The sequence below is a fragment of the Myripristis murdjan genome, chromosome 14 (genome assembly GCF_902150065.1).
Source record: "Myripristis murdjan chromosome 14, fMyrMur1.1, whole genome shotgun sequence".
NCBI lineage: Eukaryota > Metazoa > Chordata > Actinopteri > Holocentriformes > Holocentridae > Myripristis > Myripristis murdjan.
Window position 1 is genome coordinate 35,686,994 of NC_043993.1, and position 140,838 is coordinate 35,827,831.

General features: G+C 41.7%; 7 protein-coding genes, 2 long non-coding RNA genes and 1 other non-coding gene across 15 annotated transcripts; 8 read left to right on the forward strand and 2 right to left on the reverse strand.

Annotated features, from left to right (window-relative positions):
* The first annotated feature begins 6,639 nt into the window (after window positions 1-6,639).
* On the forward strand, window positions 6,640-20,537 carry LOC115371504 (zinc-binding protein A33-like). Its single transcript, XM_030068919.1, has 2 exons — window positions 6,640-8,139; window positions 20,509-20,537. Exon 1 carries the CDS (start codon window positions 6,700-6,702, stop codon window positions 8,110-8,112), a length of 1,413 nt encoding a protein of 470 aa, XP_029924779.1. The 5' UTR covers window positions 6,640-6,699; the 3' UTR covers window positions 8,113-8,139; window positions 20,509-20,537.
* On the forward strand, window positions 18,969-20,540 carry LOC115371503 (nuclear factor 7, brain-like). The gene has a single exon (XM_030068918.1). The coding sequence runs from the start codon at window positions 19,095-19,097 to the stop codon at window positions 20,505-20,507; it is 1,413 nt and encodes a 470-aa protein (XP_029924778.1). The 5' UTR covers window positions 18,969-19,094; the 3' UTR covers window positions 20,508-20,540.
* Window positions 20,541-22,035: 1,495 nt separating this feature from the next.
* Window positions 22,036-22,107, forward strand: trnaq-cug (transfer RNA glutamine (anticodon CUG)). Its single transcript has one exon. It is a non-coding gene; the product is annotated as a tRNA-Gln (tRNA).
* Window positions 22,108-22,428: 321 nt separating this feature from the next.
* On the forward strand, window positions 22,429-30,925 carry psmg1 (proteasome (prosome, macropain) assembly chaperone 1). The gene is made up of 7 exons (XM_030068009.1): window positions 22,429-22,631; window positions 24,042-24,148; window positions 24,627-24,772; window positions 25,929-25,991; window positions 27,070-27,286; window positions 29,259-29,389; window positions 30,735-30,925. Exons 1-7 carry the CDS (start codon window positions 22,510-22,512, stop codon window positions 30,810-30,812), a joined length of 864 nt encoding a protein of 287 aa, XP_029923869.1. The 5' UTR covers window positions 22,429-22,509; the 3' UTR covers window positions 30,813-30,925.
* An 896-nt stretch (window positions 30,926-31,821) lies between these two features.
* LOC115370931 (uncharacterized) lies at window positions 31,822-35,268 on the reverse strand. 3 transcript variants are annotated; one of them, XR_003929313.1, is made up of 4 exons: window positions 35,154-35,268; window positions 33,531-33,679; window positions 33,172-33,280; window positions 31,822-33,080 (listed from the first exon to the last, which is right to left on the reverse strand). It is a non-coding gene; the product is annotated as an uncharacterized LOC115370931 (long non-coding RNA). The 3 variants fall into 3 exon arrangements; XR_003929312.1 differs by having other exon boundaries at window positions 33,531-33,682; window positions 35,154-35,261; XR_003929311.1 differs by lacking the exon at window positions 35,154-35,268 and having other exon boundaries at window positions 33,531-34,263.
* Window positions 35,269-39,999: 4,731 nt separating this feature from the next.
* On the reverse strand, window positions 40,000-47,808 carry LOC115370925 (uncharacterized). 2 transcript variants are annotated; one of them, XR_003929310.1, is made up of 4 exons: window positions 47,724-47,808; window positions 45,242-45,363; window positions 42,319-42,414; window positions 40,000-42,230 (listed from the first exon to the last, which is right to left on the reverse strand). It is a non-coding gene; the product is annotated as an uncharacterized LOC115370925 (long non-coding RNA). The 2 variants fall into 2 exon arrangements; XR_003929309.1 differs by having other exon boundaries at window positions 42,319-42,423.
* A 1,478-nt stretch (window positions 47,809-49,286) lies between these two features.
* ccdc15 (coiled-coil domain containing 15) lies at window positions 49,287-59,167 on the forward strand. The gene is made up of 10 exons (XM_030068020.1): window positions 49,287-50,022; window positions 52,471-52,623; window positions 53,447-53,629; window positions 54,726-54,842; window positions 54,956-55,138; window positions 56,297-56,407; window positions 56,488-56,591; window positions 57,178-57,372; window positions 58,048-58,196; window positions 58,301-59,167. The coding sequence occupies exons 1-10, from the start codon at window positions 49,831-49,833 to the stop codon at window positions 58,348-58,350; spliced, it is 1,437 nt and encodes a 478-aa protein (XP_029923880.1). The 5' UTR covers window positions 49,287-49,830; the 3' UTR covers window positions 58,351-59,167.
* A 2,067-nt stretch (window positions 59,168-61,234) lies between these two features.
* On the forward strand, window positions 61,235-80,246 carry slc37a2 (solute carrier family 37 member 2). Its single transcript, XM_030069655.1, has 18 exons — window positions 61,235-61,804; window positions 64,759-64,840; window positions 65,839-65,929; window positions 66,610-66,688; window positions 66,771-66,906; window positions 68,387-68,463; window positions 70,223-70,389; window positions 72,366-72,403; window positions 73,105-73,260; window positions 74,064-74,154; window positions 74,620-74,682; window positions 75,314-75,399; window positions 76,321-76,369; window positions 76,744-76,817; window positions 77,169-77,247; window positions 78,978-79,075; window positions 79,713-79,777; window positions 79,977-80,246. Exons 1-18 carry the CDS (start codon window positions 61,746-61,748, stop codon window positions 79,990-79,992), a joined length of 1,506 nt encoding a protein of 501 aa, XP_029925515.1. The 5' UTR covers window positions 61,235-61,745; the 3' UTR covers window positions 79,993-80,246.
* Window positions 80,247-88,565: 8,319 nt separating this feature from the next.
* Window positions 88,566-102,490, forward strand: pou2f3 (POU class 2 homeobox 3). Of its 3 annotated transcripts, none has more exons than XM_030068615.1 (13): window positions 88,566-88,642; window positions 89,054-89,110; window positions 92,338-92,372; window positions 94,193-94,294; window positions 95,366-95,471; window positions 96,502-96,590; window positions 97,389-97,565; window positions 98,365-98,506; window positions 98,732-98,865; window positions 99,503-99,667; window positions 100,210-100,252; window positions 100,908-101,022; window positions 102,416-102,490. In XM_030068615.1, exons 2-13 carry the CDS (start codon window positions 89,062-89,064, stop codon window positions 102,456-102,458), a joined length of 1,200 nt encoding a protein of 399 aa, XP_029924475.1. In that variant the 5' UTR covers window positions 88,566-88,642; window positions 89,054-89,061; the 3' UTR covers window positions 102,459-102,490. The 3 variants fall into 3 exon arrangements, with proteins under 3 accessions (XP_029924475.1, XP_029924477.1, XP_029924476.1); XM_030068617.1 differs by having other exon boundaries at window positions 92,344-92,372; XM_030068616.1 differs by lacking the exon at window positions 88,566-88,642 and having other exon boundaries at window positions 88,997-89,110.
* An 8,945-nt stretch (window positions 102,491-111,435) lies between these two features.
* dyrk1aa (dual-specificity tyrosine-(Y)-phosphorylation regulated kinase 1A, a) lies at window positions 111,436-128,623 on the forward strand (the record flags this gene model as incomplete). Its single annotated transcript, XM_030068137.1, has 10 exons — window positions 111,436-111,456; window positions 117,877-117,996; window positions 119,048-119,236; window positions 120,761-120,908; window positions 123,100-123,386; window positions 124,145-124,291; window positions 125,290-125,430; window positions 125,521-125,824; window positions 126,584-126,690; window positions 128,027-128,623. Coding segments are annotated over 10 exons (2,061 nt in total), but the record flags the coding sequence as incomplete, so codon positions are not given.
* Between the last annotated feature and the right edge of the window lie 12,215 nt (window positions 128,624-140,838).

The window sequence follows — 140,838 nt, forward strand, 5'->3', positions numbered from 1 at the left end:
AATACCGACAAATCCAATACATTCTTCATGATTACTCTGAGGTATACAGAGAAAGTACACAAATACTATAAACGTACCAAGCACTGCACAACACTGATGCTAAGACTGAAAATATTTATTTCTTACCATACACTCAGTTATAGTAACATGTCAATCAACAAGGAAAACCAGAACAAAATGGTAGTTTTCTTCTCTGCAGACAAATAAGACGCTGAGGGAAACTGGACTGAGAGTTCAGCCAAATCTCAGCAGAAACACAGCAGACAGTCATTCTTCTTCTTTATTCAGGTGCTATCACTTCTTCAGGTCCCTCTCTACCTCTTCCTCTACCTCCTGCTTCTCCTCTTTGAGCTCCTCCTCTCATTCTCACTCTTCTTCTAACTCCTTCCATTTATTTAAAGACAGGTGAACTCACCTGCTGGCTTTTATACCTACCTGAGTGCTGTGTTTTCAGTTTAGCACATGTGTGTTTCCACAGCAGGTGGATGTGCTTATCCAGTTTGTTCATTAGTGAGCTCACTGGCAAGCCAGGGCTTTGTAATGACAAGGAAACAGCCTCACAATCCTTATCTATGTCCAAGGTGTGAAAATGCGTGTAGAGTTTTGCAAATCACTGTGTGTACTGTTTTGTAAAAAGTGTGAAGTTGAGCCTGTGCTTATTGTTGTGCAACTGTGGACAGGTGTTTTGCTTCTTGTGTGTAAAGATTTGTTACAGTTTTTCTCGATTGCTAAGACACATTTCTCAAAAGTTGCTCTCCTTTTCTCTAAACTGTGAACACAAAACCCAATTTTCAAGCTACATTCACAAAACCTCTTCTTGCAAAACCAAACTTTCACCTAAAAACAGTTCAATCTGTGCTCAAAACTGAACTATGTTGTCAAAATTAAAAACACTACTGAGCAGTCACTAAACACTACATAGAAAAATAGAAAACACAATGCTCAGGACATGAAGCTGTAGAAATAAATGTTTAGTGTTCACTGTAGGCTAAATGCATGTTGCAAAACAAAAAACCTGTGCATTTAGCACTTGTACATCAACCCAGTCTCCATGGGGAAATGTCACCCTTTTACGTTTCTGCAAACTAGGGAAACGATATCATATCAACGTTTCCAAGCTCAAATTTGTTACATATCAACATTCAATTGTTATAGTGGCCCCTGCGCCCGGGTCACGTGACTTCCAAGTTTCTGACTGCAAAAGGAAGCAAGATGGCGGACATTTCGTTCTCAGTGGAAAATGTAATATTTTAAGGTAGTTTCTGTATTTAAATGTGTTTTGATGACATTTCTAGCAAGAAATATGCACTTTGTTTTCATAATCTGTGTTCAGTGAATGTATACCTTCTCTAGTTTGTTAGTAATCACGATCATTTCGCCCGGACTTGCCAGCAAAACGTTGGAATCCAACATTGTTGACATCCGTATAGTGCCAAAGCAGCCTAGAAAATGCAATATTTTGAGGTCGTTTCTATATTTAAATGTGTTTTGATAATATTTCCAGCGAAAAATATGCACTTCTTGCATAATGTGGGTTCAGTGAATGTATACTGTCTTTAATTTGTTAGTTATCACGAAGATTTCGCCCGGTCTCGCCAGCAAATGTTGGAATCCAACATTGTTGACATCCGTTGCCATGGTGCCATGGTATGACACAAATAGCTTACTGTCCCATAAAAGCCCTTTATTTTCTTGCTTTCCAAGCCGTTTTTATTCCAAAGACAACATATGTTGACGTTTATATTATAAATCTGATTACTTTTAATTTGGATATCTTGCAAACTTGAAGCATTAATATAACTGTCCGTGGAACCCCCCAACGCGAATAGGCTACTTGATAAAATATCCGAAATAAATCAACATTGTTTGAATGTTTTTTTTTTTCCCTCCCAAACAAAACCAACTAAAGGCAGGGTAATTAATGTTTCGGCTGCGGGAAATGGTTAATATATTTGTTTCAATATTCATTTTTACGACCATTTAAAACCCGGAAGTAGGCTAAACCAAGCCTGCCCGCCTCCCCCAGCCAAGAAGCTTAGCCTATACTAAAAAAAAAAAAAAAAAATCCGAAATTTACCAACAGCTTAACTTTTTCTTAACATTGGTCATCTAGATGGAGTGTAATTAGCAGTTTGGCTGCAGTAAATATTTTATTATATTCCACCCCCCAGCTCTCGTTTGCACTTGTTTACAGCTTATAAAGTTGGTTTCCTGTGCGGGTGGCTGTGATGAGGTAGATCACTGTTTAGACTGTTGCACACTCTTTGCTTAATGTTGTACACTTGACGTTGTTTAAGCCCTCGATTTTATTAATTCTATGTAAAGTCTCATTTACACAAACCCGGGTGAAGATTGATCGTCTAAACAGCCTACTTCAGTAATTTATTAGTTTCTAGATAAATTATTTTAGCCGACCGTCACCTCAGAAGCCAGCGCATTCGTTGCCATGACGACGCTGGCAGCTGCCATATTACGTCACTCCGGCTAACCTGACACGACACATTTGACAGCGACACAGCCGTAGCCGACAGCCCACAAGACACAGAGCTCATTGATTTCAACGAGGCGCCTTTACTTGACACCATTCATATTAAGGTATTGTTACAGTTATTGGCAGTTATCCATATTGCACGCCCAAAGGATAACGCAGGCAAACTTGTAGCCTCCAAAGTTCCAATCACTCTCTTATTCAACTTACCAGTCAAAACAGCGCCTCCCCGAGTGCCGCCGAGGTAATTACTCTTCAGGTGTGCGAGAACTTCAGTGTACTTTGTTGTAACAATTAAATGTGCTTTTTTAATAAACTGAGTGGAATGAAAACCAAGAATGTTGTGTCATGCTTTTAACCTCATGTCTCAGCTGTCTCTTGAATTCTGATCTTATTTTCCTGTAGAGGAACTACATGTAAATAGACTGAAATGCAGCTATGGTGTGTATTGGCTGTTTCTGTTGACTTCAGTGATCCAGGAATAGAGAACCAAATTAATAGATCTGCCATTCATGAAGCAGGCTGTTCTCATTCAACGTTCATACAAATTCCTACGAAAAATATTGCACTATAATTCGTATATTTCCCACGTAATTATGAACCAGAAAGTTGTGATCACGTGACCTATGCGCTGCAGGCTGGTCTTACTGTGAAAACAAAATAAATGGCGGACATTCCTTTTATTCTCAGTGGAAAATGCAATATTTTAAGAGAGCTTATGCATTCAAATGCGTTTTGATAACATTTCTAGAGGGAAATGTGCATTTTATTTCCAAAATCTTCGTTCAGTTAATGCATATGATGTTTACTTTGTTAGTTATTACGAAGATTCTTTCAGGTTTCTATCGTTGCTATGGCTGTTGCTATGGACGCTGCTACCACTGTCGCTCATGTAGCTTCCGCTCGGAAGTATTGTCCTCACTGTCACCATGGAAATCTGGGGAGGGAGGCGTGGGGTTAACCTGCTCTCACAGAAATCCGTGAAATGAGCATGACCTCCTAATAACGCATTGCGTGCTCCTCGCATGTAACCTGTTTTAATCATAGGTTTCTATGGTTTTAATTCCGTGTGATCACCACACAAACGGTGTTCACTGGAAGTCGGCGAGAAGTGACGTCACGCTGTGGGTGGTGGTTCATAGATCCCGGAAGTGCAAATTTAATCGATATTCCGGAAAAAGGTCTGATTATTAGCCATAACGTTGTAACCATCCAAGGCAGACTTACCACGAGCTATGAGGATGTGTAACGATGGCATGTGCTTCAGCCGAGTCCACAAGTCCCGTATAATATCAACTTTATTTTAAGAAAACACGTTTTATTTGCGATGTCATATCACGAAGCACTATCAGCACTACAATACCCATAATCCTAGTGTTTATCAGCGACATGTCTGATTTGACTTTCATCAATAAAGTCAATAAGTCAATAAAGTGTAATAAAGTGCATGAAAGTTGATAATATGCTGATATGTTACGCCATTGAACACAACCCTTTCAGTCAGCGAAAGAGAGCGGGTGGAAAAACCGAGGAAACACGTCAAAATAGCACTAAAGATTTATATATATTTTTTTATTTTTCATAACACATCTTTATTCATGATATAAACATGGGCTACATGTTAAGGTTATAGTTTTGGTGTTGAAAAACTACCGTATGCATGTTTTTTAAACCTAATTTCACAACTTATACCCTAACCCGGAAGAGGGGTACCAGAACTACAATTCGTGCAGAGTTGCAACACACAGAGCTGTCCTGCGCCATAGATTTTGTAGTTCTAATATGTTATGTCTATTATGTGATGTTGTGATCACTAATTTTTCAATCTTCATTATAGTTTTTGGGCGTGGGAAGAACGCCTGTTTGGTCAGATTTTTTATTTTTTTCTTAAGATAGTGAAATCATGTTTTTTCCATGTTTTGACACTAGTCAGTGGCGCCCCCTATTGGTTTGCCATCGGGCATGGTAGTAGAGGTCAAGAGCTTTCCAAAAATGTTGATCCCATGTCTCTACCATTTTTTGTTGCTGCACTGTAAGCCTTTAAAAGTGTCTCAGGTGGCCATATTAAGTTAATGGGAAAATATGAAATATGAAACACTGAGTATTTTAAGGGGAAAATAAGCTTTGAAATGGTCCAAATTGAAAAGTATGACTGTGTTTAAGACTAACATCAATATTATAAATAAATTTGGCCATTAAATACCCCCTTAAAGAAGTTTGACTGATTTTATCAAGCTTGGCCCTAAAAGAGGTCTGCAGATGTACACCTGAGACAGCCATTGGCTTGGAGCACGATGAAAATCAAACTTTGTCACAGAACAACAATGAAGACATCGTTTGAAAGGTCTTGACCTATGGAGTAACATATCTCAGTGTGAGACCAGTGGGCACTTCCTGCTCCCCACGAGTGCCCTTTGAACCTTGCACCTGAGACACTTTTAAAGGCTTACAGTGCAGCAACAAAAAATGGTAGAGACACGGGCAAGTTTGTAGCAAGTTTGGTGTCAATAGGTTGCTTTCACATGACGTCACATTGCTGCATCGTGAGAGCGCGAAATTCAGATGGAGGGCAGGAACTGAAGTAGCTTTATTACTGAGGATCTGCTGTCTGAAAAAATGCCCATGTTTTGTGTAGTTTACGGCTGCTCCAAACGTTCTAACCGAGAAAAGGAAAAGGGGTTTTATAGAGTGCCAAAGACTGTCATTCACAAAGGTGAAAAATGTAAAAAGCTCACAGAACAACGCCGTAAAAAGTGGATTTTAAATCTACGTCTGCGGTCGGGAGGAGCACAGTCTGCTAATGCCCGTGTCTGCAGCGACCACTTCATCAGAGGTATGTTAGCTAGCTAACTTGGTTTTTGTGGCTGTGTTTATATGGCACTATGTTGTCGTTAAATGCTCATTTACTTAGTAATGATTATTAAGTTACCGGTAGTCTAATATGGACTTCATTGGGTCTTTTTGGCTGCCCTAGCGCTTTGGGTGATGTTGAGTCGGTAGACTGGGCTCGGACGGTCAACCTCGGTTACCAAAAAACTAAAACGACTGTCAGGCTAACGTCGTCATTAAGATGTGTTGCATGTTTGTTGACATTATAGCCGCTACTGCTAGCTGCTAGCATCTTAACACATAAAACAATATAAGAACAAACACTCACCCTGGTGAAGACCAAACGATAATCATCGTGGAGCCGTTTGGTACCGAGGTTGTGGACCCACCCGCAGACAAAAAAGTTATATGCCTCCAGACTTTTATAGGCTTTCATCTGCTGTCTGGTGTAGTGTGATGTCTGAAGGACCAGATAGTTTGTGATATCAACAGCCTTGATTGTCGGCAAATCTTTAAGTTCTGTAAGTTCTGTAATTGTTAATTAATAGATTTTATCTTTGTCTTGAAACTGGATCTAAATCTGTAGAATACAGACTCTCTGCAACGGTTTCCTCCATAGATGTTCTCTCCATTTTTACTTCCTGCCCTCCATCTGAATCGCGCCGCCTTCGTGCGTCATCATAACCACGTGACTGAAACCCAGCTATTGAGCAAAAATTGTGGGAGGAGATAGGTTTTATAAGTTTTACAGTTTTTGAAAAAAACAGAGTGATGGACTTCATAATTTGCATAGGTTTGAGGGCACAAAAGTTTCTTCAGTATTGGGGCTACAGTTTGATGAAAGTTGTGAAGTTGTAGCACATATGGTTGATATGTTATGAATTTTCAAAGTTTTGAACTTTAGAGGCTTGCTATAGCGCCACCATCAGGACTATTGACTTGAGTTTGCAGCTGAGGTAATCTGGCATGGGACTGGACCTTTGTGCAAAGTCTGGTGATTTTTCACCCATGGGAAGTATGATTTCCTCGGAAGAAGAAAGAAAGAAAGAAGAAGAAGAACACGTAGGAGTACAATAGTGTCCTGGCAGCATAGGCTGCCAGGACCCTAAAAATATGAATTAAAAAAAGAAAGAAAAGAAACAGCTCCATCTTCTGGTAAAAAAAAAATTAAATGCAACATTTTCCTACCACAAATGATTAACCTGTGACAGAGGTGAGTGACATTGAAAGTAGATTTTGATGTTGTTGAACAGAGCGGAGACGCCATTACAGGGTGTGAAATCTTTACTGAAAAACTCTTTTGGGAGATTATATTCAGAAAGTTGGAGTGGAGGTGATTTGGTGAGTCTTGCTGTTGAAAGATAATTTGGATACCAAAGCAAATGGCTGAGAAAACTGCTCTTCTTGAAAGTTACTTGAACTGCCATGTGTGTGCAGAGACTTTCAGAGATCCTGTGTCTCTGGGCTGCCACCACAGCTTCTGTTCCAGCTGCCTGAAACAATTCTGGGAACAAACCAAAAACAAAAACTGTCCCATTTGTAAAAGAAAAGCTTCAAAGGAAAATATACAGGTCAACTTTGCTCTGAAGGAACTGGCTGACTCCTTTGCTGGGAGACAGAAAGCTGCATCATCTGAGACAGAAAAAGAAGAGGAGGAAGTGGAGGTGGTGTGTAGAGAACATAAAGAAGAACCTAAATGGTTCTGTAAGAACGAACAGAGAGCTGTGTGTGCTGTCTGTGAGTTTCCTCACCACCACGGTCACAAGGTGGTTCCTGTAGAAGAAGCAGTCAGTGAGCTGAAGAAGCAGCTGAAATGTGACTTGAAGTCTCTACGGGACAAGAAGAAAAATTATAAAGATGCTGAGAAAACATACAAAGACGTGGTTGAACACAGCAAAAAGCAGCTGGTGGCCACAGAGAGGCAGATCAGAGCAGAGTTCAACAAGCTGCACCAGTTCCTGAAAGAGGAAGAGGAGGCCAGACTGGCAGCTCTGAGGGAGGAAGAGGAGCAGAGGAGGAAGACTGTCACCAGAGAGATGAAGATGATTGAGGAGAAGATCTCCTCTCTGTCAGACAGCATCTGTGCTGTGGAAAAAGACCTGCAGAAAGCCAATGTGCCGTTCCTCAGCAGCGCTAAAAGCAGTCAGAGCAGCGCCAGAGCCCAGTGCTCCCAGCCGGATCCACAACTGGTCTCAGGAGCGCTGATAGATGTGGCCAAACACCTGGGCAACCTGTCCTTCAGAGTCTGGGAGAAGATGAAGGACAAGGTCAAGTTCAGTCCCGTCATCCTGGACCCAAACACTGCGAGTCCCTGGCTCTCTCTGTCTGATGACCTGACCAGTGTGCGACGTGGAGACACAGTGCAGAAACTCCCTGACAACCCAGAGAGAAACACTTACCATCCCACTGTCCTGGGCTCTGAGGGCTTCAGCTCAGGGAAACACAGCTGGGAGGTGGAGGTGGGAGACCATCCAGGCTGGACTGTGGGTTTGGCTAAAGAGTCAGTGGACAGGAAGGGGAAGTTAACTGCCTCACCAAAACATGGAATCTGGTGTCTCTGGCACGGCGATGGAAAATACACTAATGTGCTTGGTCAGACCGTCACAGTGAAGAAGAGCCTCCAGAGGATCAGAGTCCAGCTGGACTTTGACAGGGGGAAGGTTTCCTTCTACAACTCTGAGGACAAAACTCCCATCTTCACTTACAGAGACACTTTCACTGAGAAACTCTACCCATTATTCTCTGTTGGAGACGCTGCTGATGCACAGACCAAAGATATCAAAGTCCTGCACTGAGGTGTGTGTGTGTGTGTGTGTGTGTGTGTGAGAGAGAAAAGGGATATGAGGCTAAAATATGAACACACACACACACACACACACACACACACACACACACACACACACACACAAAGAATATTGTGATCACAGATTTGGAAAAATCTCTCTGACTTTTAAATCATCCAAGTGTGACAAAAAAACAAAAAAAAAAGGATCACAGTATGAAGACGTTTAAAAAAAAAAATCTGTGTTTTTAAACTTTAAACTTGATGTAAATATTTCATGTAATTCAAAAACATTTTTGTTAAAAATAAATCAAAAGAGCAACAGTCTTTTTATAACGTTTGTATAAACGGTACCTGCATGCTGTAATAATGACACTGAACATGAAACAGAGGAAAAACATGTAAAATGTAAAAAAAAAAAAAAAATGTTAGGATGATATCTAGCAAAACTGGAGGAGGGTCTCCCTCTGGTCTGTGTGTGTGTGAGTGTGTGTGTGTGTGTGTGTGTGTGTGTGTGTGTGCATAAATTAATCAGTTGATATATTTTCATCATGAGAGAGATTCATGACAGCAAGGAACACAATTTTTTTTTGCAGAGATCTTGTTTTTGCACAAGTGATCATCTAAATAATTATGGACATAATATTGTGGACATAAACAAACAAACAAACAAACAAACAAACCCATTTTATTCAGGGGGATTTATTTTGTTCTATAAATGTGATTTTCATTTTTTGTGATGTTAGAAAAAATATTTGAAAATGCAATGTCGCAGTATCCTGGTCAATGTTTTGATGCATATTGATTTTATATTTTAAATCATTCTCTTTTGATTCAGTTTCAATAATCAGACTCAATGAGGTTCAATGATCGAGATAAATGGTTAATTTGTCATAAATTTGTCAGTTTTCATTAAATGTTCTCCTTGTATTGTATGTATATTGCCTTTTTATTTCAAGTATAAAAAAAAGTTTTAATATTAATTTTTAAAGTGACATTTCACAGCATCACCCTGCAGAACGGACAGAGCCTGACACCTAGTGGCATCTTTTGGTTACTGCAACAGAATTTGAAACAAGAACAAACCAGGAAGACGCGTTCACCTTTTTTCTCTGCAAAGTGCAAAACTTAAAAAAAAAAAAAAAAAGATTATGAGAGAACACAGAGCTTCATCCCAGTTTACCTCACCAACAACACACAGACTGACCTGAATGACCACTAAATCCACAATTTTCAGGGTTTAAAGTTTTTCTCAGTTGCTAAAACACTAAAGTCCATTCTCTGAACCAAATTCTCAGTGGCCTAAACTCATTTTTCCGATCAAACACTCTTTGGGCCAAACCTTAAACGCTGTTCAGGTACTTGGACACAATTTGCAAAACTCATCCTCAACCTCATAAGGTTTCTGCTAAACCTTAAACACATTCTCATTCACTAAACACATTTCACACTGGCATACACTCGTGTTGCAAAACTGTACACACTGACAGCTAAATGTGAACACAACTCCAACACAGCCGTGACCTTTTACACACAACAACTCAAAACTGAACACACACGTTTCTAATGATGTGATCAGACCAGTTGGGCAAGATAAAGAGGCCAAGAAAGACCAGGAACTATCATCACTGATGAAATTTGGGCAACTATTGTTCACCATGTCCTTGTTCATGGGATGACAATGAGGGAAGCAGGACAAAGAGTCCAACCCAGTTTGAGTAAATATTGCCTGTGACATGGATGAAGTCCTCTGGCCGGACCCCCAACAAAGACATGATGTTGGAGAATGAATCTCAGTGACTTTGATTGTGCAGTGATGTGCTTTTCATTTAGTTTTAGTTTTTGTTGTGAAAGTGCTGAATGTAGTCTTGATATTGCTTTGACTACAATATTATTTTGCTAAATGCATTTACAATAAACATTTTCTGCTAACTACATGCCCTGGATGCTGTGTCCTAAATTATTTGATGTAGTGTCTGACGAATGCTCTGTGGTGACTTTATTTTTACCTGCTGTGTTTATGACCTGAACACAGTGTTTGGTTTTGAACACAGGAGAACTGGTTTTGAGGTGATAGTTTGATTTGGATGGAAAAGTCTGGGGTTTTGTGAATGTAGTTTGAGGTTTTGGATTTGTGTTTAAGGTTTTGAGAAAATGGGTGGAGGTTTCAAGAAATGTGTTTTAGCAATTGGGAAAAACTGTAAACCATGATTATAAATTGTTTACTCCTATATTGGCCAGAAGAATAGAGGAAGTCCTCCCGGAAACAATTAATGTGGACCAGACAGGGTTCATCAAGCAGAGGCAAATGCAAGACAATATCAGGAGGTCCTCGCAGGTTATGAGTCACATAGTAAATAAAAAAAATAGAAGCGGTGCTACTGGCGTTGGATGCCGAAAAAGCATTTGATGTGGTCCGTTGGACATTCTTATATAAGGTAATGCAGAGATTTGGCTTCCATGAGACCCTCATTAAAACAAAACAAACTTTGTACGATGAACCAACAGCGAGAATCAAAATAAATGGAGGACTCTCGCGTCCCTTTGTGGTGCAACGGGGTTGCAGACAGGGTTGTAGTGTGAGTCCCCTTCTTTTTGCAATTTTTATAGAGCCACTGAGTCAATGGATTAGACAGAAGAGGGAAATATAAAGGGAATAGACATGGCTGGAGGAGTACAAAAGATAGCGTTATTTGCTGACGATGTGTTGATGTATGTAAGCCGACCAACTCATACCATTCCAGTGTTGATGAATACTTTAGAGGAATATGGCAAATTTTCAGGATATAAAATAAACATCCATAAAACCTAGACCCTTATCTTTAACTATGTCCGAGATAGGTCATTTAAGAAGAAATATTGCATTAACTCAGACATTGAGACAATATAATATTTGGGAGTTATCCTGCCTAGGGATTTAAATAGATTATCAGCTTTTAATTACGACCCGCTGATTCTAAAAATACGGAGACTTGGAGAGATGGAACCTTCTGCCCTTTCTGAGTATGGGTTCACAAGTTGAATCAGTAAAGATGAATGTATTGCCGAGGCTGCTATACTTGTTCCAGACCCTACCAGTAACAATAATAGATCAACATTTTGCATAGTGGGACAAATTTATATCAAGATATATTTGGCAGGGGAAAAAACCTAGAACTATGTATAAGACTTTGCAGTTAACTAAGGAAAAGGGAGGATTGGCTCTACCAAATTTAAAGGACTATTATAAAGCAACACAAATTAGGCCACAGGTCTGCTTATGTAACCCATCATATAACGCTAGATGGAAAGAGATGGAGAGAGATATGGCAGTGAAGGTGCCTATACAGGCTATCGTGGGGGAAAGGGGATTGACTAAGCATCTGATGGAAACGGAAGACCAGTGGATACAGTTGGCTTTAAAAATATGGCCCGAGGTAATTACCGGTAAATTAAATCAAATGAACTGAAAGAAATTGGAAAAGTGTTAAGAAGGTGCACGTTTGATACGGATTTGGCCCCAAATACGATGGATAGAAGATTTAGGGTCTGGAACAAGGGGGGACTAACAGCCTACTGTACATTCATCAACACAAGGGTGATAAAGAGTTTTCAAGAGATGAAGGACAAACATGGTTTAATCAATCAAGATCTTCATAGATACTTACAAGTGCGCCATCAAATTGAACAAATCATTACAAAGGACAATGTAGATAGGATCAAACCTGGGGTATTGAAAGTGTTTATCAATGCATAGAATTCAGATCCAGGCTACAAGATTATTTCCAGACTATATATTGGTTTACAGGAATTAAAAGAACACAACACATTATATATTAAAGAGAGATGTTATGTCAGAGGAGGAGTGGAAGGGAATGTACAAACAGCAATGGGGAACTACATGTTCCTCAGTTTGGAGAGAGTTTGGTTGGAAAAACTTAACAAGGTTTTTCATCTCTCCAGCCCAGAAAAAACATCTCATGGTAGGGATGGGTTGTTGGAGACAATAGCAAATCAGCATCATATTGTCACGATCCGGCTCATAGATCATGACAAACAAGAGGAGAGTCGCGGAACTATAATATTCAAACGAATAATTTATTTACAAAATATACAACTAAGGATAAACATAATAAAATGAGGTGTGTAAAGTAGGAAGATCAGTGTGTCTGCGGATGAATGCATGTGTGTGTATGTGTGTGGGTGTGTATGTATGTAAACGCAAAACAAAAGGCCGTAGCCAAACCAAACAAAAAGAACCCAGGACCCAGGCAGGACGGTCTGGTCAGCAGGAGAGGAGGGAGAGGGAATGGTTTAAGACTGCGGCTTTTATGGGGTTGTAAGGGAGACTGGCCAGGTGCTCCCGATCACATATGATGCAATCCCCGCCCACCTGATTACCTGCAAGAAGAGACGAACAAGACAACACAAGGGGAAACAAGGCAGGCCCTACAGGCAGGCGGCCGTCACACCCCCCTCCATAAGAACGGGGTCCACCCCAGGTCACAAAATGCTAACATTCAAAACTATAATATATTAATGATTTTTTTTTTTTTTTTAAATATACTTACTTATCAAACATAATCTGTGACATCTTAACCATGTTAAAGGTCCTAGTTACACTTCAGTGATATCACATGGCACACTCTTACCAAAATGATTTAATGCTTTGTTCACCTCAAGACAGGCTACTCCTCACCACGCCCTCCCCTCAGCAACCTGGTACCAAGGAAGCAAATTAAGAGGAAAGAACATGGATCAGAAAACATAACTCCCAAAATATCACTGGTAAGGGGCACGCGACAGCGCATCGGCCACTACGTTATCAGTGCCCTTGATGTGCCGTATGTCAAGCCAATATGACTGTAACAGTAAGGACCAGCGGATCAGTCTCTGGTTGGGACACTGCAGAGAATTCAAGAACGTCAAAGGATTGTTGTCGGTGTAAACCACCACAGGCACAACACCAGAACCCACATACACATCAAAATGTTTCAAAGCCCACACTAAGGCTAAAGCTTCTTTTTCAATGGTTGAATAACTGAGTTGATAAGGGTTGAACTTCTTAAAGAAGCTCACAGGTTTGTCAACCCCAAAATCATCATTTTGCAGGAGAACAGCTCCAGCTCCCACGTGACTGGCATCCACCTGCAGTGAAAAAGAGCGGTCAAATCGAGGAGCAGACAGAACAGGAGCATCACACAGCATCATTTTCACTCTTTCAAAAGCTCTTTGACATACAGGAGACCAATCAAAAATAACTTTTGCCCGCAGCAAATCTGTAAGAGGCGCCACAACCTCGGAAAAATTTCTGCAGAAACTCCGGTAATATCCCACTAACCCGAGGAACCGCATCAGCTCTTTTCTCTCTCTTCTTTAGTGGTTGGCACAGGAAAACGTGCAACCGCCCGGACTTTCTCTTCAACAGGACGCACCGTACCCTGCCCCACCACCCGACCTAGGTATGTCACTGTCGCCCTAGCGAACTCACACTTCGCAAGGTTGATGGTGAGACGCGCCTCCGCCAAGCGACCAAACAGTGATCGGATGCGTTCAAGATGTTCAGACCAAGTGTCAGAGAATACAACCACATCATCCAAATAAACAGTGCACCCATCCAAATTTTGCAAGACAGTTGTCATCAGTCTTTGAAACGTTGCTGGGGCGTTCCGCAACCCAAAAGGCATTACGTTATAGGAGAACAAACCGTTAGGTGTTATAAATGATGCGATCTCTTGGGCACGTTTAGATAGAGGGACCTGCCAGTAACCCTTTAGTAGGTCAAACTTACTTACATACTTGGCATGGCCCACCTGATCGACACAGTCCTCCATCCGGTGAAGGGGAAACGAGTCAGGCTTAGTGACAGCATTCACCTTGCGAAAATCAGTACAAAATCGGGGTGTCATGTCAGATTTTGGGACCAAAAGGCACGGAGAGGCCCAACTGGACGAGGAAGGCTCAGCAATACCATGATCTAACATGTACTGTATTTCAGCATCAAGGTATTTGCGTTTTTCAGGGTTAACGCGATAAAACCGCTGTCTAACTGGCTGAGCATCACCGACATCAATATCATGTTCCATTAAATGGGTCTGAGTTGGCGTGTCGCCGAATAAACAGGAATAAGTACTGATCAGCTCGGACAACTCTGACTGTTCAGACTCAGACAAGTGAGGGAACAAAGCCTTCAAATTGCGCAAGGACTCGGAGTTTTTCAAGCGCCCCTGCAACACACTAGGATCTAAACATGGCAACCCATCCTCCACCTCAGCTGCCACAAACTGAGGGGCATGGACAGCTGACACACGACCCGCAGAGCAAACTGGACTCACCCCACCTGAAAGAGACTGAGCATCACATTGTTCAGAGACATCACGGCCATAATAAGGCTTCAACAGGTTCACATGACATAACTGAGTTTTCCTCCTGCGCTCAGGAGTGCCAATGATGTAGTTTAACTCAGACACCTTTTTTAACACCTCATATGGACCAGCAAATTTAGCCTGGAAGGGCGAAGTAATGATGGGCAACAGGGCTAGCACCCGATCTCCCACACAAAACACTCTGCGCTCAGCATGCCGGTCAAAAACACTCTTCATCTTTTCCTGCGAAGATGATAATTTCTGCCTTGCCAACTCACCAGCTGCATACAGCCTGTACCGAAAGCCATTGAGGTAGTCGATCAGATTTTTAGGAACCTCATTTTCCTGCCACTGATCACGCAACAAAGTCAACGGGCTGCACACAGTGTGGCCAAACACCAGGTCATTTGGACTGAAGCCGGTACTCTCCTGCGTAACCTGCCTAGCAGCCAGTAACAACCAGGGTAAGCCCTCCTCCCAGTCTCTCTGCATCTCAGTGCAGTAAGCACGCAACAGGGACTTTAACGTCTGGTGGAACCTTTCCAAAGCGCCCTGGCTCTGCGCGTGATATGCAGATGCTTTGTTGTGCTTCACATGCAACTGTTTTAATACCTGGGCAAACATGTGAGAGGTAAAATTGGCCCCCTGGTCAGTCTGGATGACTTTTGGAATCCCAAAAATCGAAATGAACTGACTGAGTGCACGCACAACAGATCTCGTCGTTATTGTGCGTAACAGGTAGGCAGCAGGATACCGCGTGGCTTGGCACATCACTGTCAACAGATAGACGGCACCGGACTTAGATGGAGGCAACGGGCCCACACAGTCTACAATAAGATGCTCAAAAGGGTGACCAACAGCTGGAATGGGGAACAATTCAGCAGGCTTTATGCTCTGATTAGGCTTTCCTGTGAGCTGACAGGTATGACAAGTTTTTACGTATGAAGCAACATCTCTCTTTAACCGTGGCCAAAAGAAATGCCGCAGGACCCGGTCGTATGTTTTCCGGACCCCCCAGTGACCCGCACTGTCATGGGCCAACTTCAGCACCGACTCCCTGAACTTAACTGGCACCACAACTTGGAAAACTGGGTCACTCACAAAACTGTCACCATGCGGAACCCACTTTCGCACAAGCACCTTGTCCTGTATAAGGTAACCTCGAGAGCTGTTTTTCATCTCGGCCACCGGAAGAACGTGTGCAAACAAATTTGACAGCGAGGGATCAGCATGCTGTTCCGCAACCAGTTCCTCACGTGTAACTGAAAAGGGCAAATCAGACAGCGAAAATAAACACTGGTCCATTTTAAAATTGTCAGAAGTAAGGCGACCACCATCATGCGCCATAGCACGGGTTACCGCACAAGCAGTGAAAACCTCAGGAAAAGTCAGTGCAACTTCATCTGGCTGTTTTCTGACAAGCGGAACAGAGGAGACAACTGGAGGTGGTGGCGGACCATCAGCCCAAACTCGGCCCCCAGCTGCGCCATTTCCCAGGATGAATGTAATGCCACCAATCGGCAATGCGGGACGCACACCCACAGCCACCGGACCCTGAACAATATCAGAATACAACATGACATTATGGAGTGGAACCTGCAAGACTTTCATCCCCACACCCAAGACAGGAATAGAGGACCCCGTGTTACTCTGCTCTGAAAAAGGCAACACAGAAGCATGGATGAAGGAGTCAAAAGCAGCCGTGTCCCGGAGAATTTTCACTGGCACCTTTTCATCACTTCCGACAAAAGGCACAAAGCCGTCAGACACAAAAGGTAAGAAAGGTTCAAGCACATCAGGCACAACATCCTCAGTAGGACCAACCACAGCCACGCTCGGCACTGATACCGCTAAACAAGCGCCTTTAGCCTGCGCAGCCAGCTGTTTAGCCTTAACTTTTAATGCGTAACAGTCAACTTTCCAATGACCCTTTTTGTGGCAATAATTGCAAACTTTATCTGCACTTCTCATGCCATATTTTCCCTCAGATTTCACTTGAGGTGCAGGGTACATGTTGTCACACACAGTCTCAGTGAAAGCGTTTCGAGCGCGCGTCTCCAAAACGCCTGTGCGTCAAAACATAATCATCTGCCAGAGCAGCCACTTCCATGGCAGTTTTTACCTTTTGTTCAGCAATATGTGTAGCAATCCTCTCTGGCACAGTATTTTTAAACTGTTCTAATACTATCAAGTCACACAAGTCATGAAAGTTGTTAACATTCAATGATGTACACCAGCACGTAAAATGAGAAGTCAAATCTCGAGCAAACTCTAAATGTGTCTGCTTCTCTGCTTTCCGCCACGTACGAAAACGCAGTCGGTATGCCTCAGGGATAAGCTCATATGCTTTCAAAACAGCTGATTTCACGACCTCATAGTCTTGACTATCATTAAATGACAGTGCTGAATAGGCCTCTTGCGCTCTGCCAGTTAACGCACATTGTAACATCAGCGTGCGCGCAGACTCAGGCCACTCTCTTGCCTCAGCCACACGCTCAAACAGACAGAAAAAAGTTTCAGGATCTCGCTCATTAAATTTTGGCAGTAAACGTAAATTGCCCAACACATCAAACCTATCCCCTTGCTCAGGCGAACAAGAAGAGCTTTCCAGCACAGCCGAGCTGTCTGTGCCCAGCCGCCCGCTTCTTACCAGATCTAGACGATATTGTTGCAGCTTGAGCTTTTCCTGCTCTGTCTGCAACCGCAATTTTTCAATCAACAACTGCTTATCAATTTCAGCTTTCTTAATCATCTCATCATGCTTGAGCTGTAACATCAGCAATTCCTTTTGCTGCTCAAATGTTAGATTGACATTTGCGGATGAAACCACTGCAGCTGTACCAGTCTCATCACTCGCACAGGCAGTCTGCTCAACACCAGCTTTCAACACACCAGTATCAGTCAAATTTGCTTTCAAAACATTTTTTATCGTGTCCTTTAACCGTTTATCAGAGACAACTATCTCGTAATGATCCGCTATGTTTAACAGCTGATCTTTTGTACATTTCGCCAATAACTCCTCCGACGGAGCCTTCACAAAATCAGCTACCTCTGCCATGGCATAAGTCACACACTACTCCTGAACCAGAACAAAGTCAGTGACAACAGATGAACACTAAGGCCAACTAGCCCACAGACCGAAAACAAAATCCCCTCTAACTTACCTGCCTAACCCAACCTGACTACACTTACTCACCCCTAGTCTTCATGAAGTTACTGGGGGCGGGTATTCACAAACTTACATGCACGGTTCGCATTGGACGAGCCCCCATTTTGTCACGATCCGGCTCATAGATCATGACAAACAAGAGGAGAGTCGCGGAACTATAATATTCAAACGAATAATTTATTTACAAAATATACAACTAAGGATAAACATAATAAAATGAGGTGTGTAAAGTAGGAAGATCAGTGTGTCTGCGGATGAATGCATGTGTGTGTATGTGTGTGGGTGTGTATGTATGTAAACGCAAAACAAAAGGCCGTAGCCAAACCAAACAAAAAGAACCCAGGACCCAGGCAGGACGGTCTGGTCAGCAGGAGAGGAGGGAGAGGGAATGGTTTAAGACTGCGGCTTTTATGGGGTTGTAAGGGAGACTGGCCAGGTGCTCCCGATCACCTATGATGCAATCCCCGCCCACCTGATTACCTGCAAGAAGAGACGAACAAGACAACACAAGGGGAAACAAGGCAGGCCCTACAGGCAGGCAGCCGTCACAATATATTTTGGGGGTGTCCTATCATCTCCTCTTTCTGGGGTGAGGTTCATAAATGTATGGAGGAGATTTTACATGCACAATTACCACTCACATTTGAGACATTATACCTAGGTAAATTAATTGGAAATTTGAGGAACATTAAGATAAGTATTTATTCAAAATAATGATGGTGGCTAGTAAGAAAAGTATCACAAGAAAATGGCTGACACTAGAGAGACCAACAGTTGATGAATGGATGGAAATAATATATGAAATTTTGGTGATGGAGAGGTTGACATTCTCTCGGAGGTTACAGAAAGACAAATCTGGCAAATATTGGGAAAAGTGGTTCGAGTATGTGAACCCAATGAAACCATATTTGATCTGAAAAATAAACGGATCAGAAGAGTTGAATGATTAGGGCACAGCTGTTTTTTTTCCTTTTGGAATGCTGCTGTAATTTTGTTATGGTTTTTGTTTGGTGCGTTTTATTTTTATCTTTATCTCTGTTAGGTTAGAATTGTGAGTTTGAAGAAAAAAAGTAAGAAAAGGAGGGGAAAAAGAGGTTGTTTAACATTGTATGTGCGGGTTCGGCTATGGAATAAGGACATTGATAAAAGGACATTGAAACTTGGAACACAAGAAGGAACCGAAATGTAAAATGTTTTTGTACTGCAAATTCCTGAATAAAAATATGAATTTAAAAAAAAAAAAAGAAAAAGAAACAGCACCATCTTCTGGTAAAAAAATTAAATGCAACATTTTCCTACCAGGAATGACAGAGGTGAGTGAAATTGAAAGTAGATTTTGATGTTGTTGGACAGAGCGGAGACGCCATTACAGGGTGTGAAATCTTTACTGAAAAACTCTTTTGGAGGATTATATTCAGAAAGTTGCAGTGGAGGTGATTTGGTGAGTCTTGTTACTGAAAGATCATTTGGATACCAAAGCAAATGGCTGAGAAAACTGCTCTTTTTGAAAGTTACTTGAACTGCCATGTGTGTGCAGAGACTTTCAGAGATCCTGTGTCTCTGGGCTGCCACCACAGCTTCTGTTCCAGCTGCCTGAAACAATTCTGGGAACAAACCAAAAACAAAAACTGTCCCATTTGTAAAAGAAAATCTTCAAAGGAAAATATAAATGTGAACTTTGCTCTGAAGGAACTGGCTGACTCCTTTGCTGGGAGTCAGAAAGCTGCATCATCTGAGAGAGAAAAAGGAGAGGAGGAAGTGGAGGTGGTGTGTAGTGAACATGACGAAGAGCCAAAATGGTTCTGTAAGAAGAGGCAGAAATTTGTGTGTCCCACCTGTGAGTTACTTCAGCACCACGGTCACAAGGTGGTTCCTGTAGAAGAAGCAGTCAGTGAGCTGAAGGAGCAGCTGAAATCTGACTTGAAGTCTCTACAGGACAAGAAGAAAAAGTATGAAGATGCTGAGAAAACATACAAAGACGTGGTTGAACACAGCAAGAAGCAGCTGGTGGCCACAGAGAGGCAGATCAGAGCAGAGTTCAACAAGCTGCACCAGTTCCTGAAAGAGGAAGAGGAGGCCAGACTGGCAGCTCTGAGGGAGGAAGAGGAGCAGAGGAGGAAGACTGTCACCAGAGAGATGAAGATGATTGAGGAGAAGATCTCCTCTCTGTCAGACAGCATCTGTGCTGTTGAAAAAGACCTGCAGAAACACAATGTGCCGTTCCTCAGCAGCGCTAAAAGCAGTCAGAGCAGCGCCAGAGCCCAGTGCTCCCAGCCGGATCCACAACTGGTCTCAGGAGCGCTGATAGATGTGGCCAAACACCTGGGCAACCTGTCCTTCAGAGTCTGGGAGAAGATGAAGGACAAGGTCAAGTTCAGTCCCGTCATCCTGGACCCAAACAATGCGAGTCCCTGGCTCTCTCTGTCTGATGACCTGACCAGTGTGAGACGTGGAGACACAGTGCAGAAACTCCCTGACAACCCAGAGAGAAACACTAACTATCCCACTGTCCTGGGCTCTGAGGGCTTCAGCTCAGGGACACACAGCTGGAAGGTGGAGGTGGGAGACCATCCAGGCTGGTCTGTGGGTTTGGCTAAAGAGTCAGTGGACAGGAAGGGGAAGCGATTTGTCTCACCAAAATATGGAATCTGGTGTCTCTGGCACGGCGATGGAAAATACATTAATGGGCTTGGTCAGACCGTCACAGTGAAGAAGAGCCTCCAGAGGATCAGAGTCCAGCTGGACTTTGACAGGGGGAAGGTTTCCTTCTACAACTCTGAGGACAAAACTCTCATCTACACTCACAGAGACACTTTCACTGAGAAACTCTACCCATTTTTCAATGTTGGAAAGGCTGCTGATGGAAAGACCAAAGATATCAAAGTCCTGCACTGAGGTGTGTGTGTGTGTGTGTGTGTGTGTGTGTGTGTGTGTGTGTGTGTGTGTGTGTGTGAGAGAGACAAGGGATATGAGGCTAAAATATGAACACACACACACACACACACACACACACACACAAAGAAAATTGTGATCACAGATTTGGAAAAATCTCTTTGACTTTTAAATCATCCAAGTGTGACAAAAAATAAAAAAGGATCACAGTATAAAGACTTTTTTTTTTTTTTAAATCTGTATTTGTAAACTTTACACTTGACGTAAATATTTTATGTAATTTTAAAAAAGCAGAATTGTTTTCCTTCTCTGTCTCAAACGTTCACTCAGAATTAAGAAAAAAAAAGAACACACTGCAGTCCAACATGATGAACAGATATGAGCCTGCAGCTGTTATAGATCAGTGAGTACAGCCAGAATTGAAATCAACAAAGTTCTCACTTCCAGTTGACGAGCAGGAAATGATGGGAGTGAATATAGAAAAGTCAGCAGTTTGTTTTGAATCAACTTGATTGGTAAAATTTGTTAGGATGATGTCTTGCAAAACGGGAGGAGAGTTTCCCTCTGGTCTCTGTGAGGTGTGTGTGTGTGTGTGTGTATTATATGTATATTGCCTTTTTATTTCAAGTATAAAAAAAGTTTTCATATGAATTTTTTAAGTGACATTTCACAGCGTCACCCTGCAGAACGGACAGAGCCTGACACCTCGTGGCAGCTTTTGGTTACTGCAACAGAATTTGAAACGAGAACAAGCCAGGAAGACGCGTTCACCTTTTTTCTCTGCAAAGTGCAAAAGTTAAAAAAAAAAAAAGATCATGAAAGAACACTGAGCTTCATCCCAGTTTACCTCACCAACAACACACAGACTGACCTGAATGACCTCTAAATCCACAATTTTCAGAGTTTACAGTTCTCAGGCACCGTGTCTAATCTCAGGCATTGAGCTGTCTAGGATTTGAAACATACTCAGTTGAACACAATGGACACTTTTCCCCCTGGACAACTTTCCAGGCTCAGAGGTTTGAAAGCAGTGAACCAGAGAAGCTGGGCCTGTTCAGACAGGAGCAGCAGGTTTACAGGCCACAGGCCACAGGCAGTGTTTACTGCACTGAACTGGTGCATCCTGGGAAATCCAACAGAGTGTGCTGATCTGGGTTCCAGTCTCAGGAAGGGGAAGCGATGTGCCTCACCAAAATGTGGAATCTGGTGTTTAGAGCATCACAGAGGAAAATACACTAATGGGCTTGGTGAGACCGTCACAGTGAAGACGACACACACACACACACACACACACACACACACACACATATGCATATATATATATATATATATATATATATATATATATATATATATATATATATATATATATATATATATATATAGGGTTTTTAAAGTGTGCTGAATAAATAAACTTAATTTGAAATGATGATATAGACTTTTGATTTTGTTGTGATGTTTCAGTAGACAGAGCAGTGTGTGCGTGTGTGTGTTTCTGTGTGTGTGTCTGTGTTTTTGAGCGTGTGTGTGTGGTTCCATGGTGTAATGGTTAGCACTCTGGACTCTGAATCCAGCGATCCGAGTTCAAATCTCGGTGGAACCTGATTTTAACAAGTGTTTGTGTGTGTGTGTGTTAGGTTTGAGTCTGTGCGGTCCACAGCACACACACAGCAAAAAGGAAATACTCTTTTATTTTCTGTACAAGAAGGAAGACTAACCCTGCGTTCCAATACCCATACTACCATACTATTTAGTAGGGAAAAAAAGAATTAGTATGTCCCAATACATACTAAACTACATACTTTTTAAGGGCAGCTGCAGTACATACTAAAAGTAAAAAGTATAAGTATGCGATTTGGAACGCAGGGTAAGTGAAGATTAAAGATTGGCTTTACTTTGAAAAGAACATAGCGGAAGTCCTGTTGGGCGTCACCGACCAGGAAGTGTGTGTCCGCCGGGCTGACGCACATGACGCAGCGACACTCCGGAGCAAACAGCGGCGAACATGGCGACGTTCTTCGGGGAAGTGGTGTCTGTTTACTCCCGGGCCGTGGAGGAGGACGACGAGGAGGAGCTGGAGGAGCCCGAGGAGGACGAGGAGATCCGCCGCGAGCTGGAGGAGCGCAGGTGAGGCCAGTGTGTGTGTGTGTGTGTGTGTGTGTGTCACAGCTTTAATCTCTCACATGCTCTCCGTCAAATCTGTACTTTGTCATTTTACTGCCGTCAAACTTTTATTTTCACTGTTTTCGGGCTGTTTTCAGTTTCAGGTCGGAGCACATCGCGCGCGCGCGCGTGTGTGTGTGCGTGTGCAGCTAGAAACATAGGATGCTGGGTCATATTCATCCTCACTGACTCTCTCTCTCTCTCTCTCTCTCTCTCTCTCTCTCTCTCTCTCTCTCTCTCTCTCTCTCTCTCACACACACACACACACACACGCATGCACGTGCACGCACAGGCTGCAGTGTGGGTGAGTGAAAGAGACAAGAAACATTAATGTATAATATTTTCTAGCAGTTTTAGGAAGAATCCTCCAGCAGCTTCAGAGGAAGTTTTAAAAAAAATCTGACTTCATAAAAAAAAAAAAAAAATATATATATATATATATATATATAAATATATATATATATTTATATATATATATAAATATATATATATATTTATATATATATATAAATATATATATATATATATATATATATATATATATATATATATATATATATTTATATATATATATATAAATATATATATACATATATATAATATGTTGAGACATTACATGAGCTTACTGAACCGATGCCACGGTGAACGCACGCTGTAATCAGAGCTAAAGACTTTTTACTCGCTGGGTGTAACAATAACTGTCTCATAAGGTTATTTGGTTATTATACTGGTTGGTTATATTATAAGGTTATTTTCATAAGGTTATTTGCTCCACACAGGAGACAGACAGACAGGTTTATCCTTATTGCAAGGAGACAGGCACTTTACCTCCCACCTGTCTGGAGGACACCTTTCCACTTGTTGTTCTGACACTGCAGAATGAGACATGGAGCTCAGGGTCACTCAGGGGTTTGGTGCTGTTGGTGTTGGGGCTTGCTGTGTGTATCTGTGAGCTGAAATAAAATAAATAAAATAAAAATCAAATCAAATCAAATGAAACCGCAGGCTTGGAGTCTGACATGTGGCTTATTATATCAAACAAGACTTTACTGTACAGAGTGGGGATGGTAAGTGAGTTCTGAGAGCTAGGGGGGATTAATATCATCATTAATATCCCTTTAATCACTGTGCTTTTTTGAATGAAACCGGTGCCTGTTAGGGTTAAAATGTTTTGGGTGCAGAAGGTCACAGGAAAGTGTTTAGGGCTCGGTGAAGTCAAAGCAGCTTGTCGTGTGTTTGGATAAAAGGCCCAGTTTGAAGTCGATCAAATATACGGCTGCAGAGATAATGGAGCTGCAGACGCACACACACACATTTACAGTTTGATGTTCTTCTGTCGGGACAAGCGTAACGTTCCCCGTCTGCTCTCCTCAGGGAGGTTCGTCTGCAGTGGAGCGCTGACGTCGGCGAGATGCTGAGCTCCGGAGCCGCTCGGCTTCCCTGCTCACACCTGATCCTGGCTGTGGGCAGCAACGCCGCCAGTGAGTCGCTCTCAACCGCTGAAAACGTGGGAAGTCCGCAGAAGAACATGGCTGTGGTTAACTATTACTGCAGCATATTATCATTTTCTGCAAATACAGGGTGACCCAAAAAAACGGGAACTTTTTAACAATCCAATAAAACCCAAGAGTGATGGAAGAAAAATATTTTATTCATAGTAATTGAAACCTGAAAACATGCCATTTAAGAAACAATGATGGAATTTTCATTTTTTAAAAATTGTGCTGCCACTTGCTCATGTCTGCCAATACGCACTTCAAAAATTCCCGTTTTTTTTTTTTTGGGTCACCCTGTATTTAGTACACAACATTCATTTGTTCATGCAGAGTCTTTATCTGTTCATTAAAATCTCTCCCAAAGATCATGCATTTTCAAAATAGAGAAGTGTCATGTGCTGCTGCATGAGGTTGTGTGTGTGTGTGTGTTGCAGATGAAGTCTGACAGGTTGCCTCTTTGCAGGGTTTTTGTCTGTGTTTGTTCTCCACTCTGCAAACTGGGACTCCGTGGGACACGCGGCGTTCTGGAACGAGATGACGCAGACCGCGAGCGGGCAGGCCGGCCCCGAGGCGGGCTGTGTTTTCTACAGGAACAAGGACAGCCCCTCCGTGAGTGACCCGCCGAGCAAAACGCTCCGAAAAATCATATACAGACTTTTATTTATTTTTTATTTTTTAATTGTCATCATTTTATTCAAAAATCTTTTTTTCTGAAATCTCCTGAATTCGATGTTTTGTGTGCATGAATTGCACGTTAATCAAAATTGTCACTTTAATAATCAGAATTACCTGTGCATGCTGTTACTGTTGCCCTGTGCGTCATGGGAAGCTCATCTCAAACTTTTTTTATGTCTTTTTTAATCAAATAGACGTCAAAACAGTTAGATACAAAAATCAACATTAACCCTGTGAATCCTAACAGGAGCACAGTAACTGAGCCCGACCCAAACCCGGCAGGCGCTCTTTTTTTTTTGTGTTCAAACCCGAGCTGAGCCCCAGACTGTGCTTGTCCTCCATCGCCAGCTTACATTGAGCAGCTGAAACAGACAGCAGGTCCATCGTTTTCCATTAAAACAACACCAACATGACCAAACCCAAACAGAATTTCTAAATTTTGGTTCAGCTGCAGCCCAACCCGACGGGTCCCAGCAGGCTCGGCTCGGGTTTCCACGCTCTGATCTGTGTTTCTGTCCACAACGAGGGCACATGGGGGCTCAGTATGCAGAAAATACTGCATATGGCTGCAAAAAAAAAAAAAAAAAACCTGCAGTATTCAGTGATACTGAATATCAGCCCGAGCAAAATGTTTATGCACACATGATGACAAAAAAAGATTAAAACTGCACTTGGCGAGATTCATAATGTAAATAAAACATGAATTGGTGCTGCAGCAGAAGAATCCCATCTCCACTAAGTGAGATCCCTCAGATTACAGTCCCTGCAGGGAAGTGACAGATTAGCATGGTGTTGCCAAACTGTTGTGACTCAGTATTGCTTCATTTGAATATTATTTCATTTGAATGAGTTTGCTGCTGATTTTGCATGAAAAGAAGTTTTTGAATTGTGTTTGAGATGTTTTAAATTGACATCATATAGAAAAGTTCCATTATAACGGCCAAATATCACGAGCTGTCAGATCCACTGGCGGGACAGTCCTGTGTGAGGTTCGCTCCTGGGACTGTACCGTCCTGATTTCTGTCTGAAACACAAATATCTTTTATGCAAAATAAAATAAAATAAAAATGTTCCTGCGTTCTTTTTGAAGGTGTTGATATGCCAGATGACGAGCTACATTGCAGAGGACCAGCTTTTCCAGTGGACAGAAAAGGTAAGTTTAATATAACTCCTTCTTTTGAGCAGTAATCACACGAGAGGGGAGGCTGTCACAGACGCTGAGTGTGACACACTTTTTTCCCTCAAAAACAAACAAACAAAAAAGTTGCTAGCTGTGGTAGGTTGGCTGAATTAAAAAAAAAGAAGAAAAAAAAACAATAAAAATGAAAATCAGTTGATGTCACTGGCTTTTTGCTGAAAAGTTGAAGTTGGTTAGAAGAAAAAAGAAAAAAGATCCACAAGCTGTGATTCCACCGTTCATGCCATCAAAGACTGTTGCAAGTAGAAAGCTGCGACTGCTTCGTTAAAAATATCCAGCAGGTTTGGTGACGTTTGGACAAACTGATGTTGATTTATGGCCAAATCTGCACCACACACATGCATATATTTGTAACCGGTGGCGCCCCCTGCTGAGCGATTTCAACTAGTTCTACACGCGTGGTTCAACACTTTTGATTTGTGTTATGCCACAACACTTTTTTGCTTTTGCAGTGGAACGGTCAGGGTATGTTTGAGGTATTTATGTGGACATATCCTGTGGCTTTGGTAAAGATTTAAAATAATAATAATGATAATAATAATAATGATAATAATAATAATAATAATAAATGCCAAATAGTACAGTGTGAGCGTTTTATTTGCCTGTAAAATATAAATCACCTTCATGAGTGATTTCTACTTTCATGTCAGCTGGAAAAAAACTGTTTCAGATATTAACATGCAATATGGTTTGGCCTTCTGGTGGTGCTAGAGGAAAGGTCATAGGTCATAGAACAGTTATCAAAGCTGTGGCTTATTCAGAAAAATAGCCAAGGAAATGACCTTTGACCTCTTGTAGTGCCTGTGCCCAGGCCTTTGGTCCAGTAGAAAAGGCTCTCTCAGATAACGTCTGTCTCAGCTCGACTGGCTGAGGCTGGATGGAGGCCTGGAAGGGTCACTTCTGCCTGAGTGCCTGTTGCTCTCCGGTGCTGCTGCACTAAAAGCAGCTGGTGGTGCTTTTTGCCTTTTTGTGTGAAAACAAATTTACCTGCAGGACAATAAAGCCTGTCTCTCTGTGTGTCTGTCTCCTGCAGGTGTTTGGCTGTCTCCAGCAGAGGGCGCTGAACGTGACGGTGCTGTGCGACAGCCCGGTGGCAGAGTACAAGTCGCCGGACTACGTGAGCAGCAGCTCGGTGCCCTTCCTGCGCTCGCTGCAGACCTCGGCCTGCAGCGGGACGGGCCCCCGCAGCGGGACGGCCCCCTGCCCCCCCCTGGAGCAGCCCAACATCGTCACTGGACTTCCAGCTGCAGGTAGAGCGCGCCCTCTCAGCTGGGACTCAAACTATTATCATATTTCAGAGTGGGATCAGTTTAACATTGACACTCAGTCATACATGATAAATATTCTGTTTATGAGACACGCTGGTGTGTGGCTGGGATATTTTTGGAAATAACGAGCAATAATAAACCTTTTTGCTTTTTCTTTTCTTTTTTCCCTCGGACACCAAGAAAAGAAATTGTGCTTCTTGATTTTCAGATGTTGGGCCAGTTAAACATTATATCACGATTCTGTGACTTATGGCAGTATCTTACCATGGTGTTTCCTCAGATCAGGCCTGCTATCTCACAGTGTAGTTTGGTGCTGACGGTAACCAAGGCTACCCACCCAGGCTGCTCATAGATAGATAGATAGATAGATAGATACTTTATTCATCCCGCAGGAAATTCGGTGTTCAGGTCATCCTCACCACCACTCTGATTTAGCTGATTTAGCCACGACAATAGAGGCTTTTGAATAACTCTCTCTCTTCCTCACTCTTACATTTTGCCACATTTTTCTAAACAAAAATCCTCTCAGTTCCTCCTCTAGCAGGACGGTGCACAGCAAATTTAGAAGATTTTGTATAAATGGCATTCAGGTTATTGCGTTCAGTGCCAGAATTTGTGGCAGCAGTCGGGGCAAAACCACAGCACCAACCCCGACACCGTCGGTTTTCAGCCGACCTGACGGAGACCCACGCTGTAGGCTGCTGTCCATGTCCGCCGACAATATTTACACCGATTAAAGCATTGTAAGCTTCTTTATGTATGTACTTAATGTCAAATACCTGTCACCACCAGAGGAGAAGACAAATTATGGACATTTTAGAATCGCTAGATTTCAGCTTGAAGCTATTAGTCCAGTATTTTTAGGCCAAAATTGGGGTCAACCTAGGACAAATTGCAAGAGAAGCAAACTCAACTGATTTTGTATCCTCAGTTTGTCCTGAGTGAGGGAAAAAAGTCCCAAGGAATCCCATTGGTGGAAAGTTTTGAAAATCACCTCTATATGACCATATAATACCAAAAAACTGTTTTTAACACACAGGGGAATGGGGTTCAAAATTTTATTTTCAGATATCACTATAAAAATTCACAAGTTGATTACACACACAAAGACAAGAAAAAAAATTAATTACAAGTTCTTAGAATTATTCTGTTTACGCATGCATATCACACATTATCTGATTTGATATAAGGAATAAATGCCAGAAGAGACATTTAAACAGTGAATTAAAAAGTTAATATATAGTAACCTTGAATTAAAAGGTTACTATATATATAGTAACCTTTTAATTCACTGTTTAAATGTCTCTTCTGGCATTTATTCCTTATATTCCTTATTAGCGCATATCCAATCAGATAATGTGTGATATGCATGTGTAAACAGAATAATTCAAATAACTTGTAATTGACTTTTTTTCTTGTCTTTGTGTGTGTAATCAACTTGTGAATTTTTATAGTGATATCTGACAGTAAAATTTTGATCCCTTTCCCCTGTGTGTTAAAAACAGTGTTTTTTGGTATTATATGGTCATATAGAGGTGATTTTCAAAACTTTCCACCAATGTGATTTCTTGGGACTTTTTTTCCCTCACTCAGGACAAACTGAGGATACAAAATCAGTTGAGTTTGCTTCTCTTGCAATTTGTCCTAGGTTTTTTCATAAAATGACTGGACTATATGGGACTAATTTACCAAAGCTGAACAGGTGAGGATTCCTTATCGTTTGGATTGTGATGTAGCGATAAACCTTCATTCAGTCTGTTCTCCAAACCATCACTGAGGGGAAAAACCATAATTACCATCCAGAGAATTAGATGCTGTCAGGATAATTCAGCTGTGAGTTATTTTTCTCTCAGGACCGACAGGAGACGCCTGACTGACAGACCTGAGCTGCTTTGCTCGTCCTCTGGCTGTTGGAAAATAATTTTGCCTAATTTTTATTTTTTTGTCACATCAGTGCTCAGCTACTGCCAGGTCCACCACATTCCTGCCATCGCCTACCAGTGTTACAGTGATGTCATCAGCCCCGACTCCATCACCATGGAAACCTACAAACCTGTGCTGACCAGACTTGGCAAAGTTATACAGGTGAGCTTCGTTTTTTTTAAAAGGGTTTTTACTGCCAGACGTTTAATTAGTGATGCTAAAGACAGATGACCTGCTCCTCCTGGAGGCCGGTTGGACAGGTGATATTTTCTGTTTCTGTGCACACGCCACACATGTCTGATTGTTGGGATGGAAACAATAATGCATGTGCAGTGTAATATGAACCAGGAGAGTCCAGAAGAGGGGCACAGGCCCAGGTGGCCTTTGGTTTTTGGCAGCAGACGCTCACATCCCACACCTGAATGTCGAGCTCTTTTTAAACAAACCACCAGAGTGCAGAAACAGAACAGAAGTGCTCAAGAGTTTGTAAAAGGCGGGGTTCATTCACCCAGGACAAAATGATCAGCAATTTAAAGAAAATACTGGAATACAGTTGTCCCTCGCTATAACGCGGTTCACCTTTCGCGACCTCACAGTTTCGCGGATTTTTTTTTGTGCAATTTTGCATGCTTTTTTTTTTTTTTTACAGAGCGTTGTGTTCTGCGTCCTGATTGGCTAAGGGACTGTAGACCATTGTCAATCAATTTCCTCCGTGCCGTGTCTCCTGTACAGTACAGAATGCGTTCAGCTTGTCAAATTAACCCTAACCCTAAACAAGAGAGAAAAGTGAGAAAATGTCAATGCCTGTCTGAGAAAAGTGTATAAAGTGTGTAGTGAGGGGTTTTACAGCCTTAAAACATCTAGAATAATTGTAAAAAAATAAAACTGACTACTTTGCGGATTTCGCCTATTGCGGGTTATTTTTAGAACGTAACTCCCGCGATAAACGAGGGACCGCTGTATTTCAAAAACATTTGAGCAATAGAACAGAGTGAGAAACATGGGCCCTCTCTGGCCCCCGTGCCCAGCACCACTCAGGGGTCTTTTCTAGTCTCCAGGTGGCTCAGGTGTCATTTCCCCCCTCCAGCGCCCCCTTGTGGAAGCAGCAAAGTGTCTTGTGTCCCTCTGAGCTCCAGGGGCGTGTTGCTCCTAAAATGAGCAGCTCTGAGGTCAGTGCTGCAGGTTTCTCTGCTGTCTGAAGCTCATTATCAGGACAGTCACGGTGGCGTCCATAGGGGGCGCCACCCCGCAGACGTGGGCTGGGACACAAACCAAACACACCTGCAGACCAGGAGCTCAGCTCGTCCAATCAGAGCCCAGCGTGTCATCGCTGCCTCGCTCCCTTTTACTCAACCTAACGGTGAAATCTCACTCGTAGCTCCTGAAAGTTTGAGATCCTGTGATGTTGTTGGATTAAAAAACAAACACCTGACACATGGTGTACCTTTGAATCCATAATCAGCAGCGTCTGTCATCTTCTTAATCTCTTTCTTTGCTCTTCTCTCAGCTGGAGCCGCTTCCAAACGCAGACGTCCTTCGCAAGTTTGTCACAGCCGCTGACTGCCGGAGTAATCTCTACATCTGAATGAGGCCAGGCTTGGGGTTGCACTATGTAGTTTTATTTTTTCTGTCACAAGACGGTTTCAGTTTTGTATTGAATAGTATAATTAAATATTAATAAAAAAACATTTGCCAATACTTGAGCTTTTTGATTTCTTTTGAAGAGGAAAAGAGAATGCACGTCTCCCAGCTCCACACACAGCAGCACTTCCTGTGTTTTTTCTCTATCTGTGTAACAGATGCTACATTGCGCCACCTGTTGGCCTGGGATAGGAGTAGCTTTCAGAGCACAACAGTTTCACAGTGTAATTTGACGAATGTGATGTTGTCCTCAGCTGAGGATGTGATACCCAGCAGCAGCAGCAGCAGAGGCAAAGTGAAGCCATGTGGTTCTGTGCTGCTGCTGCAAAAAAAGGAACTTTTTCTGAGTTTCCCAAAGTGGCAGTGATTTAAAATCAGATTGAGCTTCACTGTGGCTTTTTCAATCTAGTTTTCATATTAGCTTGTAGCATAAAAGACATACAAGGACACAAAGACCTACACACAGTTATAGTTAAAGGTGTATTGTTTTATTAAGATTAACAGCTACAAGCATTTAATCACACTATATACAATTCACACATAAAATATAAACTGAGGCAACAATTTCTAGCACAATGTACAGCTAAAAATATAAAGAAATACAAAAATAAAATATAAGAAAATATAAGGACAAGGACAATATTGACATGTGGTGCATGGTACAGTTGTGTGGATAGTATATTGTAAAATATTGTAAAAAAAAATATATATTAATATTGTAAAATGACACGTCGGTCCAAACAGTTTTCAGTAGCAGCTGTCCAACGTGACATTCAGCTCAGTTTCCAGCATCAACAAAAGACAAGTTACAAAATACATATTATATATTTCTGACATTGCCCTGAATCCTTCAGTCTCTCCTGTGTAAAAAGTAATATTTTAATATTTAAATTTAGACAAAGACTTCAATCAATGCAATCAATATCAAGATATGCATAAGGGTCATTTTTTAAATCAACACAGTGATGATATACAAATACACTGAATATGATGTCAAATGTTCAAATAATATTCCCTGCAATGTCCACTCATTAGTTCCCTTTTTTTTTCCTGACAGAATATCAGTGCATCATCATTAGAGGGAAAGAAAAAACAAAAATCTTACATAGAGGTGCCCTGCATGCTCCCAAAATATTTACACATAATGCCACTTCACATGCATTTATCAAGCACATACTTCAGAATATTAGAGGAAAAAACAATCAAAAACACACAGTGCAGAAATACATGCCAAACAAATACAAAACCAAAATGAAAATTCAACCAAAATTCCCCAGCCTGCACATTTCACAGGTCAGTCAGTCAGTCAGTCAGTCAGGTAGGGGTATATAGTGTTACCGGCTGTTCCGCTCAGGTGATCCAACAAAAAGTGATGTCTTGTTTACTGTTTTTTCGTCTTTGTTCCCAGTTTTTGACCCTGTTTTTTGGGGGGTTTTTTTGTGTTTGTTTTGTTTTGCAAACTGGATTTCTTAAAAAGTTAGGAATGGATCGGGACAGAGCTGATTAACTTTTCATGCTGATTGGTCGACAGGGGGCTGTGGCTTCCGGCATCACCAATCACAAAGAGCTTATACCTTCCAAGTGGATTCACATAATACGGCAAAAATCTGAGGTTTGAAAAGTTTTGAAAGTTTTGCTCACGGGGCAAAACAGAGCTCATTTACAGCGACTGGTAAAAAATGGGGACTGGCCTTCCATAACAAGGTGCATAACTTCCTAAATATGCATAAACTGATTCTCATAACGCTGCAAGATTTTGTGGGACTAGGGTGTGGCAGTGGGCAAGAACGAGCTGAGGAACCTTTTACACCACGTCAAAAACGGATGGTGGTGGTGGAAATCAACCAACCACACACACACACACACACACACACACACACACACACACAAGTGTTAAATGTTAACATTCATTAGTCAAAACTGACAAAAGTTTCATTTGGTCTGCTATTCGACATGGACGTCTGATCTCCATCTTTGCAGATTCAAATTAAACTTTGACGTGATGGTGCCTGAGTGTGTCGTCATGCTTTGTCGTTAACGGTACAATGTGCACAGCTCAAATCAAAGGCGTGACAACCTGATTGTGTTGACACTGCAGAAACGTGCACTGTGGCTGTGTGTCCTCCTCACGGTAACACAGCTGGAACAGAGCTGATCGGGCTTTGAACCCGGAGGGCGCTGCTCCAGGCCGCCGTGTGGCTCCGCTCGCGCCCTGCAGAGGAGAAACTCAAGCATTCAGTCGTACCTGAAGAACATCATTACTATTCCATGTAATGAAAATGGACATAGAAATGTAATCTTACTGTAAGTCTGAGGGATCTGGTTCCGGTCTAGAGATCTGCACGGGTTTCCATACTCTCTGTAAACCAGGCCTGACCTCTGTTTGCTTCAGGCTCTGGTCTCTGGATCTGCCTGTAATGTGCGGAACACAGTTCAACCAGTACGATCAGTCAAATAAACATTATAACTGTAGGTCAATATGTGCACTGCCTCTGATGACTGCCCTCTGGTGGTCAACAACATCATATCATCATCACCTGCTGAGGCAAGGTGCATCCTATGTAAAAGGTAACGCTGTGTGGAGAACAGACAAAATTATTGTGTACAATAATAATAATAATAATAATACTGAGTGAAGTTTAAATGAAAAAGCTGAGCTCACTGTGGGTCTGGGGGTTTGGGCTCAGAGCTGCACCGTGCAGAGTCCGTCCTGCTCTCTGGACGCTGCTGTGTGTCCTGCTGCAGTTTCCCTGTTCGAGCACCCATCTCTCTCTCTCTCTCTCTCTCTCTCTCTCTCTCTCTCTCTCTCCCCTGCTGGGACAAAATATGAGACTGAGATGCAGTGAGAGCGCCTCCTTTAGGCAAATAGGCAAGAAATCGGTAAACAGTTACAAGAAAATGACCAAAATTAAAATAAATACAAATATATTAGTTAGAATGAAAAATAAACAAAAAGTTAAAAGATAACAAGGAAATGTTAATTATCAAGATATAATGTATTCAGTAAAAATGTATTCAGAAGGTCAGATCAGTGATGCTAGATCAGATTTATTGGGTGTCTGCAGCTCTGCAGCGGGGTTGTCATTACAAACGTGACCTTTGTGCAAACACACAGAACTTTATTTAGATCTATATTTTATTTTTTATTTATTTAACCTTTATTTATCCAGGCAAACCATTAAGAATAAGTTCTTATTTACAGTGATGGCCTGTCATATCCTGCTGAATTCCAGGGCAATGTAACTCACATAAAATGAAGCACAGGACATGTAGATATTTTCTATTTGATGTGATGCTGCAGCCATAAAACTATGGCATCCTGGCTTTGATATGTGATACATGCATTGTCATAAAAAAAAAGATTTTTATAACTTTGAAGCTATATTCAAGACCTTTATTTGTCCCCAGGGGCAATTGATTCAGCTGCAGTAGCAGTAAAAACAGCACAACAACAACAACCACCACAATGACAACAACAGAGTGAAACACACAAGGCAGACAGTTACATAAAATCAGTAGTAAATAAGTAAATAAATTATTATTATTATTATTATTATTATTATTATTATTATTATTTAAAAAGTGCATGACAGACAAGACGCCACTGCTGCGTGCGCATGCGCCCCTCAAGGGGGTAAAAGTAAATAGTAAATTTAAGAGGAAAAGGGAGCTCAAGGGGGTTTTCACTGCACATTATTTACTGTTCACTGTATGTACAATTAGCCCACTTTTGGCCTCTAAACAAATCCCCCAAACAACAAACCGATTAAAACATTATTTGCCTACATGTCTGGCACACATGTTCACTGTCTACGATGTGCTGCTTTATTTTGAAAACCAAAAACGGCCACAATCTTTTTCTTATTTCTTGTTTTAATAGTCTTTTATTACTGAGCATAAAATACACAATACCTAAAGCGTTATCGACATAGTACCTAATTCCCCTCCCGCCACACACACACACACACACACACACACAAGCCGCGTATCACATGAAAACAAAAACAAAGAATCATAACGCAGATATACACATACCTGTACACCCATGCACCTGCATTTACCAACTTAGAAGAAAAAGGTATGAGTGGTAAACTAACCACATAAGTAATAAAAGTTCGATACAACGAAACAGTACAAAACTTGTGACCAGTCACATGCCTCTAGTTGGGAGGCGGCCAAGACAGAGTGAAAACACATTTATTATTTTACATTATACATCCATCATAAGATATCTAGCTGTGTACTCATAAAGTCTAAAATATTCCCACTGGGAAAATGTCGTTACCTTATTCCCTTTTGCCTTAAAACGAACTGATCCGAAAGTGACGCCAGCTTCAAACACGTCTCCGTTTGTCCTGGATCCCAAACACAGATCAGAGAAAGCTCGATACGTCATCGCGCTGTTGTAGCACGCTGAGCATGTTTTTTCCCCCCTTGTAATGGTTATGGTGGGAAAAAAAAATCCTGTATGATTTAAGACCGAAATAAACTTATTCATTCATTTCAGTGTAGTTCTTGACCAAAAGGATCATTGTTAACCAGAAATGTCCAATCATTTTTTTCAGAACCTTTCATTTCAAGTGAGAGTTATAATAAATGGCTTTAAACCATTTTAAATAGAGGTCATTGCTAGAGAGTGAGGATTCAGTATTTTGGGTATCAATTTCTTCTTAAACAAATATTAAAACAAATATCTCACAAAGGAGAGAGGATAAAATTCAATAAAATAATTAATATAATTTTTCAAAAACAGTAAAAAAATGGAATAGGAAATATTTTAATAATTAATACTGAAGCTGATGGTGCCTTTTTAGGCTACACTGTTCTGATTGGATATCGGTTTCTTGGTCAGAGATCTGTATCCAATCAGAAAAAGTACCCCAAAAATACACTTTATCAGCTTCAATTAAAAGCCATCTCCAATTCAATGTTTTACAATTTTTTTGTAATTATACAGTACAGGCCAAAAGTTTGGACACACCTCCTCATTCAATGCGTTTTCTTTATTTTCATGACTATTTACATTGTAGATTCTCACTGAAGGCATCAAAACTATGAATGAACACATGTGGAGTTATGTACTTAACAAAAAAGGTGAAATAACTGAAAATATGTTTTATATTCTAGTTTCTTCAAAATAGCCACCCTTTGCTCTGATTACTGCTTTGCACACTCTTGGCATTCTCCAGGCATGTGGAATCCATCCCTTCACCTTTTCTGCGTCTCACAAAGACACAGCGGTTGGAGCCAAAGATCTCAAATTTGGACTCATCAGACCAAAGCACAGATTTCCACTGGTCTAATGTCCATTCCTTGTGTTTCTTGGCCCAAACAAATCTCTTCTGATTGGGAAGTTGTGCAAGTAACAACCACAATCCTGTAACTAGCCTATACACCTGCAGGTTATGGAGTCAGGAATCTACCCCCATTAGCCGAGCTTCGCCCGAGGCACACCGATCAAATGGGCATGGCGTATCTGTGTATTCAGATCTGTGGTTCCAAAGAGCATTCTCATGTGCGGACGTGTCTCTGGGTGTGGCCCCGGATTCATGTTACAATAAAAACACAGGTGCAGTTTGCTTTCACTTCAGCCAGACCTTCAGCTCAGTTGCAGCAGCATAAGAAACCAGTATGTACAGTTTATATCTCGTTCTGCACGGTGAAGAGGTCAGGATGTCTCTGACAGAAGACATGAACACAGTGCAGTGAGTCCAGGACAGAAGTAGTTAGAGATCAGTGGGAGAAATATTAATATTGTCCATATTATGTGTTTTTAAATACACTTTTATAAATACACCTTTTTCTTCAAAATGTTTTTCCTGACATGTCAAACATTTATTCTTTAAATTAAAGATATATTTTTGTAATATCAGTAGCTGTTCTAGGTTTTACTTTGGCATTAGGATTTTACACCTGGTATTAAAATGGATCAGGTATCCACATTGCATCTAGATAAAATGGATTACATTTACACCAGTTACGCATGTCTCCAGTGTCTGACTGTGATCCAGTCACACCATGACCTACTGCACATGTCACATCGGGGGGTTTAGGGACAGTCATGGTTAACATGGGTCACAAAATTGCCAGGTGCCACCTTCAAGCCAGCATGAATGTTGTCACAAAATTACAACCACCACTACCATTGATACATTTTAACCTGTTGGTGGCACGGGAGAAAAGGCCATGTTGTCACAAAAAATGGAGAGTGTTGTCATCTACCCAGCACGAACATTGTCATCAAATACCAACTAACAACCAACTAACAACTAATACCTCAAACAGATTTGAGGTATTAGTGTGCAACATTAACAATTTGACCTGTTGGTGGCACTAGGGTGAATCCAGGATACAACACTGATGATGTGTCCAAGTTAGAGCATCAGAAGATGTGTTACAAACTGAAACGCTCTGGTACAACCAGTGACATCCAGGAAAAGACTGGATGACAACAGTGAACAGGGCTGTGACATCTGGAGAGACAGTGGACGGCCAGAGAGACGGCAACCGGGTTGGGGAGGGTTGGCAACCCAAAACACATCTTCAAAAAAGGAAGAACCCAAAAATAAGCTGCAGAAACCGCAATGGAAGAATACCCTTAGGGGTGCCCGAGAAGGGGGGAGGATGAGCACCCCAACCGGATGGACCTAAGGTTAACGACTCAGGACAACGGACAAACAACATCAAGAGTACTGTGCATCTGCAGCAAGGCCTGTACGAACTCCAGGGGCTTGAAAATACACCAGCCCAGGATGAGATGCTTGACAGCGGGAGTGACGACACAGCGCAAAGAAGTAACTTCTGGTGAGACACAGGCGGATCCAGACCCGGAGGCAACCCGGGTAGACCGGATTTTGGAAGGGACTGCCAAGGGGGACATTGACTGCCGGCTGAAAACTATGTCTACCATCATAGTTAACATCGCAGCTGACCGATTTGGGACACAGGACAACAAGCCCACACCATCAGCCTATGCTCCAAACCACCGAGCAAGGAAAATCCAGCTTCTCAGGGAAGAACTCAAATCCCTCAAGAGGCAGTTTAAGAAGGCTGGAGAAGTTGAGAAGGATGGCCTTAAAGATCTTTGGGCAATCCTTAGGAGGCAGCTCCAGCTCCAAGCATCTCCTCGATCAGAAGAAGACCGGCCGCCTGACCTGCTCCAGAGGCATCATCAACAACCACCTCAAATGCACCTACAGTGACAGCAGGAGAGACCACCCACTGGGTCCATGTAAGATCCTGATAACACCATCAGAGCCGTTATGATGGTGAGCAGGGTGAGATCAAGCTCAGTGCCAGGACCCAGCAGAGTGCCCTATAAGGTCTATAAGAGCTGCCTGAAACTACTCCACCTGCTTTGGAAGGCCCTGAAGGTGATTTGGAGGAGAGGGATACTCATACCAAAGTTAACAATAATTTGACCTTTTGGTGGCACTAGAGGGAAGGTTATAGGTTCACCGAAATGGGCTGCTTTCATTCTCTAGGCATGAATGTTGCAACCAAAATTTGTAGTGATGCAAATAAATTTGGAAATTAACCCTCTGGTCCCAAAAAAAACGCCTTGTAACCCACACCAGCATTGTGGTTGAATCACTCCAGATCACTGTTTGTAAAAGTGGAAGTGTTAACTCTTCTTTGATCAATGATGCCAACTGAGTATGAGAGAGGGCAACACAAAGTTCAAGACACAGCACTGAAAATTGTTTCTTTGACGCAAACCACAATCGACCCATAATGAATGACATGGAGACTTGACTGAGATAATTGGTGGAGAGAGGATAAGCAACAGAACCATGAACTCTGAGGAATCACAAAACATGTGGAGCTCCTTGATGATGGTCAAAGTATCAAGACAGGTTGGAAGAAGTGTCAATCTCAGGTAGGTGTCATAGCTCACTTTTCCAGGTGAGTTAGGTGATTAGCCTTCTTGGATGGGAGCATCCCAGCCTTTCTCCATTCACCAGTGGTCTTGTACAATCACCTTACCCCTGCTGAGAAAGGGGAACAGATAGCCCAGTGGATCATACTGACCGGCCAGTGTTTCATTGATCAGCTGCATTGTGAGGACAGGAGTTTCGGGTGCAGACTAATTTATTATGGTATCCTTGTACATCAGTGTCAAAGTTCTACCATAATCCTGTTGTGGGCTCTTCTGGATCAGTGGGAGTTTGAGACAACCGTAATTCAGCAGATTCTAATCTGGATGCAGGTGGAAACTGTTCGATCACTGCAGGGAAGTTACTTGCCCATTGACAAATCTCAGTTCCCCAAGTTGAAAGGAAAGATCTCAGGTCTTCCACCAGGGTATGGCCTTGATCTACTCTGGGCACACTGTGCAAACAAATGTCCATATTGCAAGACTGTCCAATGCAGTCGTGGATTTCTGAAACTCGATGGCTTCTGACATGACATTGCAAGGTATAGACTGCACAGCAAGGACTGCAAATGGCAGAACCTGCCAGTAATGTACTGATGGTTCTTCATCTTCCTTCATGTCTCTCCAGATGAACCTGAATGCTGGTTTGTCAGCAGGTAAGAGATACACCTGGTGGAACATTGGTTTTATGTCTCCAGTAACTACTACCTGTTGTTGCCTTAACACCGAGCAGGGACAGCCCAGGAGTGGATCCAGGTGAGAGGTGATCATTAAAGGCTTGGTGTTGGTATGAGCAGTTCAATACAAGCTGATGTTTACCCGTGTGCTGATGAACATTATGATGGGGAGAAACCAAGATTCAGAAGTGGGATGTTCAGAGCCTGGGTCCAATTTGGTAACAGAGCCAGCTTCAGCTGGCTTGTGAATCTCCTCATTATGGACCTCAGATGGCTCATGGACAAGTGGCATTGGTAACACCTAGGATATTTTGTAGGATATTTTGTATATTTTAGGTTTCACTTTTTAGTTTCACTGTTCAGATGGTGTTATTATGAATCCCATCAGTGTTCTGGGCAAGATACACCCATGCACCATCCAAGATGCAGATCATTACTAGGTGTAAGCGGGGTGTTTGATACTCTAGGTAAGTCTGAAACATTTGCACTTGAGAAGCTGATATTGTTGTTAGTGAATCTTCAGTGCATTTCTCTGCATAGTTAAACACATTCTCCCACATACAGACAAGGTGCCAGTATTTAGAAGTACAAAAACTTTATTTGTTTAAAGTGTTGTACAAAAGGATTTGACATAAACTCTTAAACACACATACACCTGTAGAGATGTATACTGTGTAACTGAAGGACTCCCACTGTGAAGTGCAGTAAGTAGTGGTTTTTACCACTGGTCAGCTGCCATATTGGTACACCCAAACACTGGTGGACTGGGAAAACAATCCACAGGTGACAATAAAATGAGGAGAAACTTAATATTCAAAAAAATGATATGGCATCATTGGATGTATGGTTTTATTCACTACTACTAACTTCTGTCCATATGGCTAATGATACAAGCTGAAAGAGAACAATTTATTATGTGGGTCTGTATAATGACTGGAATGACAACTGTCACTTGTGTGTTAATAGTAAAGGTAATCGAAAAATCAAACATTTATTTTTTATTTGCTTAAGTAATGTTCATAGCTCTGTGATGGACCGGCGACTGGTCCAGGTGTTTCCCCTGCCTCCCACCCAATGAGTGCTGGGATAGGCTCCAGCACCCCCCATGACTATTATGGATAAGAGGTTTGGAAAATGCATCAATGAATGAATTAATGAACATTCATAGCTAATATATTGTACTAGTAATGGGAAATCATTTAAAGGTGAAACCTTCACTTGAGGTTAACAGAGACAGTTGTAATGACTACAGTGGCTATAAACTATCACAGAGTTGGGTGTACCAATATGGTGTCGAAATAGCTCCACTTCTTACTACAATGCAGTTTTCATTTCACTGTAAAACCCAGAGGTTTCCTCAGTGTTCAGCTGAAGTGAAAATGAGAAATCAAAATCTTTCATTTTCACTTCAGCACTTGGTGCTTACATTTTCAGCACTGTACATTTTTGTACTTTGAGCAGTTGGTGCTTACATTTTCAGCACTCTGTAAACTTGCAATTTGAGCACGGTGCTCGTTCGTGCTCTGTGCTTACATTTTCAGCACTCTGTACATTGTTGTACTTAGAGCACTTTCCATTTCACTGTAAAACACTAAGGTTTCATCAATGTTCAGCTGAGGTGAAAATGAGAAATCAAAATCTTTCATTTTCACCTCAGCACTTGGTGCTTACTTTTTCAGCACTGTACATTTTTGTATTTGAACACTTGGTGCTTACATTTTCAGCACTGTACATTTTTGTATTTGAACACTTGGTGCTTACATTTTCAGCACTGTACATTTTTGTATTTGAGCACTTGGTGCTTACATTTTCAGCACTGTACATTTTTGTATTTGAACACTTGGTGCTTACATTTTCAGCATTGTACATTTTTGTATTTGAGCACTTGGTGCTTACATTTTCAGCACTGTACATTTTTGTATTTGAACACTTGGTGCTTACATTTTCAGCACTGTACATTTTTACATTTTGAGCACGGTGCTCGTTTGTGCTCTGTGCTTACATTTTCAGCACTGTACATTTTTACATTTTGAGCACGGTGCTCGTTCGTGCTCTGTGCTTACATTTTCAGCACTCTGTACATTTTTACATTTTAAGCACGGTGCTCGTTCGTGCTCTGTGCTTACATTTTCAGCACTCTGTACATTTTTACATTTTGAGCACGGTGCTCGTTCGTGCTCTGTGCTTACATTTTCAGCACTCTGTACATTTTTACATTTTAAGCACGGTGCTCGTTCGTGCTCTGTGCTTACATTTTCAGCACTCTGTACATTTTTACATTTTGAGCACAGTGCTCGTTCGTGCTCTGTGCTTACATTTTCAGCACTCTGTACATTTTTACATTTTAAGCACGGTGCTCGTTCGTGCTCTGTGCTTACATTTTCAGCACTCTGTACATTGTTGTACTTGGAGCACTTTTCATTTCACTGTAAAACCCTGAGGTTTCATCAGTGTTCAGCTGAAGTGAAAATGAGAAATCAAAATCTTTCATTTTCACCTCAGCACTTGGTGCTTACATTTTCAGCACTGTACATTTTTGTACTTTGAGCAGTTAGTGCTTACATTTTCAGCACTCTGTACATTTTTACATTTTGAGCACGGTGCTCGTTCCTGCTCTGTGCTTACATTTTCAACACTCTGTACATTTTTAGTGTTCTGTGCATTCAGAGCTTAGCTATGTTTGCTGAATGGTACTGTTGACCTCCAGGTTGTAAAAGGGATTTCTCATGTTGGTGCTATAATAATGATCCAGCTTGCTTTCATCAAGATGTTGTTGTAGTTGTCTGTGTGGGTCTGGTCTGGTCATGGTCTGTGGAAGATATTTTCAGCATTTAGTTAGAACTTGAAGAACATTATTAGTCTATGCAATATAAACAGATAGTGAAATGCAATCTTACTGTAAGCTGGGAGGTTTTGCTCCAGTCTAGAAGTCTAAACCCTCCTCCTTACTGTGGTAGTGAAGGATATTGTTTGCTGGACGCTTCAGTCTCTCCCTGTAATGTCTGGAAAACATTTGAACTTGTATGAGAAAATCAATTAAAATTAAAACTGCAAGTTCACCTCTGATCAATTAACACCATATAATCTGCTGAACAGTGTATTGCACACCAGGGTGTGCAATTTCTAATTCTGATCATTTATCATAATTTAATCTTTTTTTTTTTTTTTTTTTAAGCCAAGAAAACAGAGTTAATATCTGTGTCATCATCAACTAGAATACTTATAGATAGATATATAGATTTACTTTATTGATCCCAAACTGGGAAATTTTTAAATTCTTATTTCCTGCAGGGTTGTGTTTGTCACCTATCTTATGTAGACTGTACAAAAAATAATTCCTGTACTTTATTGAAACTCTGCAACAACCACATTTTCGATGAGCTTCAGAGCATCCTCAGTGACAGCTCACAGGAGTGCTGCTGCTGTGATTGTAAACTCAGATCAAACTGGTTTAAATGGTCCTGTGTACATGCAGCTATCACTATTTTCAACCGTGAGCCGGGCTGTGCCTCTTGGCTTTTTTTGTTTGTTTGTGCAATACTTATATTTTACTTTTATGATTTCTGTTGTTGTGGGTGAATTTTGACCAATTTAATTTGCTACTATGGATAAAAGAGTTAAACTTGACATGATGAGCTTTAATTTCAACAAGTCCTCCAGTCCTTACAACCACAAAGGTTTGTTCCTACCCTCTAATACGACCCGCTGGATTATGGGTCTGTGATTGTTGTCTGAACTCTGCACAATGTGTGTTTTTATAATGTATGCATACATTCACTATATGGACAAAAGTACTGGGCTCAGCTGGGCACACCTCTTAATCAATTCAGGTGTTTGACTCAGTCCCATTGCCACAGGTGTATAAAATCCAGCAGCTAGCCATGCAGTCTGTAAGCGGGATTATTGCAAAGTGGAAGCGTTTAGGAACCGCAGCGACTTGGCCACCAGGGGGCGGCACCACGTAAAGTTACAGAGCGGGGTCGCCGAGCGCCGAGGATCATAGTGCGTAAAAGAGTCCGACGCTCTGCCTCCTCAGTACCTGCAGAGCTCCAAACCTCCTCTGGCATCAACATCAGCACAGAAACTGAGCGCCGGGAGCTTCATGGCCGAGCGGCCGCACGCCAGCCTCACATCACCGAGCACGACGCCGAGCGGCCTCACATCACTGAACATGACGCCGAGCGGCAGAAGAAGCGGCGTAAAGCACGCTGCCGCCAGACTCTGGAGCGGCAGAAATGTGTTCTGTGGAGCGACCAATCAGGCTCCTCTATGAGCACGTTTACATGCACACCTTATTCCTGTATTAACCGGAATATTTGCAATATTCCGGTTGCGCACGTGTCATGTAAACACGCACTGAGCCAGATTAAGGTCATATTCCAGTTGGAGAGAATTCCGAATAAGCCCCCTGGAATATTCCTGTTCCAACCGGAATATTGGGGCATGTAACCACCTTAGTCGGAAAACTCCCCGAACCGGAATATTCAGTCACGACTGCGCATGCTCGACTCACAAGGAATTTGGCGTCTTTGTTGCTATGGTTACCTGTAAGCGGGGAAAACGGCATGGCAAACAGCAGCAAGAGCCAGGAGACTGCAGTCCACCTTCAGCTAATAAAAGACTTAAATATCACGGAGGATATCGATGGGAGAAAACATAGAAATAGCGACAGAAGAAGAAGAAAAAGAAGACGACGATGAGGAAGAAGACTTCTTCGTCTGTATTTCCGGCAGACCAAACGCCTATACGTGTGCTGCTGCCCCCCGCGGCTGAGTGTCGCATTACGTCAGAGAGTGGAATACGCCGAAACACGGGGGCATGCTAAGTAACATGTAAACGGAATATTCCAGTTGCCACGGCGCAGTTACCTTAGGAATATTGAGCCGAACCGGAATATGGTGTGCATGTAAACGTACTCTATGTGGCGGTCTGATGGAGGAGTCTGGGTTTGGGGAACGCCAGGAGAACGTTCCCTGCCTGACCACATTGTGCCGACTGTAAAATGTTAATCAGTCAGATGTAGAGTTCTCATATTCTGCCCGAACCCGACCCGACGGGTCGGGCCTAAAATTTACGTGAATTGGGCGGGTCGGGTCGGGCTTCGGGTTCTGTGGGGGATTTTTTTTTTTTTAAATAAAAAAATAGAATTATGTGTTGTGTTATTGATTATGACATTTCATTTTTATGTGACTGGTGGAGAGAGTGAGAGACTGGATTGGATTTGGAGGCTAAACTTTCAGTGACAGACAGACAACCAGCTGTGCGAGCGCAGCGCAAACAAGTGAGAGAGTTGCAGCAGTATCCCGCTGTGCTGGCAGACTCGGCAGCAGGGACGGTTTTTGCTATGGGCAGTGCAACTGCCCAGGGCGCAATCTACTTGGGGGCGCACGAGAAAAAAAAAAAAATCTCTAGTTTTCTAGACTACCGTATTGACCCGCACATGCCGCGGCACCATCAGTCGGCATAAGGCGGGCCAGCCGCGGCACATCAGTCGGCATCAGGCTGGCCGGCCGCCACACTGTCCGGTACCGCGCCCACCCGTCAGGTCTGCCGGATCTGACAGGTGAGCTGCCTGATGCTGGCCAGTGCCGCGGCCGGCCCGCCTGATACCGACTGATGGTGCCCCGGTGCCGCGGCCGACCGGCTCTGCTAAATAATGGCAAATTTGGCGATTTTTTTTTTTTTTCGGGCTTTATCGGGCTGTCGGGCCTAAAGTTTGGCTAATTAGTCGGGTCGGGTCGGGCCTCGGGCTGGCCCAGTCGGGGTCGGGTCGGGTCTTAATTTTCAGGCCCGATGAGAAGTCTAGTCAGATGATCTCACCGCCAGTCTGCAGGTTTTGGGTCGGTCAGGGACTCCAGAGAGCTGGTCCTGGTCATGGGATGCTCGAAACTATTGCCTGCGCCCGGCTGCAGGTTCCCCGTGTTCGCAGCCATCACTGACGCCTGTTAGAACAAAACATCTTGATGAGAAACAGCAGACTTTAGAAACACACACAAGCAACAGAAACCTCCCCGACACAGAAACATGATGCCCGTGTCAGTGTGTGACTGTCAGATTATTTGCTTTTTTTCTAATCCCATTTGAATTTCTTGTTTTTTTTTTTTTAAGGTCTTTGAAAGGTCTAGAGGGTCTGTAAGTCTTTGGAGAGGGCGGGGCAGTCTGTTGGAATTTCTGAAATGGAATTTCTATGTGTGTGTGTGTGTGTGTGTGTGTGAGCTTAAGGTGGAATAAAATAAAGAAACATTTTTTGGGGGGGTGGTTTCTCCTTGGACTTTCCTGAACTCACACAGTGCTGTGGATTCTGGTTGTGCCCAGATCACAGAAACACCAAATTAGAGTTTGATTAATCAGCACCAACAGGACATTTTCCAAACTCTGAGTAATGGAGGAACTCGGCCACAATGGTGACCGAAGCAGGTAGGAACTAAAAGGACCAGAACCAGAACCCCACACAAACATGACTTCAGGCAAAGGGGACATGAATAAGTCACTTGTTCACATACGAACAAACATATGAGTAACATAAAAATAAAATAGGTTAAGTGCTGTAAATGATCATGAAATAATTGTGTATAGACATAATAATTCATTTAATTCTGCAAAAGTCCAAAACAAGACTACTTTATTGTAAATGCAAAATTCATAAAAATGGAAATTTGTCTTTGGCTCTGGCATGAAGACAGCAAGACAACATATAAGACAGGACATTTTAAAACATCACAATAATAAAATTAATAGGACAGAGAATAAAAGAGTGAAGCAACACATCCCACTGAAGTCCAATTGTGTTCTAAAATAGAAAATAAATTATAGCTGCTGTGCAGCAATGGTCGAGGCCCGGCAATTTTAGGCAATTCTGAGCAACAAGTAGAGAATAGGAAGATGAAAAGAAAGGAGGCATTTTAATGTGCATTTTGCATCAGTTGAGACTCACAATTTCTGGCATGAAGGACAATGCTTTATCTCACTGAGCTAATTGGCAAGTGTCAATTCATGTGAGGCTTCACAAATTGACTAAGCCAGTCACATGACAGCAGCCGCCTATGCATGGAAAGGCAGATTTCAAACCACTGTAAAAAAAAAAAATAAATAAATAATAATAATAATAATAATCACGCATGCATCTAGACAGCATGGAGATGTTGGTAATTAGTTTTTAACAATGATTGATTTGCTCCATAAGTGAAAAACTGATGTTTAAGTGTTAAGTGTACAAAGGTTTCATTGGTATTGGGGCTACATTTTGATGAAAGTTGCAAAGTTGTAGCATGCATGGTTGATTTATTATACATTTTCAAAGTTTTGAAATTTACAGTCTTGCTGTAGTGCCACCATCAGGACTATTGGCTTGTGTTTGCAGCTGAGGAAATCTGGCATGGGACTGGACCTTTGTGCAAAGTTTGGTGGGTTTTGGCACATGGGAATGTTGTACAAGCTGAGGCTTGAACTCACAATCTTTGACACCGAGGCCTGGCCTCTATCTCACTGAGCTAAAACTTCACATGCAGCTTCACAAACTGACTGAGCCAATCACTGACCTGCAGGACAGCAGCCAGCCATGCATGGAAAGGCAAATTTTAAACAGCTGTCAAAAATTCAGTTATAAAGACAAAAATCTGAAAATGCACATATTGCATCTAGACAGCATGGAGATGATTTATTTATTTTATTTTATTTTTTATTTTTGACTTTATTTGATCAGGGACAGTACACATTAATTAACAACTGCAACAGCTGTAAATGTGTCAGTGTTAGCCAAAGCTAATTTTCAATGATCATTTGTTTTTAACATTGACAATGGTTTTCTCTCTATCTCTGCTGAAATCGCTCAGAAAAACAAGAGCAATGGGAGCTGCCTCATCTTTTGCCACATTATCTGACACAGACAGCAGGTTTTCAGGATTATAAAGGTAAGACCGCATTTAATTTGTTGTTCTATTAGCTTACCCAGCTGGGGTGGCACAGCCTGTGTTTATGGTGGCAGCTGCAAACCCCTGGCACCCTGCTGGATCCGCCCCTGAGATATTTTAACTGCGTCATTTCTGCTGCACACTGAAGTACTTCTGTCTTTCCCTGCCAAATCCACCTTTAATATAAACAACTGCTGTCATCAGTTTGTATTTGTTCTGTTTGATTAGTTTTAGTTGTAATGCATGTATAAAAGCGATTCAGTTCTGTCATTAAAACATGATTTGAGTTCAGGATCTGTGATTTATGCTGAAGGAGGGCAGCTTCAAACCTAAACCTAAAACTGAGCATTTAGCTCGATATCAGACATGATGAAGAAGAAAAATCTCCTCACCTGATTCTGTTTTCTGACAAATAACTTCATCCAAAGTGTCAAGTAAATTTTCCACTCCGTCTAACTTTCGATTCCTGGTTGGGTACAGTCGGGTACAGCGGTGTGTGTGGGTGTGGGTGGGGGGTTGGGCTCCCTGTTTGCGATCTGATTGGCCGCCTTGTGTGCCCCCCTAATTTCCATTGGCTCTTACGGTTGTCAATCATTGTGTGACTCCAAAGCCAGAAAACAGGGAAGCGAGCAGAACAAAGCAGGAATGAACAGGCCCCACTTGGATTTTTCCATTAAAAAACAAAACAAAAAACTATCGCTTAAGAACAGAGGAGGGCGTGCGCCTCCTTCTTGCCAAATGAAATTTCACAAAACTGTAATTCTTGTGGCCATGAAGGTGGTCATATTGGTTTTTAGGTTATTTTTTATCTATCTACCATTCACTGGTCTTGGGAGACACTTTTCGTTCTTCCATGTTTTTTTCTAACATGTTTGAATGACATTAAAAATATCTGAATCTGAAGGAATTGCAACAATAAATGCAGTTTCTTCCTCATAAAACAAAAAAAGCAACCAAAACAATGAATGTATGTAATATTTTTCATGTCTGTAAGTGAGTTTATTGTCATGCACTCGCGTTTTTTTTGTTGTTGTTTTTTTTTTTTTTTTATTTTGTGGCCTATCTTTTTATTTCATTTGTGCTGTATGTCTCTCTGCTACTCCTTGTTTTATTGTTTTAATGCTTTATATATTTGTAAGCAATGGTTTATTTGTTCGAGTGTTGACATAAAGATTAAAAAAAGGCCTTGTTAGGAGATAAAAGTAAAGTTATAATCATTTGACTTGATTTATGAATGTCTCTTCAGCTAATGCCGCTCAAGAAATAAAATAAATCCCTTAAAAGATGAGATTAGGAACCCTTTTCGGAAAGTGTAGGTGAAGTAATAATAATATTTTTTTATAATCACTTTTCTTTACACAACACAGACCAACAGCGATATAAGCTATATATTTAAAGTATTATGAGCCAGGTGGAGCTGCAGGGTGTGATGGCTGCTCATTAAATGATTTGTAATAAATAAATGTCAGTTTTATTTTTAAAAAGGGGATATAGGCTACTGGTATTGAGAGCTTTTTGCTTCGAAATGCAGCATCAGGAAGTCCGGATTAGGATCAAGAAGTCAGCAGCACAGCGAGAGAGGAAGAGCAGGGTCTCAGCTGAGGTTTCCAAAATGAATAGTGATGACTATACTGAAGTTTATCCCATATTAGATTTTTTTTTTACCCAAATACAGAGCAACTCAGAATTAATAAAACTGGTATCCAACAGGGCCAAGTGTTAGTTTGTTAGGAGAATGCTGCCCTGCGTTCCAAATCGCATACTTATACTTTTTACTTTTAGTATGTACTGCAGCTGCCCTTACGAAGTATGTAGTTTAGTATGTATTGGGACATAATTATTTTTTTCCCTACTAAATAGTATGGTAGTACGAGTATTGGAACGCAGGGCTGGTATCGGGAGCAGGAGAGGAGGGCGGAGCTTCTGGATCTCAGGTGAGGTGATAAATACAGAATCAACTCAGAGCTGCAGAGCGGGTTTACAAATGGACAGGTTATAAATTAATGACAGTTTTTAGTTTTAAAACAGACGAAACGGGTATTTAGAGCCGTGTGCTCTGACAAGCATCGCTGCAAACACAATGTTAGGAGCAGGAGAGCCGCAGCACACAGGTGACACACAGGGACTCAGGTGTGTCGTGCAACAGGTGCGCATCTGCTGCTGTCCTGTGGGGGGCGCTGTTGCACCAAAGAGCTGTTTTTGTCAACCGCCACAACAACAAGAAGAAGTAGGAGGAGGCAGAAAAGGCGTTCGTACAGATTCATACAAACTGAAGTTTTCTGTTGTTTTGTCCGCGTCGCTTCGTTCATGATACCACCAGCCCCTCGGTCTCAGCCGGTCGCCACACTCTTTCTAATGCATTACAACCCCGTTTGGATCCAGGAGGACTTTTCTCACTGGTAACTAGTTAGCTAAGTTAGCTAAGTTAGCGGTTAGCAGGCGGCGTACGTTACGCTACGTTACGTGACGTCACGTTGCCCCGGGCAGCGCGGCGGCAGGATGCTGCAGGTGAATCCCGGACAGGTGTTCGGGAAGGGAACCAGCAGGACCAAGGCCTCCGTCAGACAGAGCCGGGCTAACCCGGCCTCCCGACCCGGCAGCGCAAACAGAGTGCTGGGCGAGAGGAACCAGGCGGTGGCGGCGGTGGGAGCCTGGGTGGAGGGCGGACGGGAGCTGGAGGAGCATCCGGCGGTGAGTGCTGCGGCTCGGCTCGGCTCGGCTCGGCTGGGCTCGGCTCGGCTCGGCTCGTTAGCATCGTCCTAACATAAACATTAGACATCTTATTTTAAACATGTTAAACAACTCAGGCTCATTATGATGCTGTGTTATCATGATGGGCATGCCCTGGTTATTTGATATGGATTACATTATCAAGAAACAAACTTTTCTGTCAGGGATGCTAAAGGGATAGTACACCCATTTTGAAAAACGTCATGTTCTCTCGCCTCCCTGCTGCCTGTTATGTTGTGGTGCTGTCTACATGTCATTATTGTCTCTGATGGCTTGATGCTCCAAATGCTAACTGTTAGCCTCCTGCCATTGAAGTGGATTTCCCCCTTGGCTGAGATTTTTAATTAATAAACCTGGCCGGGGCGCTAACCTGTTGAATTAAGGCCGTGGTTTGAACCCCTGTCCTGCAGATTGTTTTGTGTGTCCGCTCTGTTTTTGCACACCTGATCTAGTTAACTAACCCTAACCCTAACATGCACATTCTGTTCAGGTAGATCTGTTTCAACCAATCAGCAAGAAGCCCGTAACCCTTGGAGTGTTTGTTGAACCATCTAACAGGAAAAAAAAAAAAAAAAAGAAGAAATTAAGTAATTCTTATCATCTATGAATTTTGTTTTGCATTGTATTTGATACATCTGATACATCATAGTAGCAGTTTTTTGTAATTTCAAACATGACTTTTTCCCACATTGTATGTCACACATGTTCTGTATCTTCTCCATTAAAGCCACATCAGCCCTACATTACATCACCTTCACTTTTTCAAAATTGGCAAAAAATATTCATTCAAAGTGAATAAGTGGGTCACTGATTGACGGCTTTCATTTTGGCATGTATCAAATTATGTACATCAGGTTTTTTAGGGGGAAAAAAATATCACACTGATCATGCAGAGGTGTCAGAAACTCATGCATCAAATGTGATTCGCTTGGCATCACAGGGTTAAATGGATCAGGTGTGAGAGAGTAGAGCTGGAACAGAAAGCTGCAGGACAGAGGCTCCTTCAGGACCGGGTTGTGGCCCCTGGAGTAAGACATAAATGGGACGGAGGGGAGGCAAAACCATTCAGAAAAATGAAAACTGCACTGAATTTTTCCACATGTGGCACCAGTTTGAGCTCACACGCTACTTGATGGCGTCTTTCTCTTCCTTCTTTATATGTTCCTTGGTTTTGGGGCTCAGTTATAGAAAAATATCTAGCAGACAGGGAAAGCTTGGTCACTGACATGGCCTCTGAACTCTGCCACAAGAGGGCAGTTTTACATAATGCTTCACCTAGAAACCCCCCCACCACCCACCGCAACACAGAGTGAGATAACTCAGTCCAGCTTCTTAGACACAGCAACTGATGGATGAATTGTTAGATTCTGACAGAGGTGTAAAAGTCAGGGAAAAGATGTTGCCTCAGGTGCATTGCACATGCCTTGTGTCTTGAGTTTGTTATAAAATCAAAAGAAAATGAGTTTAAAGAAAGGTTTAGTTTATCTGTTTTTTAGAGATCAACCGAGAGTGGATTTTTACAGGCCGATATAATCATGATACAAGGAGCCCATGAAGTTCCCCTGATACCCATAGTTTGTAAAAAAAAAAAAAGTCCTGTGAGCGCAGATTAATCAGTTGATTTCTGCTCTTTATCTCATCAGGTGTGTAAAGAGGTCATGCAACAGATGAAATGATGAACTTATAGAGCGGCCTGACTGTAAGGGTCTGAATTTGTCTTGTTTTGTCTGCATTGGATTCCCCATCATGTCAAGATATTTAATGGTCATAACCAGTAACCACTCCTGACACAGGTGCTGACATATTTCAACACATCGTCTTCAGTCATATCTGATAATATCTGATGAAGATTCACCAGTCATGTCAGCTGTCACAATATGTCATAGATATTACCAGTAACCAGACAGGCCATAAGTTATTTTTGTTTCCAGGATTTTATCTAAACAGGGTTTCATCATACTGTGCATGGGCTCCCTGCTCCTGTCAGGTAATGATATTTTACAAATGACAAATATCCATATCCAAAGGGCAGTAAAGGGTGTTGGTAGCCCGTTGTAGTAGATCAGCAAAACTATTTGAGTTTTTGTAGGGGCCGCTGTACATTTATTTCCATAATTTGTTCAAGAATTATTTTCATGTCACGTGGCTGTTTTTTTTTTTTTTTTTTTTTTTTTTTTTTTTTTTTTTTTTCCCTGATGGAACTTTTTAAATCTTTCTCTGACATGAATCAGTCAGTCAGTCAATGAATGAATCCATTCATTTATAACAAACCCATCATATACACAACAAACTTAATATCTTCTCTTTATTCCGCTCATTCTCAAATAAAGGTTTTGCATTACATAAAAGCAACGTCACAGTTACTTTCCAGCTGTGATTTCCAAACAGTGTGTTCATGTCTTGTTCCAGGTTCGAGCGTCGCTCACTGAGGAGCTGCAGGCAGAGAAGAGGAGGGAGGATGAGGAGGGTCTGCGGAGGTTTCAGGACACGGTGCGCTGCCGTGTGGCTCATCAGGCCCAACTCAGCAAGAAGAGGCAGCAGCTGCAGAAAACATACAAACAGGTAAAAGAACCATACCTGCACTGACAGTGGAGAGCTGAAGATCAAATTACTAACAAAATAATGTGTTTGGGAAAGCAGCAGTTTGGGTAGAATATTGAATATTGTACAGCATCAACAACTGCTTTGCTGCAAACAGCTAACTGATGTTTTTTTTTTTTTTTTTCCTAATTTTCACATCATTTGTTTATAAATCTTTTTAATGTTTTTAAACTGATTTCCTGCTCATTACTTGCTCAAATGAATTTTAAAACCTGAATACATTCACTTGGTTTCTTCCAAAAACATGGAGGAAAAAGGCAATCAGCAAACAAACAAACAAAAAAAAACATGTAAAACATTAGCCAAAAAAAGATAAGCCAAGACAATTACCACAAAATTGCTAAATCAAATAATACAAGAAAACTGTATTTACACTTATTCAGTTTAAATATTTAAATGTCAAATCAGGGGTTCTGGATTGATGTCACATTTCTTGTGTTTAACACAAAGATTTAAATAAGATTAATTCACTGCCCTTTAAAGAATTATTACACTCTAAACACATTACTGACAAATTACGTTTGATATTTAGAATATTTTCAAAGTAGTAACTCATATAACAGAGCACACAACCCAAAGAAACACCAGGGGCAAAATAATGAAAATATTTTGGAAAAATCTATTTAATTGCACGCCTCATCTTTTTTTTTTCCTTAATTTATGTGAGTGTTACATGACCACAGAAGTGATTTATTCCATGCTTGCGCGTTTAGTGTAAATTTTAAATCTGACAGTTACAGAAGCTGCTGTACCTGAATCCTGTGTTATCTCTTGGTGTGCTCAGGTGGAGTCTGACAGGAGGTTTCTGCAGCGGTTTGGAGACTCAGCCCAGCGACCGTCTGCCGATGACGGGCCGACCCCCTGCTGGCCCTGCAGGGAGCCGGACGTTTCCCGCTCACATCCTGATGTCCGAGGCGTGCACAGGAGCGCCGGCCGTCACAGGCTGAAGGAGCAGAGGTGTCAGCAGGTGAGGGGTGGAAGCCAGCAGGGCAACAACGAAACAAAAACGAAACAAAAATTAAACTAACAAATAAAAAGAGTTGAAAATGGCAGGAGTAGACAAATGAAAACACAGGTCTTGACATCAGTTAGGAAAAAAAGAGACTCATGGGCAAATTTTATTTTCGAAGTTCAGCATCAAAACTGTTGAAACTGTTCATATTCTATTTTTTATCCTTGTTTATAGTGTATATATTGCTTGCTGCTATTTATCATCTGTTTATACTGTGAATTTGGACATTGCCCACATCTATGCACATTGTATACATCGATGCACACTGATTTTATTGGCTTTTTATCATCTATTTATCATCTGGGTGCTATTTATTTATTTATTATCTGTTCGATGCACACTGGATTTATTGGTTTTTTGCACATTGTTTTTTTGCACATTGGTACTTAGATCTTTAGATCTCGAGGGTCATCTTTATTCTTTATTCTTTATTTTTGATTTACTTATTCTTTATTTTTGATTTACTTAATCTTGTACTCTGGATACTGCTGGAAACTGAATTTCCTTCAGGATGAATAAAGTATCTATCTATCTATCTATCTATCAAAAGCGAGATACAAAGTACAATAAGCTGTAATGACTAGTGTAGATCTATATGTGTATCGTTAATAACAATAACAGTTGACACAAATAACAAGATTAAATATTGGCATTCAAACTTTTGTTTCCATGAACAAACTCCACTGAAGTGTTTTGTTGACAAAAACTGAACTAAAACCAACAAAATTCACTTGACTAAAATGTTCAATTCTATTCTGTTAATAGATTCTGCAGAGAGATGCCTGACATTAGTCTGCCGGCTACTATTATTTCTTTGATATATACAGGTTATAGCACAGATTTGTACTTTCTGGAGAGTGTTTTCAAACCAAACCAAGTCCTGTGTCCTTGAAACAAGTGTGTCAGTGTGCAGGGTGCAATGTCGCAAGTCTGTACTTTTTGATTGTTCTCGACTGACAGGACGATTGCTGTGATGCATGGTTTCCATGTGTGAGTGAGGTTATAATGTGACTGTGATTAACTGGGAGGTCTGGCTGTTGTTGTTTTCCAGGCCGGTGAAGGCGTGACACAGGTCAGACACAGACTGGCCGCCTGTCGGATGATCCCAGATGAGGAAATGCTATCAAACCTTCCTGGAGGCAAGTGGAACATTTCTGCAGCCAGAGATGTGAGTGGGTGTCTCATGTTCCCCTTTCATCAGCACATGGTTTCTATAATTGAAGCTTCTTGAGTTGAGTCAAGGTTTAATAACATAATTTTCCTCTGACCTTCCTCCAACAGAAACCTGTATCTCACATGTCAGAAACAGAGCAGGAAGTAGAGGAGGAGGAGGAGGTCCTGGAAAATGAGGAAGAGGAAGATGGGGATGATTTTCCTTTGACCAGTCAGCATGAGCGTCCCGTCGTTCAGCAGGACATGAAAGAATCCCCAGGACACCAGAATGTTGCTTTTCATCGTGCTTTGGTCCGTTTGCTGTGTTGTCGCTCATTTATCTAATTCCAAAATGTTGTCAAAACCTATAATCAGTTTGAGTATTCACCACATTAGTGCAACAGGTTTTTTTTTTCTTTCTTTCGGTCAGATGTCTGTGCAGGTTCTCAGTCATCCAGGTCGTGTTAATCCACGTAGGGCTGAATCGAGATCAGCTGGACTGTTTGTAGAGTCTTTAAATCTTTCACTTCTCATCCATTAAGCCTCTTCAGTTCCGTTTCAGTTTTATCTCACAGATTCAAACCGTAGGCTTGTAACTACCATGTCCTGTATTGTAACATCCTAATTTCATTTGGCTTCGGCTAAGGTCTGTCACACACCGGACAGTATCACAGCTGATTGAGGCTTACCAGACGGTTGGCGGTGGTTTTTCAGGTCTGTTTGAAGTTGGGTCATGTAATGTACAAACTCAGTGTCTCATCTGCACTGCTTTGATGCAAGATGGGATTCAGTCACTCGGTAGCTCGCCAAATGTCCAGCAGCATTTGGTCGTGCAGTGTGCCTCTGGCCTAACTGGTGAATTTTGCGATGTAACATTTATGTCCCGATCCCGATTTGAGTCTTTCAGTATTTAGTATGTGCTAGTACTCAGTCCAGTAATTAAGATGCTTTGCAGACGCCTTGTATGACACTCGACTCTTACCGCCTGCAGGAATACTTGTATTGCTGTCGGGCTGCTTTCATTCCCATCATTGGGCAGTCATTTCAATGGCAGGCTTCTCTTCTCAGTCATGTTGTTTATTGCCACAAGCAGTGAAAAGTGATGAAATGCAGCACATGTTAAAGCAGTTATCATAAATGGGGCACAGGAGGGAAACAGTTTTTGGCCTGGATCAGGACCCGGCACTGATCTTTGCCATCCGTTTGCCACATCTCTAATAGTTTTGTCGGTATTCAGGGTTGATGTTGGCCTTTTAGGAAATATTTGGTATTAGTAAGTGAGTGTTAGACACCTGTGATAGGAAGGAGTCTTCTTTCTTATTGTAGCTACAGAAAAACTGATTTTCTTTGCATAAAGTATTCAAACCCTTTGTACAGGCTCAGTGTCTGTATTGTGGAGCATGTCCTGACTGCGTGTGTGTGTGTGTGTGTGTGTGTGTGTGTGTGTGTGTGTGTGTGTGTGTGTTTCAGGTGCACGGGAAGGTGTTGAAGGAGCTCGACCAGTCTCACGTAGATCCTTTCTTCAGCTCAGACTCCAGAGTGCTGTGGCCTCTGGATGATCAAGAGGAACTGAGAAGACAGGTACATATCACACTGTATTTTCCATTTTATTTGGACAGAGCTCCTGACCTGTTAAGCCACGTGTGTTCATCTCTGTTCAGCATCAGTCTCAGTTCCTGAAGCATCGCCGTCTGTACATGGACATCGAGAGAGAGCAAGTCAAGTACAACAAGCAGCAGAGGCAGCATCTGAAGAGAATCGCACGGTAACAGGACCACGTCATTTTGTCCTGTATCACTTCCTCATTTCCTTGCTGTGACTGTATTTGCAGTGAGGCCCTGTGCTGCTTAAAAATGCTTTGATTTGCTGCTGGTACCTGAATGCCTCACAGTTGCATGTTTGTGACACCGCAGGTCTAAACACTGAGAGGAGCCTGTCTGTGATTTTAATGGTGTATCTACAAAATATACATACTTCACACTTCTGCTAATCTTTTCTTCTATTATATTGCCAATGGGACTATCTCACCCAAACTTGGTATGTTCCTTTGTCATACACATCATACAGTCTAACCTGGGTCAAGTTCAGTCTCTAAATGTCACTATGGAAAAGTTGGAGGGTCGATATCTACTCCATTAGAGTCATGTTTAGTGATTGTCCCATGTGAACTTCTCCTTCTGCTCAGCAAAGATGTGTCAGTACGATGAAGTGGACATTACAAAATAATGGCACATATACCCTTTTGCTGTTGACAGATTATGTAAAATATGATGCCTGCAAATTGTGTGTTATTATATAAAGAAGACCCTAATGAAATACTAATTTCAAATTTTTCTTTACCTTCGCTGAAGGATTAAAACAGAAAAAGAACGGATACGACTGGAGGAAGAACGGAAGCTTGAGAATCTGCGGCAGCTCAATGAAACCCGACGTCAGATGGAGGAGAGGGAGCTTCTGATTTTGGAACGACTGAGGATCGAAGAAGAGGAGAGACTAATGGAACTGGAGAAGAGAAAACTGAAAAAGAAAGAGCAGGAACACACAAGGTATTTTATTGAGATCGTCGTGCAAAAGCTCAAGTCTGGCCTCGTGCCACCGCTTATGATGTGATGTTGATGTGGTGATGTGATGTATGATGGGGAGTGTGCACAGGGGCTTTTATTTTGATAACAGACCGGATACATTAAGCCGTTCCTGTGTCTGACTTCCTGCCTCGCTCGATCTGCTCAGTGCAGCTGTTTCCGTCAGAAATAGACTGGGTGTGTATTTTTAGTGGAGCAGAACTGAGAGCCTCTCCTGGTTCACTTCTGAAATGCTCTGTGGTGCCTCAGGAGACGCCCTGATCAGCGCTCGGCAAGCCATCGAAAATTTATCACAACTGACATTCAGAACCTCTAATCAACGTCATTTCAATTTCAATTAAAAAAAAAAAGTGTACTTTCCCCACTGTGTGTGTGTTCATGTAGCGTTCTGTTAAAAACATACTACTGTGTGTGTGCAGTCATGTGACTTGGCTCCATCCAGTCAGCCACGTTGAAGCAACTTAAACCCCGAGCCGACGTACGGAGAAAAACCCCGTGTCAGCCGGTTGGACACATTTTATTTCAGGATTTATTTCAGTCAGTACAACTGCAGGTGGCTTTGGATTTAAAAACTCTAAAATCTGGTCTTGTGAAACCCGCAGAGCCCATGGCTAACAGGTGAACTGTAATCCTACGCAGGTTCATCGAGGCTCTGCGAGCAAAGATGAAGGAGCGATTGTCTCAGGAGAAGTCGGAGCTGCCGCCGCTGTGCTGCTGCGGGTCGTCTTTCTGGGACTCGCATCCTGACACCTGTGCCAATAACTGCATCTTCCACAACAACCCCAAAGGTACCAGCAGCACCCAGCAGAGGTTTAGACGGAGCAGCTCAATGACAACGAGCTGAACGTCATGATAAGACGTCACATTAACAATATTTCTTGTCTTTTCACAGCGTACGCTCAGGCTTTACATTCTGCACTGCTGACCTTGGAGTTACATTAGAGGTCGGGGGAGGACACCCACAGGATGAACCCTGGAAAAGAGAGTTTTTTTCACGTGAAGTCCAGCCAAGGCAGAAGCAGATGTTTCACACTCCTGAACACGCAACTGTCATGACATCTGCTTACAGAAGTGGAAAAAAAACTTTGTCATATTTAAAAGGGAAATCCACTTTTGAATACACTTCCACACTGTTAATTTGTTCTCTCTTTTTTTAGTGTGACCCGATGACCTGAAGAGGGAGTGCACATACATTTTATGATTTTATGATTTTACGATTTCATGTGTTGAAAAGGCAGCCCTGAAAGTGAAACTAACTTTTTTTTTTTTTACATATTTGCGTCTTACACTTCTTATAAAAAGTGAAAAAAGTGCCTTTGTGCTTTATGCTGAGGATAGGTGTTTATTTGTCATTTAGTAATTATTTTATTCCATATTTTAAAAATCAGAATCACCTTATATCCAGTCTGTTTAATTATAATTTGTGCCATTTTTTCATGTACTGTGAATATTTTTACGTGGAGGCCATGAAATATTAGTTCTCATTTTTTAACATCGGGATGATTCGGTGAATTAAAAGATTTTAATCGTTTATCTGTGACCAGTGTTTCTGTTTTCCATCTTTCTGTTATCTTGATATCTAAACTACCAGGCAGCTGAGGTAAAAAATAACAATAATAATAATAATAAATTTACAGTGCAGGGCTTTGTTTTGTTTGTACCTACAAGACAAGAATAAACATTTAGCAGCTCTGTTTTAACAGTTTTTTTTCCTTGATTCTGAAATGCTGAAAGATGACAAATAAATAAACAATCCTTTGGTAAACAGTAGAGTTTACTCTTTTTAATCTTTTTGGTCATTGGCAGTGAACAGATGACTGTGTTTCACAGTATTAAAGTGGAAGTGTAGCCTTAAACTTGGGCAGCTGGCTTATTTATTCATGTGTTCACAGCGTGTAAAGTTTCTCTGGTTTCTGCAACACGGCCCTGGGAAGGAGCTCAGTGCCACTCTGACCCATAACCAACCCTCCTGCCAGGTTTCATGATGTTGTATTGGACTTAGTTTTGATACCAAGAAAAGTATAGGCTATTAGGCTATCTGTATCTATTTAAATATCTATTTATCTCTCTATCTGCCTATATACACTAAATGGACAGAAGTACTGGGCCACGGCTCTTGATCAGTGAGTTCAGGTGTTTCCTTCAGTCCCGATGTCACAGGTGTATAACCAGGGGTGCCGTTTATGGGGGAAAAGTTAGGACAATTCCAAGGGCCCTTGCCTGACAGAGCCCCCCAAAAATAGGTAAAAACTAATATAAAATTATTCAACCATCAACTAGTAAATACATATATATATATATATATATATATATATATATATATATATTTTTTTTTTTTTTTTTTTTTTTTTTTTTTTCATGGGGCCCAAAATTCCTGGCAGCGCCCCTGTGTATAACCTCCAGCAGCAGCCATGCAGTCTGCCTTTACCAACATCAGTGACAGAGCGTCTGGTTCTAAAGAGCTCACTGAGTTCCAGCGTGCTGCTGGAATAGTGATGGAACAGGAAGCCACCGCTGATACAAGTCAGCTGCTGAAGCTTCTTCCCTCCTAGATATTCCACCATCAGCTGGAAGTGGGATTATTGCAGAGTGGAAGCGTTTAGGGACCACGCTCCTTCTCTATGTGGCGGTCTGATGGACAAGTCTGGATTTGGGGAACGCCAGGAGAACGCTCCCTGCCTGAGCGCATTGTGCCGACTGTGCAGTTTGCTGGAGGAGGGGTCACGCTGTGGGCTGGTGTTTCTGGGCTCGGCCTCGGCCCCTCAGCTCCACTGAAGGGAAATCTGAACGCTTCAGCTCACCGAGACATTTTGGACAATTCTCTGCTTCCAGCTCTGTGGGACCAGTTTGGGGAAGGAAGGCCCTTTCCTGTCCCAGCATGACTGAGCCCCAGTGCACAGAGCAGCTCCATAAAGGCGTGGCCGGCTGAGTTTGGTGTGGAAGAACTTGAGCGGCCCGCACAGAGCCCCGACCTCAACCCCATCCAACACCTTTGGGATCAACTAGAACGGAGACTGGGAGCCGGGCCCTCTGGTCCAACATCAGAGTCTGAGCTCACAAAGGCTCTTCTGGATGAACGGACAGAAACTCCCACAGACACTCCAACATCTGGCACAAACTCCCACAGACACTCCAACATCTGGCACAAACTCCCACAGACACACTCCAACATCTGGCACAAACTCCCACAGACACTCCAACATCTGGCACAAACTCCCACAGACACTCCAACATCTGGCAGAAAGCCTCCCAGAAGAGTGGAGGCTGTTCTGCTGCAAAGGGACCAACTCCATATGGGAAGGAGCTCAGAGAAGCTCCTGCAGGTGGAAGGTGGAGGTGGACCAGGACTTTTGTACATTTAATGTATGACTGTATACTGTCTCTGCTCTACTTAGGGCTTTAATTTGACATGTGTCTCCTTCATGATCCATTCTGGTGTCCTTTCTTTCCTGTCAAAGACTAATGACAAACCCTTTCGATGAAAACACTCATAAACTTGGCTACCAAGGATTAAGGTGCAAAGCTGTTTTCCAGATCACACCTCTTAGTTACTGATGGTTAAACTCTGATTTTTGTCGTGTATGTCTGAACTGCTGTGAAAACCATTCAAAAATGTAAAAATAAATAAAAATAAAAAATAAACGCTGTTTCCTTGACAGACACGGACTAGTCTAGGCTGCTTACTTTTATGGATTATAAAACTTGGTTATGATGATAGAATTAATTAGACCAAATAAATAAAATTGAAAACCGTAGTCATGGAAACCGTTTCCAAAACTGTAGCGACTACCGCTTCCTGTGCCGTGACGTCAGAGCGGATCACATGTCCACCGGGAGGATCTGACTGGAAAAGCCTCTGGAATAATAACCATAATAACACCAATACTACTCTGCTATTAACGATGGAACCGAATTTATATGGAGCCGGCATTGGTCAGGAGTGTGTGGAGGGGCAGGCTGGCTCTCCGGGCCGGTGTATTTAAAGCCAGCTGCTCGGTATGGAGATCCGCTGGATGTTTGCCGACTTTCTCCCACACCTCGCAGCTGAAGGACGGAAACTCGCGTTCCTGTAGCTTTTGTTGTTTGTTTTCTCCGACACTCGGACCTGCCGTGTTTCCACTGAGAAGCGAGTGACTGTCTGTGCCTTCCTGCCCAGCGGCTAACCCTAACCCTGGGCTCCCGGTCCTCCCCGCTGCCTGCCGCCTCCTCTCGGGTTTATAACCGCGTCGTAACCACGATGCCCCGCCGCCGCCGCAGCTAGCCGCCCGGGGGACATGTGCGGTGCCAGACTCTAGCCAAGTGTTTTATCCGTTTTTATCAACTTTATTTCACCCAAGATGAAGTCGTCTCTGGCTCCCGGCATACAGCTCATCACGTCTTTTTCACGAGATAGTTGGTAAGTTTTATTTTCGGCCATTCCTACATTTCCATAAAAGCCCCGAGAGCCGCCGGTTCCAGCAGCCCGGAGGCGAGCGGAGCAGCCCGGCTGTTTGTCTCTTATCTGTCCGCTGTAAATGATTTGCAAGGCAAACATCGATAAAGCCGCATTCTGTGAGCCGAGGCTGGGGCCAGACTGCCGCTCAGGAATGTTTTAAATGTCTGGACACAGAAACATGTTTGTTCTGTCTGAGCTCCGGGTGTCAGGTAGACCCAGGGTGTGCCGCCCTGCTGCTGCGGGGGGAGAGCCTCACACCACACTTTATTCAGAAAAATGAAAAAAAAAAAAAAAAATCCTTTCCTCTGTGCTTATCGGTAAAAGGACCCACTAGATCACGACTTAAGCCCTTTAAAGAATCATTAGAGTCTCCTGATAATGTCTGTGTGTTTTGGTGGAAGAGGACTGCTGAGATTATGCTGAACGAACAACTTAGCACCATTATTCTCCTGCAGTTTCCTTGTAATCATTTGTTTACTTTACTGCAATGTTGTGGTCATTTTAAATATATATCATCATTATCATAAATACAGCTTTTTTTAAAAAATTTATTTCTATTATTATTTATTTATTTTTGCTAAATTTCTGGCCACTTTTTGCTATTTATTTATTTAACCAATTTTTTTTAAATTTATTATTATTATTATTATTTATTTATTTAGTTATTTTTCAGTACGTTTGCAGCACATTGACATTTTCTGATTTTTGGGGCAATTTTGTGGGAATTTTAAATATATTCTTCTTCTTCTTAGTATTATTATTACTATTATAAATATAGCTTTTTGATGTTTTTTTTTTTTTTTTTTTTTTTAATTTTCTGGTCACTTTCTTGCAATTAATCAATCTATTTATTTATTCATTTATTTATTTTTCTGTACTTTTGTGCCACACTCACATTTTTCACGTTTTGGGGCAATTTTGTGGAAATTTTATGGTAATTTCCTTGTCTTTTAATTTTAAATTTAGCATGTTTTTAAAAGAAATCAGGTGGCTGGTGTTTCAGCAGGTTAAGGCATGTTCTCTAGCAGTCAGGGAGGCAGTGACCTGGAGTTTGGCTTCATGTTCCCTCAAACCTGCAGAGGAGCGCAGCAGGAACCCGGAGAGCGGGTGTGAAGTGAAGTCTGCTGTGGCGTTTGCATCTTAAAGACATTCTCTGGACTCCTCATGAATGTGAAAGCTGCAGGCCGTAGAGCCAGCAGCCTAAAGGCAGAATAACCACGCACGTGTGACTCCTGTGTTTTTTTGTTTCTTGTCTTTTAACTGGAGCTTCACAGTAATAATAAGGTGATGAATGGAAACAGGAAGGCTCACAGGCTGACATGTTGCACAAGCAGTAATTACTAAAGTCAGTTCTATAGTGGAGGTTTGCTGTTTTTCTTAATATTTGCCCTTCAAAAATCAGTAGATTCACCTGATTGTTTACCTCCTCAGTAACATCTTCATCTTTTATTTTTTTCAATGTGGGTCTTAAAGTTTTTTTAGAGTCTCAAAAGCCAAACCATCTCTGATATGTTTGTTGTTGATGGCAGTGCTGATGACAATGTGTAATTCATGTTAAAAATTCTTGGTGGAAAAAAAAAGTGCCATAAAGTTTCCTCTCCTGCTGCCTATAATGCTCAGCTTGTCTTGTTGTCACAGTAACAGAGGTGTTCATTCACTTCTGTGTTTGGCATTGAGCTCATAGTTAGTGCTGCTGTTGGACTGGACTGCATTTTACTGGCAGCTGTTTTCACTATTTTGTCCCCCTCATGTCTATTATATAGGGAGGACAAAAAATTTGAAACACCTCTCAATATAATGAAGTCCAGTGGCAGACCACTGCAAACTACAACCTCAGTCATAAACACAGAATTAAAGTGACCTGAGCTGAACTGGTCAGACTGGACAGGTGGAGCTGAGGAAGTGACGCTGAGTGTGTGTAATATTAAAAAACTGAAATAAAGTGATTAGATGGTATGTGAAATGAATGAATCAGAGTTGGATTGGACATTTGTGAATTAGACAGTGGCAAAGCTATTGATTTTTGAAGGGCGAATGTAAATGTTAATATTAAATTAAAATAAAAAGAACTTGAAGCACGCGGTGCATGAAAAGCTGTACTGCACTCGCTCACAGAGTCTCTGTGACAAATGACTGAACAAACAGCTCATTAAGGCTGACTTGTTCTTTTTTTTTTTTTTTTTTTTTTTTGACTTTGATTTGTTGAATGTGCCATACAGCTGCTATGAAGTTCTTCCGGCCTCTTATATAGTGTACATTAAAGGTTCCCCATCCACTATTGTCAGTCATTATAAATATAGCTTTCTGATCATTTTTGACTTTTTGAAAAAACAAATTTCTTGTCATTTTCTTTCAATTTATGCAATATTTATTTATTTATTCTGTATTTTTGCAGCACACATATTTTTTTAAATTTTGGGATACTTTTGTGGAAATATTATGGTCATTATCTTGTGATTTAATTGTAAATATAGAATGTTTTTTAGAGTATATTAACAGTTGTTTATCCAGTATTTTGTGTTTAAATCAACAAACATCACAAATGGCCTGTTGTTTAAATAAACCAGGATTATTGCACATGAATGAACAGTTTATAAAGAATAATACGTGTTGATATAGCTGATGATTTAATATGTTATTCAGGTAAAATAGCACAACAAACAAAGTGACCCAGGTTAAAGATGCCTGGCATAAAGTGAACTAATGCAACAAAGTGTTCTGTAACTGGATATGTGTTTCTAATGCTATGAGATGTTTACCACCATAAGCCAGATTTTATCATAAGACGGTGCTTTTGCTGCTCATATCCTTTAATTGCACGTTGATATAACAGACACATTTTTCCAGGACATGGAACAGGAATTAAATCATCCACCAAGTCTGAAAAACCCCTTCATTTCATGTCTTTTCTGCAGGTATCGAGGCTTCACGCTTTTCCTCACCTTCCTCTTTTACACGGCCTACCATCTTTCACGGAAACCCATCAGCATTGTTAAGGTGACTGCCGCTGTTTGAGCATGTGTGTGCTGCTGTGTGTGTGTGTGTGGGGCTCGGGAAATCAGTTCATGTTCAGTTCAGTTCAGTTCAAGCTTGAATTCTGATGAAAGTATTTTGTGTTTGCAGAGCCCAAAAATTGACTCAGAATCAGAATCAGAAATACTTTATTGATCCCCGAGCGGAAATTGGTTCAGCTGCAGTTTCTCAAATTCGCCCGAAAATAATTTGATTGTAAGAAATAAAAAGAAATATATGAAATATAAAAATATGTGGCATACAAATTTGTAAAAAAAAAAAATATGTGCATTGAGACTCAATAAGTAAAATGATCAGTTATTCAGTTATTATTAATTTATTGATATGTAAATTAAATAAATAAATCGTGATCTGTTGTTGCATGTTACTGTCAGGTGATAAATAGCTTTGTTAGCAGAACTGTAACCATGAAATAATCATAAAAGCAAAATCACACTTGAGGCTGTGCTGTTGTAGTGAATATCAGCTCGGCTGTGACGATCATCCACGACTGAATCACAGCTTCTATTGGCTGCAGCCCCCTAACCCTGACCTCAACCAGTCCAACCAGTGGACACAACAAGTGGCAGCTGGCCAATCAGAGGCAGAGTAGGAGCGTAATGTAAACTCCAGCACCATACAGGAAGTTGCCCAGAACAGCCAGTAGGGACATCATTTTTCACTAAAATAACACCCAACCTGAACATAATTTCTAAATTTTTGTTTGAACCTGTCGGGTCCCAGTGGGCTCAGGTCAGGTGTCCACACTCCAGTTCAGTACAACAGCACGCCCTCTCGTGTGATATTGCTGACAAATCAGTGCTCACACATCAGCCGGCTGCTTCGGCGACTGGATTTTCCCTTGGTACTCTCTGGATGTCTTTGATGCTCCTATGTGTGTGTGTGTGTGTGTGTGTGTGTGTGTGTGTGTGAGGTTTTCTGGCTGACCTGCACCTTGACCTGCTCTGTTCTTTGACGTTCAGAGCGAGCTCCACAGAAACTGCTCCACGGTCATTCGTCCAGCAGACCTCAACATAACCGACAATGCTACGTGGTGCGACTGGGCCCCCTTCGGTGAGTCCGTCACTGAGCTCTTTGAGACCCAGGAGCCCGTGGGGGGGCTATTATTTTGAAAGGTTTTATATCACCCTCTGAACAAAAGTCATCTTGTTTCTTATTTTTTGTATTTATTTATTTGCAGTAATTTTATAATAATTTTCTTGCTTGTGATTGTTTTTTTGTAATTTTTTACAAATTTTCTGATAATTTTCTCGTAATATGTTACTATTTACTCTTTAACAAATATTTTTGGGGCTAATTTTCGGGTGATTTTTTTGTCTAAATTTTATTTTTTTTTTACAAATTTTCTGATAATTTTCTTGTAATATTTTACTACTAATTTCCTAATTTCCTTGCAATTTGTTTTTTTTTAAAAAAGCTAATTTTCTGGTAATTTTTGTATTTTTTTTTTTTTTTTTAAGATTTTTTTCTAACTAATTTCCTGATAATGTTTAGTAATTATTTGCGAATTTGTGTACAGTTTTCAGGTCATTTTCTTGTAGCTTTCAACTACTGTCTTGCTTTCTTTTTTTAACTTTTTCTCATGATTTGAAAGAAATCGAGTGTATTTGCTCAGGGTTCAGACAGTTGATATGATGAGCAGGTGGCCTGGGTGCCTGACTTGTGTTTCGTGCTCCTAAATTGAGCCGCTTGTGGAAAAAGTCTGTATTCTGATTTTGGTTTTCTCTGTCCAGACCAAGACAACTACAAGACTTTGTTTGGGGTCTTGGATAACTGCTTCCTTGTGGCTTACGCCATCGGCATGTTCTTCAGGTTTGTACACGCTGCCGTTGTGTTTGTATTTGTCTGGAAGTGTGTGTTGTGCGCCCTGACATCGTGCTCTCTGTGTTTCCAGTGGGATATTTGGAGAGCGCCTGCCGCTGCGGTACTACCTGAGCGCCGGGATGCTGCTCAGTGGTTTGTTCACGTGTCTGTTCGGCTTTGGTTACTACTGGAACATCCACTCCATATGGTACTACGGCTTCGTCCAGGTACACACATCACACACTGCAGGTCACCAACACAAGCTAAATGCTTAAACCAGGCTTAAAGGGATAGTTCACCCATTTTGAAAAAGGCTCAAATCGCGAGAACAAAAACCATTTGTGTTTCCGCTGTTGTGCCTTTAGCCCTGCAGTCTGATCCCGTCCATGCACGAGAGTGGGAACGAGTGGTTAAAATCTGCACAACTAACTCCTGCACAACTATGTACCACAGGATTTTTACTCCCTTTTGGGCGCCACTTTGTGCGTTGTGAGACCTCCGTTTTTTTAGTTTCATCATTTTTTTTTTTTTTTCAGTTTTCAGTGGACCCTGTCCCGTTGTGTGTTGGATCCTTTGCTCAAATTATCATCTATTTTTCCTGTTAACATTCCCAAAGATCCAGTAACTTCTGCACATTTAGACTGTTTGGTTGGAAACAGTAAACTTTTTTTTTTTTTAAGGCCATAACAGACTGTAAACGTTCTGTTCCACATCATCGAACTCAAACTCTCTTTGTTCAACAGTTTGAGTGGATGAAGGCAGTTATTTTCAAGAATGTTAGCCTACAGAACTGCCCTCTGTGTTATAATTTTTTTCTGTTTGTCATGCAACGCTGTGAGCGACTGCTGTTGTGTCTGTGTGAACGCTGCTGCTCTCTCATCCTTTCCGTTAGGCTTCATTTAGAAATCTACCAGACTTTGCTGTTTTTAAGCGCCGTGCACATTCATGTGATTGATTGTGCAAGCCTGGCTTGAATTAGCCGTCCTGGCTGAGCGCCGATTGCCAGTAGTAAAACCCGAATAGCTCTGTTTGAAAAGCCACACTCACTCAAGTCGAGTTTTTTGGGGAAGCTTGAATTCTTTTAAAACCCTATTCGTCAAATCGCAAGCAGGTTTATCAGCAGCTTCTTTAGATGTGCAGCGTCTGCAGTCCAAAGGAATCATCAATTATCCATCCTTCTATCAGAATACAGTAGAGATATTAAAACTCTTGAAGTTCCAGTTGAGGTTTTCCTCTAAAACAGAGTGTAGGCAGGGAAATGAGTTCAGAAAGCCAGAGACGGCAGCATGGAGTCATCACCGAGTCGTCACTGATCGACAGGCCCGTCAAACCTCCTGGATGCAGCCAGCTCTTATCATTTGGTGCCAGGGGACGGTGAAAATCTCACATTCAGCGTCTTTAAAGGTAGAAGTTTCAAAAAGCAAACGAGAAGGTCTCGCTGAGGCTTAGTCAGGCTGCACACACGTGCGTCACATGACGGACATCAGCATCATGTGACTGCAGGCCTGACTCATGTGCGCTGTGGGAAACTTACCGAGTGCTTCCTAAGGCCGCTCCTGTTCTCTGTGGGGTTTTGTGACTTTATGTTCATCTTATTGTATTGTTTGCAGTATAACTTCATATAGCGATAAAAGAAATCTGTGATAAAGTACATTCACATAGTCTCTCCCTCTCTCTCTCTCTCTCTCTCTCTCTCCCTCTCCCCAGGCCATGAACGGGCTGATGCAGACCACTGGGTGGCCGGCAGTGGTGGCCTGTGTCGGCAACTGGTTTGGAAAGGGGAAGTGAGTACTGCATGTTGTTCACTGGGATCGAGTACTGCTGACCGTGCGGTATCACTTACTTCTTTTCATTGTTGGTCAACACACACACATTTTTCCTTAACGTGACAGTTTGCGTTCCTCACCCATATAGAGGGATTTGCTGGTCTATGCGAGTCTGCTCCGTTAAATCCGTCCCTGTTGGGAAAAACGAGAGCGTCACTGGAGTGAACTGCTCCAAAATGAACAAACAAAGTGATTTTTAGAGGGCACACAAACCTGAACAAAATCATTTTGCAGGATGCACAAAACCACATGTTTATTTGGGTGTCACTTTGAGCACCATTTCCACACTTATCACGTTATGCTGATTACGGACAGCAGGGTTCTCCCCCAGCTCCAGACATAACACAGACTTAAAATTATCATGCATTCATCAGTGAATGTAGAATAGGAAGTTTGCTCTCCCGTGAGCATTGTGCAAGTTCAAGTTTCACTTTATTTACATATCAGTCATGCAAGACTGGACTTGGACTTGGGCTCTACAATATGTATTAACAATATGCAGGGTTTTTTCTTACATGTAAAATTCAGGGGCTGCCGTCTTTCTTAAATTTCATGCCCCGACACGATTAAACACATTCTGTACTGCAGCAATACTGCAGAAACATTATAGGCCACAATGTGAACGAGTGTGAATAACCAAACTCTGGGTTTAGTTTTCTTGTTTTTGAACCTCATCTGTCATTTCTGACTCACATCAGAGCCACATAGCACACAATTGCACAGCCCAGTTTGTATAGCCTTAAATGCGGATATGGAAACACACAGTGCACAACCTGGAAACACACTACACAGCTCTGACTCGAGGCTTCACATGGCACAATAGTTGGTTTTCTCTAGCAGAAATCTACCTGTGTTAATTGGATTTCTCTTAATTGCGTAGCCCGATTATGGAAACCAACATTGTCCTGCTTTTTTCCTACATTGGCCACAGCTTTGTCCCTCACCCAGTTTCCCCTCGGGGATCAATAAAGTATTTCTGATGCTGATTGTGTCATTTACATGGCACTTGAGAGGTCAGATGACTGCGCATATGAGGTGAATAACCTGATCAGCAGAGTGCATGTAAACACAGTGACTGAGTTATGAGGCTGTAAGTTGACAGGTTGACTCTGCCCTAGTCCGTCTACAGAGATCTTTGTCACGAAAGGAAAAACAAACAACTTGAAGTGCAGATATTCAGCAAAACTCATTTGTAAAACATCTGTAAAAAAAAAAAAAAAAAAGAAAGAAAGAAAGAAAGAAAGAAAAGAAAAATAAGAAAAAAAAACAAATTTGTCTGCTAAAAATACAATTTAAAAAGACCCTTTTACAAATTTTCCACGTTTCTTTCAACTTTCAGCAGATGGTCAAAATCGCTTAGTGTGGGTGCTTATGATTGCTTTTAATTGGTTGCCTTCTTTCCCTAACCCTAAACAATATATCTGTGTGCTATATACAAATATGGAAAATGTAAATTACATGTGTTTCCCCTCATTTACTCAGCCATCAGTGCACCACCACAGCAAGAACTCACCACCACACAGAAAAGTATAGACCCAGTGGTTAGACGTAGTTCTTCAAAGAAAACCAAGTGTCCAGATATAAAATGTTTTTGTGCCATAACCTGCACGAAAACCAAAAGCTGGACTGACAGTGTCGCACATGGAAATCAACTGCAGAGGAAACACTAAACCCCATGTCACTCATCCCTGTTGTGTCTCTCTGCTTTGGCCACCAGGCGAGGCTTCATCATGGGCGTCTGGAACTCACACACCTCCGTGGGAAACATCCTGGGCTCCCTCATCGCGGGGGTCTTCGTCTCGTCGGCCTGGGGAATGTCCTTCATTGTCCCCGGCATCATCATTGCCTCCACTGGGATCCTGTGTTTCTTCTTCCTGGTTGAAAGTAAGTGTTTCTTCATCGGCTCTAAACACATGAACCCGTTCTCTCCACAGCAGCGCAGTCCATCCTGTCAGCTGGTTCACCTCCACAGCGAACGTTTCTGTGATCTCGGAAAGGCTTTAGACCGCAAAACAAAGTCAGAATTAGAGTTATTACAGTTAAAGGGAACCCAGTTACAAACAGGATATTTTTGTTTAGTACTATCTTGAGTACTTTGCCGTCCACCCATATTTAACAATTCCTGAAAGTTACAAACTGTAATAAAATGGAGTTTCAGGGGCTGCATTTTCATCAGTAATCCATTCCAGCAGGGTTGGGTGGGCTTTCCGACCCCGGTAAGACCAACTCACTATCCAGCAAAGTGAAAATATCCCATATGTTAGATCTGAAATGGCCATGGGTCCTACTAGAGCTGCAGCAAGGCGTCCTGGCTTCTCACCCCTGGTCTTTTCTGTGTATGGTTACTCCAGTTTCCTCCCACAGTTCAAACACAAGCATGTTAAGTGGATTGGGGTCTCCGAATTGCGTACAAGTGTGAAAGTGCAATGGACAACCTGTCCAGGTCTGGCAGTCCATCACACACCGCTGGAAGGGGGTCCAGCTCCCTTGCGACCCTGATGGGGAATAGACCTGTTAGAGAACGGATTGATGTTTTCCCTGTTTTCCCCTTACGTCACTGTAGATATCACTTTCTAAAAACTGCAATCCTGGAGGCTTTGCCAGCCCTCGCCTCGTCCGATAACAGGTCAGACTGGTAAAATCAGTCTGCTGAGACAGGGACTGAGCGGAGATGGATCTCAGAGTTGAAAGAGTCTCAGAGTTTCCTTTGGTGTGTTTAAAAGGGAAATAACTCCATAGTCTTATCCGTTTTAAGCCTTCCCCATGAGCGGCGCCCCCGTGTGGAGAGGAGGAGCCACTCGAAAACTGGCCTTTGAACACGAGATCACCGTCACCTTTTATATCACAGTCACAGTAATGAACTAATTTCCGATTACTAATTAGATTGCCAATCACTAACCAAGAAAAAAGTATCAAATCAAGTGGCTGTGCCTGCTGTAAACACGGCACCTCACCTCCTGGCTTTTCATACCACGTCCCACGAGACTCAGAGAAGGCTGGGGTCAGAGCATTGATCCATCATGTGACTCCAATTTAAGCCCAGATTACCTCCAACCTCTATCCTCTGTGGACTAATAGCTCCATATGCTTTGCTGTTTTGATCATCGTCTCACAGATGTTGTGACCATTTATGATAGAAATTTGAGCATTGTAATATGCACATGCGTGATTCTGTCGACCCCTCTGAAGGCTGCCCTAATATTGCCTGTCTCACACACACAAGCTCAAACCAAAGCTTACACAGAGAGACAGCCGAGTGAGCACCTGCTAGAGAGAGTGGAATATTTCTGTGTAGGTCCTCAGTCAGGTCATGGTTATCCACACAGAGCTGATTGGAGGTCAGCTGCAGAATATATGTCAGTCAGTTTGGCTCAGTGTAATGAAATGATCACATTTGATTCCAGATATTTACCAGTAGCTGGACTATTACTGCCACTGTTACACAGTCCAGTATTTATAAGGAAAACATAATCATAAACCCAGTTTTAGGGCTCTGTGTTGCCCCCTGCAGGTGGCCCAACATGATTCTGTAGCAGGAATGTCTCCCTTTATACACTATATGGACAAAAGTACTGGGCCACAGCTCTTCATCAGTGAGTTCAGGTGTTTCCTTCAGTCCCGTTGCCACAGGTGTATAAACCCAGCAGCGAGCCATGCAGTCTGCCTTTACAGACATCAGTGAAAGCTTTGTGGGACCAGTTTGGGGAAGGCCCTTCTCTGTCCCAGCAGGACCGAGCCCCGGTGCACAAAGCAGCTCCATAAAGGCGTGGCGACTAATGGTTACACTCTTAAACTGATTTTGTCTTGCATTTCTTAATTGCTGTAAGAACTGTTCTAAGTGCACCTTTCCACCTTTCCAGAACCAGAGGATGTCAACTGCACCCCCCCTCAGCACCACGTGAGTTACATTCATGTTCCTGCTCCTTCATGACTGCGTTGCCACGGCTCACTCTGAAAGAGAACAGGGGCCACATTACAGAACAGTCCCTGTCTTAAGTGTTAAGAGAGGAGGGATCTAAGATAGTTTGATATTACAGAGGCAAATCCTAACTAATTTTAGGAATCCTGTCTTATCTCGTATCAGGAGATCGGTTATCAGCTTTCATATCTGATACCTAGCAATCGACACAACTTTTCTCATCTCACTGAGCTTAATGACCTGCGTTCCTTAAAGAGCAGCCAGATTGCTAAAACTGTTGCCACCTGGGTGAAACTGAGTGACACAGTGAGCGGAGACATTTTTGCTGACTTAAAGAAAACCTCCCTTTGAAAGGAAAAAAGAAGAAAAAACAAAACAAAAATGAAAGAAAAGATTATTTTTCAGTTGCAGCACAAGTCAGCCAACACAACCTGGTGGAGAGGTGAAACAGGTCGGACGGTTTAACACCTATCATAAAGTTAGGGGAGTTTTTTTAAGATTTTGGGAAGTTAGGATGCTTCTGTAATATACTTTGCTTATAATAAGTCAGGACAGGAACACTGACTTAGGAACTGTTCATCTGTATCTGCTAGTCCACATGGTAACCAAGCTGTAAAGGTAGCATCTGCAAGTTATATGTAATATGGCCTCAAAACTGTGTGTGTGTGTGTGTGTGTCAGAGCGAACAGGAGAGTGGGGAGAAGGAGCCTCTCCTGCACAGCTCGTCCAGCAGTGAGAGGATCTTCAGCGGCTCCTCTGCCATCTCCAGCGAGCCTGCAGAAGCTGCTGAGGATCACACCGAGGCCATCAGCTTCTGCGGGGCTCTCAGCATACCTGTGAGTGCAAACACCTGCCGGCATGTCGCTAAAGCTAGACACCCCCCAACACCCTCCTCCCTATATTATCTCAAAATAATACAGCCACAATAATTTAGTTGAGTTTAACAAAAGCAAAAGATTTGAATGGCCAGTATGTCTGAATGTGATCTTCATTCTTTTACCAATACACCGGTATATTAGCTTATAGCAAATACATACTCATGCAGAAGCACTGTTATTAATAAAATGCAAGTTCATCTGTTGTCCAACAATCATAAAAATTAAAAGTAAAACAAGGAATTGCTCTGTAAAAGTGTGTAAATATACCACTGTATTGTATATATTCTGAACACTGAACTCTGCTGCTAATTAAACTAAATTATGGTTATTGCTGTTGTCGTAGTTTGCCTTCGAATCCCAGGAGGCCTTGGGCGGAGTTTTATTTTGAAAGGTGTTATTTAATGCCCTGAAAAGTATTCACTTTACTTCTTTTGATTTTAACTTTTTTGGTGGACTGGGGTGTTTTTGGTGATTTTTTTTTTGTTTTAATTTAATTTAAAATATATAATCATGATACATGAGTTTAAAGTTTTTTAGTTTAAACTTTTTTGTTCACTAGTTTCTTGACAGTTTTCCAGGTCATGTCTTGTTTAATTGTCTCATCACCTTTTTCCCATGTTTTTTTTTTTTTTTTTTTAAAGAGATCACATCAATTTGAAATGCTTGTGAAAGCCTGCAGCTGCGTTCAAATGCCTAAACTGAACCTCCTGCAGTTTGAACGGGTTGGTTTGTAAGACACTGAATGATGCTGTCGTCTGCAGGGTGTGGTGGAGTTCTCCCTCTGTCTGCTGTTTGCCAAGCTGGTCAGCTACACCTTCCTGTACTGGCTGCCTCTCTACATCTCAAACGTCGGTCAGTACTCACACACACGCTCCATTCATCCACTGAGTACGCTACAACACGTGCATTTAACCAGCATAAACCTACCTTATGAAACAAAAATATATTGCAGTATATTGGAAAATATCATGTGATCTATTAGATAATTTCCATGTATGGGAACTAGTCTTTATATTTTCTAGTGTATTGCAATATCTGAATTGTGCAATTACTTATGTATTATTCCATATATTAAAATATATTGATGCAATATATATAAATATATTGCATTATATATGTGTCACCAATATATTATTCCATGTATTGCTAAGACATTTTCAAATACATAACATATAAATGTATTGTAATTCCATATATTAAATGTAATATATTGTAATATATTGTAATATATTTAATGTAATATATTGGTAAATATATTTTCTTTCCATAAGGGCTGAATCCATTCAGTGAGTTAATATGTCAAATATTGATTTTCAGCACATTTTGAGGCCAAAGAGGCTGGAGACATGTCAACGCTGTTTGATGTAGGAGGCATCATGGGTAAGCTCCAGCTCACAAAACACTGTTCATGTCTGTGACTGCAGAGTAAAATAACACAAGCGTCTTATTTAAAAATAAAAAGTCTGTCTCTTTGGTCCAAAGAAAGTAAACATATGACCATGGGCCTGTCTCATAAAGCAACTTCAGTATAATCAGAAACTGATAATCTGAGTTTTTCACTAAAAGGTAACTTTTTCTAAGTTTAACCAGAACTCTTAAAGCCATGATTCTGCACTTAAACATCATATCATTATTAAAAAAATACTGTGCCATTAGAAGGTCGAACAGATTTTTGTGTGGATTTGTGTGATCTGCTTTGTCCAACAGTTTTCACCTTTTGTGATTTTAATAACCATAAACTGATAGATTCTTCCTCAGCAACAAAGAGCTCCAGGGCGCTGCCATGTGGGAGGAAGATGATCTTCTTCTTGTTTTTCACAGAATGTTTTGTGTGTACAGTCTCTGGTGTTTCAGAGAATACTGCAGCCAATCACAAGGACTGTATGGCACAACTCAAACAACACCTCTCCTAATCTGCTTTAATCTGGACGGTTACAGCAGTTATGTGTCGCCCCATGAACACGATGAATCATGAAAGCACCTTTGGATTGATTGTGTTGTGTGTCTGCAGGAGGCATCATGGCTGGCTTGGTGTCAGACTACACCGGCGGCAGAGCGACCACTTGTGGTGTCATGTTACTTGCTGCTGCTCCGATGGTGAGTGGAATCTAATCTCTAATGTCTAATCTAAACCTCAGTTAGCAGGATGGCTGAGAACCTGGTGAGGAGCTCGTTCAGACTGCAGGCAAACCACATTTGTTTCTCAGATCAGATTTTTTTTAAGATTTGTGTGGTCCAGACATCACCAACGTATCTGCATTGGTTGCTATGGTAACAACTCCGGCGTCAGTTCCAACACGCCGGAGATGCAGTTTATCAACACGGAGGCACGAGGAATGAAGATCCATCGTCTGGTCCTCCAAACAGTCGCTCTGTCAAGTCGCGGGGCAGAACGTCTCCATCACCATAAACCAATTCAGCAACAGATGAGGCAGATATTAATTAACGTATCCATGGTAACGCAGCTGGAGACGCAGCAGTAGAAATCTGATTTTTAAACCACCTCCAGATGTGGTTTGGATCTGATTTGCAAAAATCCCATTCTATGTGGGCTTTTGCTGTCCAGACTTTCTAAAATCAATGTGGATACAATCTCCATATGACAAAAAACAGATTTGGGCTGCAGTCTGAATGAGAGATGCTTGGCGTCAAGACCTCTGGGCTGGAGGATAGCTGGGGGAAATGAAGAGACTTATGTCATTTGCTCTTTGAAACCCAGGAGCCCATGGGTGGGTTTTTATTTTTGAAAGCTGTGCAAGGTTGTATTTTGTTATAAAATGGGAACATATTGCTTAATGTTCCTACATACTGCAAGCCGTAATTACACAGTCACTGAAATGCAAAGAAAAAGTCGATTACAGAAAACAAGTGACTTAAAGTATTTTAGATTTGAGTGGGCACGCTGTTTGGCAGCAGGTTGAGAGTTTTCCTCTGGTTTCCTGTTAAATGAAGATGTGAACATGACGTCTCATTAAATGTGTGAATGTCTCCTGAATGTTCATGTTGTTTCTGTTGCAGCTTTTCCTTTATAATTACATTGGGCAAAGGAGCATCGGGACAACAATTGGTAAGACCCTTTCCTGTGTTCAGGGTTTCAGCTCATTGTGACATTCATATTTAAATGGTGTCGTCTCAAGAGAGACTTTTTGCGCTGTGAAAGAACATGCCGAATTGACTTGAAAGACGAGGTTTAACAGTTTGTACTCGTCAGGTAAAGTGACCGAGGCTGTTAGCTCTTACAAGAAGGACTTAATCTGAACAGAACGTGCAGATGTCAAATTATAGATGCTGCAACATGATGTGCTCTTCTACAAAAATACAGAGTTAGTTGTGTTTTTCTGAGTATAGCATGGCCTAATGCGCTCATGCTCATGTGAAAGATGCAGACATGCTGTATTTCCGGTGAAGTGCCTTGACTCTGGGTTTCTCTTGGGCGTGTAGGGATGCTGCTTCTGTGTGGAGGCCTGGTGAACGGACCGTACGCCCTCATCACCACCGCTGTTTCTGCCGACCTCGTAAGATCTGCAGCACCACAAGCTCAGCTCACATCAAGCTGCTTCTCTGACCTTGACATCCATTAACACTGTCCGTCTACATCTCAGCAGTTACACAAAACCATGCAATATTCTCCTAAAATCTGAAAATCTCATTATAAATGTTACTAAGTCAAGGTAGGCCAAGGTTCATGGGATAGTTCACTGTCATTCTGAAAATTGTTACGTTATTTTACTTACCCTCTAGCTGTTATATAGCGCCGTCTTCCTGGATACTGGCTGGATGCTCCAAATGCAAACTGTTCGCCTGCTGCTGCTGAGGTGACCCCTCTGATGAAAAATAATATGACATAATGTCTTTTCTTGCAACAGGGAACACACGAGAGTCTGAGAGGAAATGCCAGAGCGCTGTCAACAGTGACAGCGATTATTGATGGCACCGGCTCAATAGGTATGTATGGAATGCCTGTAATGAATGATAATCCTGATCTTGTCTTGCCTTGGAAGAGGTAAAGTTAAATGTTGCACAATACGTAAGACCACATGAGCCCTCAGACAAAACATGTCCTACAAAAGGATTCTGTGGAAAAAAGAATAGAAAATGCAGTACTATGGTTAAAACCTGAGGAGCACACAGTTCCTCAGCCTGTTACTCTCAAAATTCCCCCTCGTTCCCTGATGACTTTCTCCACCCAACTATCATGTGATCATCGTCACAGACACATGCTGTATTCCAGGCAGGTAGACAAGGTGAGACAAGTCACTGGGATTAACAAAAGCACAAAGACGAGTGCATAAACAGCACAACACAGGAGGCACAGGTTCTGCAGGATACAAGGCTTCAGCTGTGAGCACTGAAATACAGAGTGACATAAACCAAATATGGCAGAAAAAGTGTAAGAGTATACCCACCTGGGCACCCATGCTTGGAAATTCACAGATTTCCAAAGTGCTCAGTTAGCTAAAGGTGCCCAAAGAGTTGGGATGCTCTTGGATAACTGAGCACCCTTATGGAAAGAAAATATATATACCAATATATTAAATGAAATATATGGTAGTATATTAGAATATATTACATTTAATATATGGAATTACAGTATATTGAAATATATTTTATATTTGAAAATGTCTTAGCAATACATGGAATAATATATTGGTGAACATATATTTATGCAATATATTTTATATTGCATCAATATATTGTAATGTATTTCACTATATGGAATAATACATAAGTAATTGTGCATTTCAGATGTTGCAATATATTGCATATGAATATATATATATATATGTGTGTGTGTGTGTGTGTGTGTGTGTGTGTGTTTATATCCAGTAATATATGTCATTTCATATTAATAAATATCCTCGATAATGTATTTAGATTTATATGTGATGAATACTGGGTACATATATTTAAACATACATGATCTATGACTTTCCAATATATGGCAAAATGTATTGGAAATATATGTACAGATATATGCCATGCATGGTCCATGCATATGTTATGGTAAAATATAAAGACAAACTATTACATGTAAAAATATAGTGTCCGTTTTTGGTCTTGATTGCAATATATTTTTTTATATGTATCGATATATGGACATGTATGGTCTATGCATATATTTCAATATATTGGAAAATATAAAGACTAGTTCCCATATATGGAAATGTATTATCTAATATATCACATGATATTTTCCAATATACTGAAATATATTTTTGTTTAGTAAGGGCACTATGAGGTACTTTGAGGTACTTTTGGGCACTTTGGAGTACTTTTGGATAACTGAGTACTTTTGAATACTCTTGGATAACTGTTGAAGTATTTTTGGGGTACTTTTGTGTTTCTGCCTGAGCATTTTGAGGAACTTTTCAGTGATTAGCGGGACCCTTATATTGAGTTAAGTAATCCCTTAACCCCGAAATCTCTTTGTACATTTTTTTAATCCATGCATAACATATACAAACCGGTGCATATGTATTTCAGTTCCTGTTTCTAGAAGATTAAAACTTTCTAAAAACCCAAAACACTTAAAATCCTCAGTTCAGGTTTCAGTGTTTCCTTTTTTGTTGTTGTTGTTGGCTCATTGTTTGAGGCCCTAAAGGTCCAGCCCTGTGCAAACGCCAAGCTTGTGGCGGTGTCGAGCTTCTGAGCTGATGCGGCTTGTTTTCCTGCAGGAGCGGCTCTGGGTCCTCTGCTGGCCGGCCTCATCTCACCGAGCGGCTGGAACAACGTCTTCTACATGCTCATCTCTGCTGACGTCTTGGCATGCCTGGTCAGTAACACCACACGCTGTTTACTACCTTCAGCCAGCTCTGACACACACACACACACACAAACACGCCTATTCTCAAAACCAGCATCATTTCATTAAACCAAACTTTCTCGATTATTTTTATGTCGCCGTCCCACTATGGGAAATGACGAGCACATGGGTGCATTTTACTGCATGTGGGGACATAACAGTGAAGAATCATAATTACATAGCCCTTATACATTATCTAATGGTAAAGTATACACAGAATGCACTCTTATCCTGCCCGGTGTAAAGTGGAACACAGATTCAAACACTGTCTTCTAATTTTATTCGGGAATATTTGTGTTTCAAAACAATCTGACCGTCTGTGCTCGAGAATAACATTTTCTCAGAAGAGACATAATTGTGAAACAAAGGGTCATGTTAAACGCCTCAACCTCAAACCAGTGCAGCGAAGAAAAGTGTTTTGTATAGAGCCATCTGTCCGTGGAATAACCTGCCATCTTTTATCACTCAAGCAGTGTGTACTGTGTGTAATGTTTTAATGAGGGTCAGGGATGGGTCGGCTGTTTTGGGGCGGGGGTAATGTGTAATGATGTGTAGCTGTGCTGCAGTTTTGTAAGGCAACAGCTGACACCTGAGTGTTTGTGTTCAGTTCCTGTCCCGGCTGGTTTACAAGGAGGTGAAGGGCTGGTGTGGACGAGCCCCTCGACAGAGAGGGTGAGTGTTTCATTGCTTCAGTCCTTGTCAATACTTTAGTCTGTAGCTATTATAATTATCGATTTATTTAAGAGACTGTCATATGCATTTAAGCATTAATACGACTAAAACGCTCATGATTTCAGGTTGTGATTTGTGTCCTTTATGACATTTTGAAGTGTGTTGAAGGGCTCACACTGATTTGAACGGTGTCTTCCAGGTTCAAAGAAATCTGACGTGGACACAAAAAGGGAAAGAGGGAGCAACGGCCGACCTGCAGTCACCGTCCTGTGAGAAACATCCTGACCGGGGGATTCTGAAGACGGAGTCCTCACCCGTTCTGTGCACCGGAGAGAAACACGATAATGCCTTTATAGGATGAAAACTGACCAATCCACCAGCTCACTTGTGTCTTAATATTCTTTTATCATTAAAGTGTATATACAGTGCATTTTCTCAAATTTGTCTTTGTCTCTGTGCTGCCAAATTCACACCAACGGCAAACATTTCTTACTGTTATTATTTGACATTGACTCTTCTAATTATTAACTGTATGGTTTTGTGTTGATAGAACCAATATGTAAAGTGTATTTTATTTAAAATTAATATTTATGTTTGGCTCTTCCCCTTACAGGAGAATACCTCCAAAACACCCTGTGCTCCACCCCATAACTTTATCAGATATTTACATATTTATATTGCTTTCATGCCATATTGGTGAGATCTGAAGTCTGACTTCATTCAAACACTAAATCTAACTCTCACCTGCTGTTTCAGTGAACTGAGTTCAAGACAAGAGAGGTGTATAAAGGCTGTGTAGGGATTTCAGACAAGGATTATTAGTGGTAGTGTTTCCATGATGAACATTTTAATGACGTAGTGCTGCAAAGTGGGAGCTGTCATGATGTGGAAGCAGCAGATATCCAAGTTGTCCAAGTGGGAAATACGAGGAGGGAGAAGAGCTGAACCATTTTGGAAGCTGGAAGCTCATATTCATATATTTTATATTAGTAAAAAGGTTGCAACCCTGAAAATGAACAAAACATCTTTTAAAAATGACAAGAAAACTATTTATCATTATTATTTAACCCTTGATGCAGGATTGATGTCACATTTCTTGGGTTTAAATGCTTGTGAAAGGACTCTGCACGCCGTTCACAAGCATTTAACCCTTTGACACCTCAGCCAATCCACTGGATTTCTTAAAAAAAAAAAAGTGCAGAGTAGCTATGAGACCACTAGAGGGAGACACTGTTTCCACATCCAATAAAGGAGCAGTCAGACCCTGTATTACCAACCAGGTGATATTGATCATATTATTATTACATTCATAGTGTTATTATGAAGAAAAAAAAACATGAGTTTTTGCTCATTTTGTTGACATTTGATTGACAGTTTATGTGGTTGTGAAACGGCTGTGACGTCCATTCCACGTACAGACTGTTACTGAATTACTTTACACCCATTTTTTAAATAGAAAGAAACAGGATTCATGCCATTTATGTGTATCTACATGTAAGTTAGGCTACATTCCTGTGTCCTGAAGGCTGTTCTGTGGAGTCTCCATCCAAACTGTCTCTGTCCTCCATATATCCGCTCGGTCTGCAGAGTGCGGTGCAGCAGCATTTAGTTTGTGTCCAAGTCCAGTTTTGCTGTTTTAACATCAGAAAAAAAAAAAAAAAACATGTTTGCACAGCGTCTGGGTCAAAGAGCTCTACTGAGTCACTTCATTAATCATGACTGTGATTTGGAGTAAACCAATCAGAGTGCCGTCTACACCTGCATTATAATGTGATGCAGTTATGGAGTGCTGATGTGAAGAAAGTATGAAGTATCTGAAAGTTAATTTTCACACACACACACACACACACACATATACAGGGTGACCCAAAAAAACGGGAATTTTTTAACAATCCAATAAAACCAAGAGTGATGGAAGAAAAATATTTTATTCATAGTGATTGAAACCTGAAAACATGCCATTTAAGAAACAATGATGGAATTTTCATTTTTTAAAAATTGTGCTGCCACTTGCTCATGTCTGCCAATACGCACTTCAAAAATTCCCGTTTTTTTGGGTCACCCTGTATATATAATCAGCAGATAAGGACAGCGCTGCCCTCTGGAGTCTGAAACTGAGCCATGTTGGCCGATCAGTGATGCAGCACTTCACCTTACAGGTGTTCCAAACACCTGCCAAGGAACAAAATGTTCCTCAATTTATCCGAAATTGTTTCAAAAATTTGAATTCACTTGATTTCTCTCAAAACATGGGACAAAAGATTGATTAGAAAAATTAAAATTACAAAAACCTATGTTTCTTTTTCATTTAAAGTTGGGTAAATTCAGTTGATTTCTTTTAGAAACATGGAGAGAAATATGATGAGCAAATCAGCAAGAAATGACTGGAAAATGACAAAGAACTGGGGAAAAAAGTTACAAGAAAAAGACCAGAAAATTGCAGGAAAAAAAGCAAAAAAAGCAAAAAGAAAATTATACTATATATAAAACTATATATATAAAACTATATAAAACTATAAGAAAATTAGCAAAACAATGGCCAAAAATTAAATTTGAAATGCTTGTTAAAGTATTTAGATAAATAAAACATGTTAAAATAATCGCTCATATATTTTTGTGCTGTAGTCATTTGTAGTGAGTTGAATTGTGGTTGAAGTGAATTCCATTCCAAACAAAACAGCCACTTTTTCATACTTTCACTGGCAAAAGATAAAGAACTGACCTTAGATTTGCATCGACTGCAAACAGACGACACATCAGACAAAAGGCTGTGTACCTTCTCCCTGCAGGAACAGAGTCTGTATGACACTTTGAACTGCACAAGGTTATGGGCTGTGGGGTAAAAGGTTATGTCTACACTCATATTTTCATTTAATGTATTAAACTGACCACATTTTAAAATTGAAACGTGTCACAAGTTTCTGTTAACTAGACCATTAACTGTTATGGTTGTTGGAAGGCCTAGAAACTGGAAACTGTATGTCACTGACTTTTCCCAGATGAGGCGAGGAGCCTGCTGGTGGCAGCATCACATGCAGGCAGGGCCTGGCTCTGGCTGCTGTTGTAGTTTTACATAAGAACTGTAAAAACCTGCTTGCAGTATAAACCTTTGTTGTCCCTGAGTTGTGAGTTGCCTTAAGATATTTTTCACCTGTGATTTAAATAAGTGTCAAAAAGTGGCAGAGGATAATGTAAAACATCATGCAAATCTGAGAAATTCACATACGCCGTCCTCTTGGCGCTCAGCAGTCCAGCCGATGTTGGTGACGTGGGGTGACGTTGGCAGGAGCGGAGCCACGTCTCTGCTGTCCCGGCAGCCTGGAGTCGACCCTGTGGCACCGCGGGACTCTGTGGAGCTCCGCCCTTCGCCAACCACTTCAGGTTCTGTGTCGTCTTAAATTAAACGCAACAACCAACCCTGTGCTGCTCACAGGACAGCGGACCTATAACAGCCCAGAGGAACGGTGCTCACGTTAGGACATTGATTTGACTTATTGATTGATTGATAATACTTTATTGTAAACCAGGGCTGATTTTTTTTTGTTCATCACTAGCAGCTCCATTTGTAACAGCACAATACAAAAAAGAAAGGAGGACAGGAAACAGAAAATGGATCAGTTTACATCACAGCACCATGACTGAGGACCAGACTCCAGACTCCAGGCTCCAGGTGTGTGAGAGGCTCTTCAGGTGACATTCGATCAGGGATCGGGCTCCTCACTTGACTTCAGACTGACTGATAAAATGTATGACAGCAGAAAGTGTGACTGTAAAAAGAAATGTCTGCTCATTTGTACATTTTGCTCTTCATCTCCCTGAGTTTGGCACATTTCAGATGAGTGAATGTGTCTTGTTTGGATTACTGACTATTTCATTTGAAGCTCTCTAACCTATTTTATTGTATTTGGTGTTTTTGGATTTATCTTATAATTGTTTCAAGGATTTTATGCTTTTTTTTTTTTTTTTTTTGCATCAGTAATGGCAAAGGGTCGGAAGCTGGAATAACAAAATATGGACGAGTATTCATTTCTATTTGAGTTGTATTTTGTTTTCTCATTGCTGTAGGATACACTCCCTCCAATAAAAATATTATTTAAAAAACAGGATTAACTGATACACAAAAGAGTTTCAGTCTGATCCTGTTAGAACTGGAGCCCAGTATCTCCGGTTTGATGGCAGCTGCACATCTTCACTGTTCAGAACATGGTCAGGCTTAGAGACAACGCATGTTATCCACCTCGGAAATTCACAGACATCAGACAAAACAGCATCATTCATCAGACCTGAAGGCTTCAGGTCTCAGGTCTGCACAGCTGCACATCAGACCAAACTCCTGCAGACCAAACGGTGAAACCCCCTCAGTCACTGGTAAAGTTTCACACTTTGCAAACAAACATCTTCAAGTAGAGATGTGGCAACATTGAACACTAAATCAGCTGGTGATTACAAGCAAATCTGATACCTCACCTGTTATAGTTTGTGATGTTGTAAGACAGTGACTTTCCTTCCTCGTCTGCGGCTGCTGATCAAAGCTGCAGAGACTGCATTTCTGACCACTAGAGGGCTCAAACTCCATTTGCACACAGACAAAGCAAGAGTCAAAATGCCTGTAATATTGTTTAATGGCACAGGTGATGCACCAGTCCTTCCCGTTAACTCACCACTGAGGTGCTGCATGCGTGAACTTTATGTCAAATCATCTTATTTTTAGCTACCAAAACTCTAAGGTTAGGCACAGATTATGGTGAGTGTTAGGGAAACATAACAGGATAATATGTTCATGAAAAGCTTTCATAAAGACTTACATTTGATTTCTCACTTTTCATTTGACGCAGCTATCAAGGAGAGTTTACGTCAGTGATCTGGATATTTTAGTGTCAGCCTCCATCTACTCACATATATCAAGATTTTACTGGGGAAAATATTATTTGATAATAATAAGCTGTCAAGATACAAGGAAAAAGCTGTATTTATTATTCAACCTGTGTAAAAAAAAAAAAAAGGTAAGTGTGTTCAGTGATGTGCCTAGCTCTTTGGGATCCAGACATGCACTGATGCAGGCGTGCACGGTGAGCGGGCATGAGTGCACATTTACAATCCCATCAAACTGCAATGATCTTTTCATTTCACATTTACAACATTGTTTTTGTGGTGTAATTGAAATATTTCCAATAAAAAAAGATTCACTCTAGTGATAGTTGTCTATTTTTTTTTCTTTTTTTGCCCTGTAATGGTCAAATTTAAAGATAATGAATACTGGTACAAAATATTGGCTACTGGCAGCTGCGTCCAGGCTTTGACGCAGAGAAGCCATCAGTGAGTGGGACTCGGACTCTTGTATTGCAACAGCAGCCGACTCGAGCAGACTTGACAGACCTGACAACCAAACAAACCCTGTATTTATATTTGTTCTCAATAAAAAATATTTGAATATGTGAGCTGACAGAGTGACATGTTCCTGCTCTCTTGCCCTCCAGCGCAGGGAGCTCGAAAGACGGCTACAGAACGTCCCTGCAGCTGACAGGGATCATTTCAGTGTCTTGCTCAAGGGCGCTCAGCATGGCGGGGTTTTCAGGGTCTCCTAGAGATCCTCAGGTTTCCAAACATGTCCCGCTGAAGTCCAGGAACATGTGTCTACAATAATGCACAAGACATCGAGACGTTTTCTGTTTGATTTAATGCTGCCCCTTACGAAACAAAAATATATTGCAGTATATTGGAAAATATCATGTGATCTATTAGATAATACATTTCCATATTTGGGAAGTAGTCTTTATATTTTCCAATTATTGAAATATATGCATAGACCATATATGTCTATATATTGAAACATATAAAAAAAATATTGCAATCAAGACCAAAAACGGCACTATATTGTTACATGTAATAGTTTGTCTTTATATGTTCAAATATACTGCAATAAATGCATATACCATATAGGTATATATATATTGCAACACATATAAAAAATATATTGGGATTTTTTTTTTAACATTGCATGTTTTCCAATAAACAACCATAACATATGCATGGACCATTCATGGCATATATCTGTTCATATATTTCCAATACATGTTCCCATATAACTGGAAAGTCATAGATCATGTATGTTTAAATATATGTACCCAGTATTCATCACATATAAATCTAAATACATTATGGAGGATATTTATAAATATGAAATGACATATATTACAGGATATAAACACATATATATTCATATGCAATATATTGCAATATCTGAAATGCACAATTACTTCTATTACTTGTATGTATTATTCCATATATTGAAATACATTACAATATATTGATGCAATATATAAATATATTGCATAAATATATGTTTCACCAATATATTATTCCATGTATTGCTAAGACATTTTCAAATATAAAATATATATCAATATATTGTAATTCCATATATTAAATGTAGTATATTCTAATATACCACCATATATTTAATTTAATATATTGGTAAATATATTTTCTTTGGGTAAGGGGCAGCCATAGAACAACATCATCCTGGCTTTGAATACAATAGAAATGTGATGGAGCTCAACTGAAGCCACTTTTTTCTGACTTTGATACTATTTAAGGGGAAATTTAAGGGAAAACCAGAGGATAAGGGGCTCTCTATAACCTGTAACATATTTGTCTAAATAAATGTCAGTGTGGAAGTCATGGCCAAGCTTTCAGGATTCTTTTCATGAAAGCTGTCTGATTGCTTTGTCTGTCTTTTGGATTCGTCTTGCCCACTATGTATAAGTACACACTGAAATATCCTATTTGTAAAGTGTAATGAAATGTACAGAATGATCTCTGGTGATGGGTTGGGGTGGGTTTGGTTTAAAAGAAAAGAAAAAAAATTGTGTGAAAGTGCAGGTATTTTTCTTTCTTTTCTTCTTTTTCTATAGGTGATAATCATGGATACTTAGTTATAAACGTAATAATTGTTGTGGCCCAACCTTACTTAGTTTTTTTTTCATTATTTTGCTGATGAGCAGATGTCTCTGCTATTGACTATATAGAGGCTGCTTTCAAATGTATACCTGCTTTCTATGTTGAATTAATTAATAAAAAAAAAAAAAAAGAGAGAGAGAGAGAGAGAAAAAAGCTGTCTGATTGAGTGGGGCTATCCTGGGAAAAACCAGCCACTCACAATAACTTGGTCCTTAAAGGGATAATTCACCCATTTTGAAATATATGATATTATTTCACTCCCCTTGCAGCTGTTCTGTAGGACAGTAGTGGTGCTATCTTCCTCTCATTGAGCACATTTACATGCACACCATATTCCTGTATTATTCAGAATATCCTCAATATTCTGGTTGTGTACGTGTCATGTAAACACACTGAACCTGATTAAGGTCATATTCCGGTTGGAGAAAATTCCGAATCAGACCCCTGGCATATGCCCGTGCTAACCGGAATATTGTGCCATGTAAACACCTTAATCAGAAAATGCCCCGTACCGGAATATTCAGTTACGTCTGCGCATGCTCGATTCGCAAGGAATCCTGGGGTGTCTTTGTTGTTATGGTTACTGCAAGCGGGGAGACGGCATGGCGAACAGCAGCAAGAGCCAGCACCACAACTGTCCTACAGAACAGCCAGAGGGGAATTGAGATAGTATCTTTTTTTTCTTTTTTTTTTTTTTTCAAAATGGGTGAACTACCCCTTTAACGCATCAAGGAAATAATGAATGCTCAGCAGTGAAGTGTTCATGTCATGTTGAGCAGCTGTTTGACATGATTCAGAGGGTTTCAGTGTCCAAGATGGATTTGCTCATTTCTCTCTGGGATTACTAATCTGGACAATGAAGAAAAACTTGGGTTAAAGCAGATTTAAGTTTCAGTGTCAGTGTGGAACAGAAACATGCCACGTGCTGAAAATCATCAAATTCCATTTTAATTCCATGTTTTAGTCGACCTTTACATGTTAGAAACAACCTGAGCAGCAGGTAGACACGGGGCTCTGTATATGATATGATAAACTTTACTGTCCTTGTTGGGAAATTTGTCTGTGACTCAGAAGTCATCACACTTTAACAAGCAGACAAAAACACAACAACCAAAACAACATATGACACACACACACACACACACACACACACACACACACACACACACACACACAAGATGGATTGGCTCATTTCTCTCTGGGATTACTAATATGGACAATGAAGATTAGTAATATATAAATATGGAGTAAATACGTTAATATAAATGTGTTCATATAAATATGTGTTAATAAATATGTTAATATAAATATGTAACACACTGGAGGAGAGAAAAGCGTCTCTCTGGAAGACAGTAAAAACTTTTATTTTCTTTATCACGTTTAGGATGAACTGTATCTTGGTGTAATCTGCTGCCTATCCTACCTTTTGTGCACACACACACACACACACACACACACACACACACACAGAGAGAGAGAGAGAGACACTAACACACTGGAGGAGAGAAAAGTGTCTCTCTGGAAGACGGTAAAAACTTTTATTTTCTTTATCACATTTAGGATGAACTGTATCTTGGTGTAATCTGCTGCCTATCCTACCTTTTGTGCAAACACACACACACACACACGAACAGACACACACACACACACGCACACTCAGACACATGCATGCCGTCTACATTCGCAGTAACCCCATTGTTGTTTTATGCAAAAAGTCTGAGGCTGGATAGGACGCACAGAGACTTATGCAAATCAGCCTATCAGCCGCTGTGGGCTCTGCTGCAGAGGTGAGCGCTTCACCACTTAGGAAAATGCAGATGAGCAGCCGTGGATTTCCAAACTTTTTAATCCCAATACTAGCGACTTTTTGAATAATCAAGGAGAAGAAGCTCGAGCTCAACTCAGGTGAGTCACCGCCTCAAACACACCCTGACCAGCAGCTGTAACACCTTCAGAATGCTCCGCAGGTAAAGTCACATCATTTTGCTTCACCTGAGCAACATTAACCTTTTCTGTGACGTGCCCTGCTCAGGTCTGACTGTGAAAGACGGACTGGGGAGGCTGCTGAATGATTTCCCATTGCTGTATGAGGATATATTCATAGCTTATAAATATTATAACAAGCAATCACGTGTGTATGTGTGGGTGTCTGTATGTGTGTGTGTGTGTGTGTGAGTGTGTGTCTTTGTGTGGTGGAGGTGGGGGCAGCACCAAATTAGAATAAATTCAAGATCATTTTACTGGGTGACCTGAGCGCTTCATTGTCCTGGTAAAGTTACAATCCTTTAGGAAAATCAGCTATATTTATCATTACAGATATTAAGATGAGCGCAGACACGGTGGAGCAGTCGGACGCTGCGGCTGAACAAGCAGGTAAGATCTTTTCTCTTTTTTCACGCCGGACGTGAACTCCTCTAAACCTCCTCGCGGCTCAGACGGGCGAGCGCTCCCGTTGCTTTGGATGGTTTTCACGCTGCTGGTGCAGAGACAGAGACACGTCTGTCCTCCTGGGGACTGGACTGGTGTTTTCATGAGGTTGGACGTAAAGACGTTAGTTGAGATGGGAGCTGACGATCACAAGTTTGACATGCTGAGGTTTTCTCCGTGTGAAAATGATCTCTGGGAAAGTCAGAAAATGAAATGATGTGACGTGATAACAGCAGAAATGGGATTCAGTGATCATCTTAAGGCTGTTTGATGAATTTTGGATCAGAGTGTGTGAAGTGACAGAAACTTTCCCATTATAACTTTTCATACTGGAACTTTTCCTCTTCACCTTTTTTGCTCTATAACTTTGGCATCTTCCCTCAAAGAGTGCTCTGTTTCTCTGTGGATATTTTCTTGCCACGAGATCAGTAACCTCTTTTTAACTGTTTTGAAGCAGAACTTCACATTAATCCCATCAAACATAACTTCTCTTAAACTGCTCTTCCTACTGGCCGGTGGATTCTGTGCTTTAGTGTGTAGCTGTAACCAAAACAAAAGCAGCATTTCTCTGTGCTGTCATTTTCACGAGCAGCAGTGTGTGTGTGTGTGTGTGTGTGTGTGTATTGCGCTGGTCGGTTGGTAGAGCAGGATACACCTGAGGCTGTTTGCAGAGAGTCGCTGCCTGCCTCGGGCTGAAGACGCCAAACAGCCACCAAAGCAGGAACCAGCAGCGGCAAATGTGGAACTTTTATTTAGACAGACAGAGGCTGCGTGAGAGAAGTGACTCAAACCAACAGAAAGGCCAAACGCTTGTTGTTTTTTTTTGTTTTTTTTTTGGCCTCCAGTCAGTATCGTGCTTGTTTTGTGTCCGTTTTCTATGTTCCTGATTCACACACACACACACACACACACACAGTGTAAAATAAAACCTGGGGACAGTGGCAGGCTGTGTGTGAGGTGCAGGGTGGAAACTAACTGCTGTCCAAAATGATTTTCTCACCATTTGACACCAACATTCATATCAGCTTCCACTGTCAGTGAGTGTGTGTTAAAGGTTTCTGTTGCTCACGTCAAAACAGGCAGTTTGTATACACCGTTGGGAATGAAGAGAGTGGAGACTGGTACAAAACAATGATCCACTGGGGAAAAAATATATATGTTTAAATTTCTCATTCAAAAATAGATTTAAATGCGATGCACCCCAGCAGACTGGTGTAGATTATAAAGTGACAGTATATGATGGGACTGATGTGGGCATATGTGTCTGCCTGCACCCATGTTTTTATGTGTGTGTGTGTGTGTGTGTGTGTGTGTGTGCGTGTGTGTGCCTAACAGAGACGACCCGGGCTATAAGCTGATTTGCATGGCTTGGTCATTTCCATACTGGAAGTTTGGCTGTGGTGCTGGTGGGGTGGGAGTCGGGGGTTGGGGAGGCGGCGGTGGTGTGTGCATGTGTGTGTGTGTGTGTGTGTGTGTGTGTGTGTGTGTGACACTGTGTGTGGGTGGGTGGGTGGGGCCGGGGGGGTTGTTGAAGATACTCCTGTTTCCATTGTGTGTCTCTGGCAGCGCTCTGCCTCTCCTCGACTCCGAAAGGCCCCATTTGACATTCAAATGATGCTGCAAGCTCTTACCTGGCACACCTTGATCTCCCTTCCTCCCTGCACTCCTCCGCCTGCCCCCCCATCCATCTCTCTATCGCTCTCTCTCTCTCTGAAAACTGCACTTGTCCACAAGGCCTCTTATACATGTATTTTTTACAGTATAAGAGGCTTTTTTTGGGTGCAACGAATCTCCCAAAAGTACTCCAACAGTCACCCAAACTGCTCTGTGGAGAGGGTTAGATCATGAAAAATACATCTTTTTTCTTTTTTTTTTTTTTAAGTTTGTCTCGTGTCAGCTCTGTGAGCCGGGCTGAAACACATCGCTCAGCATGTCATCATATTTAGCCATTTAATAATAAAGGCTTTTTGACATTATAGCAGTGCGCCTTGGATGTTTTAAAAGTTTTTTAAAAGTTTTTTTTTTTTTTAAACTCTACACAGGAGTTCTTTTCTAAAAGGAGACGTGCTTAAGAGAAACAAATTCCACTGAGCTTTCACGTCTCTGTATTTTCAGATTTTTTTAATCTGATACATTTTCCCTGAACATCTTCGTCACTACAAACTGAAAACTTGTAAAATGAGGCAGATTGTAATCTGGCAGCTGTTTGGGCAGATTAAATGTTTCTGATTATAAAAATAAAGAGATACCGGCAGTTAGAAACTTGCCGTCCAACTTGAAGAAATACATTATATATGTATTTATTTATTTATAAATTAAATGAATGGCTTTTGATGCTGGTATTTGACAAGTTTATTTGCCAAAAGATTCATAAAGTGAAGTACAATGTAGGCATGAAGAACATCTTGGCAGGATTTTGTGCACTTTTTTACATTTCAGGAGAAAACTTGAGAAAAAGAATTTTAGAAATGTGTATGTATTATTTTAGAAGTGTAATCTATGGCAGCATATTAGTGACACTATAGCGGGGAAAAAATATGGAGCCGGTGGAGGGGTTATATTACCAAGATAAAAAAATCAAAATGTTAAATTTATGATGAAAAAAACTTCACAAATTTATGAGAAAAAAACCTGAAAATTCTAAGATTTTTTCTCAGGGTATTTTTTTTCTCTCTACAACGGCTCTAATACTCTGCCATAGAAAACACTTTCCAAAATGTGCTTTTACAGAACAACAACTGTATCCTTTAATATGATCAAAAAGTGTTTCATTTCCCCGTGAGTTTATTTTGAGTCATACTACATGTGGGGGAAAGTCGATTATTTCAGCAACAAAGTAGTGGTGATTTGCTGAGGAAATAAAGGAGAAAAGAAGCACAAAATCAGCAAAAGTCAGTGACAGCAGCGATAATGAAAATACAACAACAAAACAGAAAAATAAGAGAAAATATAAACTCAGCTTGATTTTATTCCACAGTAAAGAGAAGTGGAAGTAACACGGATGTTCAGGGTCTGCAGATTAAATGACTGATGACTGTTCACATCGACACTAACACACTCAGGATGGAGTGTGTATTAAACTGTCCGGACTGTCACTTTGAAGGAGTTGAGTTTTGTTCATCATTTCCATAGAATGAAATTCTAATTTTTGAATCTCTTTCTTTCTCTTGGAGATTTAGAGCAAAACGGAATCGACTTCAGTCGGCAGGTATGTATCGCTCCCTGAATGCATACACACCTTCTTGTTTTTCCAGCCCAAATTTTGAACAACTTGGATTTGTGTTTCATAAGTTTATACCAAACATTGTTTAGTAGTTTAATGCACGTGCTCCCATAATCATTCCAATCTTGCCAAACCAAACTGAATTATTAGAGTAAGAGTATCTTGGTTTCAGGGGAAATACGTTGGGAAAGCACGTCCCTATGTTGGACACACACTGATTTTAGCCATCAGACACGTTAAACTGAAAATAATAGAATTAGAAAGTTAGGATCAGAGCTGCAGAGCTAAACGAAGGCTTGATCCACCGAACCCTTATGAAAAAATATCAATCACATGTGAAATAAACCACATGTGGTTCTGGAACACATGTGATGTACAGCCACACCTGATTTAATTTTTTCACATGTGATTTTCAGGTTGGTTTGTCCACATGTGCAAATTCTCGTCCAGAGGCCAGTCACATGTGAAAATGCGAATTCCACATGACATGTGGACAATTTCAGTCGTGTGAAAGCAGCAAATCACATGTGAAAATGTCTTGTTCACTTGACACTGTTTTCTATTCACATGTGGAAAATGTTAGTTCACATGTGAATATTTCGAGTCACATGTGAAATTTAACTATTTTGTGAGGGAACCATGCAACACCACAGTGCACCATAACACACTTTACTTCAGAGCTATTTTTTATATAAAATATGTACATATTCTAGAAGTTTGTGCTTTTGCTAATGTCCTTCCAGCTGAAAGAGTGCACAGTTGCGAGGTGTTTGCAGATGTAATAACGAAGCGCAATTTGAATATCAAGAGCCCAAAGCTAGTTTCATACGCACGCTCCCATGATTCTGCTCCTCAACTGCCAAACCAAACTGAATAATGAGAGGAAGAACATTTCGGTTTCAGGGGAAATACGTTAGAAAAGCGAGTCCTTATGTTGGACACGCAGTGACCTTTAGCCAATCAAATACGTTAAACTGATCAAGCGCTAATTTGGAAATTAGGATCAGAGCTGCGGAGCCGAGCAAAGGCTTGATTGACCGAACGCTCTCATCATTTGAGTTCCTGTCTTGGGTCGACATCCAGAGTGACCAAGAAGTGACCGTGCACCAGAACACGCCTTACTTCAGAGGTGGTTTTATTCAGATGTAAAATACAAAAACATGTCTGTTTTTGAAGCTCTCATCTTTGCTAACGTCCTCGTAGCCGGGGACCCTGCACAGTTGCGAGGTGTTTGCAGACGTAATAACGAAGCCCAATTTGAATATCAAGAGCCTGAAGCCAACTTGGAAGTGGCAGCCGCGCTGTCGGCGTTGACTCTGCCGGCGTCGCAGACCGCAGGTCAAACAGACGCTCCTGACCGCCAACATCCTCAGGACACGCCAGCTCTTATCCCAGATGGCTGACATCACCTCAGCACACCTCAAACAGTTTCCAGCTATTTGGATAAGTCTGTAAACATTCCTTCGGGCAGAGGCTGATTTTTCTCTCCGTGTTTACAGGAAGTGCAGCAGGTTTCGGGGGGGGTGGGGGGGATATTTGCATAATGGCTCACCTGAGGGGAGGGAGAGAGTCTATCGCTCTTTGTATCTTGTTCAAAAACCCGAGTGACCAAACTGGTCCTGGAGTGAGTGTGCACGAGTGTGTGTGTGTGCACTTTGCCTCCATACACAACACAACACACACACTCACACATAAATAGAAGCACGTAAACACACACAGACTGTGGACATTAAACGCATCGTAACCGCTCGACATGACCTTTGACCGAGCGGCTCAAACGTTTGGCTGTGCTCTTGTTGTCCCAGATAAAGACAGAGGACATCAACGACTCGCCGCACTCCGTCTCGTCCCTGAAGACATGTCACCTCGGTCAGGACTCGCCGGTGGCCGGAGGACAGATGAGCGGGGTAGGACACACACACAGCCTCTTAAGAAATGAAGCAGGCAGGGAAAACCACAGAGGCAGCTCAGTTTCAGAGAAAAAAACTTGAAAATCCTGAGATTATAAAGTCACAAGACTTTTAAGCAACACGATCTCTTCTTCAGGGATGGATTTTACAAAATGAAGCAGGCAGGTAGAATCTACGATGGCGTACTATAGTGCCACGTTTAGGAAAAAAACTAAAAAATTAAGGAGTGGGGGGAATAACATTCTGAGAAAAAAACTTGGAATTTCTAAGATTAAAGTCGTAAATTCACAAGAAAAGAACTCAGATATTCTCTGAGATTAAAGAGATGAATTTCAGAGAAAAAACTCAAAAATTGATGTAAACCTTGAAAATCCTGAGATTATAAAGTCACAAGATTGTGAGAGAAAACTCTGAAATTCCGAGATTAAAGTCGTAAATTCACAAGAATTTAAAGAGATTAAAGTGGTAAATTTATGGTTAAAAAAAACAAAAAAAAAAAACTTGAAAATCCTGAGATTATAAAGTCACAAGATTGTGAGAAAAAAATCTGAAATTCCGAGATTAAAGTCGTAAATTCACAAGAAAAAAACATGGATATTCTCTGAGATTAAAGTGGTAAATTTATGAGAAAAAACTTGAAAGGTCTGAGATTATTAAGTCACAAGTTTGTGAGAAAAAGCTCAGAAATTTCAATGTTGTAAATTTATGAGAAAAAAACTTGGATATTCTCTGAGATTAGAAAGTCACAAATTTACAGGAAGAAAACTGAGAAAAATAGTATTTCATACGGAAGCATAAGAGTGTAAGAAAGATAAGAAAAAGTGTCTCCAAGTTTTTTTTCTCATAAATTTATGACTTTATTATCTCAGTTTTTTCTCCTTTTTTCTAAATTTGTGAGTTTTTACTCAGAGAATATTTCCCCCCACCACCGATATTTTTTTCAGTTGCCATAAAAGTCAAAACCAAAACCCAACACCAGATTGCCACATTACTTCTGAGCTGTGCAACAGGTTTTCTCACTGACTGTCTCCCTGCTCATGGAGAGTGAACCCTCTGCTGTGCCCACAGGAGCTGGCCTCTCTCCACACCATGCAGCAGCTGGTCCTGATGCCTCCCTCCCACCTGTCGCCCCCCTCCTCCTTCCTGCTGACCCAGAGCCAGAGCAGCCACCAAGGTGCGGCAGCCTCCTCCGCTGAGCCAACATGGCTGACCGGCGCAGCTCCTCTGAATAGTCAGCTAGCTGAATGATCTTTTTCCAGCTTGTTTCAGACGGTGCATCGTCTCGAGTTTAGCACAGGCTGAAGCACAGACTGATGAATGTGTTCATGATGAATTATTTTAAGAATGCATGCTTGAAGCCTTGCAAAATATATTTTATCTTCTGATTAGTATCGTTGCCTGACCTACGGCGCCCCTGAGGGGTCATGGATTTTTTTTTTTTTTTTTTGCGTTCCTTCGCCTTGCAAAAAATTTTGTGTCACCTTGCAGTACTTTTCTACTTCCGTTCCCTCTGGGCCGTCTTCCTCTTTCTGCTCAGCGCTCCCAGCACTAACACCAGTATGGACCAGCTGAATCTGACTTTGAACTGGGCAGTGTTTCTGCTGAGTGAGGCTGCTGCTCAACAGGCTTGGTGATGTGGACGGGGAAAGGAAACTTCAGATGCAGAGAGCTCTGTGCTGGCAGCAGCTGGAAGAGGGAACAGAACGGAAAATAGAAAAGTATTGCAAAAGAACGCAAAAAAAAAAAAAAATCTCACCATGACGTTTCCTCCTGGCCTGCAGCCACAGATCCTTGACCACCTCAAGTCTTGTGACCTGAAGGCTCAGCCAACACGTTTAAGCCGTGAAGCCTGTGCAGCGGCTGGCCATGGGCACGTTTTCAATTCAAAAGTTGTTTAACAAAAAAAGTATACCTTTTTAAAAAACACATTTTGTAGTAATTTTGTGTTCATTCTTGTTCTTTGAACTTGTTCGGGTTTCAAAGTGTTAAAATATCTCACCGCTCATGATGATAAATCAGTGATTTGGGACCGGCTGTGAACACTTTGGCGTTTTGATTCAGGCAGAGATTTTTGTAGTGTTATTATTATTATTCCTATAACAGCTGCTCGGTCTGTGCACAGCTGAAACCCACTGAGCTGACAGTCTGCAGACGTCACCAGTCACAGCACGTTACTGAACAGATGTGTGCCGGTTGCCTTGCAGCGCTCCTGCAGCAGAACCTGCTGTCCCTGCCCGGCCAGAGCCAGGCGGGCCTCCTGCAGCACCAGCCCGGACTGGCCCTCAGCCAGCAGGTAAACACAGAGCAGCACCCGGCACTGCACACCACTCAGCAACAGCAAGCACCGAACCACAGCCAAGAACAGACAGGAAATGGGCATGTTTATGATGAAGCTCTGGTCATTCCTGTTGGAAGTTTGCTGATGCTCAGAGAGGCTCGAGGCAGGCAGGCGGTGTGCAGCCCAGAGTCGAGGCAAAGCGTGAAATAGAGCCGCCGGTCCACCAGAGGAAAGCGTGTCAGTGTGACGCTGACGTGTGAAAGACACACACTTATATTAAGAGTTTCCCACTTTGGGATCAATAAAGTAAATCTATCTATCTATCTATTATGTGAAAGAACAGCAACGTGAAGTGTAAAGGGACAGGCAGAGTCCATATGCTGAGGCAGGGGAGGTGGTGGACGGGTCAAACACACCCTCCCATGAGATACCATGTTCAAATCCATGTCTGAGCAAAAGACCAGCTTGTTTTTAGCGTGTTTGCTGATGTTAGTTTGCAAGCTAACATTGCCAGGTAAAGTTTCCCACCCTTTACCCTGACCTTAACCTACTCCTCACCCCAGGACAGGCCAGGTACCACTAAAAACTAGCTTGCATGACTTTAAAAATGAAATATACTTGCAAAAGTGACTCAAAAATCACCTTCATTTGATTTTCCCTGTTAAACCCATCAGTTTATGTCTGGCATAAGATGCTATTTTGTTCTAAACCAATCCAAACCCTAATCTTAACCATTTCAAAATAAGATTACAGTAATATATCAGACCAGCTCCAGCAGTGAAATGACCGTATTTCCATATTCTCCTGCTGAAGGCGATGAGTCGCTCGGGCCTGGCAGGACCATCCATGGAGAACCACATGGACATGTCCCACCTGCAGATGCCAAAGCACATGGCAGTGCCTCAGCAGGACGAGCCCAGCGATCTGGAGGAGCTGGAGCAGTTCGCCAAGGCCTTCAAACAAAGACGCATCAAACTGGGCTTCACTCAGGTGGGTGTGGGGCCGTTTGGGCACAAATCCGAGTCATGACTTTTCTTAAGGATGATGGTTCAAAACAAAGACAAGGACTTTAGTGCGCGTAAGGATGGAACGGTATGGGATTTTCAATGTCCAGTTGTTTTCTACAAACAATTTGACTGACAATCCTGGAAAGTTACCCAAATATTACGGTGTGATGAAGAGGCAGTCTCAGGTCTTGCATGGAGAGCTGCTTTTTTACCGCACCACCAAATCATGCAGCCCTAATGCCAATATATAAAACAACAAGTTCTACTTTGCTTTTTTTGAGTAATTACTGTACTTTGTTTATTCGTACTATCAGGTAATTTCTTCCTGGTGCAAGGCTGCCATGCCAAAGTTTCCTGCAGATGCAACCTGCCCGATCTACTTTCCAATTCAAATAGGAAATTAGTAAGAAAAGAGCTGTTTAATTTTCTAAAAAAAAAAAAAAAGGGCACTGAGACTTTTTGGTTTTTATATTAAACGTGGTATTTGTGACTGGTTTTGTTATGGAAGTGAATGGAGAGATAATAATCTATGATAATAATTTATGTTTATGTGTATTGGATGTTTTTTATGTGTATTGGACTTCCTGGCTGCAAATCAGTTTCCCAATAGGGACAATAAAGATAACCTTGAACCTTGAATCCAGTGTTTCACCACCACATCACACCCTGGAAGCTACTCAACACGACACTGATGGTGATGGTTTGTGTGTGTGTGTGTGTGTGTGTGTGTGTGTGTGTGTGTGTGTGTGTGTGTGTGTGTGTGTGTGTGTGTGTGACCACAGGGAGATGTAGGCCTTGCTATGGGGAAACTGTACGGCAACGACTTCAGCCAGACCACCATCTCCCGCTTCGAGGCGCTCAACCTCAGCTTCAAAAACATGTGCAAGCTGAAGCCGCTGCTGGAGAAATGGCTGAGCGATGCCGGTACGCTGCAGTGACACACACTGTTAATGCAACACCACTGATCCTTATGGCTTGGAGCTGAAAGGGAACACAAAAGGATATTTGTTGCTAAAATCATTTCAGAAGTCAAAAACAGTTTTATTGAGCGAAATGATTAAAACCACTCAGGAAAATGTATTCACAGCTCATTTTGCTGCACAGGAAAATGCACTCAAAGGTCTGGTCTTGTCTGTGTTGTGATGTTAGAGAACTCCCCCTCGGACTCGATGAGCAACCCGGCCTCCCTGCCGCCTCTGATGGAAGGCTACGGACGCAAGCGGAAAAAGAGGACAAGCATTGAGACAAACATCAAGCTGACTCTGGAAAAACGTTTCCTCGATGTGAGTTAAAGGGCTGCTCCACTTTAGTTTTCCTGAAAGCAGCAGCACTGTCTCCTAAAAATGACGTTCCCACACAAACATACTGCATTCTTAATTACATTTAGGAGGAAATGTGGTTTGCTCATTATTATGTTTGTTTTTGATGTTTCACAAATACATTTCTAATCAACATATTTTGCATAGCATGTCAGTTTCTCTACCTTCAGCCACCAAAACCACTTGGTTAAGGTTAGAGAAGGACAGGTTTAGGCTTAAAAGCCACTTGGTTAAGGTAACATAACAAAACTTATGTAACGTTTGCAACAAATGAGCACCATGTGGGGTTGTGCAGGACTCGAACTTGGGTTGCCAGGGTTGAAATCGCCTGGCTGATCCATCCACCAACGAATTTCAGATGACTTTCAGACGATTTTTCAGACAAACAAATGTAATTCTCTTGTAACCCAAACTGAGAACATAATTGAGAATGCAGTTCAGCTGTATGAAGATGTCATTTTTAGGAGACAGAGCTCAAAAGCCGCAGCACTGTTGTGTTTTACTAACTTGCTTTACACAGATCTGCCTGAGTGTCATTTCTGCAGCTTAATATCTAGACATCATTACCAAGAAAAAAAACATTCCCATTTTTGGTTTTCAGAACCCCAAACCCAACTCAGAGGAGATCACACTGATCTCAGAGCAGCTGTCCATGGAGAAGGAGGTGGTTCGGGTTTGGTTCTGTAATCGGCGTCAGAAGGAGAAGAGGATCTACTGCCCAGTGGCCAGTTTACCCATGAAATCACACAACTTCACTTCCAGGATGGTCAGTTGTTCTTTCACCAACAACAGTTATGAATTTATGTCATCTCTGACAGTTTTAATCAGTTTAGTCAAAACGGTTTTAGTCAAAATATTTGGTCAGTTTCAGAGCTTCTTGAAAGCTCAGACTAATTTCCCCCCTGTAACCGTATGTGCTCTCAAAAGGGAGTTTTGCAAGGAGAAATAAAACCCAGAAATACCAATAACTCAACAAATAGAGTCACTGGCATAGGTCAGACAGCCTGTCAATCACCTGGAGATATACTGTGGTTATTTTGTGCTATGGCACAGTAAAAAAAAAAAAAAAAAAAAAAAAAGTACTTACTGCAGGTTTAGGTGCATGAAGATAATTTTCACTATTACTATTATGATTATTATTTTTAAATGTATGTTTTTGCTTATTGTTGTTGATGATGGTGATGTAATTTTCATTAGTATTATTATTATACATTGAGTGGACTGAGATACACTGTTGAATATAGAGATTGTTGGTTGTGAAATAATGTTTGAGCATGTGGTGTGAATGACGCTGTGTCTCTGCTGCAGGCCTCGGCATCCAGATCCTACAGCCCCCTGGCTTCAGTGGGAGGCAAGTACCTTGAATTTCTGTTTATTACACTAGGCAATTAAAAAAAAAAAAAAAAAAAAAAAAAAAAAAAATATATATATATATATATATATATATATATATAATATATAAGTTAAATATCAACAAGAGCTCAGTAGAATATCAATAAGCCATAAATTACATGTCAACATCATTTCTGTAAAGCGTTATTGTGGATTCCACCAGAGTTGTGGCCGAGACATTCCTACCAGCAATGCAACTGGTCATGAATTGACATGAAATTGACACAACATATGCTAATGACATGTTCCCCGACCCAACCAGAACCCTAACCCTAACCCTGTGGGTGTGGCGTGCCCACAACTCTGCTGGGTTTCATAATAACACATAATATCACTAAATTCAGCAAACACATCAGAGTGTCAACAGATATGTCAGCGTGTTGTTGACGTATGATTTATGGCTTATCGGTTTTCCACTGAACTCATTCATCAGTCGGCTTTCTGTTGAGCGTCTACAGGAGCGATCCACAGAGACGCCGACCTCCAGACGCCCCGCTCATTTCACAGCTTTATGGGAGACAAACCAATTTACAGTGACATGCAAGTGTGTGTCTGTGTTTGGTGTCTGGTGTATGTGGATATTTGTCTGACGGAGTGTGTTGTTTTCCTTTCAGTCTCATCCAGTTCCTCTCCAAACAGCGCGAGCCGAGGAGCTTCTCCCAACGGCCTGTCCTCAGCATCCTCTAGTTTATCATCTCATGTCAACCAGAGTACCTACAGCACACCAGGGTATGAAACAAAAAGTTTATTAATTTATCTATTTGTGTCGGTGCTAGACATTCTTAAGAACTAATATCAAAATTTAACGGGACAAATTGCGCAAACATAAAGAACAAAGAGCAGCCTGCATCCTTTCAGTGCCCATGTTAAAGGACCACACCAGTGATTCTCAACATTTTGCCATTAACCACAGTTTACACTCCGTTTTACACCACAACAAACCATTCTGCTAATCACGCAAGACTACTGAACATACAATCAAAATCCCTCAGTTTTCAAATGTGAATTTCTGGTTGAAACAGCCACCCACAATGCTCTGTTTGTGTGACTAACATAAACCACCGAGGCGGAGGAACCGCTTCAATCCGCCCAGTTTCAAGTCATCGAAACACAACAGTGCTGCTGCTTTTAGGAACCAACTTTAACAAAAGCTGGCAAGGAAAATGATATTGGAGTTGTAAAATACGACTGCTGGCTTGGGGAAAAGACTAACAGACACATTAAGTATATACATTTTTTAGATTTTATACAAAACATGTAAAAATCACCAGTATGGTCCTTTAATCCAATCTGCAGCAAGGTTCATTGTCTTGCCATGCCACAAGCAAATTTCATAAGAAAACTCACAGAAACGACACTGCAGATGGTCATACATGCGTCCCATAGTTGCCAGTCCTCTTGCCCTTCTCCTGGAGTTTCTCTTGATTTTTCGGCAGCCTGGCACAGCCATAGTCTTCTCTCATTTCTGTTGTTCATTTCGAGAAACAGAGTCACAGCTGTTGGGTTCAAACAGTTTCAAAAAGGGGCAGCAGCAGTGGGTAAAAATATGTAGCAGTTGACTTGATCAACCATCAGTTTATCGTTCACTAACTTGTCCAGTCAAACTGTGAGGGGGGAAGTGAGCGACCTTGTTAGCAGGGTGGCACATGATTCTTGATATTTTTGTGAGGAAAATGCGTTGATGCCCAGTGGATTCTGTTTCCCATCCCAGTGCACTGTGGGTTCTCGCTGTCATCATTACCCAGGCTACACCTGTGGCTCCTGAAAGGACGCTGGCTGGTTCTGTCATTTTTTTGTGGCTCTCAATAATGCTTCCGTCAGAGCAAGGCTAGATGCTTTCACAAGCCAAAAGAGAATGAACTTAAGAGACCAGCTGGCAGTGCAAAATTCATTTTCTCCCATGTTGTGATCTAATTCCAAACTCTTATATACACTTCTGATAGGAACTGCCAAGCTCCTGCATGCCTTTGAATCCATGCCTCGGTCTAAACCTAGCACAAACTGTCTTTCACTTTCATTTGCCTGCTTCCTATCATACTCCTTTCTGCACGTGGCTTTGAACTGGCTGAAAGAGCAACACTGCATTGCATCACTAATAAAACTGATGGTGTCTGTCTTCCAGGTCATGGTATCGCACATGGAATTCGACAGCATATCATCACTGAGGAGAAATGAACTGAATCTTTTGAAGAGCACCAAATGTTATGTTTGGGAAGGATGTACACTAAAGATCTGATGCAGTAACACAGAATATCTCCCACCCTGTTACAACAGCCTGCAAAACCTGAGAAGGACTCACGACGAAACAAAGTAGAGGACTGTGACATGGGCCACAACATGCCCACCGGTACCTGAGCTTGCTTTATTGGCTACAAATAGCAAATCTTTTTCCAAAAAACCTAGGCATCATTTTTGACCACCAGCTGAAATTTGATAAACATGTCAAGACGTTTATTCAGTCCTGCTACTTTCACCTGAGGACTCTTGCAAAAATATGTCCAATGTTTAATTTCCCATAGTTGAAAATGGTTATCCATGCTTTTGTGTCTCCCTGCTTAGACCAATATAATGCTCTTTGTTCCTGCCTAAACCAAGACGCTGTAACAGTCAGTCCAAAACTCTGCAGCAAATTGCTCTCTAATGGCGCTTTTCCACTAGTACCTACTCGGCTCGACTCGGCTCGGTTTGTAAGCTTTTCCATTAGGTGGTAGTACCTGGTAGCAGGTACTATTTTAGGACCTACTTGGCCGGGGTTCCAAGCGAGCTTAGTTGAGCTGAGTCGAGCCGAGATGTGACATAAACGCCGTGCAGGCCACTGATTGGACAGGGAGCGACAACACATGAGAGTGACTCCTGCACGAAAACCAAACCCGGCATTAAAAAAAAAAAAAAAAATGGCAATAGCGACCGTGCGCATTGATCATCACTGAAGTTGGCAAAGTCGGAAAATGGCAAGCAAACCGGTACCGTGGTCAAATGAAGAGGTGGAGACTTTTCTGTGCTTGGTGGCGGCCCAAAGAATCCAGAGGGAGCGCCGCCTTGCTATGACGACTCCACCCACGGTGAGGTGGGACTCGATTGTAATGGAAAACCACCGAAACCGTGTTGAGGCGAGTAGATACTAGTGGAAAAGCGCCATAAGACCCCATATTGCTCTCACATCACCCCAGTTCTGATGCCACTACACTAATAAATTTAGCATTCAAGATCCTCCTTGTTATCTAGAAGGCTTTAAATAATCTTGTTCCAGAGTTCATTATTGAACTGCTAATGAGCTTCAGGGCCTCTGAGCGAGGCGACGGGAAGGAGCGTTTGCAGTCCCGGCTCCTGGGCGGTGAACCAGTCTCCTCCTGGGAGTCGGAGTTTTTGAGTTTGAGTTATAATGTACACATTTTGAATTGTGATGCCTTTGTTTTTTGTTTTTATCGTGCCATGTCTCCTGCTGTGATGTTTTTTTTTCTGTATTACAATTATTATTACTATATATAATATTGATCTTTTGCTCTTTCAGCCTTTTGTCTTTGTGTAAAGCACTTTGTAACCTTGGTTTTGAAAGGGGCTATATAACTAAAATTTGTCTTACTTTCTTACTTTACTAAGCTCACACACTTTCCTGTGACTTGTTTTTACATGAGGGTCATGAATTTATTTTTATTCCTGCGCCCCAACAAGTGTATTTTCAACGGTTGTCAATCTATCATGAAAGGTTCCACAGCAAAGCACGGGACAGAAACAATAACCACTAGTGTCAAGTCTTGGATTTAATTCAATATGGTGATGTTTAGTATTCTCTCAGGATCTTTCAGAGGACTGTGTGGGAAAAAATCTAGTCACAATGCTGTAAGGTGGCTTTGAGAGGGTAGACTGCATATGCTTTTCACATTGCCCGGCTAAGAGCACAAAATGTTTGACTTATTCGCCAAGAAATGCATGCACAAAAAGCTGTGGCTTAAACAGGCCCTCTTAAAGAGCAGAACGCAAGCAAATAGTCCCTTCATCATCGTTTACCTGTTTAACGTGTGTGCTGCAGTTGGAAGGCTGATCTTTCAGGCTGGAACCCTCGCGTCCCGAATCCCTTCATAACTGAAACACCTGAGCCGACATTCTTGGATGGAAAACCCAATTCCCTGCTACGATGATGCCTGCTTGTTTGTTGTTTTTTTGCAATGACAGAAACCATCTGAATGTCCAAACTCTTAATGCAACGTCTTTATGTTTCCTTTTGGTGGATTTTACATGCACAACAATAACTTGAGCTGTTTAGTGATTTGGGTGCAATCTTGATTTGCACACCCTCACCCAGAAATAAATTCCACATGGTCAAAATAATGACATTTACCTCTGTATTCCCATGACGGGTGCAGAGAGATGTTCATTTTGACCGATGCCGTTTCCACTCACTGCACACAGTTTGTGAATTGGCAATGCATTTGATGATTTGGCCATTTTAGTAATATACCACATGCTTCGCTGAACAGACCCTTAGTGATTCTGTGACTGGTTTAAAACCAGCAGGGAGCTTAAAATGTCTAAACTCTGAGCTGTGTACCTTGCTTGGTGTAAATAGGCCAAAAATAACACAATGGATTCATAATGAATCCACTGTAGCCATTAACTGGCCCGGATTTCTTTCCTATATGCATCAACAATAAGAACAAGAAGTATAATACACAATAAACAGCCAAGTTGCCATGCAAACTGCAACATGACTAGGGAAATCAGAGACCGCATCACCGGAGACCGGAGACGGAGACAACTGCGATACACTGAAGCATGTCGCCATCAGAACGGCTACCAAAAATCAGAGAGGCAAAACAACAAAGTGACAAGCTCTTCAAACCTGCCGGTGGCTACCTAGTTAAGGAGCTCCAAAACTGAAGTGAATTTCTGATCAAAAGCACAACTGAAGAGTAGAAACAACCATAAACGATCAATCAACGGAGATGACTTCCACGCTCAAAACAAGGGTGACTAGATACCCATAATAACTTACATTTACCTCACCTCGTGGACGTTCAATCCCGGATGAGCCCCCAATTGTTATGCCCCACCCTTAGGCAGCTTTACATGGCAAACAGCACTCCACCACTGACCCAAAGTAAAACCCTATCAACACCTTAAAAAAACCAAACCATGGGGATTTATCAACATAAAGACATACAGCACTAAACCAAAGACAAAAGCAACCAATTCAATCAAAGACAACTGGTTGAGAGGCGGCGAGACCCACAGTCTCCATGCTAGAAGCCCCTCCTGTCTACTGAAGAGCTCCTCATTCCCAGGGCCAGGTGCACCTCATTGAGCGGTTAGATATTCACACCTGGACGGAGGGGAAAAGGCACAAACAGCGCAGGGAACACATACAGCTGTAACAATTTATATAACACCTATCAGACAAGAAATGCAGCTCAAAGTGCTTTACAACACAGAAATTACACGCACCGAGTGCTTCACCTTTAAATAGACAGAGAATGAAGATAAAAACAAGGATAGAATGCCACGTTATGTAACACAAGACTGAAAAACAGCGCCCTCTCTGGTAGAAGATGCAAACTGCAGATTTTGAATGGGGATTTTCACCATCGCTTTCTTACCTGGAAATTTCCCAAGTCCTGACATTCAGTTGACATTATTCATTATTTCTTTTGTCGGTTAATGTCATTACCTTCAGACATCTTACCATGTACTGTGAGGAATGAGGCAAAAATACAACCCAATAAATAAGACAGAAAATAAAACCCATTTCAGTGCAAAAAAGAAGAGCTAGTTGGCTGGTTTAAAGAGATAACCTTTTAGCTTTCTTAAAAAAAAAAGGTTAGCGAGCTGGTTTCTCTAGTATCTATAGGCAGTGTGTCTCATAGCTGACTAATGTGCTCTCTCCTCTCAGTTTTGGTTAATAGCCGAGCTGTAGAGTTTTTAACGGGCTGAAGTCTCTGTTTTGTTTTGGTTTTTTTTCTTTCTTTTGGTGGGAGGCCAGTGAAATGTGCATTACAGTAATTGAGTAATTGTAATAATTAAGCTTGAAATAAAAGCATGAATCACATCTTATCATTAATGTGGGACTTGAGGCTTAAATCTAAGAAAACAAGATTTGTAACCTGCAACTAGGAGGATTTCAGTTTCGTCCTCTTTTAACTTTAAGAAAATGTTGCCTATCAGTTAATTTACTGCCAAAAGAGAAGCAGTAATGTGTCACATCATTTTTTATATACTAAAAAAAATACACGAAAAATGAATTCCAGGACCCTAGGAAACACACTGTGAGCTGTATTTCAAGTTGTTATCTTAAGCTGATGTTCAGACATGGTAACTGTTTGCTGGGATATATTTTCAGCTAATGTTTTTGTCCATCAGTAACCCAGGTTTGACTGTAAATCTGCATTTTGCGACTGCTTTCCTGTTGGGTTTGCTTCTGCCTGTGGGAGCCACCTTAGACCTTTGTGTCTTAGATTTCTGAAAAACCTATTTTCTGTTATAAGTTGTTTTTTTGGTCTTTTTGTAATTAGTGCAGACTCTTATGGGTGACTTTCAGAATGCAAGGTTTGACCAAAATATCTTGTTTGTTAAGTGACATTTTTTTTATTATTATTTTGTGAGAAAACATGCTTCATAGTGGTGGAAAACAGTGAGTGAAAGCAAAGGAACTGATGCAACTTACAAAAAAAAAAAACAAAAAAAAAAAACACTGTTTCTCCAGTGGAGAAACAGCGCCATCTGCTGATCAGTTCCAGGTAATCACTGTTCTCTCACCCTTCATTATAAGATAAGATAACACTTTATTTATTATCTTTTATTAACACTATTAAACAAATTATGATCATGTGTGTCATGTGTTTTAAATGGCTTTCTCTCTTTTTTTCTCTTTTATCAACTTTATTCATAACAGGAGGGATAATAAAATTATTAATATTATGAAAAATGAAGCGCCTCCCATTAGAAAACACACTCCCACAACAGACACTTTGATCAGTTCCATTTTAGGCATATGGACATAAAAAAATGTAAGATGGTATGGGATGAACAGATAAACAAATGGATGAATGAAAGTCAGCAGAGCCAGAAGTGTGTGTGGTCGTGTGTGAACCTGTGGGTCTGAATCAGAGGAAACCCCACAAGGAGACACTGTAAAAAAAACTGAGGTGTGAGAAATAGGGGATATAGTAACAGAGGTGTGCATTCACTTCTATGTTTGGCATTGAGCTCATAGTTAGTGCTGCTGTTGGACTGGACTGCATTTTACTGACAGCTGTTTCCACTATTCTGTCCCATTCATGTTTATTAAATATGGAGGACAAAAAATTAGAAACACCTCTCAATATAATGCAGTCCAGTAGCAGACCTCTGCAAACTACAACCTCAGTAATAAACACAGAATTAAAGTGACACATTCTCCACAATGTCAACACAAACTGAACATGATAAACTTTGTTAAAAGGTAGAATTTATGGCAGAGCTGCGGTCAGACTGGACAGCTGGAGCTGATAAAGTGAGTGAGTGTGTGCAATATCTGTGGTCTGTCTGGATTAGTGGTTGTAATGTAGCAGCGATACAGCTGAAAACAAGGAGAAAGAACTGAAAAAGAAGCAAAAACAGAAACAAGAACATATCCTCAGTATCAGGTTGTTGCTGACACTGATGGATCTTGATTGGACCTCTTCATATAGGTTTTTTTTTATATACTTCTTTGTACTGGTTAGGGGGAACTTGGCTGGAAAAATATTTCAAATGGAGCTAACCTGTAAACCTGAGTTTCCAGGTGTTGCTTAAAGCAGCAAGTGGCATTAGCAGACCTGATGGAGTGAGGGTGTCGGGTCCAAAGTGATGGTGCCGCAGCTCACAGAACTTGAGGGGGGGTAGGACGGAGTTTCCTCTTCAAATCAACAGGACGGTCGGAGCGGCAGCCATTTTTATGTGCATGGCTGCCACTGCAAAGAACTGTATCCACCACACAGCACTAACGTCTGTTCTCCAACTGGTGATAAAAAACATGTATTTACTTGTTTTAGCAAGCAGCTGTAGCACAACATGTCTTCTCAGCTGTCAAAGGAGCAACACACTTTACGGCCCTCTGTGCGTGTTGACACTGTTTGATTTTGAACTAAATGACCACAGCAAACAGTCCCATGTTGCTCCACTCCTTTCAGGTTCTGTGCTACAGCTGCAAACACACACTCCCCTTTGGCTTTAAAGACTGAACTCATACAGGGCAGAAAACCTGTGCTGTGCTGCCCTCTAGAGGTCAAAGCTTTCAGGAGCGCTGCACCTCTGGCCACACCCAGTCAGTCAGGTAGCCACAGGCAAAATAACTTTCCTAAAAAACCAAGGAAAGTGTAATAGACCACACGATGAAAGGGCAACACAAGAAGACAGAGGAAACACTATAATAAATCTTGGCAATTTGAACTGAGGAAAAGGCAAGATTAAGATGGAATATAAAGCAGATAAAAGCATAAATTAGCAAAGTAAAATAATAATTAATAAGCTGTGGTGTAAAAAACTGCAAAAAGTAGATGAAAAGCAAACAGAAGTTTAAGATAGAGTAATAAAATATTTAGAAAGTATAAAGGTATAGAAAAAGTAAAAAGTGTGAAAAAAAAACAACAAAATTGAAACTTTTCTAACAAAATTATTTATGATTGTGGTGCAAAAATCAGTACAGGCCAATGAACATCTTAGGAGTAAAACCTGATAAATTTCTGATTAACTGGAATTCACCAACAGATGAGTCTAATCAGTCAACACACAGGCGGCCAGCAGATACACGCAAGAGAAATGTCAAAAGACTTGAGAAAGAAAATCATTTATTTTCACAAAAAAGTCACAAGAAAACTTGTAAGCATTGCTAATAAATCAAAATTCAGAAGCAAAAGTGATCCAAACATCCCAACAGGATGGAGTTGTGAGAAGCTCACTGAGACGTCCAGGCCGTCCGCGGAGGTTAACACCTCCACATGAGCGCTTTGTGGTGAGGAGGGCTGAAGAAAATCAGCATGCAGGTTCACCACAGTTCGCTAAAGCCTCAGAAAGTCAAACTGTGACACAACACGACGCACGCTGCAGAGGAGCGGCGTCCACCGAGGAAGACGCTGCTGAAGCCCAGGAACAGAAAAACACTGAGCAGCTGCCAGGACCCATGAGTAAAAAGACAAAGACTGCTGGGACTCTACAGTTTGGAGCCATGAGAGCAAGATAAATCTTTTTGGCACTGATGGGTTCCAAACTGTACAGCGTCACGAGGGCGAGGAGGACGATGAAGACTGCAGGACAGATGAACTGTGAGATACTGAGAGAGAAGATGCCGCCATCTCGCCGTGCCCTCGATCGCTCTTTCACCATGACGACCCAACACACACACATCCAAGGCCAGCGCTTCATTCCTGAGGAGGAACAGGGTGAGCGGCGCCTCACCAGACCTCCACCCAACACAACACCACCGGGCAGATCTGACCAGACGAGTGGAGCGTCGTCCTCCGTCTAGCATCCACCACCTGAAAGAGCTCATTCTCCAAGAACAGAGAGACACAGGCGGCAGGAACTCACCAACTTGTTCAGTCGGTGTCTGGGAGACTTGGTGCTGTTCTTCAAAATCAAGGCGGCCACACAAAATATTAGATTCAGTACAATTCATTTGCTGTAGAGTGTAATCATTTTTGCAACACCTTCTGTTACAATTGGCCGTATAGTTCAATGTTTCTTGCATTATCCAATGTACTACATAGTTCAGGGCAGCTTGGCTGCTAAGCAGAGGATAGACACAGCAGGAGCCAGATGTACTTTCTCTATCTTGTTAGTTAGGTCTGTTGCATTAGATACACACCCAGTCAACATTCACACACATAGCATAGCAAATTCCAGCAACAAGGCATGGACAGTGGTTGGCCTGTCCATGTCGGGTAACTGGCCAATTATTCTCGGTTGCATTTAAGTCCAACCTCTGTACGGGGCAGGCCCAAGCCCAAGAACATAAATGTGCATCATTTCCTGATATCGGGGCTCTTTCTGACTGAGATCCTGCGGGAGCTCTGTCACACTGAGACCAGCGCTGCCTTGCTTTATATGTGACCATAATAAATATTGCATCAGAAAATTGAAGACTGACTCCGGTCTGTTCTTGGGCTTTCAACAAAAGAATCGGGAGCTAACACTCCTTTGAATAAACTGTATTATTTTCTTCTCCTAATGATGTCAGGTGACAACACTTTTACATTCATATTCACTGAGATATTGATAAAGTTTTAACTTCCACAGTGGATGTAACTCGTTGATGCTGAGCGCTGTACCGTTTCCATTTGGTTAGACTGGAAAACTCAGCATGGCTCACTGGTTTGCCTGGTCCATTGGGCTCTTCATGGATGAGACAGACCACCAACACACTTTGCTCCCAAGCATCTGTCCTGCAGAAGTGCCCTTGATAAAAACACAAATTCTCCTTTTAAGAAACATAAAAATATCATGTTATCAAATGAGGATGTTCTCAGCCGTAGTGTCGCCTGCAGGATCCAGTGGTCAGCCCTGTGGTGCTGCTCTCCGGCTCTGACTGGACCGGCTGGCTTTCTTTGGGATCTGATTCATTTTTTTTTTTACCACGGGGTCGGTGCTGATCTATAAGGGAAATCAGAGATATGACATTAATTCAGTTTGCAGGAGCAGCAGGCTTCCTGGTGGAGCTGAGCGGGCGTGCGTGTGTGTGGCAGCAGCTGTAATGAGGGCTCCAGCAGACAGGGCTCAGGCAGCAGCAGCAGATGTGTTTGACCAGTGCAGTCGGAGCTGGAAGTTAGCAGACTGACTTTGTGTCTGTCTGTGGCTCACAGCTTTGGTGCGTATGTTTGCAAGGCGCGCCATTTTGAGCCATTTCAAAATGAAATTAATTCATCCGCGGCTTCCCGATTTCACATGTGCAAAAAATCGCGTCTCGGAAATGTTCAGTGTGTCGCTGGGATGGATTTATCAGCCGTGTGATCTCCTCAGAGGGTTGGATGTGCTGTAGGAGAGGCGCTGGTTGCTAGCTAGCTGGAGAACGTTAGCCGGAGCTGTTTGGGGAATCACAGCGGCCCTATGGAGGAGACTTGGTCGGATTTTCTAAATCGCCCAAAGGCACCGCGGTGGATTTATGAGAACATTTTTATTCAATAGATCAAATGACGGGCCCCCAGGAAGGCAAAGGTAAGTTCATTGAACAGTGCGGAGCGTTATGAGGGACAGCTAGGTGACGTTAGCTAGCCAAATGAGCATTAGCTGCCTCGTTTGGACTAACGACAGCTAGCGTGTTAGCCGTGTCATGACTAGCTGCTGGGGGTTAGCACCGGCTAACAGAGCCGTGTGGGTCAACACTGCATCTCAGCATCTTAGCATCTCATGTTTGTCATCAGTGTCACAGGCTAAACAGGAGCTCATAATCCAGCCTGACACCAGATTGGGATGATAAGGCTCCAGCGGTGTTAGCTAACCCCTGACGCTGGCCGTGTGTGTTAACGTTACCCCTGTCTAACCTTATCCAGCACACAGCGCCGCGGTGACATGTGTGTCATTCCTGTTTTTAGTGGGGACTTGGACATAGCTGACGTTAGATAACGCTAGCTCATCATTAACCTAAACATTGTGCTGGAAATGAACGTCAGCAGCCCTCAGGTGGCTAACCAGGGCTGTCAATGCGGCCGACATATCAAACTGGCACAGCCGGTAACAGCTTTCCAAAATAACACCCTCACTGACTAATGACATGTCACAAAATAAAAAAAAGCGGAATACATTTGAAGAGTTCATTTGCAAAAACAGATAAAAGCCATCCTTAAAAGAATACACTTTTTTCACTGATACTGCTTGGAGTACACACACACATATATACACACACACACAGAAAGCATGATTTAGTCATAGTCATAGTCATAGTCATATTTATTAACTCTTCACCACAATTGTGGTATGGAGTACAAACAATACAAAATAAATGATGAACAGTCATAATGAGTCATCACAGGTCGAAGTAAAAAGAAAAAACAAGCCTGCACTTGATCATTTAAAGAGTGGCAAAACCTTATTCAAGAAAGCACCCAATTTACATATTGTTTGTAAATTATCAGTCCTCAACAAAGCTATACATTTAAACATAGATGGGCGATTTAAAAAATATTTAGGCAAGTACTTATTTCTGGTCTCGGACAAAATTAAATTTTTACATTCAAACAAAACATGATATTCATCTCCCAGGTGGCCGTCATTACACAGGTTACAAAACCTTTCATTCCTTTCCAGACCCTTATATCTACCTATTATTTTAGGAAGTCTATTATTAGAAGTTCGGAGATTACAGATGGCCTGACTATACTTCTTATTTTCACAGAGTAAATATTTTTCAAACTTAAAAACTTCTTTAAATTCACAATATAAATCACATGAGGACATATTCTGTAGTTCATAACGCCATTTCTGCACAAACTGATCCTTTAACCTCTGCTCAACTGCCATCTTCAGCCATTTAATGTTATCACATCTCTGGTCTGACCAATAGGATAATAAACATTATGCCAGGCTAAATAAACATATAAAAAATAGAAATAAATATAAAGTAAATTTTAATAACATTCAAAAAAGTTTGAAAAGGTTTAATAAATCCAAATGGAGATATCTGTTTTTGCAAATGAACTCTTCCTTTCAATATATCCTATATCCAAAGAAACATAATTTCAACAAGTATGAACGAACGTTCATAGACCTCGGCTTGCTTAATGCCAAAAAATGTATTGCATTGCTGTGGAAAAAGACTCATAGACCAAATACTACTTAATGGATAAGACAAATGTTGATAAACCTTCCACTCGAAAGAATAACTTATATATTAAAAGCTAAAAAGTATGTATTTGAGAATGTATGGAGGCCCTTCATTAATTATGTGAAGGGTTAGACTTAACACTTGATCAAGTAAGTGATTGATATGGGTAGACCATGTAGTTTCCAGACTTGTGGATTATTTTTTTTTTCTCATCTTCTGTGTATATTATTTTTCTTTAAAGGATTGTGATATTTTGTATCTATCATAAATAATATACTTTATTATGAATAGATTACCTGGTTGAAACAGAGGAGCATTAATGTATGTTTTTGTGGATGTTATATATATGTGTGTGTTTTTTTATTTTTTATTTTTTATTTATTTTTTATTTACTTATTTATTTTGCTTTTATGTGTTTGTTTGTTTTTTGGAAATGTGATGCAGCTTGTATAGATGATACTATATAATACAAAATGTAAGAGGCTGTATTTCACTTGTTAAAAGTTAAATAAAATATATATATATATATTGTGGAAAAAAAAAAAAAGCGGAATACATTTGAGGAAAACTGTGTTGATATGGTTTTCCTGCCAGCTGACAACATAAACCAAGCCCACGTCCATATGTGCGCCCGGCTAATTAACGCCGACACTATCTCCTGGGCAAATTGTGTGCTTTTACATTGAAGGGGACATTTCTCTGATTTCCGGTCTGTGGTGCTTTTTGTGCAGACATTGACGCAGCGGAGGTGACTCGACAGCTAGGTTATGATACGACAATATTAACATTAGCCTGCCAGGTAGTTAGCCCCTGGTTACCAGCGCTAACGCCACGCTCAGGTTACCTGGCTGGCGCTAGTTGTCTGAGCAGCAGCAGCAACTTTTTCACTTAAGGCCATATTCATTCATATTCATGGGGTGGTAATGTAGGCTAAGTCCGCTTTATAAAGACAAACAGCCAGCAAGCTAAACGCCATCCCTCATTTTGTCTCCAGCACGGCTCCTCTTGGTTTCAAGAGCAGATGCTCCTCAGCGAGGCACTGTTAGCCACCTGGCTAATATTTGCAGTGAACATGCCTATAATCTTTGTGATTTTAGAGGCAGAGTGATGCAAAATGAGTCCCAGTGTCACCCTCCAGTCAAACAGCTCATTGATGGAGAGCCTGTGGGACCTCGGCCGATGCCACTCCTCTCTGCTATCTGTAGACTACCACTGGGGAAATATTCATTTACTGAGATAAAAATAAAATAAATATGAACTTATTAAAACAGCCTTTAGTGAGTAATGTACATAAGTGGTCTTTAATCCTGGTTCTTGGGGCCTAGAGTAGTGTTTTTCTATAGGTCCAGGTCGTTAAAGGGCCATCCCAATAATTTGGCACGTTTAGTATAATATCTATAAACTCTCTATACCTCTGGTTTCTGCTCATCTTTCCCCAAAGCAAACTGTGATTGCATTTACCTCCCTTTTCTCCAGCCGTTGGTTTCCATTCATTCCACTACGATATGAAAATGAACTTTGAGACTTTAGACCAGGGATGTCAAACTCGTGCCATGGAGGGCCAAGAGGCTGCAGGTTTTCATTCCAACCAACAACTCCACCAGGTGATTTCACTGATTAGTCCCGCCTCTCTGTTTCGAGGTAGGGTGATCAGTGAAATCACCTGGTGGAGTTGTTGGTTGGAATGAAAACCTGCAGCCTCTTGGCCCTCCATGGCACGAGTTTGACACCCTGCTTTAGACTTTCTTCACTCCAGTACTCCATCACCAGAATCAAGTCCTCCACATTAGTTTTCTTGAGCACCACTGTTGTGTTTTGATGACTTTTAACATTGGAGGGAATGAAACGGTCTCTCAGCTGGAAAATAGTTCATGGGAAAACATTTGCTTTCCACAGAACGTTTTAGGTTGACTCTTTTAACCAAAAATTCTAATTTGACAGTCAAGGGATTTTGTTGCGAAATCTACCCCTGAATGATCTGCAGTGTGCTCTGTTGCAATATAAAATGTGGGTAAATTGTAGTAAATGGGCCAGACAATCAAAAATCACTGCTACCTTTAATCGCATGCATCTGATGTTTCACTTGCAAATTTGTCCAGAGGGGAATGGCTAGAATGAAAGGCAGCAGGGCTCTGTGCCCCAAGGACCAGCATTCATGACAACCGCTGCAGATAACATATGTACCTCCAAAAAGTTTGCTGCATTAGAAAATTTTCTAATTTGATGATTTTAGTTAAACTGCTTCTCTGTCCACAAGTAATTACACTGCAGGAAGGAGAATTTTTTTATGTATTTATATAAAAATGGAAATCGGGCCCCCCTCATGTCAAGTCAAATCTTTTGTTAATCTGCTTTAACTGTGATCCTCAGAGGGCAAGAGACTCTATTCACACTTGTGGATCCTACATAACAGACGTTTCCATAGATGGGTAACCAGCCAGCACCGGCTGTGTTTCTGAATGAGAATGGTGACCTGTCTTGAAAACGCTCTCCCTCTCTACACTACTTATTGGATTTTTCCACAAAAGTCATTGTTGTTTTGGGAGCTGTCACTCAGTCACTGTGAGAGGATGAGGCCTGTCAGGGGCTTCAAACTGGTTTTGATAATTATCTCCATGACTACGAAGGTAAACGACCTCTCTTTTCCATTGTGTTTTCAGCCATATATTTTTTTATCCTCTGTAACTTTGTTTTACTTTATTTGCGTGCTCATGTTGGTTTGTACTGCATCCAGGCTGGTAAATGAGCAGGTTGCTGTCAGAGTGACTGAGGAATTTCAGGGCCAATAATGTTAACCAACTAGAATGCTCAGTTGCTCTGGACCGCATGGGCGTGTCCCCTGGATGAGTTTAGGGGAACTTAACCACATGACTTTACCATTGGCAAGGTGCCTACCCAATATGGAAGGAACGTGGAGGGGATATGTAAAAAAAAAAAAAAAACCTTAAGGCATTCACAAGCAGTGTGCCTGAAGGGGTATAGTTTTCAGCATAAAATTACACCATTAAGTCGAAACTGTTGCCATTGCACAGGAAAAGATAGGTGTTGTGGTGCAAACACAACCCATATTCATACCTAGTATTTGAAAAATTGGTCAGTGGGGCGTCCCGGTGGCTCACTGGCTGGGAGCGTGTGCTGCTTGTTGGGGCTGGTTCCTGGTTGCAACGTCCTGGGATCGAATCTGACCTCAGGCCCCCTGTTGCATGTCACCCCCCCCCCTGCCCTGCCTGTCCTGTCTCTCTCCACTGTGACTGTCAAATAAAGCAGAAATGACAAAAAAGAATCTTAGAAAAAGGTCGGTAATTGTGGCCCCAGGAGCGTTAAAAAGAAAATCTATACGGATCCCAAATCTTTGTATTTCGGCATGCACAATATATTGGAGGATAATCTATCAGCTGCTGATTTATTGGGCGATTGAGCGGAAACTTAGCTGTCCAAAACATCATGGCAGCTCTCTGTGATCACCTGCTCAGCAGTCACACAGTAAATAAGGAAGTTAATAAAAGTGTTTCTGATCCGAGTGAAATAAAATGGCCCTCTCTCAGCAACATTAACAGACCATCCATCCACTACAACCACCACAATCTGAGTTGTGACTTCCATTAGCTTGGCACCTGTTGCTGCGTGGTGGCCTGTGTAAACATGAAGGGTGCCTCCTCTCACACGGTCAGCAGGTTGGTGATGTTACCTGGTGATGATAGTTGACTTTAACAAAAACATTAGTTCCCAATTACATTTTTCATGCTGTCATGCTTTTCAAAATGCAGCCACACATTCACAGCCACTTTTGACGCCCAGCTCCAGCAAGTTTTTTTCTCTCCCTCTTTCTCTTTTTGACAGGCTGTGCATAGTTGAGGCCCACTCAGCAGCCAGTCACTGCAAAATGCATCAACAGTTACTAGGGAGAACCAGGAAAGGAGCATTTGGAAACCCAATCAACGTTCACATTTATTCATCCATAGAAATTATTAGTGAAAATACTAATAAATCAAAATTTCTTATGCATAAATAATCCACCTGTTAATGAGTTATCGAGAAGTGCTCCCAGCCCTACCTAAGAGTGCAAAAAAAAGGTGAAGTTGTCCTTCAGCAGCAGGAAGTGAGCGCTGCCCAGCACCTTGAGACGCTGTTGCCATGTTCATGTCCTGTTGACTCACCTGGTAACCAAGGAAAAGCATAAAAGTCAACATCAAATTTATAATCACAAGAAGGATAAATGAGACGTTTTTGTGGGCTATAGGACCTAATTTGTCACACCTGATGTCACAAACCGCCAACACAGGTGGTAAACACAGCAGGTCATAATAACACTAATTAATAATATAGGTTATTTCACAATCATTATGTCCTTGACAAATGTAGGTAATAGCCACTGCACTTGTAGTAACTGATATCACCTGACAGGAGAACAAACAAACAAACGTATCCTTTAAGGAAAAGTTAATCTAAACTGCAAAAAAGCTATTTCTTCACAAACTTTTAGTGTAACCTCTCCAATCGGATAGTCTCTGTGTGATGTGAGCTTTCCAGTCTGTCACTAATTTCGTCATTGTTTCCCAGCAGCACAATACAATGGGGACTATTGCTAAAATGCCTGTTAGCAACAGTAATGGAAGAACAGTTTGGAAGAGGCTATGTGATGATCACAACACTATATATTGAAATTACATGTGGAATTTACAGAGAATAATGAAATATCACTTCCTCAACAGAGAGAGAAATATTTGCACTAAATAACCTGGTTGACTGAGTGAATTTGATCTGAGGTAGTAATGTATTGTTTTGTGTGTTTGTTTGTCCGTTGTGTTTTTAAGGTGACCCCTGATGTTGTCATGTTACAGAGGCGCATGCCGCAGTGCTTTCGTGACCCGTCCTCTGCTCCTTTGAGGAAACTCTCCGTCGACCTGATCAAAACCTACAAACACATCAATGAGGTACGATTAAAAACCCTACCCTGTGAGGCAGGTAGGCCAAATGTGCCAGCAGAGCACATCTTTGATTTGTCATCAAGCACAAATGAGGCTTGTTAAGGTGGTAAGTCGTACCGTTGAAGGCTCGGTGTGCAGTTTCATACCGGTGTCAGCACTGCCTCTCCACCCAGGTTTCAGCTTGATGAGCCATGAGCGATGGCCAGCCAGTTCGTCTCAGATAACCGATTCTGTGCCATGCATGTGCTTCACGTCGTGCACACAGCGACACACACAGTAACATCACAGCCACACACACACGTGCTAAAACATGTGGTTCCTCACTGTGAGTGAAGACACAAAGCACATGTATACTGTCTGCAGATCGCTGCTGGATTTTGTTTAATTTTATTCAGTTGTCTTTGGTTTTTGTGCTTTTTGTCCTCCCCCCCAAGCTTTTCAGCTACAGTAACAATAGCTAATTAAACACCAGAAAGTTTGTTTCCCTGAAAACATCTAAGTTGGCACACTGTGGTTGACTTAGATAGCTTAAACTACTTCACCAAGGCTACTGCTTCAAGTACTGCCAGTACTGCCCCCGATGCTTCAACTACTGCTTCAGCTCCTGTAAATACTGCTTCAGCTATTTCAAGCACTGCCTGAAATACTTCACTGATCTAATTTTCCCACTGGAGCCGAGCACATGAATTAGTTAGCAGACACAAGCAAGTAGACAGGAAATTAAAAAATGTAGATGCTTGTGGATTTTGATGGAATTCAATTAAAAATAATAAAAATATAGGACTATAAAGCGCTCAAGTGCATACCTGTACCAACACAATATAAGTGTCAAGACATGCAGGCTCTAAATGTTGATCATGTCCGCCACCTCAGCGTGCATATTAAAGATCCCTGTAATAATAAAAAATTAGACTTCTGCCTTATAAAAATGGAGAGAGCATGTCCAGGAGCCTGGCAGGCTCTGTGTCACTAGGCTGGAGTTGCCTGCAGCCTCTCATCACCTTTCACCTCTTTTACTACGTAGATTAAAAAAAAATTGCAAACCTTTGATACCCAGGTATACTATGCAAAAAAGAAGCGGAGGCACCAGCAGGGCCAAGACGAAGACTCCAGTCACAAAAAGGACAGGAAGCTCTACAACGACGGTTATGATGATGACAACTATGACTACATTGTGAAGAATGGAGAGAAATGGATGGACCGCTATGAGATTGACTCCCTAATTGGAAAAGGCTCTTTTGGGCAGGTGGGTTAACTCACCGTCATGGAAACACTGGTCTCATGTGTGCTACCTACCCTCCTCACTTTCATTTCTTGTACAACTTAAAGGACCACACCAGTGATTTTGCATGTTTAACACAATATCTGCAAAATGTGCATACTTTACATTACTTTACTCTGATAAGACAAGAACAGCATTTGACCCAAAAATTCATATTTGAAAATCGAGGGATTTTTATTATATGTTGTGAAATCTCCTGTACCCCCACACGATTTGCAAAACGGTTTATTGTGATGTAAAATGTGGATAAATTGTGTTAAACAAACATTAAAAGTCACTCGTATGGTCCTGTAAATGACCTAGATAATATTTTAACTGCAAATTTTAGTTTGCGTTAAAGTCACTAGGTAATGGTGAATACTTTATTTCTGTATTTCTAGCTGCTTTGTTTTTTGTGCCAGTGGTTTCCCTTTGCTGATACCAACCTGTACAGATGAACCACATGCAGTCCTGTACAGAGCAACAACCAATAAGCTGTCCGAATCAGACTTTCTCTTAGATGCAGGTTATGATCTTTCAGTGCGATGTTATAAGACTTCCCTGCTGAAAGGCAAGTGAAGTGAAATGACGCATATGTTAGAGGCTAAGAAACAAAATTCATGAGTACAGCAGAGTGTGGATGCCCGACCCAAGCCTGTCTAGACCTGACGGGTTGGGCCGGGTTCAGACAAAAATTTAGACATTAAGTTTGGGTTCAGGTCGAGTTCAGGTCAGCTTATGCAGGCAGTAAATGTAACTAAGGGATGGAGGACAAGCAAAATTTGGGGCTCACTTCGGGTTTGGACACAAAAACCAATGCCTGTCGAGTTCGGATCGGGCTCAGTTACTATGCTCCCGTCTTGGGTCAGGTTCAGACAAACATATGTGGCTCGATCTGCTCTCTAAAGTATACCAACACTGCGAAAGCCAGTCATGAACTTAGATAAGAAAAGGATGCACAGCTTTGTGATCGTGTGGGACTCCTCACCTCAGGTTTTTCAATCGAGGGAACTGCTGTGTGTTGGCAGTCAAATTCTAGTGACCGATCCGATAAGAGCGCTCTCCAGGGCCGATAACCCAAGAAAGACATGTTCTGAAAGATCGTTGGGAACAGCTGGCTCCAGTATTAAAGACCTGTTTCTGCTGCTGACAGGCAGAGCCAGTGAGCGCACCATTTTGCTCCCTTACTGTCTCTACAGTTAGCATGGAAGCTGCTCCTCATTAAGAATGTGGAGGCGGATTAGAGATTAACCTCAGAATTCTGAGGAAAACGTCAGAATTCTGACTTAAATCTCACAGGAGCTGGATGGGAACCTCTTTTCTGTTGCAGTCTTAATTGCAGGTTGAGGCTGATTATCATCTTGAGTTTCTGCATTAAAAAATCGTTCCTAATGCAGCTGATATTTGCAAAGCCTGATATTCACCGGCAGAAAACGGGGAAAACCCTTTCAGCAGCTGTTTGCCACGTTGCATCTGATAATCTGCCTTTGGCCTCTGTTTCTTGCACAGGTTGTTAAAGCATATGACCGAGCGGAACAGGAGTGGGTGGCAATTAAGATCATCAAGAACAAGAAGGCTTTTTTTAATCAAGCTCAGATTGAAGTCCGACTGCTGGAGCTCATGAACAAGCATGACATGGACATGAAGTACTACATAGGTGAGGTGTGACTGTGAACCAGCTTTTTCCATGATAATCAATGTGTTTAATACAGCGTTCCAATATTATAATGCAGTCATACAGTTGGGGGTGTAACAGTTCAACCTCTTCACAGTTTGTATAATACTGACTGATTCAGAATTCCATTTTTTTTTCTTTTAATTTTAAGATGATCAAAGTAATTTCCCATCATGCTAGGAAAAAGAAAAAGTCACAAGTCAGAACCATGGTGAAAAAAAAAAAACCCCACAGTCGACCACATGCATACAGTGCACCAAACCAGCACTGCAGAACCACCGTTTTCAGTTTTGGTACACCGCCCCTACATAAAATGTGCTTTGCTTTGTGTGCTTTATGATACAGCACATATGAATTTCCAATGAGGCCTAATGAAGGGTTTTCTCTGGCATTGTAACAATCGTACTTCAGTTATTTAAAAAATGGGTTATAAAGTTATGCAGTTAAATTTAGCTGTTGATCGAACGATCAAACATTCCATTACAAATCCCATTATGTATGGTGTCTTCAGAGGGACATTAATGTATGGCTTCAGTCAACCTTTATTAGAAATGCCCAGCTGTAAGTACAAGTGAAAGCACAGAGGGTGGCATTTCATTGCTGGAAGTCAAAGCAGCAGTTAGACAGAAAAGCATTTCTGATGTGTTTGAAATGTCTGAAGTAAAATAATACATTTTATTAAAATTCAAAATTATATCACTTACTGTACATATCCCTTTAACTACATGCTGCTGAGTGCAGTTGCTAGCTTGGTAATGTATGTTTGAGATCAAGTCTCCAAATACCCTTAGGTCAGGGCTACTCAACCCGCGGCTCGGGGGCCACATGTGGCCCGTGCGTCATTTTTATGCGGCCCGCCACTGTCATATAATAAAAATATTATTATTCTACCTAATTATTGATTTTCAGTCTGTGGACAATTCATTTTTATCACTAACCACAAGAGGGCGATAATGCATAGGCTATTGCGCTGATGCCATGAACCTATTTTGACCTACTGACAAGAAGTGGGCGTGCCTCACCTTCCAGCTGATGGACACGCCCACACCAGTCGCAGTGTGTTGGGTGGCGGTGCATCGGGAAGCAGGAGGCGCTGTGTCGGGTGGCGGTGTGTCAGGTGGCGGTGTGCCCGCCGTCCGCCTGCTGACACAGCGCTTTCCGACACACCGCCTCCTGTGGGCCTGTACATCAGCTATGTTCGCCGTGCGTTGCGTATTCGTTGTACGACAAAGTATAACCAGGGCTTTGGTGTTTGATGTTTCAGTGCAATGAAAAGACTCAATCATGGCCAATTCCAAACCGAAAATGAAGATAGAAGTATCACATATCACTGTTCACATTTTGCACCGGTCTGCGCTGAGCTGAGCGCAGCGCTGGCGTCCGTGCACGCTGCACCCAAGTTGAAAATGTTTTAACCTGAGCGCAGCGCCCTGTGACGACACCTCAGCGTGTCCAATGGGAGAGAATAGTGGAGTCAGAAAAAAATCTGGCGGATTTTGGCAGAATGGCAAAACATATTTATTTATTCAGTGAGGTTTGGCCTTGGATGGAAATGGAGCTGTTTTCTGTAGGTTTCATTCATTTTTAGATGAGTCATGTGGCCTGTGACAAAATTATTGTTTAAACGTCCAAAATAGCACAGACATTTTTAGCTTGCGGCCCTTGGACACAGCTGAATTTTGCTGAGTGGCCCCTGAGCCGTCTGAAGTTGAGTGGCCCTGCCTTAGATGTTAGTCTGTATTGTTACCCATAACTCCATATGTATTGATAATAGCATGATCCATGGCATTTCTCTCTATGTGATAATTACCTAATTGTCTGGTTTGTGCCCAATAAATCAAAATTTTTTGCAACCTGTCACTTAAAAAAACCCTGTCCAGTAATTTTACTGAAACAGACAAAGAGACCCTACCAATGTAAAGGCTAAATAGTTAGCTTTTGCAGTTTGTAAATGTGTTAAAAATCCATGAAATATAGAAAGATAAAGACCCCGGAGAAAGCACTATACATGAAACATTAGTGCACACAATGTAGTTGAGAATTTAGTTTTGCAGAGAATCTTTGGGTGAGCATCCTATTGTTTTTTTTATTCTCTAAATGCGGCATCACTAATCAAACTGTCCCATGCAGAGACAAGTTTCTAACTTGCTGTACTTTTTCCTCTCTTTCCCAGTCCACCTCAAGCGGCACTTCATGTTCCGTAATCACCTGTGCTTGGTGTTCGAGATGCTCTCCTACAACCTGTACGATTTGCTGCGCAACACCAACTTCCGCGGTGTTTCCTTGAACCTCACACGCAAGTTTGCCCAGCAGTTGTGCACAGCGCTGCTTTTCCTGGCTACACCTGAACTCAGCATCATCCACTGTGACCTGAAGCCAGAGAACATCCTGCTCTGCAACCCCAAGAGGAGCGCCATCAAGATAGTTGACTTTGGCAGCTCCTGTCAGCTGGGACAGAGGGTGTGTGTGCAGTTTGTTGGCCTTGTTCTTATGTGTTTTGAATGGCTCACAAGGTTGCAGAATGACTCCCCATTGCTTCACAAAAGATAAATGTTATATGTCGTTGTCTGTTAAAGGACCACACCAGTGATTTGGCATGTTTAGGGTAATATCTACAAAATGCATGTGCTGTTTCTGCTAATCTTTCCCCAAAGCGAGCAGTGGTATTTTAGAACTTCGATAACATTTCTCCTCCCTTTTCTCCAGCCGTTTGTTTCCATACATCCCACTACGATATGAAAATGAACTTTCAGAGACTTCAAATTTTCTTCACTCCAGTTTTCCATCAGCGGAATAAAGTCCTCCACATGAGTTTTCCTAAAAGCAGTAGCACTGTTGGGTTTTCAGGACTTTTTGAAATTGAGCAGAGTGAAACTCCCTCCGCCAGGGGAAAATAGTCCCCGTGAGAATGTTTGCTTTACAACGCCAATTATCAGTCCTTTCGTTTATCAGTGGTGCCAGCCTTGTTAGCTGCAGAAGAACAGAACATTGGGGTCGGTGTTTCAGCCAAAAATTCATATTTGAAAATCAGGCAGTTCTGATCATATGTTGTGAAATCTTTAGTACTCCCACATGATTTGCAGAATGGTTTGTTGTGGAGTGAAATGTGGGGAAATTGTCACAAATGGGTCAAACATTCAAAATCACTGGTGTGGTTCTTGAAGGGCAGCTAATATTTAGCACAGGTTTACAGTCATCATCTCCATTTCTCCCATTAGATCTACCAGTACATCCAGAGTAGGTTTTATCGCTCCCCAGAGGTGCTGCTGGGCATGCCTTATGACTTGGCCATTGACATGTGGTCACTTGGTTGCATCCTGGTGGAGATGCACACAGGAGAGCCTCTCTTCAGCGGAGCCAATGAGGTAGGCAAGTGACTCGCTTGGCATTGATGCTGGTTAAAGTTTGCCGGGTGGGGTCTCATGCAACTTGTTGCCATAAAACTTCAGTGAAACGCCGAGTGCCATTCATTTGCCAGATATGGCTTCACGTTTTGACAGATAAAGGCCAGGCCCCATTTGAAGCCAGCTGACACAAAGCATTCAAATCAAAACTCATAAAGCTCTGAGATAGAATCAGCACACTGGCAAAGGTACTGGCATGTTTTAGGGTTTATAATTCTCAATCTGAACCCTTTTGAGCTCAGATTATGTAATTATTCCAATCATAGGGTCGCGCTCTGTGCTACAGACAGTGGGCAGTTACATGCTTCCACAGTCTGGGTGTGTGTGTCAGTTTGGAAGGCGAACAGATACAGAGGAGCACAAGAGAAAGCTGGACTGAGGAGCACTAGGAGCTGTTTTTTCCATCTCTCACTAGGGCTGGGTGATATGGACAAAATAAAGTACGATAATTATTACCAAATACCTCTATTGATATTGTCATGAGATTTTAAGGATGCATATTGTTGCTTCACAAACTATTTACATAAGGAGATCAGTTGTTAGTAATATGGATATGATATATCCCTTTACTGTAATGCAGACTTTAAAACCAGAAAATCACTATATATATATATATATATATATATATATCCCAATATAATGTCACAGTATTATGATATCCAAAATCCCAATATCAGTATAATATTGATATTGTGTGATATATGTATGTACACCGCAGATGTGACCTGTGGTTTGATTATCCTTATTTCTCTGGTAATGTCTTTGGAAAGGAGGCAGGTACCAAGTGTAGGCCGGGTGCTTTTAAAGATTGAAATAAATAAAAGGCTGGGCTAATAATTGAAGTTTTATGGTATCATTAAAACAAGTGATTAGCTGAATATTTCTTTCTACTTAGCCAGATTTTTCTGATTGTGCATCTCTTCCAATGACAATGACATTTTGCCTCCCTTATTTCCCAGGTGGATCAAATGAACAAAATAGTAGAAGTGCTAGGAGTTCCCCCAAACCACATACTGGACCAGGCGCCCAAAGCAAGGAAGTTCTTTGAGAAAATGTCAGACAGTACATGGAGTGTCAAGAAGACCAAAGACGGTAAACGGGTATGTCAGTCAGACACCTGTCCATGTCAAACAGAATAACATTGTGGTGTCATCTGGCAGTTACATGTCCTTCTCTCTGGCCTCATCCAGTACAAGCTGCCAGGCACCCGCAAGCTCCACAGCATTCTGGGCGTGGAGGTGGGAGGTCCTGGAGGTCGCCGAGCAGGTGAGTCTGGGCATGCGGTAGCTGATTACTTAAAGTTTAAGGACCTGATCTTGCGGATGCTGGACTATGACCAGAAGAGTCGCATCCAGCCCTACTACGCCCTGCAGCACAGCTTCTTTAAGAAGACGGCTGATGAAGGGACCAACACGAGCAGCAGCGTGTCCACCAGCCCTGCACTGGAGCACTCCCAGTCTTCGGGAACCACTTCTAGCACCTCCTCCAGTTCAGGTACGTCTCATCTCACTGCCTCAGCCTGTACAAGTTACTGCTTCCTGCCACAAAAAAACAAGTTTTGCAAATTCTGTAGATTGGCTCTTCTGGATTAGCTGCTTCTCCGTTTCATTTGGTATGAATCAAAAATGGGCCCAAATCAGCTACGCTACCTTTGGATTTCTAACAAGCTCCATCTTGTCACTCAGCAAGAGAATCAGATGTCTCAACAGTTCAGATTGTGATTCCTGTCTGTCTCACAGAGGAGCTTTTCCCTTTAACAAGGGGGATAAATGCATTGGCAATGATTCACAAAAACTGTGGCAGTTATGACAGTCACACACACACAGTTTTTTTGCCGATGACACACTATGAACGTCAGTGACCCAGTTATAAAAAATGATCAGCCCAGCTCTATTTCTGTCTCTCTTTTTTCTTTTTCCTGTTTTACCACTTTTTTTAAACTCTTGCTTTATTATTGTCTGTGAATGATGTACTTAGAATTTATCTTTTTGGCTTTTGTTGAGTATTTGAATGTCAGGTACTTAGAAACTTGATAACAGTGACTTCGTGGCAAAATCACAGCTGCAGTCCTTCTAGAAGGCAGTTACAGGATTGAAATGAGGCAACACAGGGCTCTCTGCAGCCAGATTTGGAATTTATTTGTGATGTCGATTGAATTTCCAGTATGTAGTTAGCTGTATAAGTCATGCTCCTTCATAGTGAGGTCCAGTTTGTGCCTGGAATGATCAGCTCTGCTGGTTTGTTGTTGTTCAGGAGGCTCATCTGGGACCAGCACCAGTGGGCGAGCTTGCTCCGATCCAACACACCAGCACCGACACAGCTCTGCTCAAGCCATGGACTGCAGCAACCTCTGCGCAGAGGTCAGTGCTTACAGCCAACATGCTCACCAAAACAGAGGAGAATTTTTTTTTTAATTATAAATTAAAAAATATTACATTCTATTCAAAATATTATTTATATAAAGTATACTGGAATTTTGTTTCCTGTTGAGAGGTGATAAGTTGGGCTCAGATGACGGGCTTTGGGTTGATTTATCCCACGATTCACCGCTCTGGACAACCTGAGGAGAAACCTGGTCTGGGAACTTGGTTGGTACTGATGTTGGGCTCAGATTATCTGGTAACGTGAGGAGTTTACAGATCCAGAGCCTAAACCTCCCAGCTGCTAGCAGACTCACCAGGGCCGCCCCAATCATTTTCAAACATGTTTGTTATTCAGGCTTTCAAATCTGGATTACATCACAACATCGAATAAAGAGAGAAGGCTTCCATTGCCAAGCAACAGTAAACATTCTAGCCCTTGTGGCTAATGTTAGCTAGCATACTACTGTCAAGAGACAGATATTAAAACTGACAGTTTAACTCTCGCTGAACAACAGAGCACCTGTGTTGGCCGCGTCTCCCCAACCTTTTTTTCATTTAGTCCTCTGCTTTAGTTTCTCTCACTGCAGATCATTACTAAAACAACTCATCAGTCTCCATTCTGTTTACATCTGCTTCACTATGAGATCACGTGAGATCCTGTGAGGTGGTGCATTTCTCCCTCTGGCACCATAATCTTAATTATATCCTGAAGTGTGTGATGCGCCATTATTTTCACATCGTGTCATTTGTGTATGTTTGAGATGAGAGAGAAAAACATCTGTGAAGTTTCTCCATATGCAACCCGATTTTCAAAATCGGTTAGGATTTTAAAACTCCTGTCGTCTGAATCCAGCTTCAGCCATCTTTTCTCCAGGGAAGTGAATCCATGTGGCTGTAGTTAATACTCTTTTCACTTGATGTGGGAATATTTGTTGGAGCAACTTGATGGTTCAAAGTCGTACCTTGGAATATGAAAGTGCCGATTGCCTTTGTTTATGAAAACTTCCAAGGCTTCAGAGAATCTCACTAATCCAGGGACCAGGGACAAAGACTGCAAATTAGCTAAAGCTAGACGTCTTATATACATCACATTTTCCCTTTTTTGTGGCAATGTTGTATGTATCGCCCCTGTCAAATAAATATTAAAATAAAATAAATAAATCAGAGGAAGCTAACGTGTCAGCATGTTACCGATTTCCTGCCATGACCCAGTTACTCACAAAAATCTGGTTTTTGTGCACATGTAGACGTATTAATTGTGTCTTTGAGTTTTTGTCACCTTTTTGACCCTCAATGTGTTTTGCATCCCATGTTGTGCCGTGTCTTGTGGCAGGCCAGGCAGCACTTCCCTGCGGCGGTGGGCTGGACTAGCAATGATGGCGCTGAGCTCGTGGCGACAGGAGAAAGCCATCCCGTACAGGAAACCACCTTTCACCTGCCTCCTCACCAGTCCAAGGCTATCCAGCCCCTGGCCTGCTCTTCCTCCCATCGCCATCACCACCACCACGGCCACCATCACCACAGACACCATCACCACAGCCACTCCCACCAGTTTCACGGACAGCGGCACGGTCCTGCCAGACCCCGAGCCCATCGCTACCACTCACCCACCAACGACGCCTCCATGCAAGACTCAGTGGAGATGGCCCGCGGCCACCTGTCCATGACCTCGCTGTCTTCCTCTGCCTCCTCATCCTCCACGTCGTCCTCTTCAACCGGGAACCAGGCCTACCAGCTGCGCCCCCTCCCTGCAAACACAGCCTTAGACTTTGGCCACAGCGGCAGCATGGGGCTGGGAGCCTTCTCCAACCCCAGACAGGAGACTGGAATGGCCCAGCCTGCCTATCCAGCAGCTATGAGACCGGCCACAGACAGAGATGAGGCGGCCATGGCCGGAGTCTGCATGCAGAGTTCAGTTGCCAGTTCATGACTAAAATGAAAATAGAATGGTTGAGTTTTCTGTGGTTATTTTTTAAAATGGTGGTGTTTTTTCAAAAGAGAAAAAGGTACATAGACCAAGGCTGCTTAAAAAGTAAAGGGGGGTATTATTGATCTGCTAAAAATGCACAATGCCCACAGTTTTATTGACCATTTCCCAAACCCCACCGGTGCACTTCTCTCTCACAGTTCTCGTGTTACCATCGCTATTCTACCTTCATGTTACCGATTCCATTTTCAGTATTCCGAGGGATTTTTTATTACAAATATTTTTAAAGGAAAATTTCTGTCACATGCAGTACTTCGTATCAGTGCACATCAAGACGCACTCACCTGACTTTTCAGTTCGCTCAGCTGCAGGGTCTGCATCACTTTTAATGACAAGCTAGAGTTAAAACTCGTTGTGAATGGATTTTGGCCACTAAAGGCCCATCCTGGTGCTTCTCAACAGTTGTGATTTTATCAGTCTGTCAGAAATATTAGTTTCCTAAAGGTGTACAGGATATACTTTGGTAGCTTAGTAGTCAAGGTTAACTCCCCCAGTCAAACTGCTCTCTGAAACTATGCGTAGGTAATTCTATTTTGTTTATCTTTTTACTCTATTTTAAGTACTTACAAATCGCATATTAATATCAAATGTGTTCCACAATCAAAGCTCAAAGAGGTTTTTGGATGCATTTATTGGTAACTGCTGAGACATCACTAGTGTCTTAGTTGAGAAATCTAGCGCTCCCTCCCTGTTTGCAGTTTTCATTCAAGTAGTGACAGGATGGAGTTACCTGTTTGTAGCGTCTTTCATGTTTCACAGGGCACTTTCTCAGTTTCTGACCATGAACAGGACTGAACTGGGTTCATTAACTTTGAATTCTAAGACACCAAAGCAAATTCTGTACACACACATGCAGCCGATATTTGTGAGGGACAGATCCGATCACAACCGTCGACAAGAACTAAGATTAGCACCAGTGTGGCCCTTTTTAATGTCTTTTAGAAACAGTGGTGCCATCGCATTTCCTGTCAGCATCTCACTCACATCTACATGTTGCTTTCTATTTTCATCCTCAGGTAGAATAATTTCTTCCATTTTTCTGCTTTTTTTTCTTAAACTTTTCCTGCTGAGAAAGTACATGAGGGGTGCACGTGGATAAACTGGTCTCGGCCTGGGATCCAGTTTGCTCTGGGTAAACCTGCGCTCGCTGCAGGCGGCCGGTGCTGCTGCGGCAGAAGGAAGCAGAGCGCTGGGCTTCGGAGGCATTTAGCTGTGAATTCCCGCGGAGGTGAAATAGTTAAACGTACAGTATGGACGTCCAGGCAGTGGCAGTGTTGAAGTTGACCTTTGGCCTTATGGTTTTTGGACTCAAAATGTGGGAGGGATAGAGGCTCGGGCATAAAAGGTTGGACATTATTGTTTAAATGAGAATAAAGCTTTCCTGTATTTTTGACATTTGAAAAGTCCTGTTGATTCTCAACAAATCAAAGGGAAAAGGTGTTTTGAGAATGGATTTGAAATCAAGGCCTTCTTTGACTCAAGTTTTTGACTTACAAGAGCTCTCCAACCTTGTAAGCTCAGAATTTTGTTGTGATTGTTTTGATTGTTCTGTATTTTGGCAGACATATGGGATAAGCTATACCTGTGTCCCTTCCTGCTTTTTGTTTTTCGTTTCTTTTTTTTTTTTTTTTTGAGCTATCTTTTCTCAGCATTTAGTTCTCCACCAGAACTTCTGCTCAAATGTCGCCAATTCATCTTGGAAAATGGAAACATGCAGAATTGTATGTGACAGCTTTTTAGTCTCACAATTATGCTGTGAATTTTAAAGATAGATTTTTTTTTTCCATTTTGATAATTTATTGTACCAAAGTGGTTTTTATGGCACATAGATGTCTGTAACAAATAATGTAGCAGTTCTGCACTTTGACAAGTTTCAAGACCTTTTTTAAATGTTAGTAAAAAATGGCTGTATCTATTGCTTAGGCAAAACTGGAATTGTTGTTGAACTCAGTATATTTACTGTTAGCTATATCCTTGACAGATGTGGTTGTAAGGTTTCTTCAAAAAGCCAAACAAAAACAAACAAACAAACAAACTAAAAAAAAAAAAAAAAAAAAATACACAGTGAAAGTGCATTTGTCACTTTGCACAATCTAAACAAAAATTGGATCCTCTCATCACGGCAGGAGACGTCCTCCATCACCGGTCCAAACCGATTCTGTTAACTTGCTCTGCAGTGCAGTCACAGCGACAGAACCTGACTCCAGCGAGCCCTTCCCTCCACAAAAACATTTGGACAAATTAATATTTAGCACAATGCATCACCAAGCATGTCCCTTGTCATCACCGGAGTCTCCAAGATGTGTTTAGAAATATGCAGGTGACATACTGACTTGTGTGTATTCTCTCTTCCCCCCCTCCCTCCTTTAATGATTTATTTATTTGTTTATTTATTTATTATTTATTTATTGAATCAAGGACTTTAAGGGCATTGGATGTCCATGCTGGTTGATGCTCTGCAGGCTCCAGAGTGTCAGCATGGGGGAGCAGTGAAACAAGGCCAGTCCTTGTCTTCAGAGGTTAGGTGGAAGAGGCTCGAATTTCAGCATCGGTGCATTAATCCTTCAATTGGTGACTTGGGATCTAGACGTTGTTTCTGATGTGCCTATCTATCTGGTTCAAGCTGCATTAAACCTTTTCTGGCAGTCTTCGTCAGTGGCTAAAATGTTTCCTCCTTTCCTCCCTTCATTTTGGAGAAGCTCTGAGTTCGTTCAGAAATGTCGGGCTTTGGAAAGGACATACAGCTTTAAAGGGGCAGGTCACCCATTTTGACAAATTTGTTATCTTACTCCCGCCCCCCGGCTGTTGTGTAGGACAGTAGTGGTGCTGTCTTCCTCTCAGTGTTACTGAGCGCTGGATGCTGGCTGGATGCTCCACATGCTAACTGTTAGCCTCCTGCCATTGAAGTGGACTTCCCCCCGGCTAACGCTCTGAACAATAACAGGCTTAATCCACTCATAGAAGGCTTTAGGATCAATTTACAAGTCCTGCTTGCCAACCTTAAAATGCACATACAATTACCAAGCGCACACAGACAAGAACTTTGCTCAAAAAACTATTTTTCCTGTAACATCCAGAAGCATCCGGTAACTTCTGCACTTCTTGTATCACTCCACAGCAGATAACCACTTTCTCTGGAGTACTAAAACCTTTTTTTTTTTTTTTTTTTTTTTTTTTTTTTTTTTTTGAACAGTCAGCATTTTTTTTATGCCATTTCAGGCTATACAATTTCTAAAACACCAAAATTTATTTGGTTAACAGTTCAAGGACATTAAAGCAGTTATTTTGATGAATGTTAGCTGGGGGGAAGTCCAGCTCATGGCAGGAGGCTAACAGTTAGCATGTGGAGCATGCAGCCAGTATCCAGCGCTCAGTAACACTGAGAGGAAGACAGCACCACTACTGTCGTACAGAACAGCTGGGGGGACATGAAATTATATCACATTTATCTAAATGGGTGAACTGTCCCTTTAAACTAGATGCTAACCCACATGTCTTACTGAAACTAGCCTAAGTGTTCAGTCCAAGAGGAAGCTAGCGGTGCAGTCGTGACAGCGTAGTCTCACCCGTTGGATTTTTAAGGTAATCCCTGGAGAGAACGCCAAACCACCCGGCCAGCGTGTTAGCCCGCTCCAAAAGTGGAAATGTGGCGAAATTGGCTCGAGGCGAGGAGTCCATGACGATGAACAGAAATAGAGTTCATGTATATATCTATTTTTTTAATAAAATAAGCTTAGAACTCACTACTTTTTCATAATTGTATTTTCATTACCTTTAGGTAAACATGAAGAGCCTTTTTGTTTGTTTGGTTTTGTTTGTTGTGACAGTCAATATGAGTTGCAATGTTTCCAAGACCAATTACTTGATGGCGGTACAACTTAAAAAATATATAGGGTTTAAAACTTGATTGTAGAGAATAGATATGAAGTAGACTTGACAGGGTATAGTGTGTGGATGTATGTCTGTTAAACTGAATGATAGTGATGGTTTAATATCTAGTAAAACTGATTATATCCAATCACATTGTACATGGATGAAGGCAAATCATTTTTCATTCACAGAATTGGCTTTTATGCTTCCACGGTGATGCTGCCACGACATAAAAGTGGAAAACAAACATCTTCAAATATATATCATTTACAAACATCGTAAGCTGGCTCATCTTTGAAGTCTGATTTCTAAAACGAGGGTTTCCCAGCGGCCCGGGCTGGAAAACACGGAAACACTGGAGGTCACCTCAGGAGCCAAGAACGAGAACGCCCCCACAACCCCCCTCACTCTGATCTGGGGGGGAAACATGATGATGATGATGATGATGATGATGGTGATGGTGATCGTGTTGGCTGGAGCTTCAGAATGAAGACTTGTTTAATTTCACTGTCATTTAAATGCTTGAGCACCTGCACAGGTATTTCAACACATGAAATGTGATCCAGCCTCACAAAACTGACCTTAAAGTATATCAGTTTAATAATTATAAAGATAGTTTTCTGAAATGTTAAAAAAATTATTTTATTTTATTTTAATATTATTTTTTTGTTTGTTTGTTTGTTTTTGTTTTGTTTTTTTTGTTTTGTTTTGTTTTTTTGCTAGTTGGCATTTTCTTGTAACCTTTCTTGTAACTAATTTACTGGACGCCATATTTCACGTTTTTGACGTGAATGTGACGGTGAAAATGAAATTAGTGGAAAAAAACTAGAACAGTTAAGAATTAGAAAAAAAGAAAGCAAAAAATTGGGAAAACAAAAGCCAACTTGAAAAAAAAATGACAAAAAGGACAACAAAACTATACAATCATAAAAAAAAAAAAAAAAAAAAAGAGGTCTATTTAAACATCAGATCAGTGAGGCCGGATCGGTTTCAGATTTCCTGTGTTCAAATGCCTGTCATGCTCTAAAGGTCCCTATAGGGGAAAATCACTGTAAATGTGGGTCCTCTGCTAATTGAAAGTCGACTTCAGGGGCCAGAACATGAAGAAGTTTGAAAACCCCGAGAGTCCAGATGGAGGAGACACGGGGAGAGCATGGAGGGGGGGGGGCTTATCTATAGCTTCCTGTTTGTCAGTGGGACGTGTCAGGCGTTGTGCTCTAGTCTTTGAGGTCTGTGACCTTTCAGTGCAATAGCAAAGTTTTCCTTGACAGCTTCATGTAGCTCTAATACACTAAATGGACAAACGTACTGGGCCACAGCTCTTAATCAGTGAGTTCAGGTGTTTACTTCAGTCCCGTCCCCACAGGTGTGTAACCTCCAGCAGCAGCCATGCAGTCTGCCTTTACCAACATCAGTGACAGAGCATCTGGTTCTAAAGAGCGCACTGAGGTCCAGCGTGCTGCTGGAATAGTGATGGAACAGGAAGCCACCGCTTCTGAAGTTTCTTGCAAAGTGGAAGCATTTAGGAACCACAGCGACTCGGCCACCAGGGGGCGGCACCATGTAAAGTTACAGAGCGGGGTCGCCGAGCACCGAGGCTCATAGTGCGTAAAAGTGTCCAACGCTCTGCCGCCTCAGTACCTGCAGAGCTCCAAACCTCCTCTGGCATCAACATCAGCACAGAAACTGAGCGCCGGGAGCTTCATGGCCGAGCGGCCGCACGCCAGCCTCACATCACCGAGCACGACGCCGAGCGGCGGACGGAGTGGTGTAAAGCAAGACACCGCCGGACTCTGGAGCGGTGGAAACTTGGCCAGGAGAACGTCCCCTGCCTGAGCGCATTGTGCCGACTGTGCAGTTTGCTGGAGGAGGGATCACGCTGTGGGCTGGTGTTTCTGGGCTCGGCCTCGGCCCCTCAGCTCCACTGAAGGGAAATCTGAACGCTTCAGCTCACCGACACATTTTGGACAATTCTCTGCTTTCAGCTTTGTGGGACCAGTTTGGGGAAGGAAGGCCCTTTCCTGTCCCAGCATGACTGAGCCCCAGTGCACAGAGCAGCTCCATAAAGGCGTAGCCGGCTGAGTTTGGTGTGGAGGAACTTGAGCGGCCCGCACAGAGCCCCAACCTCAACACCATCCAACACCTTTGAGATCAACTAGAATGGAGACTGTGAGCCGGGCCCTCTGGTCCAACATCAGAGTCTGAGCTCACAAAGTCTCTTCTGGATGAACGGACAGAAACTCCCACAGACACTCCAACATCTGGCAGAAAGCCTCCCAGAAGAGTGGAAGCTGTTCTGCTGCAAAGGGACCAACTCCATATTAATGCCTCTGGATTTAGAATGGAGCTCAAAGAAGCTCCTGCAGGTGGAAGGTGGAGGTGGACCAGGACTTTTGTCCACATAGTTCATGTGGTGCACACTCTACCTGTTAAACCTCCAGGGCACCCCAACATGTTTTACATTAAAACTTGTGTAGGTCACTTTTTTCTTCAGAATTTTGTCAAACCACCTTCAGCAGACCTGAGCCAAACTAAAAGCGCTGAGGAAAACATTCCAGGCTGCTCCTGGGGCTTTAAACTCATTTGCAGAGATCTGTGTGACGCAAAACAAACAACCAGTCACGTCAAGGAAGTGTTGCAACCTCAGTCCAATCACGTCTTGTGCACACACACGTGCAATTCTGCTGTGCACGGTTTCTTTCCCTCTCATGGAAAATTCCATTTGGACTTACATTGTTAGAGATATAATTGGAGGACTAGCATTAACTATTCATACAGCCTCATGTATAATACGATATGTCACAAGTCTGTTTTTTAAGCTCAGTGACAGATAATATTGATCTCAAATGAATTTATTTATCATAAAAATGATACATTAAAAAATGACTGCTTAGTCATGTCAAGCTGCAAACCTCATCTAGAGCTTCAGAATACACTCAGTGGCCACTTTATCAGCTCCACCTGCATAATCTAATCTAATCCAGTCCAGCTGTTGCACCATAAAGTTTCCTCTCCTGCTGCCTGTAATGCTCAGCTTGTCTTGTTGTCACAGTAACAGAGGTGTTCATTCACTTCTATGTTTGGCATTGAGCTCATAGTTAGTGCTGCACTTTACTGACAGCTGTTTCCAATATTCTGTCCACCCTCATGTCAGTTAAATAGGGAGGACAAAAAATTGGAAACACCTCTTAGTATAATCTAGTCCAGTAGCAGACCTCTGCAAACTACAACCTCAGTAATAAACACAGAATTAAAGTGACACATTCTGCACAATGTCAACACAAACTGAACATTATGAACTTTGTTAAAAGGTAGAATTTATGGCAGAGCTGCTGATCTTCATTAACTTGACCTTCCTCCCCTGCTTCACCATCTGTGGCTACATTACCCACACTTCCCTGTTTTTGTCAACAGGCTTCATCGTATTTAGCTGCATTTATTTTTCAAAATGGGTGAACTACCCCTTTAACATCTTACTGAAGTGGTTTTGCCTCATTTGATTTCATTTGGCTGTGATCTTGTGCAGTGGTGATAATGAAAACACAAGGCGACGTGCATCGAGATAACAGTGTGGTGGATTTAAGCACCACAGCGTTTCATGCCATTCATGTTTCCATTACAACTTTTTGCAGCTGATTTATTGAAGTGGCTCTAAAATTATGACAGGATAAATCAGCCCGTCTAGGAATTTCAAGTCTTACAGTCATAAGGTTTTTTGCAAAGTGGAGAGTCGCACAAAATTTTTGCAAGGGCTCGTTATATTCAACTACCACTTCCTTTTTGCTGTTGGAAAAATCTTTAACAGTGTTAATTCATCTTAAATGTTTAGTTGTCACACACCATCAATCTGCGTCTTTATAGCTCAGTCACTCAAGTTGAAAGTAAAATATAATAATAAATTAAATCAAAAACATAGCTACAAGTGATGCACCGACATTTGAACAGGGAATGTTGTACAGCCACTGAATCAGTCTTATGGGACCGTAATACATCTTTACTGTCTTACATGAATTACTTCACCTTTAACATTCAGATTAAGATGTAACATTTGATTTCCAGATTATTATTATTATTATTATTATTATTATTATTATTTTATTGTTATCACCTTTTCACCTCCCAAAATATATCCATACTGTGGGCATTTCGCTCTCAAAATATCAAAGTTTTTTGCTAGTATTCTCTCCGTTTCAGCGGAAACACATGAGATCTGACGTCAACTAGTCCTTGTCAGCCAACCAACTTGGGCTTATCATGCTTTCTAGACATTGTGATTTCCCAGAACTGAATAAATACCACACACAGCAACACAAAACTGCTCTGCTAGCCCAATCATGTTGTAACTAGAATATCCGCTGGAAAAAATCGTTCTTCATGGACTGCCGACTTCTCAGTCATTTTAGCGACTCAGCAGCACAGCTGATCTTTATCTACAACCAACTTATATTAACAGTTATATTTAAATAATTTAAATACAGGCTACTGCTTTCCAGTGTTGGCGCCAGAACAAACATCTATCTTTTCATAAACTCACCGGCAGATGTTTTATTTAAGCTGGGGGTGTGTCACTGCAATTTAACGTTAAGCTCCGATTAATGTGGCTAAGCAGCAAAAGTAACGACAGTAAGCAGTAACATTAAGGCTGAACAGAGTTATAGAATCACCTTTTCAGGCTGTCATCAATTTACCTCTGAAATAAAGACGACAGTTTTCACAGATGTGTTGATTTATTAAATGTTCATTTCAATGTACAGATGCAAACAAATTGACAATTTAATTAAATCAATGGCCTAGGAAACTCATAAAGACTAAACAAATTAATAACGATTAATAGGCTGATTAATAACTGATAACATTAACACATTAATAATAAGAACAAAGTTATAGCCGCACATCTCCATGGAAAATCTTACAGGTACTGTCCGTGGTGCTGAATCTGCCTCAGCAGGTACTGTCCGTGGTGCTGAATCTGCGGAGGCATTTCATTCTCTTTATTATAGAAATTAAAGCTCCATAAAATTCACAGAGCATCTTGTTTAGCTCTTCTTTCCTTAGAGGTGAGAAATCAGCTGTTTGCCCGGTGTTTGTCAGGTAGTCTTGTAGACATTTGACGGCCCAAGACGTTGACCGGGCCGTACCGGCTTCATTTCTGACCTCTCCTGCTGATCCAGCTCTTCACTCGTCACTCTCGCGTATCTCTCCTTTTTCTCTTCTGTCTTGTCTTCCTCGTTCAGCCATTTATCCAAACTTACACTACTCACAAAAAGTTAGGGATATTTGGCTTTTGGGTGAAATTTATGGAAAATGTAAAAAGTTCACGCTACAGTGATATTATGTCATGGAAGTAGGGCATTTAAGTAGAAGCATACACTGGTGATTTCCTCATCTCAAACAATTTCTTGAAACAAAAGCCAACAACAGTGGTGGGTATACCACAACAAAAAATGTCAGTATCAATAACTTGTCATGTGCCCTTGAGCATCAATTACAGCTTGACAACGACGTCTCATGCTGTTCACAAGTCGACTTATTGTCTGCTGAGGCATGGCATCCCACTCTTCTTGAAGGGCAGCCCTCAGGACATTGAGGTTCTGGGGTACAGAGCTCCGAGCCTCTACACGGCGACTCAGCTGATCCCATAGGTTTTCTATGGGATTCAGGTCTGAGAAAGTGCAGGCCACTCCATCTGAGGTACCCCAGTCTCCAGCAGCCGTTCCCTAATGATACGACCTCGATGAGCTGGAGCATCAAACACCTGATGTGAATTTTGCCGTTAAACTCCTTGTTAGAGAACAGCAACTTGTGCAAAAAGTACTGAAACATTGAACAGTTGGACATGTGCATTCAAAAGTTTACAGAAGGTCACATTAAGTTCACCTGTAAAGGTTATAATGCATTTTAGGTTCATCCTGAAATTTCACCCGAAAGCCGAATATCCCTAACTTTTCGTGAGTAGTGTATATCGCCAAATAAATCAAAATTGACAACAAAACGGTCCATTATGCAGGCTAACAAAGTGAACAGTGGCTTTTGATGCGGGTTTCAGTGAAACGTTTCGTGTTGCCATGGAAACCACACAGACTCCGGCAATAAGATATAGGCGGAGTAAAATTTTCAGTGATGAGGTATTTTTCATTTGAGCACGGCTAGTCATGCTGTTATGCTCATTTAAGCACGTTCTAAATGTCTGACTGACCAATCAGATTGCTCGGTCGGATCTACGTGTTGCATAATTTTTAAAAATCTTACGTACCCCCTGGAGTTCCTCCACATACCCCCAGCGGTACTTGTACCCCCATTTGAGAAACTGTGATCTAAACTATCCCAAACTGGACAGAGAGCTATATTTTGTCTAGTTTGTCTAGTTTTCTGTTGATCCAGATTTAAGTTGTAGATAATCCTCTGCTGTCCTCTTAGCTGCTGGTTAGAGCAGAATTAATATAAACAAACAAGAAAGCTGGCCTGCTATTGGCTGAAAGAAGCAAAGACACATGAACAGGATGAGCCTGGAGCCTCTCAGTGTGCAGTTCATGGTTGCATCTTTGAACCATAAAGGTCACAGTCAGAGTCGCCCACAGACTCTGTGTCAAGAAATCTTCATCAGATTTTTGTTCTTTAATGTTGACCAGCTTAGTTTGGAAAACCAGGCGGTGTGAGGGACGGCTCGGCTTCCCAGCTGATCCAGTTTGAAGATTTCATTTCAGCAAATTCAAGTAAAGCTGCTATTCAGGACCTAAAAATCTGCAACATGGTAAACTCATGAATTCACCACATCGGGTAAATACTGTCAACATATTTTGCATTGTAAGCCATTTATGGAAATTAAAGGAATAGTTCACTCAGTTTGAAAAATGTGAACAGAACAGCTGTAGGACAGTAGTTCACTTTTTTTCTGAATGGGTGAACTGTCCCTTTAAGTCATCCCAGCCACTTAGCTTATATTTAAGTTAAGCAGTTAAGCAGTTAATATGTATTATACATTATATTGCCTGTGCTTGTGTTTCCCTCTATGCTTCATCAGCTGAGGAAAACCCTGCTGGTGGTCTTTGTGTTTTCTGTTCACACTTCATGTCTGACCTGAATATTGAATTCTCACTCGTCTCCTGGTCACACAGTTCATGAAATCATTTCCCTCCGTCGCTTTCCCCCCTCACACACACACACACACACACACACATATACACAGTTAATTCTGTGTTTCAACCACTGCGATCCATTTCTGGGGCTTCCTCAGACTGGAATAAATGCTGGTGCTATTTATGAGATGAGTGTTTGGATTTTGACAGCTGATCTGGCAGCTCTCTGCCTGGCTGACACACTTAGGGCTCGGCCACTGAAGCCAAACGGAGGCCATTTTTAGTCTTAACAGTGTGAGTGCTGGTACGATTTGATATGAGCACAGAAATGATATGAATAGCAGCCATTTTGACATGAAACAGCAGGGTAAACACTGATGGTGTCGCTGAAGACATTAATGAAGCTGCTGTTCCGTTCAGGTCTTACAGCGTGTTGGTGTTGTGCACGCTGGATCACTGCAAAGGCACTGGTTTAAATGGGACAGAAGCTGCACCTGTGTTTACCCTGCTGTTTCATGTCAAGATGGCTGCTGTGAAAAAGGCCTGTTGTGTCTCACCAAGTGCCACTCCAAGATCAGCTGCTTGCTCTCTGTGTGATCCCCATGTTCAAATGCACTGATATTTCTGGGTCCCAGTTTCATCCTATAACGAAGAGATTAAATGTCATATACCTTCTTCAGACAGTTTGGGGATAGTTCTCTAAGTCTGGGACCATGGCAGGGTGATCTAATGTTTAGAAAGCCGGCCCTGCAACCAGGAGGTTCCCATGTCCAACACTTATGACCACAGGTTTCTGCTCTGCTGAGTGGAAGACCCTCCTGGTCCGTGTCCACAGGATCAATCATTTCCACGCTTCCCATTCATTGTCTGCGATGACTTGTGGTTGTGCTGCGTTTCGAGAGACGGGGCGTCATGTCAGCGTCTCTTCATTTGCATAAAGTTGAAGTCTAGGCTACTTAATGCAAATTAGGGGCGTCCGGCACGACTTGCCATCTCTGGAAAACTCGCAAGAAACGTTTAATCTAACCGTTGTCGATCTAAAATGAGGTGAAAACACAGCAGGACAGGTAATGTTACACTGCTAACGTTACACTGCTAGCTTCAACACAGCCAGAGGGTTGAACCTCCACACTTTTATAAATCTGTTCACCACATTTGTTGATATTTCATAATTAATTTACACTTTTCCCGATCATATCATGTAATACTATC

What these genes read in the sequence shown, in the direction of transcription:
- ccdc15 (XM_030068020.1), top strand. Translation starts at nt 49,831, where the DNA reads ATGCTGCAGGTGAATCCCGGACAGGTGTTCGGGAAGGGAACCAGCAGG. An exon ending in AAGAGGAACTGAGAAGACAG is followed by an intron (nt 56,408 to 56,487) that starts GTACATATCACA and finishes ATCTCTGTTCAG; the next exon opens with CATCAGTCTCAGTTCCTGAA. An exon ending in CATCTGAAGAGAATCGCACG is followed by an intron (nt 56,592 to 57,177) that starts GTAACAGGACCA and finishes CCTTCGCTGAAG; the next exon opens with GATTAAAACAGAAAAAGAAC.
- LOC115371504 (XM_030068919.1), top strand. Translation starts at nt 6,700, where the DNA reads ATGGCTGAGAAAACTGCTCTTCTTGAAAGTTACTTGAACTGCCATGTG.
- slc37a2 (XM_030069655.1), top strand. Translation starts at nt 61,746, where the DNA reads ATGAAGTCGTCTCTGGCTCCCGGCATACAGCTCATCACGTCTTTTTCA. An exon ending in GCCATCGGCATGTTCTTCAG is followed by an intron (nt 66,689 to 66,770) that starts GTTTGTACACGC and finishes CTGTGTTTCCAG; the next exon opens with TGGGATATTTGGAGAGCGCC. An exon ending in GCGGGGCTCTCAGCATACCT is followed by an intron (nt 73,261 to 74,063) that starts GTGAGTGCAAAC and finishes TGTCGTCTGCAG; the next exon opens with GGTGTGGTGGAGTTCTCCCT.
- psmg1 (XM_030068009.1), top strand. Translation starts at nt 22,510, where the DNA reads ATGGCGACGTTCTTCGGGGAAGTGGTGTCTGTTTACTCCCGGGCCGTG. An exon ending in TTTTCCAGTGGACAGAAAAG is followed by an intron (nt 25,992 to 27,069) that starts GTAAGTTTAATA and finishes TGTCTCCTGCAG; the next exon opens with GTGTTTGGCTGTCTCCAGCA. An exon ending in GACTTGGCAAAGTTATACAG is followed by an intron (nt 29,390 to 30,734) that starts GTGAGCTTCGTT and finishes CTCTTCTCTCAG; the next exon opens with CTGGAGCCGCTTCCAAACGC.
- LOC115371503 (XM_030068918.1), top strand. Translation starts at nt 19,095, where the DNA reads ATGGCTGAGAAAACTGCTCTTTTTGAAAGTTACTTGAACTGCCATGTG.
- pou2f3 (XM_030068615.1), top strand. Translation starts at nt 89,062, where the DNA reads ATGAGCGCAGACACGGTGGAGCAGTCGGACGCTGCGGCTGAACAAGCA. An exon ending in GAATCGACTTCAGTCGGCAG is followed by an intron (nt 92,373 to 94,192) that starts GTATGTATCGCT and finishes TTGTTGTCCCAG; the next exon opens with ATAAAGACAGAGGACATCAA. An exon ending in TGGAAAAACGTTTCCTCGAT is followed by an intron (nt 98,866 to 99,502) that starts GTGAGTTAAAGG and finishes TTTGGTTTTCAG; the next exon opens with AACCCCAAACCCAACTCAGA.